General features: G+C 40.4%; 11 protein-coding genes and 1 long non-coding RNA gene across 13 annotated transcripts; 6 read left to right on the forward strand and 6 right to left on the reverse strand.

Annotated features, from left to right (window-relative positions):
- The first annotated feature begins 5,838 nt into the window (after positions 1-5,838).
- Positions 5,839-19,932, forward strand: LOC125285692 (class I histocompatibility antigen, F10 alpha chain-like). The gene is made up of 9 exons (XM_048230230.1): positions 5,839-5,945; positions 6,552-6,578; positions 10,000-10,247; positions 17,442-17,717; positions 17,854-18,138; positions 19,194-19,283; positions 19,388-19,405; positions 19,566-19,605; positions 19,744-19,932. Exons 1-9 carry the CDS (start codon positions 5,839-5,841, stop codon positions 19,748-19,750), a joined length of 1,098 nt encoding a protein of 365 aa, XP_048086187.1. The 3' UTR covers positions 19,751-19,932.
- A 5,110-nt stretch (positions 19,933-25,042) lies between these two features.
- LOC125285880 (proteasome subunit beta type-8-like) lies at positions 25,043-27,846 on the reverse strand. Its single transcript, XM_048230546.1, has 6 exons — positions 27,703-27,846; positions 27,200-27,341; positions 26,748-26,859; positions 26,220-26,349; positions 25,366-25,570; positions 25,043-25,131 (listed from the first exon to the last, which is right to left on the reverse strand). Exons 1-6 carry the CDS (start codon positions 27,844-27,846, stop codon positions 25,043-25,045), a joined length of 822 nt encoding a protein of 273 aa, XP_048086503.1.
- Positions 27,847-29,036: 1,190 nt separating this feature from the next.
- LOC125285693 (proteasome subunit beta type-7-like) lies at positions 29,037-30,376 on the reverse strand. Its single transcript, XM_048230231.1, has 4 exons — positions 30,157-30,376; positions 29,859-29,917; positions 29,335-29,486; positions 29,037-29,148 (listed from the first exon to the last, which is right to left on the reverse strand). Exons 1-4 carry the CDS (start codon positions 30,374-30,376, stop codon positions 29,037-29,039), a joined length of 543 nt encoding a protein of 180 aa, XP_048086188.1.
- Positions 30,377-39,445: 9,069 nt separating this feature from the next.
- On the forward strand, positions 39,446-41,796 carry LOC125285695 (major histocompatibility complex class I-related gene protein-like). Its single transcript, XM_048230234.1, has 3 exons — positions 39,446-39,473; positions 40,989-41,228; positions 41,390-41,796. The coding sequence occupies exons 1-3, from the start codon at positions 39,446-39,448 to the stop codon at positions 41,779-41,781; spliced, it is 660 nt and encodes a 219-aa protein (XP_048086191.1). The 3' UTR covers positions 41,782-41,796.
- Positions 41,797-47,689: 5,893 nt separating this feature from the next.
- LOC125285885 lies at positions 47,690-49,026 on the reverse strand. The gene is made up of 4 exons (XR_007192079.1): positions 48,976-49,026; positions 48,817-48,834; positions 48,468-48,504; positions 47,690-48,297 (listed from the first exon to the last, which is right to left on the reverse strand). It is a non-coding gene; the product is annotated as an uncharacterized LOC125285885 (long non-coding RNA).
- A 12,017-nt stretch (positions 49,027-61,043) lies between these two features.
- Positions 61,044-69,806, forward strand: LOC125285881 (patr class I histocompatibility antigen, A-2 alpha chain-like). Its single transcript, XM_048230547.1, is given in 7 exon segments — positions 61,044-61,555; positions 61,812-61,842; positions 61,844-62,094; positions 63,924-64,031; positions 64,194-64,211; positions 69,057-69,109; positions 69,188-69,806. Coding segments are annotated over 6 exon segments (705 nt in total). The 5' UTR covers positions 61,044-61,296; the 3' UTR covers positions 69,095-69,109; positions 69,188-69,806.
- A 13,562-nt stretch (positions 69,807-83,368) lies between these two features.
- LOC125285878 (proteasome subunit beta type-8-like) lies at positions 83,369-87,147 on the reverse strand. The gene is made up of 6 exons (XM_048230544.1): positions 86,859-87,147; positions 86,461-86,608; positions 85,856-85,967; positions 85,012-85,141; positions 84,551-84,755; positions 83,369-83,610 (listed from the first exon to the last, which is right to left on the reverse strand). The coding sequence occupies exons 1-6, from the start codon at positions 87,003-87,005 to the stop codon at positions 83,516-83,518; spliced, it is 837 nt and encodes a 278-aa protein (XP_048086501.1). The 5' UTR covers positions 87,006-87,147; the 3' UTR covers positions 83,369-83,515.
- A 501-nt stretch (positions 87,148-87,648) lies between these two features.
- Positions 87,649-92,862, reverse strand: LOC125285879 (proteasome subunit beta type-7-like). Its single transcript, XM_048230545.1, has 8 exons — positions 92,699-92,862; positions 92,332-92,425; positions 92,112-92,209; positions 91,742-91,882; positions 91,542-91,657; positions 91,363-91,421; positions 89,532-89,683; positions 87,649-89,345 (listed from the first exon to the last, which is right to left on the reverse strand). The coding sequence occupies exons 1-8, from the start codon at positions 92,758-92,760 to the stop codon at positions 89,234-89,236; spliced, it is 834 nt and encodes a 277-aa protein (XP_048086502.1). The 5' UTR covers positions 92,761-92,862; the 3' UTR covers positions 87,649-89,233.
- LOC125285884 (proteasome subunit beta type-6-B like protein) lies at positions 91,892-95,423 on the forward strand. 2 transcript variants are annotated; one of them, XM_048230550.1, is made up of 6 exons: positions 91,892-92,045; positions 93,499-93,569; positions 93,682-93,813; positions 94,455-94,584; positions 94,848-94,992; positions 95,253-95,423. In XM_048230550.1, exons 1-6 carry the CDS (start codon positions 92,019-92,021, stop codon positions 95,378-95,380), a joined length of 633 nt encoding a protein of 210 aa, XP_048086507.1. In that variant the 5' UTR covers positions 91,892-92,018; the 3' UTR covers positions 95,381-95,423. The 2 variants fall into 2 exon arrangements, with proteins under 2 accessions (XP_048086507.1, XP_048086506.1); XM_048230549.1 differs by lacking the exon at positions 91,892-92,045 and adding an exon at positions 92,837-92,971.
- Positions 95,424-97,952: 2,529 nt separating this feature from the next.
- LOC125285696 lies at positions 97,953-99,586 on the reverse strand. The gene is made up of 5 exons (XM_048230236.1): positions 99,578-99,586; positions 99,277-99,354; positions 98,911-99,063; positions 98,716-98,808; positions 97,953-98,249 (listed from the first exon to the last, which is right to left on the reverse strand). Exons 1-5 carry the CDS (start codon positions 99,584-99,586, stop codon positions 97,953-97,955), a joined length of 630 nt encoding a protein of 209 aa, XP_048086193.1.
- Positions 99,587-105,623: 6,037 nt separating this feature from the next.
- Positions 105,624-110,028, forward strand: LOC125285882 (proteasome subunit beta type-9). The gene is made up of 6 exons (XM_048230548.1): positions 105,624-105,902; positions 106,050-106,117; positions 106,915-107,046; positions 108,221-108,350; positions 108,739-108,880; positions 109,834-110,028. Exons 1-6 carry the CDS (start codon positions 105,849-105,851, stop codon positions 109,959-109,961), a joined length of 654 nt encoding a protein of 217 aa, XP_048086505.1. The 5' UTR covers positions 105,624-105,848; the 3' UTR covers positions 109,962-110,028.
- Positions 110,029-111,959: 1,931 nt separating this feature from the next.
- On the forward strand, positions 111,960-120,247 carry LOC125285877 (ABC-type oligopeptide transporter ABCB9-like). Its single transcript, XM_048230543.1, has 10 exons — positions 111,960-111,989; positions 113,629-113,759; positions 115,726-115,931; positions 116,212-116,409; positions 116,619-116,747; positions 118,404-118,592; positions 118,732-118,905; positions 119,060-119,219; positions 119,323-119,459; positions 119,824-120,247. Exons 2-10 carry the CDS (start codon positions 113,663-113,665, stop codon positions 120,016-120,018), a joined length of 1,485 nt encoding a protein of 494 aa, XP_048086500.1. The 5' UTR covers positions 111,960-111,989; positions 113,629-113,662; the 3' UTR covers positions 120,019-120,247.
- The last annotated feature ends 12,031 nt before the right edge of the window (positions 120,248-132,278 follow it).

A 132,278-nucleotide genomic window follows, 5' to 3' on the forward strand; every position in this document is an offset into this window, starting at 1 on the left:
CTTGGTGTATTTCTCAAATAAATTTGTGCAAACTGCACCACATACGGGATAACCATCGCATAAGCGCATATCTTGCTCAAAATGCTTAGTTTATGCCAATGAAACAGTCAGTGCAATCAAAGTGGCAAGTCATGATGCCATTACTTAAATCAAGATTGTAAAACTGTTTTGTCTTGTTAATATAAACTACAAAGTTACACATTATTGTGTGCTGAGGGGGTTGATTGCAAAACAGTGGATATAGTCCATGGGCCAGATGAGATGTCGGTACCACTCAAGGTGGCAAAGGTTGCTTATACTTTTTGAAAAGATACATGTCTGTAGTTAGCATTTTCGTATGATAACCCTTCTGGAGTCACAGCTAAATTAGTGTTATCAGCTGTTAAAGTTACCCTCCCCCATTGAAAAAACACATTTTCGACGCAGGTGCCTATCTTGTTATTGGCCTTTGTTAAAGACATATTGCCTTCCATTCAAGTCCTTTTATGAACACTTTGGACAAATACAGCCGACCCTGGAGCTCTTCAAACTTTTAATCACACACATTTTCCTGCCATTTCCGCCTAAATCATCTTTTTTCTTTTAATCCTGTGGCATCAGGCAGAATCAGAGATACAAAATACAATCACTACAATACTGGCATGACTAAGGATTCAGAAAATGTATAATTTACCCACATTATCCCATTCTGAGGTGGTGATTTTCAGCTTTATATCAGGCATGGCGTTTTTTCGATAAAAGATAGTTTTGCCAACCTCTGAGGTTTCCTTTGCTATTAATTTATTCTCAGCCATCTTCTGGGCTTTGTGATTTTGAAGTTTATTTTGCTATTGCTGGTCCTGTCAGCACTGTCTGACCACTTCTATTTGATCTGCATCTGTTGCCTGAGCTTCAGACAGTGACAAATGTATTTCTTGTCCATGAGGGGTTGAGACCAGACCAGGGTCAAACCTGAAACTTAAAAAGCCTCAGGGCAGGGCCACAAACACTGACCCTGGTGCTTCACATGAAAATTAATGGTTCTCTATCAGTCAAACTACTCAGCGTTAATCAATGGGAATACACTCCTCGATCACGTGATCACCACTGAAGTCCTCTAATAGGTTCTATTTGTGCGAAATGGCTCGGCTATATATTAGCCGGCACGGCCAATGGCAAACACTCTTCAAGGGCTTTCAGACATACGTGTAAGACCGGAGGTTCTGCGGATGTTAAATGGTTGGGCACCACCTCACACCACTTGAGGACGTGTCAATGACGTTTCTTTCGTGCGTCCATGTGGCGGGAGCACTTAAATGCCAGGGTCATGACCATGATGGAGTGGCATAATGCTGTCCAGAAAATAGCCGACCTGGAAAGACGAAGACATCACAGAGCTACATGAGGGCAGACAGCGTCATGATAGAAAACATGAAGGGAACGACAAGAGACACGTTGATGTAGGCCTACAACCGCATCGCAAGGCCAAAGGAATTCAAAAGACCAAATCATTATAAGCAGAAGGCGCTGAAAAGGCAGTACAACGATGTCATTGATGACAATAACAGTATTACAGTATAATATAAGAGTATTTAATAAATTGTTAGCCAACACGGTCTCATGACCTCACTGCTGAGCCCAATATTTGTTGAGAATGAATAATGCCTAGCTAGAGAAGATGAAAAGAAGAAAATCCAACTTTATTCCAAGCTCCTTACGCAAATGCAATAGACACATACAGTATTTGACTTGTTTGCAGGAGCACACAAAAGGCATGTGAATGGCAGATTATCATTTAGGCTGCCACTCAACGAAATGCAGGCACATGTTTGATGGACTGTAGTTAGCAGGTGCGTATCCCACAAAAGGCACCTGCCATTGGGACAGGGGAGATGCTTTTGGAAAAATAAACCAGGAAAAAACGAACCACTTCACCGTTAGTATTTTGTTTGTTGTTTAAAAACGTTGTATATGATGGCCTTGAAGTCTCGAGTTACTGAATTGGCTGGTACCATTAAGCCTACAAGTTCAAATGAAGCGGTGTGTCCAGGGGTGTGGGCAGTTCATCCCCGCCCTGGACCCACATTCCATTTGCATGAACTGTCTGGGTATATCTCATGCCCGGACAGAGTTGACGGTCCCACAATTCTGCTCGCACTGCGAGAGGCTGGGTCCAAAGGCTGTCCTCTTCCGGGCTCGCTTGATTGAGGAGATGGAAGCCAACGGCCCTCCTCCCAGCCTGCCTCTCTCGGGGATCCACTCGCGCATCCTGAGTGGCTGCTGGTCTAGCAGAGGTGAATGTGCCGGTTGGGCTGGCTGCAGAATCCCCCACTGGCGATTTTGCTGCGGCCTCTCCAGGAAGCTCTCTGGGGTCTCATGATGATGACCAGGTGTCCTTCGTGGCCTCGGTGAGTAGCTCGCTGGAGCAAACCCGGAGGAGAGTGTAGGGGATGATACGCTCTTAGGGGAAACCCTATTCAGCGCGATCACCCGTCCAGGGCTTCGGGCCTTTCTCTGCCTTGCACGGGGCAGAGGAGCAGGGGCTGATCCACCTGCCCAAGGTGGAGGAGGCGCTGGCTGCCTACCTTGCCCCCCAGGGAGCATCAGCCCGTAGCCCGGCCACTCTGCCATCCAAGCCACGCAGTGCCACTGCCGGTCAGGCGTCTAAAGGCTTACGCCTGTGTGGGGCAGGCATGCCGTGCCCACAACACCACAGCCTTCCTCCAGGTCTACACCGGGAAGAGCATTAGGCTGGCTGCGGAGGATGACAAAGCCCTGACTCCACTCCTTGGACCTGGCCTTGCGGGCCTCGAAGTGTGCAGCCCTGGCACGGGGAAGAGCAATGGGCCATTTGGTGGGGCTGGTATGCCATCTGTGGCTCACGCTGTCCCAGCTACCCGACAGGGAGAAGACTCCATTGCTGGATGCACCTATCTCCCCCTCCGGATTGTTCAGGCCGACGATGTAGAGTATGAGGGAGCATTTTGAGGTGCCGCAGAATAGCGCCGTGGTGCACAAGACATTCCTTCCCCGGCGGGAGGCGATCTCCCATCCTGCCCCCCTCACTAGCTCCGATGGCGGTACATCGGCAGACACAGAGGCGCAGGCAGCAGCAGCCTATATCAGGGGTTCCCAAACTTTTCCACGACAAGGCCCCCCAAATACCACTAGGTTCTGGCCAAGGACCCTCTTGATGTGTTATTAAACCCATCGACAATACAACGGCAAATGTAAAAATACATTAAGCTAATCCTAATAATTATTTTAGCCACAAGCACTTCGCAATGGAGCATACAGTGTGTAAAAATTGTATTTGGGGCTTTCTGCTATATGAGAGCTATCACTCTACTATTATTACCAGTCATTATCATGGGAAATATAATGTTCAGATATGCGTCACATTATTATAATGGCATTGTATAACAACCCTCATAGTAATAGGTATATTTTACATTTTTCAAATGTATTTATGTTGTGCTGTGTTTGGCGGGCGTCAGCATAGTGGCAGTGGCGTCGGAGAGCCCTTTGCAGTTGACGGTGGGCTCGGGCCCACACTCTCTCACTCTCTCTGAACCACTGGTTGACTGCAGGGACTTCCGAGGATTCCCCTGACCATGGAGACATGGGCGGTTGATGGCCGAGCACACATTGGAATGGTGTCAATCCTGTGGAGGGTTGCCAGAGGGAATTCTGGGCATATTCCGCCCAGGGTAGAATTGACTCCAGCTTATGGGTGGCTGGCAGTATGTGCAGAGAAAGCGGCATACCTCTTGTATTTTGCGCTCGGTTTGTCCGTTGGTCTGGGGATGGTAGCCGGATGACAAACTCACAGTCACCCCCAGTAGACGAAGGAAAGCACGCCAAAACCTGGATATGAACTGGGGGCCTCGATCCGAAACGATGTCCTCTGGCAATCCAAAGTTCCGAAGACCTGAGTGAAGAGGGCTTCAGCTGTCTCCCTGTGCTGTTGGGACTCCTTTCATGGGGATCAATTTACATGCCTTCGAAGCGGTCTACCACCACCAGGATGCTTGTGTGGCCATTGGAGGAAGGCAGGTCAGTGGCATAATCTATGCCAAGATGTGTCAAGGGTCTGTGTGGAATTGGCAGAGGAACTAGTTTCCCTGTCGCAGGTGACGAGGGTCTTTGCCATGGCGCCAATCCGGCAGCACAGCTGCGACAAACTGTTGGACATCTCTTGACATACCAGGCCACCAGTATCTGTCACGGAGAAGGGTCAGTGTAGCTTTACGCCGGGATGTCGGTGTCTGGTATGGAGTGTGCAGAGGTGAGGAGGGAAGGCGGATAGTTTATGGAACATAGGTCCGTTGGCAGGAGTGTTGGTTGGTGGCGGGTCGGTTACTGAGGCTTCCGGATTTCTTCATCCAGGGTCCACTGGATGGGGCTCACTATTGCACTGGGTGGCAGGATTTTCTCTGGTTCTTCTGGTGCATTTGCTGGAGAGTGAACACGGGAAAGAGCGTCTGCACGACCATTGAGAGTGCCGGGCATATATCGGATGGTGAATTGGAATCTAGTGAAGAAGAGAGCCCATCTGGCCTGGCGGGGTTTAACCTCTTGGCTTCACGTAGGTATTGCAGGTTTTTGTGATCGGTGAGCACAGTAAAGGGGAACTTTGCTCCTTCGAGCCAGTGGCGCCACTCCTCTAGTGCTAGCTTGATGGCCAAGAGTTCTCTATTTCCGATATCGGAATTGCTCTCAGCAGGACTCATCTTTTTGAAAAGAATGCACAGGGAAGGAGACGGGGCGGCTCACCATGTGGTTGTGACAGAACGGCTCCCACCCCAGTAGTTGAGACATCCACTTCTACTGTGAATGGAAGTTCCAGATCTGGGTGGCACAGCAGAGGAGTGGTTGTGAAGGCATTCTTGAGATGGAGGAAGGCGTGTGTAGTGGCGGGGTTCCATATCAGGCGTTTGGGCTTGTTGCGTAAGAGGGAAGTGAGCGGAGTAGCTAGTTGGCTGAAGTTGTGAATGAACCATCTGTAGAAGTTGGCGAATCCAAGGAATCTCTGGAGCTGCTTGATTGTTTCCGGTTGAGGCCAGGATTGGACCGCTCGGACCTTGTCTTGATCCATGCTTACTCCCTGGGAGTGGATGTTGTAGCCCAAGAACTGGGTGGTGGACTGGTGAAACTGACATTTCTCTGCTTTGAGGAACAACTGGTGTTCTCGGAGTCTAGTGAGAACTTGGGTGACGTGGTGGGTGTGGCTGGGCAGGTCTGGGGAATGGATCAATATGTCGTCAATGTACACGATCACGAATTTGTGGAGGAAATCTCTGAATATTTCATTCATGAACGCCTGGAACACGGATGGCGCATTGGCGATGGCGGACCTTCCAGGACCCAGAAAGCAGCTCTCTCTCCTATGAGAGACTCGAATTGCGAGTTGGATGAACCGCTCAAGACCAATGGTGTCATCATACGCAGCCAGATGGAGGCGTAGGGAGGGATTCAGGCCTTGTCGGAACACTGTGATGAGGGCCACTTCGTTCCATCCGCTTGCTGCGGCCAGTGTTCGGAACTGCAGGGCATACTCAGTAATGGGCTGTCTTCCCTGTCGAAGGGCGTACAGTCGGGCCTGCAGGGACGAATCACCATCAGGAAGACTGAAGACTTTTTTGACGTGATCCATGAAGCGCTGAGCGGTAGTGGTGACTGGGCCTGGGGTATTCCAGATGGTCTCGGCCCACTGAAGTGCTCTGCCCGACAGGAGGGAGATGATGTAGGCCATCTTGGACCTCTCGGTGGGATACCGAGCTGGCTGCATCTCAAACATCAGTGAACATTGGAGAAGAAATCCCTTACAGCTTTCGCTGGGTTGGCAACAGGAGCAGCATGGATGAGCTGAGGAAGCTGTGGTGCGGGATTGGGAGCTTGCGCTGGAGCGTTGACCGGAACAGGAGCTGGACCGAGAGCGGGAACTGGCACAGGAACCTCCATTGGCACAGGGACTAAATTCCGCCTTTGGAATTCTTCCTCCAACACCTGGAAGGCATTTGCTTGCTGGGTTGTTGAAGGCTCCATGCCTGGTCTGGTCTTCTGTTACGTCTGACACAGAAGGAGATCGGAGGCAGGTAAGTATCGTGAAGTCGAAGGTCTTTAATTCTCTCCGCAAACTTGGACATTCAAAACAAGGAGATTTCAGCAAACAAAAAACAAAATGCATATAAACACCGATAGCTCTGGAGTAACAGAAAAACACGGCGTCTTCCAACGAGACCAGACAGAGAATGCAAGTTTGAGTCCAACTTAAGTAGCTTGGCTAACGAGGATTCAGTTCAGCTGGGGAGTGGCCTTCAGGTGTGGAGGATAATTGGAATGCAGATGAGGGTAAATGGATCATGGAACCAATTAGAAAACAGGGAAATTGGATCTGATTGATGATTGCTGTTGTGGTTGCTGTGATGAGGTGAGCAAGGGCAGGGCTGTATGTTAACTTTTTTTGCAAGTAGCACTGGTGCTACAGGGGTTAAAAGTTTTGTAGCACCAGCCACAAATTCTGTAGCATCGATATAAAACCTAAAATCTCTAAAAACAATCACAAGTAGGGCAGTTCATCACAGTTCATCAATTGTGGTTGGGATCTAGGCCTACTGCAACTGGATTGATAAAAGCTCATGTAGTTGCAAACATCTCACCTGGCTACATTGTGTTTGAGATGAACAAAAGCTATCAGCATGATATGTTATTTGGTTGTTGTGTTTTTGTAAAAACAAAACAATCCCCTGACGGTTCCATGCAGTTAGACTTTTCAATGGGTATCAAGGAAGACAGGTCATGCCATTGATTTTTGTTATTTTTTTCATGCATTGGAAGTCAGTTAATTTATTTTTGAATAAGTAGAAGATATGCTGAAGATTTTATTCCACTAAGATTTAATTCACGCTTAGTTCATATTTCTAAGATTTTAGATTAGAGTAACCCTACATTCATTGTCATTGTCATTGCAACGAAAGTGAAATACCGTAATTACATCTAACCAGTGGTGCAAATGAGTAGGCTAACTGACATGTCAAACAGTGCACCCATGAACTGCATCCCTAGACTGTTCCATACACATATGCTACAGTATGTAGCTTACTAAAGATAGCTGAAGGTCTGTGGCTAACGAAGTTGTAAATAAAGTGTCGTGGAAGGTTTTTTTTTAACCCGATCTTGTATAGGTTATTAAGCACTACTAAAAGCGAGACTGTTACATGAAGTGGGCTCATATTTGACAGATAGAAGCCAACGCGTCCGGTGGACTTTTTCTTCTAAGTTTTAGATCTGAATGGTGTTGTTTGGATACTAAGTTGTTCGTTTAAAACTGAACTAAAAATGCAAAGGCGATTGCCACAAACTTCTACCTCTGCTTGCCCAAGGGGTTTCGTGGAGTCGTGACAGCTAGTTTGAGCATGACATACGTTATGACCAAATGTTATTATGAAATATGTACAAGAGTTTGGTAGGACCAGGCTACCCTATCACATTGGGAGTGGCATCTTCACCCACAGGTGGTGGAGGGGGTGTGTCAGAGCTTCGGGAAAGCTCATGTCGATCTCTTTGCCTCGCGCAACACGATACACTGTGTGAAGTGGTTTTCCCTGACCGAGAGCGATGCTCTGCTGGGAGTGGACGCTCTGGCACACGAATGGCTGAAGGCCTTGCTATATGCTTTCCCCCCGAAGGCATTGATCCCAGCGATGTTGGAGAGAGTGAGGAGAGGCAGGCACGAAGTGATTCTGATAGCCCCTCATTGGCCCAATCAGATTTGGTTTCCGGTTTGACCCTGGTCTTGTCTCAACTCCTTCATGGACAGGAAATTATGTTCATGCACTTGTTTTGGCCTCGCACAAACAAGCATACATTTGCATGAAGCTCAGATCAAATAGAAGTGGTCAGACAGTACGGACAGGACCAGCAATAGCAAAATAAACTACAAAATCACAAAGCCCAGAAGATGGTTGAGTATAAATTAGTCAGAGTCCAATAGCATAGGAAACCTCAGAGGTTGAAAAAACTACCTTTCTTCGGAAAAACGCCATGTCTGATATAAAGCTGAAAATCACCACCTCAGAATGAGATAATATGGGTAAATTATACATTTTCTGAATCCTTAGAGTCATGCCAGTATTGTAGTTTATGCAGGTTCAATATAGATTTTATATTTTACACAAAGGTGTAAAGCAGTCCCCTGTACAGTAAGCCGTTCCAGAGTATTCTGGTTAAATAAAAAATTAAATCAGTCTACATGATTTCATAACAGGCCAAATACAATTTTTTTTTACAAATATTGCCTAGATGTAGGTAAATATTAAAATCAGAGGATATACAGCTGACTAAGAGTTTGTGAAAGTAGCCTTAATGATAAAAAAATGCTAAGCATGCATCTAGGCTATTTGAGTTTCTTAAAGCTGAGCTGTGCTTAAATTGTTCAAAACATGATTTCATAACAGGCCAAATATAAAATAAATGTTAAATATAGCCTAGATATCTGTAAATATTAGATAATCAGTTTAGATTCAACAGATCAACAGATTTACAGTTCTATGTAATATGTCATGTTTTATGTTTTTGTAATGTTTCATACAGTGATGCAGGTATACTGCTGTGAATAGGCTAAATACAACTTTGATCATTTTTATAGCCTACTACTGTATAGTTAACTTTGGCCTTGGTGCCCTGACATGTGGCCTTTGTGCCCCCCACCAAATAATATTATGCCCAACTGAAGGCCAAGTGACCTTGCCCCTAAAATGGTGAAATTCCAAGCCTGGTTACAACGTAGTTGTTTGATCGCAAGTTGCGTCGTACCTAGGTGGTCTAACAACGTTGTTGCTAACTTTTTTAGAAACGCAGCCCAGAAGAACTGTAAATAGGCTTGAATAGGTCCTGATTGTGTCCTGATCATGCCTGTCCCCCTGTGAAATTCCAAGCCTGGTTACAACGTAGTTGTTTGATCGCAAGTTGCGTCGTACCATGGTGGTCAAACAATGTTGTTGCTAACTTTTTAGAAACGGACCCCAGAAGAACTGTAAATAGGCTTGAATAGGTCCTGATTGTGTCCTGATCATGCCTGTCCCCCTGTGAATGTCACCAAGGGGGACAGGCATGATCAAGAGTCGTTTTATTCATTTGTACATAAAACAATGAAATAAAGTTAAAGGAATTATCCGGAGTAAAATGCACTTTAGATCAATTTACGGATGATTGGGAATACATCGTTGAGTTGACATCAAAATCATGTCATTCGGATGCGTTTTGAAAAGTTCGATTTTACCGTTTTTAGTTAAAACTTCGCTAGCCTGGAAAGTGACCAGGGCAAGTCATTTCGCCGCTTCAAAACGCTATTTTTATACCTCTTCTACAGTTCCAAACAACATTGTTACGTGATTGCGAGTGTGGAGTAACACGCTCTGGAAATTAACAATTTCGTTGCCGTTTTTTTTTTTTTTTTTTTAAAACATAGTCCAGTATTTCTTCCGAAATTGAAAAGAAGTTGTATGGACTGGACTATGTTTTTTTTTTTTTTTTAATGGCGACGAAATTGTGAATTTCCAGAGCGTGTTACTCCACACTCGGCAATCGACTCCTACTGGCTTGATGAAATTCATTCTGGACTCTCTGTCCGACCACATAAAGACCTCGGGATACTTCGGTTTGGCTTTAGGGACCCTCTACTCACTACTACGTAAGTGTAATGTTGTTTGGAACTGTAGAAGAGGTATAAAAATAGCGTTTTGTAGCGGCGAAATGACTTGCCCTGGTCACTTCCAGGCTAACGAGTTTTGACTAAAAAGGTAAAATCGAACTTTCTCAAAACACATCCGAATTACATGATTTTGATGTCAACTCAACGTATGTACTCCCAATCATCCGTAAATTGATCTAAAGTGTATTTTACTCTGGATAATTCCTTTAATTTGTTGATAGAGCTCTGTGCAATTTTATTGAAATAATGAAAAACTTGAGGGTGAAGTGCTCTTATACTATTTTTCTTGTTTCTTGTTTAGCAACCCATTCCTTGAAGTACTTCCTCACTGCTTCCCATGAAGTATCCAACTTCCCTGAGTTTGTAACTGTTGGTATGGTGGATGGGGTTCAGATTTATCAATATGACAGTATCAGTAAGCGAGGAGTGGGACTGGGCTGGATTAGTGAAGACCATCAGTACTGGGAAAGAGAGACTGCAACATCCCAGGGGACAGAACAGTCCTTCAAAAACAATATTGGTGTAGCGATGAGTCGATTTAACCAAACTGGTGGTAAGTAAATGCATAACTTTAGCCAATATTAGTTTTGTGGCATGAGTGACATGGGTTACTGACACACTTGTAGGCCCAGTTCTGGTTGAATTTTGTTTGAATATGGGTTGCTGTAATTATTGTCAATATATGTCAACATAATTATTCAATCTATCTTTAAATTACAAGAACGTCTGTCTGTGTGTGTGTTTTATTTATTATTATTTATTTTGTAAATGATTAGTCTAAGGATTATTTGTTTGATTAGTCGACTAATCTAACAATTAATACTTTGATTAATCTAACGATTAATTTGTTCATTAGCGATTATTATTTTCCCATTCCCAAATATCAGAAAGTTTCTCGTTAATATTTCATTAATTTCTTTGCATTAACCTTTTTATGTTTCATGTGTGAGGTGATAAGGGCTAGTTATTTTAGGGTTATAACATCAGCATGGCATATCAGACAGAATAGCCTTCATGAAATATGTGAAATACCAGGGCTGTATGTTAACTTTTTCTGCACATAGTACTGGTGTTGCAAAAGTGAAACGATTTGTAGCACCACCCACCAAATCTGCAGCATCGTTATAAAACCTTTACAATCTCTAAAAACAATCACAAGTAGGGCTTATTTAGTGAAATATACTTTATGGTGTCCCTTACAGTCATGTTCATCATCTTGTCATAGTCTAGGCAACAACTCAACAAGACTGTTACAGTCAGTGTTGGCAGTTATTTAGGACAGGGTATGTGCCATCCTAAGTTAGGAAATTCTTGAGTTAGGATGGTTCTGTAATGGCCAAATTCCAATCTTAAATTAAGATAGGATTTTTTCCTAAATGCAGTTAGGAAACATGCTTCTGTAATACCAAAAATCCTAAATGCCATCCTAAACTGAGATAAGATAGGATTTCAGAGTTAGGAAGTTTCTGTAATGAGGCCCCTGAACTTTAAATTTAAGGCCTTAAAACGTCTTCAAAAACAGCCACATTTTCATGCGAGGTCTTAAATTTCATTTAGTCAGGTCAAAAAAATATTTTACCATCGTTCATTTCCAGAAACACTGGCCGCAGAAAGTTATTACAAAGTAGCTAAAAAAGTATTGAGTCGTAGCCTGCAAAGCGGAGCTCTAGTGTCTTTGCTACAATTGTAACAAAACCAGCAAAACGCTGGAGTCACACGCCAGAGCAGAGAAACATAAGCTAGCCGCAAAATGCGAACTGTATCAGCACTAGCCGCTAATATAATTTGAAAGCTCCGGTTTCGCTCTTTCAAGTGACATCTGTGTGACTTGTGTGAGATAAGTACTTCGTGAGCAATTCAACAGAGAATAATAGAAATGAATTTGGACACATATTAATACTATTTTTAGACAGATCGGGCAATCTGGCCTTATCTGCAGTGCTAATGTACTATGCTCCAGTGTGCTACTGTGTGGTCCATTTTAATCTACTTTTTTCCTGCATCTCCCTGTGAATATCTAAGCTCCCTAATCTCCTAACCACTATGACTATCACATTCTAATTACTATCATTACTTTGGATTATCTGTCTAATATACTGAGAAACTGACCAAATCTAATAGAGCTTGTGCTGCTTTTAGAAAGTTTATATGCATTACTACTTTCTAATGTGTGATACAGGAAGAATGTAATGAGAGATACACTGGTTAGGCCTATTATTTCTACACAGTTCCTTTAGTTCCAGACACCTAGCAGATGGCCAGTTTGGTCCATAACACAAGACAAATAAACAAGTGAATCTGTAAATAATGAATCCCCGTGGGAAAAATAGCTGAAATAGTAGTACTCTAGTAGTGTGAGTAATAGTAGTACTCTAGTAGTGTGAGTAGTACTGTTTCCTAACCCCTATACATCTAAAGTGCTTGTGTCTGTACTGGGAAGATCTTACACTAAACAGAGCTGGAGTCTCAGTGAAGAGAGCTGCAGCACACAGAGTGTTCCACTTTAATCAGGGTCTAGTAGAGTATAGCCTGGTGTTGAGAGGGGTCTCAGAGGGGAAAGGGGAGAGATGAGCACACACACTCATGGCCAGTCCAAACAAAACAGAAGTGAGAAGTAAAGTCTTGCACACACACACACACACACACACACACACACAGCATTAGAACCAAGTGCCTGTCACATGTAGATACACACACTATACAAAGAAGCTCAGTTCAGAGCCTTTAGCATGTAATGCTAGAACACCGGCTTTCACACATACAGGTGTTGTAGAGTGTTCCAGGTGTGTAGAGTGTTTCTCAGGGACTCTCTCATCCTCTTGATCTCTCACACACTCACACCCTTACAGGAGGCCATTAGAGAATCTGTCTTTCTCTCACTCAAACACACACTCACATAGTGGACTCACAACTACTCCCCTCAGTTAAGTCAGTATGAAGCAACTTTCCTATGTAGTGATTGAGGATTGAGCTCAGGAGGGGGTGGTACACACACATACACACACTCACATGCACACACTCTCCTATTTACACATAGGATACAAAGGATTCAGAGATAACACACACATACATACATGTGTCTGTTCTCTCTCCTCTTCCACTTTTCCTCTCCCTCTACCTACCCATCATCTTCTGTACACGTCCCATTCATACTGTTTGTTCCATCTCTCTCGCTGTCTCTTTATCTCTCTTTGTCTTTCAAATCTATTCATTTTTGACAAACCATAGACACATTACAATAGATAATACAGAAAAGCACACATGCGTGCGTGCACACACACACACACACACTTGTCTGGAGATGGCTGCAGTCTCCTGGTGTGTGAGCTGCTGCTGGTCCGTGTCTGCTCTTATCTCGGCTCTGTATCTCAGGCTGGGACAAGACTCCAGCTGGCGATTTGACACTCACACACACACAAAGCCTACACATACATGCTTACATATGGACACACATGTATACACACAAATACACAAGCATATACATACAGTATATGTACACATATAATAACACCCACCTAAACATACACACACAAAGGGCCAGAGAGATCTGCCTTTGCTGCTCTGAGCATGATAATAGAGAGACAGTCTCTCTCTCTATCTCACTCACACACACACGTACAGACACACACACCACCTTTTGAGTCGCTCATACTCACACAGATGCATGCAAACACACAAACGAGAGAGACAGCACACATAGCCCCAACACAGTGTTGTGAACACAGTTTCACAGAGAGGGAGAGGTGTTGTTAGAATGGAGAGTGGAGAGGTGCTCACACACACATTCACTGATGACCAGCATAGATTCACTGAGATGATGAATAAAGAGCCAAGATGGACTCATCCACACACACTAAGAATCAGTGTTGTCTATCAAACACAGATACAGTACACACACACACACACACACACAAAAGTAAAGCAAATGGGCCATACAGACCCTTTACTGTACATACAGTAGAGAGTTAGTAGACTTCCAAACACAGAGATACAATCTTTCCACAGTGTTAAAACTGACCAGGGTTAAATCATAACCAAAACCCATATTGAGTCACACAGCAGAGTTGTCTCCATCCACACAGGACCACACATGAAAGGGCAATGATGATAGTTTAGCACCTTTATGATATATGTGTGCCAGCATACAAAAAGAAGCATTCTGATAGTCGCTATTTAATGACTCGTATATGCATAGCATAGAGGAAGTAGTAGTGCCCGTTCACCCACACGCTGACACAAACACGTATACATACTCGCATTCATGTACACAAACGCACACACACAGTGAGTCTCCAGTCAGTCCTCAGGAGCGGGGAGAGATAGGAGAGACGACACATTCGCAAACACGCACTCTCACCACGTACACACACATAGAGCCAATAGAGGCTCCCTGTGTCCATCTCACTTATAGAACACTCAGTTAGACATTCCCCTGACCCTCTCCTTATAGACACACTCCTAACACACAGGGCCAGTGGAGCGTCTGCCACACCCAGGGCCTCCAGCACCAGTTGCTCTCTCACTCACACTGACATCAGCATGAGGCTGCTGCCTCTCAGGGGGACAGAGGGGGGGGGACACACAAGGAAGTGCATTACACACACAAACACACAAACTCTCTTTCTCTCACTCTCTATCTCTCTCTCTCACACACACACCTGGTTAAATATACACAATAACATGGGAGCTACCTCCAATACGCACCCGCCTGACAGAATGTTGTTCTCAGCACAAAACCATTACACTACATTAGCCTTCAACCCCAAAGAGGGTGGATCTTTTCACAATTAATGCTTATTAACCTTCTAAAATCAACACAAGCTTTATCAGATTTTGTCAGTTTCTTAATATATTAGACAGATCATCCATATTTATGATAATAATAAAAATGTGATAATAATAGCGGTTATATAACGGGGGTAGGGAAGCCCTGGTGCTCACTTGAATATGTAGAACAAAAAATAGATTAAAATGGACCACACAGTAACACATTGCAGCGTGATACATTTGGTCCACTAGCCTGATATGAAGATCAATCTTCAGCATCTTGACTTCCCACCGCTGTTTTTCCCCAACAGTCCACTGATGCCCCCGTCCACACCGTCGTCACCCTACAGCTCTGCCCTCCCCAGCGTATCACCATCAGCACCCAGTCCCACCTACAGCACACAACACATCACTGTAACCACTCAACACACCACTAAAAACCCAACTCTAACCCTTTCCACTGTCATCCCAACTCAACACTCTTAACACCCAGCACACACCACCGCACCCCCCTCTGCATCACTGTTAATCTCAAACACACACACACACACACACACACACAGGCTAGTGCAGGGAGATGAGAGGACGGGGTCGTCTGAATGAAGGGGCTGATTAGGGGTTTAGTGTGCAAACCCACCTCCTCCATTTCTCTCTGTGCCTTTAGGCTTGAGGAGGAAGCTGTGAGGAAAACAGACAAACAGAACATAGAGCAGAGAACCCCAACAGTAGATTATGAATCAGATTAACAGCAGAGGGAGAGATGGAGCCTCAGCATGTGAGGCCCCTGAAGGCCCAGCTGTAACTAGGGGCTCCTCACCTGCCCTGCACAGCATCACACTGGGCTGAGGGACGACACTGAGCCCAACAGTCAGACAGGACCCTGTGTGGTACAGCTCTTAACACCTCAATACATTCAGATGGACCAAACTGGCCATCTGCTAGGTGTCTGGAACTAAAGGAGCTGTATAGTAATAATAGGCCTAACCAGTGTATCCCTCATTACATACTTCCTGTATCGCACATTAGAAAGTAGTAATGCATATAAACTTTCTAAAAGCAACACAAGCTCTATTAGTTTTGGTCAGTTTCTCAATATATTAGACAGATAATCCAAAGTAATGATAGTAATTAGAATGTGATAGTCATAGTGGTTAGGAGAGTAGGGACCTTAGATATTCACAGGGAGATGCAGAAAAAAGTCGATTAAAATGGACCACACAGTAACACACTGGAGCATAGTACATTAGCACTGCAGATAAGGCCAGATTGCCCGATCTGTCTTCCACTGTCTTCAGCAGCTTGACCGCCCACTGCTGTGTTTCCCCAACAGTCCACTGATGATGCCCCATCCACACTCATGCACACCATCATCACCCCACAGCTTTGCTCTCTCCAGCATTAACCACCATTAGCACCCAGTTCCACCTACAGCACGCCACAACACATCACTGTTACCACTCAACACACCACTAACCCACACTACTGCCCCCCCAGCACACACCACTGCATCCCCACTGCATCACTATTAATCACAAACTGTAGCGAAGGGAGAGAGCAGTGACCCCACCCAGTCTTGAACCCGGGTCACCAGGGTACTAAACGTGCAGCTCATTGGTATGGCAGTCAGAGCGCATACTTAACCGTGGTGATGGCACTCTGTCACACAGACACACACACCATCTGCCAGGTGTCCGAAACTAAAGAAACTGTATATTAACAATAACAACCAGTATATGTATCATTATATTATACTCATATCTCACATTAGAAAGTAGTTTTACAAATACATCTGAGTGGTGGAGCTTAGTTTTCCGCAGTTCAGTGTGTAAATACACTGATGCAGCCAGAAAATAAACAGGAGGAAATGTTTATGATACTCAGTAACTCAGTAATACTGTTTCCTAACACCTATACATCCAAGTGCTTGTGTCTGTACTGGGAAGGTCTTGCACTAAACAGAGCTGGAGTCTCAGTGAAGAGAGCTGCAGTACACACACACACACTTTAATCAGTTCTACTTTAATCACTCATCTCACTCAGTGATCTGTGAGTCTAATGAAGCCAGATATAGAGTTAGTCTCTCATAGTGCTCTGTGACTGTCACACTGGCACTGGGACAGAGTTACATTAGATTAAAGATCAGACCTGTTACCTCCTGCCAAACTGTCCCACAATATCAACCACCCATTTAGATTGTAACATTTCTCAGTTCTTAACCAACATATTTCTTTTGATAAATGTGCTGATTACTTAATGAATTTTTATTTAAACTTTAGATTTTATTTATTTTAGTTGATCCTCTAAAGGGATTTAAAGATACAATAGAAGAATGGAAGGGTTTTTGTGCACAGACTCTGATCCCAACAAACAAAGAATATCTAGCATGTTATACTAGTCTGCGTATGGATATGACCCAGTAGAAAATAATCTTAAAACAAAGAATTATGCGATCACCTTTTTTAAAAAAAAAAATAAAAACCTTTGCTGTATAAAAAATAATTTAATATATGTTCGCCGTCGACTAATCTGTCGATTAGAGATGGATTTGTAAATGGAGTGCATATTTATATTTGTATTTGTAATAATTGTCAATATTTGTAATATTGACAATTATTTCTACAAATTATTTTTTACAGTTACAGATCATTTCTACAGTTTTAAGTCATGATACACACATACAAAACCTTTGAGTCTGATTTGATTCCAAACAGCTGGAGCTTTGAGTAATGAAACTGAAGGACAAACAGCACACAAGCTCTTATAGTGATTTGTTACTTATTTTATGCGTGTTTCCATGTTGTAAAATCTAGATAATGCATTAGCATTTCTCAATTTACACCTCTGTGTTTATGTAGTATGTCAATATTCCTGTCCAGTGCAAACAATCTGACATGTAATTGTACGACTGAACTAAAATAAAATAAAAAAAGTATATGGCTGGAATATGTTAACGTTTTTCTTGCATTTTCTGTTCCTAAAGGTGTTCACACGGTTCAGCTCATGTATGGCTGTACATTGAATGAGAAGGATCCCCCTCAAGGATACTTTCAATATGCGTATGATGGAATGGATTTCCTGAGTCTTGATAAGAAAACCCTCACCTGGACTGCTGCAAACTCTAAAGCCGTTCCCACCAAGACCAAATGGGATGCCACTGGAGCTGATGCTAGATTTCAGACAAACTACCTAGACAACACATGCATTGAATGGTTGAAAAAGTATTTGATGTATGGGAAAGAGACTCTAGGAAGAAAAGGTACAGGCAACTTAATATTATACAGTTTGTGTAGACATGTTTTTTACTCCATTTTATTTTCATTCTGCTGTATTTGTCATTTAGAGTTCCAAATATGATCTTTTTCTTGTTCTCCTCTATCTGTGCTGTCCTGCAGATACTCCTGAGGTCTCTCTGGTCCAGAAGGACTCATCTTCATCTGCTGTGGTGTGCCATGCTACTGGCTTCTACCCTGACGGAGTGATGATCACCTGGAAGAGAGATGGAGAGGAGATGCAGGATGATGTGGCTGTGGGGGAGACACTACCCAATGAGGATGGAACCTTCCAGAAGAGATCTGTGCTTACCGTGTCGCCTGAAGAGAGGAAAAAGAGCAAGTACACCTGTGAGGTGGCTCACGAGAGTGGAGAGCTCATTGTCAAGACCCTGATTGTGGAAGAGGGTAAGAACCAAAACTTCACACACAATATGGATATGGACCACTGCCTTGTTACATCAGTTTGGTATTAGATAGATAGATAGATAGATAGATAGATAGATAGATACTTTATTGATCCCCAAGGGAAATTCAAGGTCTCAGCAGCAGCATACATACAACACAAACACATTCTTTAACAGCAGAAAGAGTAATTCAAGTGAATAATATAAAAACACAACTAAGCAGTAAGGACAGTAGAAGATAAAGAATATGCTAAATATACTAAAATACAAATTATACTAACACTTAATACAATATATAAAAATATACTAAAAATACAAATAAAAAAATACAAATTATACTAACACTTAATCTAAATCAATTCTAAAAAACAGTATCCACATAGTGGTGATTAATAAATCAGAGGCTTTGCAATGACTGGGGCAGGGACTGAGCCTGTGATTCTCTGTGCATAATAAGGTATGGTAAGGTGCTCTAAGGTGCTCTGTGTGAATGAGTGTCATGGTGGTAGTGCAATGGTGATAGTGGTCATGGTGATAGTGCAAATGGGTAAGTCAACAGTGCAACAATGCAGAAATAAAGTAAAGTAAAGTCTATATATCTATATATTGAACTATTTAAGAAAATGTATAAGTGTGGCCACTGTTAGGCTGTGGCATGGAGGGGGGTTATGCATATGTGCTAATGTGCTAATATAGCACGCAAAACAGTGAGGCATAAAGACAGTGGTACAAGTGGCTAGTGGACAGACAGTACCAAACATGGAGGGGGTGAAGAGGCAGACAGACTATGCAGAGAAAGTGAAACTTATTAGTGAAACTAGTGAAATTAGTGAAACTAGTTCCACTTAATTAGTGAAACTAAAATGATTTTAAAGGCAAGTACATGGAATGTTTCAGTTTTAATATGACTGTATTTTTCTCTTCACTCTGGTTGCAATGTCTATTTTGCGTTGTGATTTTATGCTGTGTCAAACTATGTACTGTGCCAGTTTTGGTCCGATTACAGGGCACACAAGTAATGAGGAGATTCCACTAAACATCAACATTTTCCTGTAGGACATACTCTTGGCATCATTATTGTCTGTGTCATTGGTGCTCTTGTGGTGATTGGTGCGATTGTTGGGTTTGCCATGATGAAGAAGAAAGGTAAGCGTCACTTCTTTCATGCATTTCAGTGTTTTAAAGTAAAACTTTTCAGCCTTGATGATGCATTATCTTAATTTTTAAAAATTTTATCTTGTACTTTCCAGACTACAAGAAGGCAGAGCGTGAGTACCTATTGCAGTTACAAACCTGATAAAATAGTGTGTCCTTGACAAACTCATCACATCCACACATCTAGATAACTCAGTTATTATATATGTTATATAATATTTATTTATGTTGCAGTGTGATTGTGTTTTAATATTTGTTTTAACCTTCTCACAGAGTCTGATACCGATTCAGATAACTCCAACCCCATTGCACGGTATGGTTCAAACTCTACGTAGAAGACTATTAGATATGGGTGTTTGAGTACCCCGTGTAATAACTTATTCAATGTTGGTCACTATTTTATGATGATTAAGTTTTAGTCTGATATTCACTGCGTAATTTTTCTTTCCAGGAAATGAGCGGAGTGTGGTGACTGTTGAACATAAACAGTGAGGAATGGAATATAGAACATTGCACAAATCAACAAATTGATTTATATTCATGTGCATGTTAAAATGTTGGATTTATCCATGGTATAATGTTCAGATTTCAGTTCTATTTACTTTTTTGTATTCACCAATCAACTCATCCTTTTCAAATCTGCTGTACCGAAAACAAAAATCATTTTTAGTGGCAGGTAAATCTGAACCAGAAAACAATTCTAGATGTCTGCCATTTTTATGTAAATATGGTTATTAAAAAATGAATTGTATTGTGTTGGTGTGTAGTTGCTCTTGGTTTAAAGATTTCTGTTGCTTTGTACAATGTGTTTATTATTAATAACACGTTTTCATAATTTGAACCTTTAACTGGAAGTGCATAATTATTCATTTTTAAGCTTACTGTAGGAAACAAAGGTGATCCAGTGATTTAAGTGTTTTCTATTTTCAGGGTAGCAACTCAGTAAATAAACAGATAAGGTATACTAAATTTACAGGTAAACTTAACCAATTTAAAATTGGTGTTCAAAGTTGTTGTGGGTACTGCTGTAATAAATTGTAGTGAACTGTTTGCAAAAAATAAAGTCTACCAAATTGGAGGACCTGTCTTGTCTGTGTTACATAATGTAAAGAACAGTAAATAAATCAATGGTAGCCTGGACAGATTGAATTACCATCTAAGAATAAACAGTTCAGTGATGGTATTTCATGCACAGATAATATAGTATCTGCAATAAATTATTTTTACATTAAAACATGTCCTTTATATGTTGTATCTCTGGCACAAAAAACAACCCTTGGTTGAATAGTAATGGTTCGCATATTGTATCTGTATAGATGTGCATAAATAAGTGCATATGTTAGCTATTTTCAGCTCCACAAGATTTGTTGAACATTGCAAAAACAATATCCTATACCTACAACAGAAAAAGTTAAATGGTATTTTTGATAAAAGGTAGGGTAACAAATGCAGGCCCTATTGTGGTGGCATTCTGTAGTCCTGCAAACCACAAATAGAGCACATACATGTATAAAGTCAGAGACTTTCTAATGTAAAATCTACTCCATAGAAATGCATGGGGCTAGTTTGTCACGCTAATATGGCCGTTGTCTACACATATCCCACCCCTTCCTCGGCAAAACGTCGATATGTGAATACATTGAGCCAATCATGTGGTGTGATGTGAATACATTGAGCCAATCATATGGTGTATTGTGAAGACATCGTGCCAATCATGTGTTGTGATCTCGCTGCTGGAGCAAGATTGGTGTCGTGAAGCCTTGCGCACGCGCAGTTCGACCCAAAGACTGCCCGATGAGTGCCCATAAAACGTTGGTATAGGGCCGCCGAGTGGAGGGACTTAACCTAAAAGGACTTTGGTTTAGCTCGCCTCATGGCCCGCCTATATCAGATACACCGATGTGATTGGTTCCTCGCGATGCAAGGGGTAAAAGTAACGTGCATCATCATTGCCCGAGTGTCTCGCAGAGACAATTCAATTGTGCTTTTGCGAGAACTCTGGAATTTCCAGGGTAGGCTAATATATTTCATTAATAAGTAATATTCTCTTGAGACACTATTGCCATTGAATGATTTAAACAACAGCTGTAGTAACAAGGCAGCAAAAGGCAGAATAGTGTACCATATGCTAACCGCTGCCTATAAGCAAAGATGAACCAGTCAAAAGTATGACTGCTGAGGAAATACACTGGAAGAACAAAAAGCATGGAAAGCCAAGAAATGAAGAATCACCGCATGACACTGCAGAAAGGGGCATCAATATACAGGACTTCAATGCTATATTAACCAAATCAGAAGAAGAAAACAATTCTTACTACAGGTGGTTAAACGCCACAGAGAAAGCTATCCTGACTCAAACAAAAGCACAATTGTCAAAGATCTTGCCAATTCTCCATCTGAATGAGTAAATTGAACAGAAATACATTAGTATAATATTGTTGTGTAATGATACCAAATAAGTTGCAGTTTATGCTTATATGTCCTTTATGTATCTCCATGTTAATGTTTAAGTAATAAACAACATAAAGATTGATATTTCAGCAAATATATTTAAATGATATGCTGATCAAGTGATATAGGTGATTTTTCTTTTGGTCTTGTGCAACCCCTAAATATCATTTAATTTAGCCAATTTTTTATGTGATAACTTAAACTGGTGGTAGACCAAAATGCAGGGTTCAAATTGGGAGAAAAGAGAAAAAAGTTTTTTTGGGCCACCCTCATGTCCCAATGCTTCAGTTCCAGACTTAAATTTCTCAATTGAATAAGTCAGGCTTAAATTCACTAGTATCTTCCTTGGTTTTCTTACATTTGTTCTTAAGAAGAGTTCTAAGAAAACGGTCCGATACCCCCTTTTCCACAATCTTGAGCAGTTTCTTGATGTCTTGAAGCACCATACCCTTGTCAGCCCTGTCTGAAGAACCCTGTTCAGAGTGGCTTGTTTGTGTGCCTGTTCCTTTGCAAACACAAGCATATTGCACTATGGTTTTGCTTTGCCATGTTGCAGGTCTCCAAGTTTCTTCAGTTGTGAGTGAAAACTTCCAGATGTGAATGGCTCACTGAATCACATGTATCCAGACCTAGGCAGCCCGTCTTCATACACTTTGGACAGAAGTGTCTTAAAACAATATCATATACTTTATCAAAGTCCTTTTAGGCAAGTCCCTCCACTCGGCGGCCATATACCAACGTTTTATGGGCATCGGGCACAGTCTTTGGGTCGAACTGCGCGTGCGCAAGGCTTCACAACACCAATCTTGCTCCAGCGGCGAGATCACAACACATGATTGGCACGATGTCTTCACAATAATACACCATATGATTGGCTCAATGTATTCACATCACACCACATGATTGGCTCAATGTATTCACATGTCGACGTTTTGCCGAGGAAGGGGTGGGATATGTGTAGACAACGGCCATATTGGCGTGACAAACTAGCCCCATGCATTTCTATGGAGTATTTTTTGAGTGCTGTGTCTCCACATTAGAAAGTCTCTGGCTAAACAGATGACGACAGTGCTGCAAACGAATCAATCAGTAAACATTGGTCGTAGTGTTATCCAATTACGTGCCGTGAGATTTTCAAATGCATGCTTGGTGCCGCCCCTTGAGTTGTGCCATTTTCATTATTCATGGCCAGACCCTAAATCTTTCTAGATTATCAGGGTCTGGATTTTCCAGGCTAGAAATATATGGGATTATTTGTAGAAAAGATGTAAACATTTTATGAATATATACCAGATTACAGAGACAAGCAATGTAATAATCTGACACGGCTTTGCCATTGAACATTGTTTAAGTGAAAATTCTCAAAACTTCAAGGGGCTTGTGCAACCTCTAAATCATCTTCAATTTAGCTGAAATTTTAACCCTATTCCTTTTGTCTTTATGGTCTTTATGGAATGTCCATGTTTGGAAGGTTCAAATCATGGAATTTATCACTTTATTTTTTTTGCTTATTTTTATGGGCCACCTTACTATGGGGCTTGTTTCAACCGATAACGGGGGAAATGCTTCTGCACACAATGATAAACCTATCCAATCAGCAACGAAAATAGCCTACTGTGAATCCTGTAGGTAGGCCATACATACCTCTACCCCGCTTGAGAAGGCAAGTGGTTTCATCACTTCAGGTTGTTAAAAAAATTCAAGATCTCCACTGCAGAAAACATTCTGTATAGACATAGAACTACAGTAGAATCTGTTCTGTCCATAAGCATCACTGTCTGCCTGGTATGGTAACAGCAGCTCCCAGGATAAGAATGATATATTCAGCCTTTAGTTACTAGTTACTAAAGACAAGAGAATACACTATGTTGAAACTATGTTGACCTTCATACTTTTTGGTAACAAAGACTCAAGGTGGGATTGGCGTAGGGGCTCCATATCTTTGCAATGTGCTTTTAATGTTAATCATGCGTTTGTAAATCATCATGTAAATATTCTAGAAGATTCTTTGAATCTGAACACTGCAAATGCTTATAAGATCGGGTGTGATGTGATAGTGGTATGAAATTATTTCTCGCCGGCGGGACGGTTACCCCCCTCCCCCCAACATTCTAAATCAATTGTATGCACCATATTGCTATGTAGCATAGTAATGTTATACACCATTTCAAAGCTTTGATTCTTGGGAATCCAAAAATGACAATCTGTATAGTGCTTTACATTCTCAGATTAATCTTATATCTCAATTAAATTTGATCCAAAATGCCCCCTAACCCTAATCCCCCTTTTGGTGCTACCCTGACTTCTGGCTGCAGTGTAGCTGCAGCACAATAAGTAGATGCAACATATTGGGTACTGAAATATTCACAAGAATCCATAGAAATTGAATATTCATGTTGTGTTATCCATTAGTTGTACAGATGTATGGTCTATCTTATAGACACTCATTGAACCAACAAAGTAAATGCAAGAATAGAGACTTTTTGTAATTATTCCATATTTTGTGTAGTCAGTCTATATCAGAACACCTGACATGCAATCTAAATAGTTCACAAGAAACCCTCAAAGTGTTACCTTCATTTGAGACCAGGATTATGCTTCACACAAAGGGGTTCATGCAGTAAGCATTTGATTGTCAGTATGCATTTTGATAACAAATGTCCCATGGGGAGTTTCCATAGGCATTTTACAAAAACGCATGAGCATACCTTGGCAAATAATAGTCTAAAGCACTCATATTTTCATTCTATATTGATCTACTTTTGCACACAATAACTTCACAAGACCTGGTGCTAGGGGCCCAGTTGTGTTTTCTAAGTGATATCAAGTGACCTAGAGGGCTGAAATGTGGTCAGTTCAGAGATGCTTGTAATCCGCAGAAAAGAAAAAAAAAACTATATTCTAGCCTCTGTAACTCTTTTTTGAGTACATCACACATTTATTTTGACTGTTTCCTATGAACAATGCCCTTGTAAATAGGCACAGTGCAATTTCAGGCAAAAACTTGACATTTGTATTGAGATCAATGTGGTTAAAGACTGTCTCAGTTTGAACCAGATTAAGGATTTATTATTCCTACTTGTGCATCTCAACACCATTCATTATCATTTTACAGAACCATTCACATACTTTGTTTAATACAGTACTTGAATTATGGATTATGCTACTCAATCCCATCTGAGGAAAACACACAATGTTAAACAACACAAGAGTTGAGAAAGTGATATTTTATTGTGAGTTGCACAGTAGTAATGTTCGATGTAATGGTGTGTATATCGGTGTGGACTGGTTTGTAACATTTAGAACATCCCTTTCCTGTAGCGATGGATGAGCTCCGACACATCCTCCTGGCACACCTTAATCCAGCCATCTTCCTGCATGTGGTACACTGCACAGACAGACAAAGGCAACATTTTAATAGTCATGCAGTTATATCTGTTTGCTTTGTTTTGTTTGTTTTTCCCTTTCCCTCTGGTTCATGTCATATTAACGATCTGGTTATACTATGCTGCGCACAAAATGACCAAAACAATAATAAGCATCTATTTACAAATCTAAATTTAGATGAAGATTAAATTATACTCTATGATTAACTGAATAAGGTCATGTTAAGAGGACTCACTGTTGACCACTCCTCCAGAGTAGGCGTCTCTGTGTGTGGCATGGGTAATACCCCGTAGGCCCAGCTCATAGGCCTCTTCCACAGTCATGTCCTCATGGTAGCCACTGTCCACCACGCCGTACGCATAGCCATTTCCACATCCTGTGGAGAACATGCGTCCAGAGAGGCGGGTACCATTATCATCCACATAGTAGAGACCTGGGCCCTATGGACACAAAAGCATACATACACAAAATGACAGAGATGCAGAAACCACTTTAAGATGAAAAAAATACGAAGGTGCTGTAGCAAAAGTGGCTGCAGCATCTATATCACATTTAACCCATGCAGGCAGACTTTCTAATGAGGACACACAGCGCTCAAAAAATCCTCCATAGAAATGCATGGGGTTAGTTTGTAACACAAATATGGCAGTTGTCTACACATATCTGGCTCCTTCCGCGGAAAAAAAGTCAACATGTGAATACATTGTGCAAACCATGTGGTGTGTTGTGAATACATCGTGCCAATCGTGTGTTGTGATCTCGCCGCTGGAGCAAGGTTGGTGTCGTGAAGCCTTGCGCATGCACATTTCTGCCGAAATAAATGCCCGTCCAAAAAGCGTTAGAATATGGCCGCCGGGTTTGACTTTGACCCTTGGTCATTTCCAGATCCCACCCTATCTCTCTCTCCCACTCACTTCCTGTCACTCTTCATTGTCCTATCTGAATAAAGGCAAAAAACTAAAAAAATATGATGACAATATCCAACTATTTCTGTATGATTTACATAACAGTACGTAAATAAATTTAAGCACAGTATGCACAGTATGTGCCAGTTGTCTCATCCTCACACACACACACGGTGAGCCATACCTTTTTGTCCCATCCACAGATCATGCTGCCCACTGAGAGACCCATGCCTCTGTATCCCAGCATCATATTGCACAGCAGCTTAGAAGCAGCAGACACTGAGATCCTCTCCTTATCGCGGAGCTTATAAAGCCTGAGACACAACAATACATTGCAAAGTATTATTATAGGCTTTGAAACATTAAATAATTAGTAAATTATAATATATTATATATAGCTGTGTATGCCAGTGTGAAAATGCATTCAATACTGGATTTGGTCAAATCTGGATGTTCTAATTTGACTGATTCTGAAGAAAACATATAGCATAATCATTTTCACATTTCCAGCCAGTCCAAGACCTGGGCCTCAAACTTCAGTAAATCTACACCACTCTGGCTTGTCTGACGCCTTGTGGACATGCCTGATGAAAGACTTAAATATACAGAAGCCCTGACACAGCTTAATACAGATTGACGATGAATATCCCAGGTTTCTGTGCAGATATTTCAGGAGCATAAGTAGGAGCATAAGAAACAGGCTGGAACAGACCTGCACTCCTTGGCCAGCAGCCGCTCCCAGTACTGACAGTCTGCAGCACTGCCAGACATGGTCCCCAGAAGGTAAGGGTTTATCTCTATCACCTTATTGACATCCTTTGATGCTGTGAAAAGAGATCACTGCTGAAATTCTTGTACTATAAAACAATAAGTGCACTGATAATTGTTTGGGTTTCCCAAGGGATCCCCATACCCTACAATAACAATGCCAATATGGTGGAACAATAAACATGTTTCCCATTCTATGAATGTTGATTAACTAATTGTTACATTTTACAGACTAGGCTATTATAAATGTAAACATATGCTACTAACTTTATGAAAGAGAATGGAGAGTCACAGGATACACTACAATATTGACTTACTCTTTTGTGAGCCTTTAGAATAATAGATTCAGTCCAAAACATGCACTATAAATTTAGCATCTTCAACAACTGCACTTACCTATGTAGCGCCCAGCAGAGGCTCTAGAGTCAACAGCAACAATGACACCATGGCGAAATTTGAAAGCCAGCGTTGTTGTCCCATGGTTCAGGTCTATAGACACACCGTTCTCGCCACTACATGACTTCAGAAATCCAACAGCCTGTATAACACATGGTTTTCAATTTACATAGAGAATAAATAACACAAATGTGAGTGTTGAATGAAGCGCTGTTAACAGCTCTGTTTCCAGCGAGACTGTGCGTCTTTTGCGCGTATAGGCTAATGTTTGGAGAATCAGTGCGGACCTGTCCGTCAATCAATCCCTCTATATTTGATCACAGGGGCACCGGAATTGAGATAAAGACAGCACAAGAGTGATCCACACATATCCACAATACAATCACCGGCTTTCTATTATTTTTTTGGATTCCCTCAGATCAATGGAATTGAGTTGGAAGGTGACATCTATGATCTAGCTTACAGTTTATCCCATGTATAATGCTTTCTTTGAAATAACTTACATCTACTCCAACAGGAAGGGCAAATTCTTGACACTTAGACCCAAAAGTAAAGTGATCTGCTCTGTTCCACTGTTGCAACGATTCAGTTCTGAAAGCTCCTAGCTCCGACTGAGACTTAAATCCACTGACATCAAGAAGTGCCATACTGTAGTAAAACTTGATGCGCGATATAGCAAATATCAAAAAACATATATTAAAGAAATACTTCTTCTGTCGAAAAAATATGTTCTTCCTTCCTGGATTTGTAGACCTGTCGAAAGTCGAAACCGAAAGGACTTTGCAGTGTGCGCTCTCGATTATCAAGTTTCCATTGTCTGTAGGATTGGCGAATTCTAGCCTTACACAAATGTTGGCCTGTTAGCTGGACTCAGAATACGTGATTAAACATATTTCTAAAATCCCAGAGAATGTGTCTTAATTATTTCTGTTAACACACAGAGTGTGATTATCAGAAAATTAAAGTTAGTGAAATATGTTGAATTTCTGTTTGTGACCACACCATCGCTCTATAGACCAATGATAGTGTCACCTGCCCAGCGTCATCTGTTTTTGGGTAGACGTTACCATTTTAGGTTGGCTCTTTCCTGCATGAGAAACAGATGGAATCCATGGTCTGAGCATGGAGGTTTTTATTCATAAAACTGTGACCAAATCATCCCACTCACAGATTATATGTTGGAGTAGATGACCATCCTTTTTATAGAATTAGAAGATTGTTGAACTCTCATGAGAACATATGAAAAAGTTTATATCATGAACTAGCCAAAGAACACACAACTAACATTAAATATCATACATTTTATTTTCAATATTGAAAAATATGATTGGAGTTGTATTGCAGATGCACAGAGCCAGTGAAGAGATATGTTGGTAATATTTTTGCCTTCCCTCACAATGTCAAAAGTATTAGGAGGGAACGCAAAACTACTGTGATTGAATGCCAAAATAGTTCTAAGAATAAATGTCCACCTCTAAAAAAATAATTCCCACCTTGGCCCTTAAATTGGGATCAGAATTTGCCTAGACAATGCTTTTGGACTCTGTTTGGACTCCAGATTTTTGTTGTCACCATACCAACAACATATCAAACCATTAATTATTACTGATTTTCCAATATACAGATTAATGCGGAGATGTTTGCTTTTGTGAATACATCTAAAACTACACATTTCATGGCTAACAGTTTGCTGGTGGTCCTATGGCATTCCAAAATATCCATACATTTATTAATATTCCAAATATATTTTTCAATTCCATGGACATGTTACAGTAGCAGTTGAAAGACATGACACATTCTCACATCTGATCTGGCAAATTATTTAATGTTGTAATGATTAAGCTGTGTCCATCCGCTGTACGGTCTCCTCCACTAGCTGAATTTCAAGGGGAATCACGTTCTCTTTCAGAACAGGAGTTGTGCCTGGCTTGTACTTGTATTTCCTTTGCCTAAAAAGAAAAGTTAAAGGTAACCAGTAGGGTTTTGTGTACATGTGTGCTGTGTGTGTAACAGGAATGTCTGTGTGCTTGATACACATCAGAATACTGCATGGTGTATTGATATACTGATATAAATCAAATGTTGAAGACCACATCAGTGCACATAACTCAACGTTTCTGACAGGCATAACTCACCTCTTGTCCTTATATTCTGATTCTTGATAGGGTCTTATGTAGTCCACACCCTCTCTGGTGATGACACAAATGTCTATATTGTTTCCAGAGCAAAGGTCACTCATTATGCCAGCATGGATGGCATCACGCACCAAAGTCTTGGCATCCTCCATCTGAGGGTTACACATGCTTGAGGGTAAGATTGCAGGCTTGTGCAAAATGTCATAATTGAATTGAAACAGGCTCTTAAATTCCAATTCAATGCTTGAATTTCACTTGCATTTCAATTGAGGTAGCAAACAGGAAGCAGAATTGTAATTGTAATTGCAATGTATGGACTAATGTATAGGCTACATCATTCTCTGTTATGTAAGGGATAGTGTATAGAACGCGGAGAATGTATAGTCATTATCGGGAAAATAAGTCCCAGACAGGGCAAACCCGGATCCTGACGAGCCAGCCGGAGAAAATGCATAACAATAGTCATGAGCAATAGTCAACAGTACAATAATGGCCTGAACTGAAATTATTATGAATAGTCATACCTCCATATTAGGCTTGAACCTGTCCTCTAGTATTCCCAAAGCAGCAAGGTCTCCAGACCCTACAAAGACAAAATTCAAAATTACTTTATAGGCATAACAAACTGGTATATCCCTGCTAACATTGGAAGGCATGCACTTTTAAAGGTGCAGTCAGCAATTGTGCATTGCGTCACATTTGTTTATGTGTATGTTTATATTTAAATTTCTTAGCAGATGCATTTGTGGAATGTGACAAAATTCTTGAAATTCCGTACGATCACTGAATGCACATTTCATTTCCCCTGACATCCATACTCACCCATGGCCAAATAAGGCTTTTTATCCATGCTTCCATAGGGCCCAACAGTATAAAGGTGACTCCCTGTGCAGTCTACCCCTCCAAGGATCAGATGGGCCCCAATCTGGCCCTTGTACCTAAAGATGAAGTCCTCTCCATCATAACCAAACTGCGTAAATCCATCTGTAGCTTCACTCTTATCATCCCACTGACAGCCATAATAATACTGACAAGTGTGCATACCTTAGGGTGGGATTATGGGAAAGAATTTAGAACAATCAGAATCACACATCTGATTAAGCACTACATTGGGTCCCAGTTAAGAATTGACACTTCATTCACCATCAAGGTGATTCACGCAGCTGGGTGAAATGTAAGTACAACTGCAGCCGCTTGGGGGCAGCATAGTCCGCTGTGGCGTTCCACGGTCGAACCTGACGGAGCATCCGACAGCAAGGGCTGTGATTGGCCGAGTTTTCAGTGCGTTTCTCTGTGTTTTTAGCAGCCCCTGCAACATGCTAGTCCACTGTAGCCTATAAGCTTTGTACATAATGTTAAACATAGTTTTGGATTCAGTGGCAAGATGTCTTGATTGTACAGTGCCTGTCTCTCAGTAATGTTTTAAAATGAGAGCTTCGTCAGCTGGCAGTAGGCTACTTTGTCGGCACTCATGAGAAGTTTGCTTGCTAACAAAACATAAATATGCTGCCCAGAAACCTCGTGAATAGTTCTGATTTGTTTTACTACACTAACGATGTTAAATATAGCCTTTGCCTACAGCATCTCCTTAACAGTAATGTTAACAAAATGACAGCATTCATATGACAAAGGAAAACGAATTCGGTCACTCAAGACTGTGCCACAGCAACCAGTGTACGCTACAGTCCTACCCAATAGGCCTACTCGAAGCAGATAGCGTTGTCTGACGGTCGAGTGGGTTAATGCGTGTATTTCCAGAACAGGTTACAACTTTCAGGCAGTTCTGAGTTCGAATCTAGGCAGGAGCAGAGCCATATAAAGGCCTAGGCCTATTGTTATCATTTTTTGCAAGGTGTTGCTCCTGGCAATACTTGTTTATAAGACGTTTGGTGATTAGTTGATAGCTGTTTTGGGGACACGTTAAACGTTCTTTATAATGAGCTTACACGGGGAGTAAAACGACTGTTACGCGCTCTTACAACTGTAGGCTACAATGATTGCGATACAAAAATATGCGCGTGTTAGTTTAGTTAGTTTTGTGATGTTTTGCACTTTTGCCTCATGTGTTTTCAGGTTTGAGGGCTTTTTTGGCAAGATTGACCTTGTTTAGACTGTCACGAGGAGGAGGAATCTGTGTTTACATCCGTGACGAATGGTGCCGGGACACTGTAGTAGTATGCAAACACTGCTCACCACTGGCAGAGTTTATGATCATAAAGTGCCGTCCTTTTTACCTGCCAAGGGAAATTACTGCGATTCTGCTAGTCGCAGTATACATCCCGCCTACCAACAACAACAGCGATAAGAACGCGGCTCTTAGTGAACTGTACCAGGCTGTCAGTGAACAACAGACGGCACACCCAGACGGTTTCACCATATTCACTGGAGATTTTAACCATGCTGATCTCAAAACTGTACTTCCAAAGCTACACCAGCATGTTGATTTTCCAACAAGAGGAGATAACATCCTGGACCTGGTCTACACTACACACAAAGGAGCATACAAAGCCACCCCCCTCCCCCACATTGGACTTTCAGACCATATCACTGTTATGCTAATGCCCGCATACAGACAAAGGGTAAAAGCGAACAAACCGGTTCGTAAGCAGGTAAAAGTGTGGCCTGAGGGAGCCTCCGATGCTCTTCAAGACTGCTTTGACACAACAGACTGGGAAATGTTTAAGCAGGCAGCCACTTACAACAACCGGACAGACATAGAGGAGTATACAGACACTGTAACCTCTTACATCACCAAGTGCATCGATGATGTGACCCACACAAAAAGACATCATCACTCGGGCTAACTGGAAGCCATGGCTGACAGGGGATGTCCTCAGGCTGCTGAGGGCCAGAGACAAAGCCTACAGAGCTGGGGATGAAGCTGGCATGAAAACAGCGAGAGCCAACCTGTCCCGTGGCATCAAGGAAGCAAAAAAGGAATACACTCACAAGATAACCACCCACTTCAAAGACAGCAGGAACGCACAAAGCCTATGGCAGGGCATTCAGGCCCTCACGGACTACAAGCCCGCGCCACAGAGCTGTGAGAGCAACATCCCTCTGCTCAACAACCTGAACCGCTTCTTTGCTCGCTTTGAAGCACAAAACAGCACCTGCCCACAGAAGACCCATCCCTGGTCTTCCCATGGTTCAGGTCTATAGACACACCGTTCTCGCCACTACATGACTTCAGAAATCCAACAGCCTGTATAACACATGGTTTTCAATTTACATAGAGAATAAATAACACAAATGTGAGTGTTGAATGAAGCGCTGTTAACAGCTCTGTTTCCAGCGAGACTGTGCGTCTTTTGCGCGTATAGGCTAATGTTTGGAGAATCAGTGCGGACCTGTCCGTCAATCAATCCCTCTATATTTGATCACAGGGGCACCGGAATTGAGATAAAGACAGCACAAGAGTGATCCACACATATCCACAATACAATCACCGGCTTTCTATTATTTTAGTGGATTCCCTCAGATCAATGGAATTGAGTTGGAAGGTGACATCTATGATCTAGCTTACAGTTTATCCTATGTATAATGCTTTCTTTGAAATAACTTACATCTACTCCAACAGGAAGGGCACATTCTTGACACTTAGACCCAAAAGTAAAGTGATCTGCTCTGTTCCACTGTTGCAACGATTCAGTTCTGAAAGCTCCTAGTCCGACTGAGACTTAAATCCACTGACATCAAGAAGTGCCATACTGTAGTAAAACTTGATGCGCGATATAGCAAATATCAAAAACATATATTAAAGAAATACTTCTTCTGTCGAAAAAATATGTTCTTCCTTCCTGGATTTGTAGACCTGTCGAAAGTCGAAACCGAAAGGACTTTGCAGTGTGCGCTCTCGATTATCAAGTTTCCATTGTCTGTAGGATTGGCGAATTCTAGCCTTACACAAATGTTGGCCTGTTAGCTGGACTCAGAATACGTGATTAAACATATTTCTAAAATCGAAGAGAATGTGTCTTAATTATTTCTGTTAACACACAGAGTGTGATTATCAGAAAATTAAAGTTAGTGAAATATGTTGAATTTCTGTTTGTGACCACACCATCGCTCTATAGACCAATGATAGTGTCACCTGCCCAGCGTCATCTGTTTTGGGTAGACGTTACCATTTTAGGTGGGCTCTTTCCTGCATGAGAAACAGATGGAATCCATGGTCTGAGCATGGAGGTTTTATTCATAAAACTGTGACCAAATCATCCCACTCACAGATTATATGTTGGAGTAGATGACCATCCTTTTATAGAATTAGAAGATTGTTGAACTCTCATGAGAACATATGAAAAGTTTATATCATGAACTAGCCAAAGAACACACAACTAACATTAAATATCATACATTTTATTTTCAATATTGAAAAATATGATTGGAGTTGTATTGCAGATGCACAGAGCCAGTGAAGAGATATGTTGGTAATATTTTTGCCTTCCCTCACAATGTCAAAAGTATTAGGAGGGAACGCAAAACTACTGTGATTGAATGCCAAAATATTGCGAGGGAATGCCAAAAGAGTTCTAAGAATAAATGTCCACCTCTAAAAAAATAATTCCCACCTTGGCCCTTCGTGGGATCAGAATTTGCCTAGACAATGCTTTTTGGACTCTGTTTGGACTCCAGATTTTGTTGTCACCATACCAACAACATATCAAACCATTAATTATTACTGATTTTCCAATATACAGATTAATGCGGAGATGTTTGCTTTTGTGAATACATCTAAAACTACACATTTCATGGCTAACAGTTTGCTGGTGGTCCTATGGCATTCCAAAATATCCATACATTTATTAATATTCCAAATATATTTTTCAATTCCATGGACATGTTACAGTAGCAGTTGAAAGACATGACACATTCTCACATCTGATCTGGCAAATTATTTAATGTTGTAATGATTAAGCTGTGTCCATCCGCTGTCGGTCTCCTCCACTAGCTGAATTTCAAGGGGAATCACGCTCTTTTCAGAACAGGAGTTGTGCCTGGTTTGTACTTGTATTTCCTTTGCCTAAAAAAGAAAAAGTTAAAGGTAACCAGTAGGGTTTTGTGTACATGTGTGCTGTGTGTGTAACAGGAATGTCTGTGTGCTTGATATACATCAGAATACTGCATGGTGTATTGATATACTGATATAAATCAAATGTTGAAGACCACATCAGTGCACATAACTCAACGTTTCTGACAGGCATAACTCACCTCTTGTCCTTATATTCTGATTCTTGATAGGGTCTTATGTAGTCCACACCCTCTCTGGTGATGACACAAATGTCTATATTGTTTCCAGAGCAAAGGTCACTCATTATGCCAGCATGGATGGCATCACGCACCAAAGTCTTGGCATCCTCCATCTGAGGGTTGCACATGCTTGAGGGTAAGATTGCAGGCTTGTGCAAAATGTCATAATTGAATTGAAACAGGCTCTTAAATTCCAATTCAATGCTTGAATTTCACTTGCATTTCAATTGAGGTAGCAAACAGGAAGCAGAATTGCAATTGTAATTGCAATGTATGGACTAATGTATAGGCTACATCATTCTCTGTTATGTAAGGGATAGTGTATAGAACGCGGAGAATGTATAGTCATTATCGGGAAAATAAGTCCCGACAGGGCAAACCGGATCCTGACGAGCCAGCGGAGAAAATGCATAACAATAGTCATGAGCAATAGTCAACAGTACAATAATGGCCTGAACTGAAATTATTATGAATAGTCATACCTCCATATTAGGCTTGAACCTGTCCTCTAGTATTCCCAAAGCAGCAAGGTCTCCAGACCCTACAAAGAAAAATTACTTTATAGGCATAACAAACTGGTATATCCCTGCTAACATTGGAAGGCATGCACTTTTAAAGGTGCAGTCAGCAATTGCGCATTGCGTCACATTTGTTTATGTGTATGTTTATATTTAAATTTCTTAGCAGATGCATTTGTGGAATGTGACAAAATTCTTGAAATTCCGTACGATCACTGAATGCACATTTCATTTCCCAACAGTATAAAGGTGACTCCCCTGTGCAGTCTACCCCTCAAGGATCAGATGGGCCCCAATCTGGCCCTTGTACCTAAAGATGAAGTCCTCTCCATCATAACCAAACTAAATGAATCCATCTGTAGCTTCACTCTTATCATCCCACTGACAGCCATAATAATACTGACAAGTGTGCATACCTTAGGGTGGGATTATGGGAAAGAATTTAGAACAATCAGAATCACACATCTGATTAAGCACTACATTGGGTCCCAGTTAAGAATTGACACTTCATTCACCATCAAGGTGATTCAATGCAGCTGGGTGAAATGTAAGTACAACTGCAGCCGCTTTGGGGGCAGCATAGTCCGCTGTGGCGCTCCACGGTCGAACCTGACGGAGCATCCGACAGCAAGGGCTGTGATTGGCCGAAGTTTTCAGTGCGTTTCTCTGTGTTTTAGCAGCCCTGCAACATGCTAGTCCACTGTAGCCTATAAGCTTTGTACATAATGTTAAACATAGTTTTGGATTCAGTGGCAAGATGTCTTGATTGTACAGTGCCTGTCTCTCAGTAATGTTTTAAAATGAGAGCTTCGGCAGCTGGCAGTAGGCTACTTTGTCGGCACTCATGAGAAGTTTGCTTGCTAACAAAACATAAATATGCTGCCCAGAAACCTCGTGAATAGTTCTGATTTGTTTTACTACACTAACGATGTTAAATATAGCCTTTGCCTACAGCATCTCCTTAACAGTAATGTTAACAAAATGACAGCATTCATATGACAAAGGAAAACCAATGGGTCACTCAAGACTGTGCCACAGCAACCAGTGTACGGCTACAGTCCTACCCAATAGGCCTACTTCGAAGCAGATAGCGTTGTCTGACGGTCGAGTGGGTTAATCGCGGTATTTCCAGAACAGGTTACAACTTTCAGGCAGTTCTGAGTTCGAATCTAGGCAGGAGCAGAGCCATATAAAGGCCTAGGCCTATTGTTATCATTTTTTGCAAGGTGTTGCTCCTGGCAATACTTGTTTATAAGACGTTTGGTGATTAGTTGATAGCTGTTTTGGGGACACGTTAAACGTTCTTTATAATGAGCTGCATTACCGGGGGAGTAAAAGCGACTGTTACAGCTCTTACAACTGTAGGCTACAAATGATTGCGATACAAAAATATGCGCCGTGTTAGTTTAGTTAGTTTTGTGATGTTTTGCACTTTGCCTCATGTGTTTTCAGGTTTGAGGCTTTTTGGCAAGATTGACCTTGTTTAGACTGTCACGAGGAGGAGGAATCTGTGTTTACATCCGTGGACCCGAATGGTGCCGGACACTGTAGTAGTATGCAAACACTGCTCACCACTGGCAGAGTTTATGATCATAAAGTGCCGTCCTTTTACCTGCCAAGGGAAATTACTGCGATTCTGCTAGTCGCATACATCCCGCCACCAACAACAACAGCGATAAGAACGCTGCTCTTAGTGAACTGTACCAGGCTGTCAGTGAACAACAGGCACACCCAGACGGTTCACCATCTTCACTGGAGATTTTAACCATGCTGATCTCAAAACTGTACTTCCAAAAGCTACACCAGCATGTTGATTTTCCAACAAGAGGAGATAACATCCTGGACCTGGTCTACACTACACACAAAGGAGCATACAAAGCCACCCCTCCCCACATTGGACTTTCAGACCATATCACTGTTATGCTAATGCCCGCATACAGACAAAGGGGTAAAGCACAAAACAGCACCTGCCCACAGAAGACCCATCCCCTCTACATGAGCAGCCCTGTGCCTCTGCCGACGACAGTGAAGAGGACACTTGCTGCTATCAACACCAGAAGGCAACAGGTCCAGACAACATCCCAGGTTAGGGCGCTGAAGGACTGCGCGGGGAGCTTAAGGATGTCTTCACAGACATCTTTAACACTTCCCTGAAGCAAGCCATCGTCCCCATCATGTTTCAAAGCTGCCACCATCATACCTGTGCCAAGAAAACTGCTCCATCCTGCTTCAATGACTACAGCCCTGTGGCACTTGACACCCATCATCATGAAGTGCTTTGAGCCGCTTGTCATGTCACATATCAAAGCCATTCTCCCCCACCCTGGACCCCTTCCAGTTTGCATACCGAGCCAAGCGGTCTACAGAGGGATGCAATCTACTCTGCCTCCACCCAGCCCTCACCCACCTGGAAAAAAGAGACTCATATGTGAGATTGCTGTTTATAGACTTCCAGTTCTGCATTCAACACCATAATACCACAACAACTCATCTGCAAAACTTGACAAACTGGGACTTAGTACCTACCTCTGCAACTGGCTACTGGACTTCCTCTGTCAGAGGCCCCAAGTAGTACGTGTTGGCAACAATACCTCTCAAGCAGCATCACACTGAGCACAGGGGCCCCCAAGGCTGCGTGCTCAGTCCGCTGCTCTTCACCCTGCTGGACGATGACTGCATGCAACCTACAGCAACAATCACATAGTGAAATTTGCTGGCGACACAACTCTGGTGGGTCTCATCACCAAGGGCTTAATAGACTCAATACAGGTTGGAGGTCGACCATCTGACCGTGGTGCAGGGACAACAACCTCCTGCTAAACGCCAGAGATTGTTGTTGACTTCGGAGAGGTCACACCCAACACCTGCCACTGACCATCGACGGTGCTGTGGTGGGAGAGAGCGAGCAGCACCAAATTCCTGGGGGTGCACATCAGTGAAGACCTCTCCTGGACCACCAACACTGCATCACTGGCTGGCGAGAGCTCAGCCGGCCTGTGCTTCCTCTTGAAAACTCAGGCCCGAGCAAGTGCTCCACCAGCCATCATGACCACATTCTACAATGAGGCACCATTGAGAGCATCCTCTCCAGCTGTATCGCTGTGTGGGGAAGCTGCACTGAATACAACAGGAAAGCCCTGCAGCATAGTGTGAACACAGCTGGAAGGATCGTTGGTGCTTCACTCCCCTCCCTGAAGGACATTTACACCACCCACCTCACCCGCCCCAAAATTGTGGAGTGATGCAAGTCACCCGCTCACAATCTGTTTGATCCTACTGCCCCTCTGGGAAGAGGTACAGAAGCCCGCGCCCCTTTACCAGACTCACCAACAGCTTCATACACCAAGCTGTAAGGATGATGAACTCTCCCTCCCCTCCCCCTCCACCCTCAGCTACATAACATCCTGGACATTGAACCCACAATGGCCGCCTGCACTACTCCACTTGCACACTTGAACACTTGCACACTTGTACACTTTGTAACTTGCGTTGTTGTCCTGAAAACACAAACACTTCTGCTGCTCCTATATAACTTGCACCACTATGCCACTTTCTTTATTACTTAGGTCAAACAGAACTACCCAAGCCTTTTATTGGCCTTGACTTTGCACTAGTATTTGACTGTCTATGCACAATTTCAACCAAATTTTGCTGCTCTTATTTTTTCATTATTATATGTGCCCCTCTTATTTACTTAATTACTTACTTTTGTTTACTTGATGTGATGTTTGTCTGTGGACTTAAATTGGTAAAATATGTCTTGTCTTCACCGTGGATAGTGAGAAACGTAATTTCATCTCTTTGTATGTCTGGAACATGTGAAGAAATTGACAATAAAGCTGACTTTGACTTTGACTTTGACTCTGCATATGTTATTTCTCCGTATGTAAAATAAAGTCAATTTTCGACACACGTCTGTTATTAGTTCAATACGTTTATTATAATTAGTTCAATTTAACGTTCCTTGTTAAAACATGTAACTAGTTAAACTCAAATGATTTTTAGAAATATTTAGCCAAAGCCAAAAAGTGTCTTGACTAACGTTTCGATGTTCGTTAGTCAAAAACATCGACACATCGAAACGTTTAACGTTTAAAGTTTAATAATGTTCTGCACCTTTTACTAAAGAATAAAGAAAATTAAGAAGACATCTGAGCTGCACCGGCGTCTCTCCTCCTTTCTAAAATATGTCCTGGCCTGGTTGCACCGGATTGTCGCCAAATGACAGAAGCGCGGAGAACCCTCCCTTTGTCTACCAAAAAGTGTTACTGCTTGTGAAAGAAGGGGGTGGGGGGGGGCTTAACGCGGAAAAGCTTAATGTCCCAAAAACGCAACAAGTCATAATGGTAGGCTACAAGAAGTGGAGGGAGGGTATGGGATGACCAGACCCGTCTTCGCTGTGCTATTCAGAAAGCATCTTCTATGGTCTTTCCAGGCGCACACAGCTCGTTACCATAGCCTATCGAGTGCCTTAACAGATAGGCTCTGCTCTTGGGTTTGGCCTCACAGCGAACTCAACCCTCGTTGCTTGCAGTTTGTTAAATAAAGCGATGCAGATTACATTATTTATTTCTGATTAATTGGCGTCTTTTGCAACATCTGCTTGTTAGGCTGGGCTACTGTCAATGTCCTGTACAGGTAAATGTTCAACCATTGCTGGTGTAGGCCTACAGGCTATAATCAATTAGGGACTGTTAGTTATTTATTTAAGAGGCTACGAGGAGGAGTTTTGGCAGCGTTAGTCAAAAAAGGCGTGACCCTCCCTTGCCAGCAAGAAATTTTCTATGACCCTCCAAAGTGATTGAGAAAAACGCATGACCCTTCCCAGTCCCAACAATTTATTGATGCCTTCTGTAGGCTAGGGTCAATTTAGAACTTGCATACCACACCTTCCTTGAAATGCCTTGAAAAAGGCTGTCGCTTGCACAATTTCACAAATAATCACGGGACGAAACAAACCTGTCAACTTTTCCGTTTATCAGCGATTTTTTAACTTTTTTTTGCTGTCTTAAACGTCCCACACATACTCGACACACCAATCGACCAGTAGCCGACAATGTGACGTCACAGAAGCGCCCGTAACCATTAATAGGGAGGGAAAGTGAAAACCAGCGCCCCAAGTGGTTATGCGTTCCTATCGAAGAGCAGCTCAATGTTAAGTCCCATAGACCTATTTAAAAAATATATTGTGAAGCCAAATCAGCGATGTTATCCACCAAAAATATTTTTCAGTGTCTATACAGTAATAATATTCTAACTGTGAAAATGTCAGACCCTATTTTGCCTTATTTAAGAAAATCGAAATTGCTCCTTTTTTGTTTCATAAACGAACTACAAAAGAAGTCACGTGACTTTACCCTTCAACGTTACTCAGGGTAGCATGGTTTGTTTATTAGCCTGGTTAGCATTGACACTTAACACTTACAGCTAGCTCTTCATGTGAGTAGAAGCACAACACCAGTTATCCTGACATAAAGGTTATCACCACGCGGGTTTATGTCACGTTCCGTTATTACAAAAAAATATGTTAAGCCAGTTAAGCAAATTATGCGTATTGATCAGTTAGAGATTAAAGCCCAAACATGTGGCGTCACATGCAGCTGTAGTTCCTTATCACCGTGTTAAGACAAAAACTCAAAACAATTCAACTGATTCTAAAAATAAGGTATGACCACTTGAAGCAATAGAGGTGACCCCAGTGCCTAACATATGGAAGGCATTCAATTAAGATCCCAATAATGTGCACCGAGATATATTTTTTCAAAAAAAAAAATCCCATCCACTCCGCTAAACTCTAGGAACGCAACCACTAGATGGACCCCAGACCCCCATCACCATAGCTGGACTGAGGATGGACTCACCTGTGGTCCTTTCTTCCTGTCCCAGCCTGCAGTGATGAAGCCTGCTTGAAGTTCATCTTTGTTGTGGTAGCACAGCTCCTTCATTTCAGTCTGGATCTGAAGAGCCTAACATGGATTGCCCCAACACAACAGAGCACCATCACAAAGCAGAAGTGGGACAGTGACAGAGGTGACATTGAAATATATAGAGCCTACTTAACCACAACATGCATTGAGTGGCTAAAGAAGTATGTGCAGTATGGGAGCAGCACTCTGGAGAGAAAAGGTACAGCAGCACACAACACTGACAACTGCTGTACAGTGGGCAGGATTCCAATCATTATGTTGAAACACATTATTTATCTCCTTCACCAAAAGATTACCTTCTTTTCAAAATCTAATCAAATATGTTTACTAACCTCTCTTATTTCTACCTTGTCCTTTCAGTCCACCCAGAAGTCACTCTCCTCCAGAAGGACTCTGGAGTGGCGTGCCATGCTACAGGCTTCTACCCTGACCAAGTGATGATCACCTGGAAGAGAGATGGAGAGGAGATGCAGGAGGACGTGGATGTGGGGAGACTGCCCAATGAGGATGGAACCTTCCAGAAGAGAGCTGTGCTTGCCGTGTCACCGGAAGAGAGGAAGAAGGGGCAGTACACCTGTGAGGTGGCCCATAAGGGCGGAACTCCCATTCTTAAGACCCTGATTGTGGAAGATGGTAAGAACCAACACCACAGAATTCAGCAGTTACTGATGGAACATTGCATTGTTACATGTTGTTTTGGTGTTAGTGAATTTGGTATAAAAATAATTTCTGTAACCTTATATGCCTTTTGATGAACCAAACCCATCCTACCTACAGTGTCTACAGCCAAATCCCAGCCATGAGGTTATCCATGACCATACCTTACCTTACCTATGCTTCTAGAAACACAAGATCATTCAAATGCAACTTTCAGTTGCAACCCTAGTTTATTGAACAGAACTTGGGGAAATGTTTTCATGATAAGGAGGAACATAATTCATGAGAACATTGATCTGCCTCTGTCAGAACACATTCATGAGTATTACAGAGTATGATTTATTCAGTATTTATTCAGATTTGTAGGCCCTGTGATGCACCTTGTAATTCTGTCAAATCAATGCTGAGTGGCGCATGTAGATGCAGCGACTCCTTGCTTCTCCTGAACGTGCAGTGTTTTTTTGTTGTTAAAATGTGTTTTTCGGAATGTTTATCGCATGAAACTACGTCGGAACGCATGTACAGCCAAAAGCAACTGTTGCAGATACAGGAGGAAAACAACAGTATCGATGTTTTGGACATAAAAACAGAGACGCTGGCTGAACTGGGCCTGCCTACCACAACATCGACCTCGCCTGCTTCACCTGGCCAGGCGTCACCGCAAGCGGTGCCAGGACAAGGAAGAGAGGCAAAGCGAGCTGGCGTGCCGGAACAAGGCTAGCAGCCAACCCAACTCGCCCAGCAATACCATCCATATTCCTGGCAAACGTAAGATCACTGGACAATAAAATGGGCGACATTCGGTTGCTAAGATCAGCAAACAAGACAGTGAGTAACTGCTGCGTGACTGTTATCACTGAACAGAGGTGGAAAGGAGCGAAATACATTTACTCACGTTACTGTATTGAGTAGTTTTTCTGTGTATTTTGTATTTTTTAAGTAGTTTATAAAATCGGTATTTTAAATTTTACTTGATTACATTTTGAGTGAAGTATTGTGCCAGCTACATCAAAAATCCCATCCGTTACTTGAGTAAAAAAAAAGTTAAGACTAACGAAACAGAAAGGGAGAGAAAAAAAAATCGTGCCCTAAACCACTAGCCTAGTGATAATGATCAGCATGTAGGCTAGCCTACAACAGGACATGAATCAAGCTAAGCCATGCAGTCTTTCTGAAAGTGATGGAGATGGAGCTGGATCACGAGATGCATCAGATTACATGTCTAGGCTATGTATTTTCCACTATTTCAATGGGTTGTCTCAGTTCGTTTTAGCACTAATGATTCGGGAGATATTCAAGCAAACACCATGGGATTTAAATGTTTTTGGCGTTTGTGCTCACCTTTCTTTGGAAAGAAGTTGATTAGCAGTTGTTTCCCCTCATTTTAATGTCTCTCTTTTTTCCTGTTTTGGACTTTTTTTGGTAACCTGACTTGGCTTTCTTGGAAAAGACATTCCACCAACAACACAACAATTAGCGGTCCACTAGGCCTACTAGCGATGCTCAGCTAAATAAACAAAAGATACTGTAGACTACCTAATGAATCGTGCAGGCGGACTAAACCATTTAGCTCTTTAGCAAGGGAGAGTGAGAGTGACCTTAGACAGTTTTCACTATGTTGTATACAAAATCACAGTCAGTCAAACTTTAAATTTCGTCTGACATTCATTTTGACATTTAAAGTAGGAAGTTAAAGGAAGGAAGTTAAAATATTCAGGTAAAATAAATATATGGTGGAAATAAGTATTGAACACTTAAATGTTTTTTCAGTAGCCTAATTAGCCTAAACTTCCAGTGAGTCTATTCGAAATTTTCACCACACATTATATTAACACACATATAAAAAATCCAAACATAAGAGTTATGTGTAATAAAGTGGAATGACACAGGAAAAAAACTATTGAACGTTCCTACTGAAATTTCTTCAATACTTTGTGGAAAGCCTTTGTTTGTAATGACAGCTTCAAGACATTTCCTGTATGAGAAAACGTATTAGTTGCAGTTTCAGGTGTGATTTTGGCCCAGGGGGGTCCCTCTTGTGAATCCTGATCTTTAGTTACTTCCAGAACTGTTTAATTGAATTTAATTGAATTGGCTGCCTTCAAGTCTTTTTGGAGCTTTCTCCAAGTGGTCCTTGGCTCTTGGAATTGACTATCCTTCTGACTCCCTGGTCAGAAATATTGTGAGGAGATCCTGTGCATGGCTGGTTGATGATGCAGTGATGTTCCTTCCACTTGCAGATAATGGCTCCCATGCTGCTTACTGGAAGATTCTGAAGTTTTGAAATGCATCTGTAACCAGTTTCATTGATGTTTTGCAACAATAAGGTTGCAAAGGTCTTGGGAGAAACTTTTGCTTTTATCCATCATGAAATGTTTCCTGTGTGACACCTTGGTAATGAAAAACTTTTTTTATAGCCCATCAATATGTAGGCTTCTAACTAAGCTTATATTAATTTGCACAGATAGAAAGGATAACTACTCTCTAACTACTTTCAGATTCCAGCTCGTTCCTTCCCTTTCCTTGCCTTAGTGCTTTTTCTTAGCGTGTTCAATACTTTTCCCCTGTGTTATTCCACTTCATTACACATGACTCTACTTATGGAGTTGTTTGGATTTTTTATGTGTGGATTACCTGAGTTATTACTAATGCCTGGTGAAAATGTTGTGCCCCCCGTAATCCACCTTTCAAGGGCCCTCTCCTCCATTGGGGTCCTAGTACTTCCCACTTTTCCCCCCAGTTCAACACCCTTTAATCTGCTGAACCTTCTGCTCGTTTCCAAATATAAAAAAAACTCTGCAACTCAACATTGGCCTGCATGTCTCAGCTGCCTGTGAGGGGCTTTTCAGTTGTGCTGGATTACTGTTCACTGCAAAGTGACCAAGGATGAGTGCAACTAACTTTGAAAATCAACTACTGCTCAAACTTAAAGGAGAACTCCGGTGATTTTTCACATTTTTGACATTTCTCAACGTCACCGAGTACTGTCGGTATGAACAAAACTGAAACAATCGGTTTTACCTAGCTTGAGTTGAGTTGAGCTCGAGCGCTACACACTGGGAGCATGAACATGGCTGCCTTAGCTGCTGGCTGCAGCAACTCGAGCTAGGACCAAAGTCCTTTTAGGCAAGTATTTCCACTCTGCGGCCATATTGCAACGCTTTTTGGGCACTTATCGGGCATCTATTTCTGCAGAAATGCGTGTGCGTTAGGGTTTCCACGACACCAATCTTGCTCCAGTGACGAGATCACAACAGATGATTGGCACGATGTCTTCACAGCACACCACATGATTGGCTCAATGTATTCACAACACACCACATGATTGGCTCAATGTATTCACATGTCAACGTTTTGCCACGTTTTACAACAGTTGAGTGCTGTATCTCCTCATTAGAAAGTCTCTGGTAAAACTGGTTGTTCTGGTTCCCCCACCCACTGGTACCCCCCCAAAAAAAAAAGTTACTAAGTAACTTTTTACTTAAAGTACATTTTAAATGAACTACTTTTTACTTTTACTTGAGTACATTTTCAGATCGGTATTTTAACTTGTACTTGAGTAATATTTCATCAAAGTATTGGTACTTTTTACTTGAGTACAATATTTTCGTTACTTTTTCCACCTCTGTGTATAACCCCCCCTCCATCCCACAGCGGATTGTGGCCACACTCATACCTTTTCTTATATATACTGTATAGATATAGTTTTTTCTATAGTTTTTTTTATATTACCTTGCCTACTCTCTTACTCTCCATATTTATTTTATGCTGGTCTCTAGACTTTATTCTTGCACTGTTGCACTGTTGGACTTATTCATTTGCACCATCACCATGACACTCACTCACACAGAGCACCTTACCTTACTATGCACAGGCTCAGTCCCTGCCTCAGTCATTGCAAGCGCCTCATGATTAATCACCCATGTGGATACTGTTTTTAGACTTGATTTAGATTTAGTGTTATTTAGTATAATTTGTATTTTAGTATATTCTTTATCTTCTATTGTCCTTATTGCTTAGTTGTGTTTTTTATATTATATACTTTTAATTACTTTTTTTCTGCTGTTAGTGAATGTGTGTGTGATGTCTGTATGCTACTGAGACCTTGAATTTCCCCTTGGGGATCAATAAAGTATCTATCTATCTATCTATCTATCTATCAATATGGTGCATACAATTGATTTAGAATGTTGGGGGGAGGTGGGGGACGGGGGTAAATGACCTGGTACTGGAACATGTGCTACTGTACATAACGGGTTTTTAACATTTAAGCATTTTAACATTTAAGCTACAGAGCTACAGCAATAGAATAACATATAAGCGTCAAAGTAGAGGAGACTATAACTAGGAATTACCACGGCATAGTACTATGAGGATAGGAGGGCCCATATTAAGTACTAAGTGTGTAGAAGAGGAGGAAAGAAAGTGAAATGGAGAGGAAGGAGGTAGAGGAAGAAAGAACGTGGTAACAGGTGTGTGAGGTTGTCAGAGGCGCTAGGAGAGGAGGTATTCTTGGAAGAGTTGTGTCTTCAAGAGTTATTTTGAAGACAGAGAGGGACGCCCCTGCTCTGATGGGACTTGGCTGATCGTTCCACCATCGAGGGACCACATATGAACAAAGTCTGGATTGCCATGGGTGTCAGGGCAGCAGTGCCAGACAATGGTCTTTGGAGGAGCACAGCGGCCAGGGGGTAACATAAGCCTTTATGAGAGCTTTTACTTAAGTGGTGCAGAACGATCAATCACTTTGTATGCAAGCATTAGTGACTTGAATTTGATGTGGGCAGCTAAGGGAAGCCAGCGGAGCTCAATGAACAACGGGGTAACGTGCCCTTTTTGATTGGTTGAAGACCAACTATTCCAGAACATTTGGTTGCGATTGGTGGCGGAGGTTTGGTAAAATGATAATGAATCGTGTTGAGGTGCAGGTGTAGGAAAAACAAAAATTGTGTTTAGACTGAGACTATTTTACAATTATTTTGCGCCACTACCACACCAGATCAAACATTTCTTGTTGTGAGCGTAAGAATTAACCATTACAGAATAATTACATGGTTCCCACTAATCCTGGAAAATAGTTGACCAAAATCATTTCAATTACAATTTTTCTATGGCAGAGGAATGGACTACTAGGCTATCAGAGCTCCCTAAAAATGGACAACATTGTCATCTGAAAGGAAAGTTAAGTTCAGGATCATAGTAATGTTAAAATAGTAATTTATGAAGGAGCGCATTAATAAGCTGTTCTCAATTATGTTGTGGCATTGCTGTAAACACATCCCAAAGTCTCATTACATATCTAACACATGGAGGTTGGATGACATTACAAGATATTGGAAGTGGCCTTAATATTGCAAATCTTCAACAGTTTGCAAATTATGTGTGAAATATGGTTCAGGTATAATTGGAAATCAGCTTAGACGTGCTGTTTTCATCCTGTTACTTGCATCAGTTTTGTATGGGAGAAGGAAAGAGAAAGGGACAGTGTTAGCTTTCTCACCAGAGTGAGTTTGAGCTAGTCTGCAGCAATGAAAACAACATGGGCGGACGTAGCAGATGGAGACGCCCAGCCTGACTCTTTGGCTGTAGTTTTATTATTGGTACTTCGTAGATGAATCACGGAGGTGACAGTTCGCTCCCTTTACTAGCCTACATATGATGTAAGTGGGATGGGATGGCCATCAGAAATTCCAGAGAGGAACACATTACTGTATGTCATGATGTCTGTTATATCAGTCTTGGGAAAAGTGGAATACAGAGGCATGGATTCTCTGGTGGGTGGCACTTACACCTGGTCACCACCATATGTGGCTTATGCAGTTTTCTCTGTGTGTGGTCATTCTACCGGACAGAAGAAAAATAAGTGGGCCAGTAGTGTTTGGGCTTTTTTGGGCCTGAAATCGCTGATACAACCTTTAAGGTATTAAGAATAGATATGCATATGCACTGCATTAGAATTGTTGACTGCATTTTTTACACTACATATAACAGACAAGACAGGTCTTCCAATTTGGTAGATTTTATTTTTTGTAAAAGATTTCCATTGATGACAGCAGTATCTACAAAATCAATTTTTAACACAATTCTAAATGTGTATGTTTGTGAATCAAGTCTATATGTAGTCAATCTGGTTATTGACTCATTCAATTGCTGACTGGAAAAAATTGAAAATATGAAAGATGAAAAAAAAAGTGGATCTTTGTTTCACCCTAGAATCAAGAATTGCCCACTTCCCATCACCAGTTCAAATGGTGAAACAAATATATTAAAAAACACATAGTACAGAGCAATACAAAGCAACAGCACACCAACACAATACAATTAAAGAAACCACAATGCCTACTATTATATTCAAATCAATACTCTTCACACCAATAGAACAGATTTGACTGCACTAGAATCTATTTTGTTTGTACAGCAGTTTGAGAAAAGGATGAGTTATTGCTAAAAACTGGATGAAAGTAAATAGACATAAAATCTTAACATTATACCTAAATCATGGATATAACCATTGTAGGATGTTGCATATAGAGAGAAATCTGTTTGTTGATTTGCATATCCTTCTTCATTGCTCCTCACTCTTCACATTCAGCAGTTACCACACTCAAGCCCTACAGAGAAATTACACAAAAGGATATCAGATAAATAAATGTGATCACCACAAAAATGATGGATCACATCTCATAACTGATTACACTGAGGATACACAAACGCACAATACTTGTAGGTGCTAAACAGAAGAGCAACATAAGAGCATAAGAACATAAGAGATGAACCATACCGTGCACCGTTGGAGTGATCAGATTCGGAATCGGACTCTGTGAGACATTTGAAGCACATATGAAACAAAACCATGAATCACAACACAAACTAAAACACACATACTTTACAACTGCAACCTTTAAAGCTTATATGTTCTTTTCTAATCCATTTTGATGATAATAAAGAAAAAGCCTTCTCTTCAAATAAATGCAGTATTACTGTATTACAAAGATACAAACATGTAAACAACAAGAGATTGATGACCAATATTTTATCAAAATATCAAATAAAAGTTATCTAAAGTTTTAACATCTCAAGTTGTCAAAGTTACTTATTGTATCAGTTTTATTGCTGTAGAAGGTACTCACGCTCTGCCTTCTTGTAGCCTGAAAGATACAAGAGAATGTTAAATCATGCCACTGCTGATCGAGAAATTATGGGAGTATATTTGTAAATAAAATAGTTAGAAAATAGAAAACAGTTTAACTTCAAAAACACTGCAAGTACACAAAAGAGATTACTCTCACCTTTCTTCTTCATCATAACAATGGCGACAATGGCGACAATCACACCAGTCACGACAGCAGCAGCCACAACAACACAGCCAATGATGATGCCAAGGATATTATTGCCTACAGGAAAAAGGCTTATGTAAATCACCTCTGCAACAGCACAGCACTAAATACACACATATGACCCTGTACGTCCTACAATAAGCCTGGGAATGAATATCTCACAGGCCTATAAAATGCAACTACTGAATGATCAATCATTCCCCCTCTCTATACAGGACAATACTGTGTCCAGTATGAAGACCTTGAAAGAGAAGTCAAGTCAAGTCAAGTCAATTCGGCTTTTATTGTCAATTTCTTTACATGCACTGGTCATACAAAAGAATTGAAATTTCGTTTCTTACTTTCCCATGCAGACATAGACATGCTTTAAATACAGACATAGACATACTATAGACATAGCCATAGACAATAAACATTAAATTAAAGTGCAAGACTGAAATATAGAACATGTATGTATCAAAATAGAAATATAGGACATATATATAAAAAAAAAAGAGGTAGTTGTGTTGTATATTTATATAGTCTTAACAGTTACATGAAGTTTAAACTTGTGCTTGTGTGACCTGTATATTTACATTGATATGCAGTATGCAGTAATTTCAAGCATATCAGGCTTGATGGATAGAAAGCAGCAACCGACGTTAGGCTGCACAGTCACAGTGCAGTTCCACAGGGCTGTGTTGGGGGGGAGGGGGGTTAGGCAGACAGGTTCCTAGTTTCCTAGGTTCCTGGCTGGCTGGTGGGTGGGGGCTGTCAGTGATGGGGAGAGTGGGTAGAGTGTTCAGCATCCTGATTGCTTGGTGGATGAAGCTACTTGCCAGTCTGGTGGTGCGGGGAGCCGAGGCTCCTGTACAGCTTTCCAGAGGGCAGGAGGCTGAACAGTTTGTGTGCAGGGTGGGTTGTATCCTTGACAATCATTAGTGCTTTATGGGTGAGGCGGGTGGTGTAAATGTCCTGCAGGGGGGAGTGGTGCTCAATGATCCTCTTAGCTGTGTTAACAGTGCGCTGGAGGGTCTTCCTGTTCCTGATCTGTGCAGCTTCCGCCCCACACTGTGATGCTGCTGGAGACGATGCTCTCGATGGTCCCTCTGTAGAATGTAGTCATGACAGGAGGTGGCACTTGCCTTCTTCAATTTGCTAAGAAGTAGAGGCTGCTGGGCTTTCTTAGCCAGTGATGCTGTGTTGGTGGTCCAGGAGAGGTCACCGCTGATGTGCACCCCCAGAAATTTTGTGCTGCTCACTCTCCACACAGCATCTCCGTCGATGGACAGTGGTGGCAGTTGTTTGTTAAGTGATGGGATGACTGCTTGCTCCAGAGAGGTGTTGAAAATGTCTGTAAAACATCCTTCAGCTCTTCTGCACAGTCCTTCAACACTCGTCCTGGTATGTTGTCTGGGCCTGCTGCTTTCATGGGTTAATGGTGGCTAGTGTCCTCTTCACGCTGGCAGAGGACAGGTACAGGGCTTGGTGGGGGGGGAGGTGGGGTTTTCTGTGGGTGAGTGTCATTTTGTGCTTCAAAACGGGCTAAAAAAACTGTTCAGGTCATTTAGCAGAGAGGTGTTGTTCTCACAGCTCCGTGGGCGAGGCTTGTAGTCAGTGATGGCCTGTATGCCCTGCCATAGACTCTGTGCATCTCTGCTGTCTTTGAAGTGTGTTGTTATTTTGTCTGTGTAATCCTTTTTTTGCCTTCCCATGCCCTGGGACAGGTTAGCCCCTCGCTGTTCTTAGGCCAGCTACATCTCCAGCTCTGAAGGCTTTGTCTCTGGCCCTCAGCAGTCTGTGGGCGTCTCCTGTCAGCCATGGCTTCTGGTTGGCCAGTGGTGATGTGTTTTTATTTCTGTAACATCATCGATGCATTTGGTGATGTAGGAGGTCACAGTGTCTGTGTATTCCTCAATGTCCATGTGGTTGTTGTGGGTGGCAGCTGTTTTGAAGATATCCCAGTCTGTTGTTTCAAAGCAGTCCTGAAGTTGTGAGACGCCCCCCTCGGCCACACATTCTTCTCACCTCCTTCAGAACCGTTTTGGTGACTTTTGCTCTTTGTCTGTCGGGGCAGCAGCAGGATGCTAATGTGGTCTGATTGCCCGATGTGGGGGGAGGGGTTTGGCTTTGTAGGCTTCTTTCTGTGGGGTGTAAACAAGGTCCAGGGTGTTTTGTCCTCTTGTTGGGAAGTTTACATGTTGGTGAAATTTGGGTAGTACAGTTTTGAGATTGGCGTGATTGAAGTCTCCAGCGATGATTGTGAAGGCATCCGGTGTTCACTTTGTTGTTCACTGACGCCCGAGACAGCTCATTCAGTGCTATGCTCCTGTCACTGTTTTTTGTTGCTGGGGGGGATGTACACCAAGCGACCAGCAGAATCAAGGGTGGAATTCCCTGGGGAGGTAGAAGGGTCGGCACTTCATTATCATAAACTCCCAGTGGAGAGCAGTGTCTGTGTGTACTACCGTGGCGTCTCGGGCACCAAGCATCATCGTGTAAACACAAACTCCTCCACCAGTCGTCTTTTGTCTGCTAGGGCTCGGTCAGCTCGATAGCACGTTAGCTGCTCCAGGTGTATAGCAGAGTCGGGATGTTCTCGTTGAGCCATGATTCAGTGACAGAGGGTGGAAAAAGTACGAAAATATTGTACTCAAGTAAAAGTACCAATACTTTGATGAAATATTACTCAAGTACAAGTTAAAATACCGATCTGAAAATGTACTCAAGTAAAAGTAAAAAGTAGTTCATTTAAAATGTACTTTAAGTAAAAGTTACTTAGTAACTTTTTTTTTTTTTTGGTGGGTGGGGGGGGGGGGGGGTGGGGTGGGGGGGGGGGGGGGGGGGGGGGAACCAGAACAACCAGTTTTACCAGAGACTTTCTAATGAGGAGATACAGCACTCAACTGTTGTAAAACGTGGCAAAACGTTGACATGTGAATACATTGAGCCAATCATGTGGTGTGTTGTGAATACATTGAGCCAATCATGGTGTGCTGTGAAGACATCGTACAATCATCTGTTGTGATCTCGTCGCTGGAGCAAGATTGGTGTCGTGAAACCTTACGCACACGCATTTCTGCAGAAATAGATGCCCGATAAGTGCCCAAAAAGCGTTGCAATATGGCCGCAGAGTGGAAATACTTGCCTAAAAGGACTTTGGTCCTAGCTCGAGTTGCTGCAGCCAGCAGCTAAGGCAGCCATGTTCATGCTCCCAGTGTGTGGCCGAGCTCAACTCAACTCAAAGCTAGGTAAAACCGATTGTTTCAGTTTTGTTCATACCGACAGTACTCGGTGACGTTGAGAAATGTCAAAAATGTGAAAAATCACCGGAGTTCTCCTTTAAGTTTGAGCAGTAGTTGATTTTCAAAGTTAGTTGCACTCATCCTTGGTCACTTTGCAGTGAACAGTAATCCAGCACAACTGAAAAGCCCCTCACAGGCAGCTGAGACATGCAGGCCAATGTTGAGTTGCAGAGTTTTTTTTATATTTGGAAACGAGCAGAAGGTTCAGCAGATTAAAGGGTGTTGAACTGGGGGGAAAAGTGGGAAGTACTAGGACCCCAATGGAGGAGAGGGCCCTTGAAAGGTGGATTACGGGGGGCACAACATTTTCACCAGGCATTAGTAATAACTCAGGTAATCCACACATAAAAAATCCAAACAACTCCATAAGTAGAGTCATGTGTAATGAAGTGGAATAACACAGGGGAAAAGTATTGAACACGCTAAGAAAAAAGCACTAAGGCAAGGAAAGGGGAAGGAACGAGCTGGAATCTGAAAGTAGTTAGAGAGTAGTTATCCTTTCTATCTGTGCAAATTAATATAAGCTTAGTTAGAAGCCTACATATTGATGGGCTATAAAAAAGTTTTTCATTACCAAGGTGTCACACAGGAAACATTTCATGATGGATAAAAGCAAAAAGCTCTCCCAAGACCTTTGCAACCTTATTGTTGCAAACATCAATGAAACTGGTTACAGATGCATTTCAAAACTTCAGAATCTTCCAGTAAGCAGCATGGGAGCCATTATCTGCAAGTGGAAGGAACATCACTGCATCATCAACCAGCCATGCACAGGATCTCCTCACAATATTTCTGACCAGGGAGTCAGAAGGATAGTCAATTCAAGAGCCAAGGACCACTTGGAGAAAGCTCCAAAAAGACTTGAAGGCAGCCAATTCAATTAAATTCAATTAAACAGTTCTGGAAGTAACTAAAGATCAGGATTCACAAGAGGGACCCCTGGGCCAAAATCACACCTGATACTGCAACTAATACGTTTTCTCATACAGGAAATGTCTTGAAGCTGTCGTTACAAACAAAGGCTTTCCACAAAGTATTGAAGAAATTTCAGTAGGAACGTTCAATAGTTTTTTTCCTGTGTCATTCCACTTTATTACACATAACTCTTATGTTTGGATTTTTTATATGTGTGTTAATATAATGTGTGGTGAAAATTTCGAATAGACTCACTGGAAGTTTAGGCTAATTAGGCTACTGAAAAAACATTTAAGTGTTCAATACTTATTTCCACCATATATTTATTTTACCTGAATATCCTTTAACTTCCTACTTTAAATGTCAAAATGAATGTCAGACGAAATTTAAAGTTTGACTGACTGTGATTTTGTATACAACATAGTGAAAACTGTCTAAGGTCACTCTCACTCTCCCTTGCTAAAGAGCTAAATGGTTTAGTCCCCTGCACGCACCATTCATTAGGTAGTCTACAGTATCTTTTGTTTATTTAGCTGAGCATCGCTAGTAGGCCTAGTGGACCGCTAATTGTTGTGCTGTTGGTGGAATGTCTTTCTCCAAGAAAGCCAAGTCAGGTTACCAAAAAAAAGTCCAAAACAGGAAAAAAGAGAGACATTAAAATGAGGGGAAACAACTGCTAATCAACTTCTTTCCAACGAAAGGTGAGCACAAAACGCCAAAACACGAAATCCCATGGTGTTTGCTTGAATATCTCCGCAATCATTAGTGCTAAAACGAACTGAGACAACCCATTGAAATAGTGGAAAATACATAGCCTAGACATGTAATCTGATGCATCTCGTGATCCAGCTCCATCTCCATCACTTTCAGAAAGACTGCATGGCGCTTAGCTTGATTCATGTCCTGTTGTAGGCTAGCCTACATGCTGATCATTATCACTAGGCTAGTGGTTTAGGGCACGCGATTTTTTCTCTCCCTTTCTGTTTCGTTAGTCTTAACTTTTTTTTTTTTTCACTCAAGTAACGGATGGGATTTTGATGTAGCGGTACAATACTTCACTCAAAATGTAATCAAGTAAAATTTAAAATACCGATTTTATAAACTACTTAAAAAATACAAAATACACAGAAAAACTACTCAATACAGTAACGTGAGTAAATGTATTTCGCTACTTTCCACCTCTGGTTATACATATGTGCTAATATAGCACGCAAAGCAGTGAGGCAGTAAGACCAGTTTAAAAGTAGTGGACAGACAGTACCCAAACATGGAGAGGGTGGAGAGGCAGACAGACTATCTTGCGGAGAAGTCTATCTCTCCTCTTCCCTTAACCCTTAGAACCCGACTGACGCAAAGTGCGTCAAAAAACACACCCTTTCTTCTCTGTTAAATTGCTCCTGATCTGTTCATCGCAGCGAGATGAAACCTTTATTGCATGACAGAGCAGAAGTGGGGCTTTCCAAATTCCGTTCCATGAGACTAAAAATCATGAAATTAAATCAAATTGCAACGTCTATACTTCTCTGCGTTCACCTGTGCACCCATTACTCTTGTTTGAATTACTCGCGAACCCGTGATCGTATAGATATGGCAAGCATATCAGATGAAAGAGGAGACACAGGGCTATTCATTGGTACCATGTATATCGATCCTTATGGCTTATAAAAAACAGACGAAGTGACTGCAAAATAATAACGCAAATAATAACACAAACCAACGCTGCACACCCATTACTCGTTTGAATTACTTGCTGACCCGTGATCGGATAGATATGGCAACGCATGTCAGATGAAAGAGAAGACTCAGAGCTATCATTTGATACCAAGTACATCATTCTGGGTTATAAAACAAACGAAGTGACAGCAAAATAATAACTTCATATTGCTGGACTTACCCCACGCTTTTGTCTGTTTTGTGGCAAAGCATAATCCAACGCTATATCGTGTGTTTCTCTATAGCAAATAATCCGGTTTGAGATCCTAGCAAATTCCTGCATGGCATCCAATTCAAGGCTCACATTGCATCCCAATTTGTTTAACAAAAAGAAACAGCTTTTTTTGCCTTTTACTTTGTTCATGGCAATCCAGTAAAAGTTGAGAATCATTATGAGTGCATACACCATAGACACGCTGGCTAACACAAACCTCGGGTCAAATCAGGTCAGATCAGTTTGTGTCACAGATATGGAGCGAGAAAGGTCATTTAAATCACTAAATAAAAAAATGGCATTTATTTCTGTAAATCACACACCACATATTTCTGTAAATTGCTCAGCCCCAGAGTATCCCTCCAACATGGCAATTATATTGCCCGTTTCAGGACAGTCTGCCCTATAGCCTATAGCCTAGACTCTGCTGAAAAATATACAATATATAATATGTGTGTGTGGCACTTACAATGACCAGAATAAATCCTTATGAATAAAGGTAGTGAAAATGTCCTAAAAACAGCTTAGGGTTCTAAGGGTTAAGTGAAGCATTGAACAGTTCAATGGCCCTGGGGACAAATGACTTCCCTCAGTCTGTCTGTTGTGCAAGGCAGTGAGCCAAGTCTCCAGCTGATCAGGCTCTTCTGCTTTACAATAGTGCTGTGGAGTGGATGACACTCATTGTCCAAAGTGTTGATCAGTTTGTTCAGGGTCCTTTTGTCAGATATTGAAGTGATGCACTCCAGTTCAGCTCCCACTACAGAGCCAGCTTTCCTTACCAGCCTGTCAAGTCGCCCAGCATCCTTCTTCTTTGTGCTTCCTCCCCAGCATACCACTGCATAGAAGAGGACGCTGGCAACAACAGACTGGTAGAACATCCTGTTGAGCTTGCTGCACACATTAAAGGACCGCAGCCTCCTCAGGAAGTACAGCCTGCTCTGCCCTTTCTTGTAGAGTGTGTCAGTGTTGGCTGACCAGTCCAGTTTATTGTCCAGGTGGAGACCCAGATATTTGTAGGTGCTTACCACCTCCACATTGACCCCATCAATGGAGACTGGTAACAAAGCGGGCTTAGACCTGCGGAAACCCACCACCATCTCCTTGGTCTTTGAAGTGTTGAGTTGAAGGTGATTGAGTTTGCACCATTGCACAAAGTCCTCCACCAGGCTCCTGTACTCTCCATAGTAATGTTATACACCATTTGAAAGCTTTGACTCATGGGAATCCAAAAATGATAACTTTTTTCATGTACCATCTGTATAGTGCTTTACATTCTCAGATTAATCTTATTATCTCTCAATTAAATTTGATCCAAAATGCCCCCCGCCACCCCCCTCCGCTTTTGGTGCTACCCTGACCTCTGGCTGCAGTGTAGCTGCAGCACAATAAGTAGATGCAACATATTGGGTACTGAAATATTCACAAGAATCCATAGAAATTAAATCTTCATGTTGTATTATCCAATATTAGTTGTACAGATGTATAGTCTATCTTATACACACTCATTGAACCAACAAAGTTAATGCAAAAATAGAGACATTTTTGTAATTATTACATATTTTGTGTAGTCAGTCTATATCAGAACACCTGACATACAATCTAAATAGTCCACAAGAAACCTCAAAGTGTTACCTTTCATTTCAGACCAGGATTATGCTTCGACACAAAGGGGTTCATGTGCAGTAAGCATTTGATTGTCAGTATGCATTTTGGATAACCAAAAGTCCTATGGGGAGTTTCCATAGGGCATTTTACAAAACGCATGAGCATACCTTGGCAAATAATGGTCTAAAGTAAGTAGTTTTCATTTTATATTGATCTACTTTTGCACACAGCTTCACGAGACCTGATGCTAGGGCTCAGTTGTGTTTCTAAGTCATCTCAAGTGACCTAGAGGGCTGAAATGTGGTCAGTTCAGAGATGCTTATTATCTGGCTAAATGAGAAAAATAATATTCTAGCCTCTGTAACTCTGTGCCAGTACATCACACCGTTTTTCTGATTGTTTCTGATTGTTTTTCTGATCTGTTGTCCAAGAAACTACAGTACAACCATGTCACTGTCGAATAGACTACCCACTGCTGTGTTTCTCCAGCAGTCCACTGATGTCCCCATCCATCCACACTCACCATTGTCTCCACCACACAACTCTGCTCCTCCCAGCTTCCCCCTCCGCATCACTATTAATCACACACACACACACACAGGCTAGTGCAGGGAGATGAGAGGACGGGGTCGTCTGAATGAAGGGGCTGATTAGGGGTTTAGTGTGCAAACCCACCTCCTCCATTTCTCTCTGTGCCTTTAGGCTTGAGGAGGAAGCTGTGAGGAAAACAGACAAACAGAACGTAGAGCAGAGAACCCCAACAGTAGATCATGAATCAGATTAACAGCAGAGGGAGAGATGGAGCCTCAGCATGTGTGGCCCCTGAAGGCCCAGCTTTAACTAGGGGCTCCTCACCTGCCCTGCACAGCATCACACTGGGCTGAGGGACGACACTGAGCCCAACAGTCAGACAGGACCCTGTGTGATGCAGCTCTTAACACCTCAATACATTCAGATGGACCAAACTGGCCATCTGCTAGGTGTCTGGAACTAAAGGATCTGTATAATAATAATAGGCCTAACCAGTGTATCCCTCATTACATACTTCCTGTATCACACATTAGAAAGTAGTAATGCATATAAACTTTCTAAAAGCAGCACAAGCTCTATCAGATTTAGTCAGTTTCTCAGTACATTAGACAGATAATCCAAAGTAATGATATTAATTAGAATGTGATAGTCATAGTTGTTAGGAGAGTAGGGAGCTTAGATATTGCAGGGGAAAAAAGTAGATTAAAATGCAGGGGGAAAAAGTAGATTAAAATGGACCACACAGTAACACACTGAAGCATAGTACATTATCACTGCAGATAAGGCCAGATTACCCGATCTGTCTTCCACTGTCTTCAGCAGCTTGACCGCCCAATGCTGTGTTTTCCCAACAGTCCACTGACGATGCCCCATCCACACTCATGCACACCATCATCACAGCTCTGCTCTCTCCAGCATTAACCACCATTAACACCCAGTCCCATCTACAGCACACCACAACACATCACTGTTACCTCCTAAACACATCACTAACAACCCACCACTAACCCTTAGTGTGTAAATATACTGATGCAGCCAGAGATTAAACAGGAAGAAATGTTCATGATACTAAGTAACATTGTTACTTCAGTTTGTCCTTCTGATTCACAATTCAAGAAATGCTGTTGTGTCATGGCGGAGGAAGGAGAAACAAGAACAACCATAGCACAAGACAAATAAACAAGTGAATCTATAAATAATGAATAAGAAAAATAGCTGAAATAGTTGTACTATGTTAAGTGTGAGTAATACTGTTTCCTAACCCCTATACATCTAAGTGCATGTGTCTGTACTGGGAAGGTCTTACACTAAACAGAGCTGGAGTCTTAGTGAAGAGAGCTGCAGCACACAGAATGTTCCACTTTAATCAGAGTTTAGTAGAGTAGTCTGGTGTAGAGAGGGGTCTCAGAGGGGAGAGATGAGCACACTCATGGCCAGTCCACACAAAACAGAAGTGAGAAGTCAAGTCTTGCGCACACACACAGCATTAGCACCAAATGCCTGTCCCATGTAGATACACACACTATACAAAGAAGGTCAGTTCAGAGCCTTTAGCATGAAATGCTAGAACACCGGCTCTCACACATACAGGTGTTTGTGTAGAGTGTTTTTCAGGGACTCTCTCATCCTCTTGATGTCACACACACACTCGCACCCTTACAGGAGGTCATTAGAGAATCTGTCTTTCTCTCACTCAAACACACACTCACATAGTGGACTCACAACTACTCCCCTCAGTTAAGTCAGTATGAAGCAACTTTCCTATGTAGTGATTGAGGATTGAGCTCAGGAGGGGGTGGTACACACACATACACACACTCTCCTATTTACACATAGGATACAAAGGATTCAGATAATCCAACACACACATACATCGCCCGGCGCCTGTTCTCTCTCCTCTTCCACTTTTCCTCTCCTCTACCTACCCATCATCTTCTGTACACGCCCCCATTCATACTGTTTGTTCCATCTCTCTCGCTGTCTCTTTATCTCTCTTTGTTTTTCAAATCTATTCATTTTTGACAAACCATAGACACATTACATTAGATAATACAGAAAAGCACACATGCGTGCACACACACACACACACACACTTGTCAGGAGATGACTGCAGTCTCCTGGTGTGTGAGCTGCTGCTGGTCCGTGTCTGCTCTTATCTCAGCTCTGTATCTCAGGCTGGGACAAGACTCCAGCTGGCGATTTGACACTCACACACACAAAGCCTACACATACATGCATACATATGGACACACATGTATACACACACATACACAAGCATTTACATACAGTATATGTACACACATAATAACACCCACCTAAACATACACACACAAAGGGCCAGAGAGATCTGCCTTTGCTGCTCATGAGCATGATAATAGAGAGAAAATCTCTCTCTCTATCTCACTCACACACACACGTAGACACACACACCACCTTTGAGTCGCTCATACTCACGCAGATGCATGCAAACACACACACGAGAGAGACAACACACATAGCCCCAACACAGAGTTGTGAACACAGTTTCACAGAGAGGGAGAGGTGTTGTTAGAATGGAGAGTGGAGAGGTGCTCACACACACATTCAAACACGAAGTGCTCACACACACATTCAAACACGAGGTACTCACACACACATTCACTGATGACCAGCATAGATTCACTGAGATGATGAGTAAAGAGCCAAGATGGACTCATCCACACACACTTTTCTCTCAAACAAAGATACAGTATACACACACACACACAAAACAAGCAAAGGAAATGGACCATGCAGACCCTTCACATACAGTAGAGAGTTAGTAGACTTACAAACACAGAGGTCTTGCCATAGTGTTAAAACTGAGCAGGGTCATAATCCCTGAAATCCTTGAAATCATAATCAAACCCCATATTGAGTTACACAGCAGTTGTCTCCTTTCACACAGGACCACACATGAAAGGGCAATCATGATAGTTTAGCACCTTTGTGATATATGTGTGCCAGCATACAAAAAGAAGCACTCTGAAAGTCGCTATTTAATGACTGGCCTGTGAGCATATTTATACTCAGACAAGTGCTATAGCATAGAGGAAGTAATAATGCCCGTGTTTGTTGTTAGCCTATTTACATTCACTGTTGAATCAACAAACCTAGCTAATATCAAGAAGTGCCATTGTGAAACTCACATCCATATTCTCAGTGTACGAATTGAAATCGATATACGGTAAGCTTGGCTCCTAATTGAAACTGAACATTATATTGAATGTTGTTGGGCCATCGAGAGCCACAATAGTTTGTTATTAGACTTCACTCAGATCCTGTAAATAGTATATGCACCAGTAAAATGAAAACACAATTTCTTTAGTTCAGTGTTGACATTATAGTTTTACTGATTACATGGTACATGGTTCTCAAAGAAAAAACAGTTTGCTCAATTTTTTGCAGTACCTGTATTCAGTTTAATTAAAACCAAAAGTTAAGACCAAAGATTTAATACCTGTATGGCAGAGGGTGGAGATGTGTCTGTAGTGGCCCGGCTTTGAAGCTTACCCACACAATCTGACACAAATACTTATACATACTCGCATACGTGTTCAAACGCACACATACAGTGAGTCTCCAGCAAGTCCTCAGGAGCAGGGAGCGATAGGAGAGACGACACATTCGCAAACACACACTCTCACCACATATAGACAGGTCATCTGCTGGAAAGATTAGGCCTATTTTTTGGTCAAAGTTTTCTCCACGGATTCCTGGTCAGAAACCCTATTGGAACAGATTAAAACTTGGGGCATGTTGTATTTTGTCCAAAAATCCAACATGGCCGCTGTATTCCAAAATGGCACATTTTTTCACACTTTTTGCTATGCTATGGGGACATTTCTGGTAAAAACACAGTGTAATTTTAGCAAAAAACTGTCCTTTTCTATCAAAGACATAGCCATGTCCATAGCTTACTGTTTACTGTAATATTCCTCTTTTTTATCTATTTCTCTTTTCAATCTCAAAGGTATACATGTAAACTAGCGAATGTATGGTTGTGAATGGGATGATGTGACTGAAGCCACGAAAGCTTTTCAGCAGGATGGTTATGATGGAGAGGACTTTCTCTCTCTGGATTTGGAGAACATGAGATACATCGCTCCAGTGCCACAGGCACTCCTTACTAAACAGAAGTATGACCGAAACAAGGCTATGATGGAAAATGATAAACACTACTTCACCCAGACATGCGTTGAGTGGCTGAAGAAGTATGTTCAATATGGGAGCAGCACTCTGGGAAGGAAAGGTACAGCAGCACACAATGCAGATAACTACAGCTCATCTGTATTCTAGTAATGTAAAAAACAATTGCTCTGACTTGCGCTTAAAGCTACTTCTGTGGTAGATAATATGCAAAAAGTTTAGCAAAGGTATAGCCTCTCTCTACCCTTAATCTCTTTCAAACATCACTATGGTTTTGTTTTTTGTCCTTAAATCACCAATATCTTTCTCCATCCTAGTTTGTAATTGATTATTCGGTCTCTCACCCACTCTTCCTCCAGTCCGCCCTGAGGTCTCCCTTTTGAAAAAAGGTCTCTGCAGTGGTGTGCTATGCTACTGGTTTCTACCCTGATGGAGTGATGATCACCTGGAAGAGAGATGGAGAGGAGATGCAGGAGAATGTGGATGTGGGGGAGACATTGCCCAATGAGGATGGAACCTTCCAGAATAGAGTTGTGCTCACTGTATCAGATCAGGATCTGAAGGAGCACCAGTACACCTGTGAGGTGGCCCATCAGAGTGGAGAGACCATCATCTTGGATGAAACTGAGATAAAGTGCAGCAGTAAGATAATTTCTGTTTTGATACAGAGATCAAAATTTCACATAGGAAAATTACATGAAAGAAAGATAGAAACATAGGATTACAGATATTATTTCCCAAACAGAGTGTATAACGTAATCCCTCCACAAAAATAACCATTAAGCTAATATACAAATGCAATGAATTGGAAGACAATCTGGAGAAAATGTTGGACTATTTTTGCAAAAATTGAATCCGATTTCAAGACTAGTGTTATAGAAGATTGGCCTACTGCTGATCTACTGAGATGTTCGGCCCTGGAATGACCTGGTTGGCGACTAAGCTATTGTTAGTTACCGTTAAGAAGAGCCCAAAGCGTTGTCCTTGCTTCAATCCATTTGTGTAATCCATTTGTTCCATAACGTGCATACTGTAGAGCTAGAACGCTGTAGAGAGAAGGGAAGGAGGAAGGGTAGCTTGAGACCAAAGCATTAAGTGAAACAGACTTGTGCATACTTACTATTGGTCATCAAACAAAGCTGCAACTCGTTGTACTGAAGCTTTATCTTGCGTCTGCCTGGTGCAATCTGTAATAAAAGTGGATCACTGATTCTGAATTACACTGATATAACTTCAGTCTTGGAGCATCCTATAATGGTCTGACTATGGTCTGGAACTGAAGCAGGAGAGGCTAACATATTTCTTGGTAAAAATTACAAAATATAAGCAAACAAAATGCTATACAAATTGGATTTATTTACTAATGGCGGCCTTACATTGTACGATTTTGGTCTGTTCTCACAGTCGGCAACAAAATTTCCAAAGACAGAAATCATGGGAGTTGTACTGGAATCGCCAAGGCGCTCCGTCAACTAGATTGTTAAGTGTAAGGTGCCAATCTTAGCGGTTTTAAGTCAGTCGAGTCAGTCCTTTTCTAGTTTTGTTCACGACAATATCAAACATGTTTGATATTATCGCAAATCTTTCTAGTCGTGGCTCATGCAAATAGTGACGTGAACTATAAAACCAATAGTGACCTCTCTCCAACACCAAACAGGAAGGGGCAAAGTAGGCGACAGGTGTAACCTATGATTATTTGTTATTCTTATAATATTTGTCATTTCTTATACATATTTAGTCGGCTCTTCCACGTGACAGGACGACTCTATATTGATGTCACACATGAAACAATGCTGCAGAAACACGAAAATACGACTTTGAGTTTAGTATGCCATAATTTCGGTTCCTGTTTATCTATTGCACGATGGGTAATAATTTAAAGGATATAGTTGCAGTCTTGTAAATAGTGACCCTGCAAGGTCCCTAGGCATTGCAAAATCATAGTCTGTGACTTAAAACTGTACTACTTGTCTTTAGATGTGAGAGGGTCTGAAACTGTAGTCTTTCAAAAATCTTTTCCAAATCCTTGCAAATCTTTCCAAAGTCTGTCAGTGTAAGGAGGGCTTAAGATGTACTTCCCCCCCAACTGCCACTGTGAAGTGCACACCTACACAGACACCAGCGCACAAATATAAACTCAGAGGACCATTTGTTCGAGGGTATTAGGCTCTGTAGATTCAACGCAGATTTTGCTAGTTTTATGTTTTTAAACGTCAGCAATGCAAGATTGAAATAAGGGTAGTGTCGCTGATACATGAAAGCATAGCAGCAGTTTCTTTAGACAGCAAGACCAATGGAGAAATTGTGGAAAGTGGTATAGTGGTATCGAAGTGGTGCATGGTATCTGAGAATTTGTGAGTACAAGTATAAAACCAGTGGTACTGTGTTGATATAGTCCTTTTACAGATTAATCATTTGTCACTGTGTTCTGTCCTTCTGGCCTCATTATTTGTTTTTATTCCCACACACAGACCCAAACTCTGTTCCTCTTGGTCCCATCATTGGTGTGGCTGTTGCGCTCATTGTTTTGATTGCCATCGTTGCTGGGTTTGTCGTGATGAAAAATAAAAAGAAGGATGGTAAGTTACATGGTGGTGATGGTGGAGTTACAATGAGTACAAGAGTACAACTTTACCCTATAACATGTAAGCATTAGTAATTGCACTAGTGAGTATGTATTCAACAGTCTGTATAGAATGTGATTTTGTAACATTTATTTTGTCTTTGTTTTTGTTCTCTAGGCTTTACTGGTGTTAAAAGTAAGTACCACACACCTTTTCTGGCTGTGAACATATGATATTTGATACCGCTATTTTAAAAGCCTTATTTCTGTTTTTTGACATTCCATTGATAAGATTGATAATCTGCTTATTTCCTCTGTTACATCTGTCAGTATTGCTCTTGTTCAGTGATGTATCTTCTCTCAATGCCTAATTTCTAGTGTTATTATAAACATGGGCATCAGTTTGGTTTGAAATGTGCTGGGGACAGAGACGCACGCGGAAGTGCATTTTCAAAAGTGCTGGGTACAATGTCACAGTTTTTTTCTCTTGCATCAATATGCATCCATCCAATCTACATCAGGCATTGTGACCAAAACTTGAAAGCATGCAATCCCCATCATCATCACAACTATTCCCAAATTCAGCAATAGATCCAAGCAATAATTAAACACAGGGGCATCGGAGTTGAAAACATTCAGGGATTAGCTCATACAGTCTAAACGGTTCTCATAACTCCCATTTTTGCCTGCCCTTCCAGCTCACTTTTCATTAATCCACCATCTCTAGCCTCATTTGCGCCACTCTGGTTGAATGATATGCACAATAATATTTTGAAAATAAAGGATGTAATAACCTGTTGCCATCTTGACATTCTGCTTGCTATTAAAAACGAACTATATAGCCTAGCCAACTAGCGGAGTGGCGTTTTAAATAGCAAGATGCATCATATAGTTCATGTTATGCTTAGCTTATAGGAGAACGAATCATTGAAGACTCACTAATTTGATTCTACAAAGACAAAGTAATTAGACCAGCACAGTTAGCCAGCTCCAAACGGTAGGCTTGTGAGTGCAGGGCAGGCTATCAACCTGAACTTGTAAATGATGAGAACAGCATAAGTCCACCACCTTCTTGTCCTTGTTGCTTTTATGATTCCCTTATAACTTTCTTATACCAAATAGGAAATGCAAACAATGACATACCCAACCATGGAACTGTCTGTCTCTCTCTGTTGTGCGTGCTCTAAGCCTACGTTCCAAATGATGTTTTATGGTAGGCTAAGATAACATTAGATCTGCTGCATGAAGGAGAGTGAGAGGACACCGGTGTCCTGCTTGTGTGTTTGAAAAATAGGTCCATTTCATCATTGTTTCAATGCATGATCAGAACTAGATGTACCGCATAGCGGTACAAAATATGACCAGTCCTGTACATCCGTTCAAAAAATAAATCACACTTCAATTTGTCTCCATATTTTACTCCATCCCCCCACTCTTGAAACTTTTGTGTATGCTTGTTTGGCATGCCTGAGTGTGTGTCGCGGCTGCACAGAAAGTACCCTACTGGTGCTGAAAAGGTGAATAGATTATAGAATAGCCAAAGAAGATGTAGAATTGTTATAAAACCTTTAAAATCTCTAAACAATCACAAGTAGGGCAGTTCATCACAGTTCATCCATTGCAACTGGATTGATGAAAGGTCACTTACACCTGTAGGCTACATTGTATTTGGGAAAAGCAAAAGCGGTATCAGCATAATGTTATTTATTTATTTATTTTTATGTATTTATAAACAAAAACCATCTCTGTCAGTTCCATGCCGTTTTCAACAGCTATCAAAAACAAAGGTCATTTTTGGATGGATGGATTTTTTGTGAATGTTTCTTCTTCTACATAAGATTTTAGTCATCTTTAGTTCATGTAATAATTTTATTGTCAATGCACAAATTAAGTAACAGTAGTCTGAAACGTTATTGTTAATGCACAAATTAAGTAACAGTAGCCTAGTCTGAAACGAAAATGCTGTTTTACATCTAACCAGTGGTGCAAATAACTGACATGTCCAAATGGGCCTTGATGAAATGCGTCGCTAGACTGTTCATACACATTTTAACGGGCCAAAGTTGAAGAGCTTTTGTCCGTTATTGTTAGTGCAAATATAGGCTGATTCATGTTCCCTTGCATTGTTTAACTGAGGTCCATGGCTAGTCTGGCTTTCATCAGACCAAGCTCAATCTTTTAAGAAATCAAAAATAAATAGCGGCAGATCAGGCTGGGTTCACCCAGCCTAGTCCATAGGCACCGATATTGTTTAATTTTCCGATTGAGATATACACGCTCTGGCTATTCTAAATGCAAAAATGCATCAGGGAGTTATGACAAAACGGTAACTAACAAACTAGATCCTAATAGAAAGTTGTTAGCTTCCCTAAGCTACAGGTAGATTATAAAGGTAGGCCTATTGACAACATAAATTGTCAATAGGCTATGCTACACACAAATAAAATCTCCTTTGAAACCAATGGCTTCACGCCTTACAGTATCAAGCGGACTTAAACTGTCATATCGCATGCTTAAAAAGTTGTAATAACATTCACGCAGCTCCATGAGTCAAGGAAAGCGAATGAAGTAGCCACTTCTAAATGGGACCCACTACACAGTAGCTTAAGGTGTTTTGCTAAAGCAGCCATAATGAAATGAAGGTGTCATTGTTTGATACTTCACACACACGCGTGCTTTTAATTTCACAGACTACAACTACCAAGCTGTAATCAAAGCACATCGATTCCCTCTCACACCCCGGCACGCGACTTAAAACAAAATAAACAGGCTGCCTCAGTCTCACGCATGTATAGGCAAAACTGTATCAGACCGTGTAAACTGGTAAAATCTTCCATTGCACAGAATGATTTTGTAGCACGTGCAATAAATGACAGTCGAAAGATACAAACAGTGCTGCTATACATTTGCTTGGTATAACCGCATTTATAGTTTTCTACAAATGCAATAAATCAAATGCCTCCATCACTCAACCAACGCTTAACGGTAACATTACCTAGGTCCTTATTGATATTACAAGATTAACGCACCTGCAGTAAAAACCAAGCATGTCCGATAAACATCCTCAGATTTATTTCGCTTCAAGAAGAAATGGGAATTACACTTCATGTGAACATGAAGTTGTGTGTCCTATCCTTATTAGATGTTCAAGGCGGTAAATTACAGTCCTTGTATGAAGCGCCCATTGTTTTTTCCAACCCACTTTTAACTTCCAACAAAATTACGCCTCACTGCAAAGATGCGCCATATAGTGGACAAACGACTACTTCGCCAATACTGAAAATGCAGCCATGATGATGATGATGAATATTTATTTTGGCTTTCTTTTAATCCTACTGATTTTCATTTTTTACCGGGGCAAATCACAAATGAGTGATTATGAGCCAGGTTGATGTGGGCCCTTGAGACCAACATACCATAAAAGATTCACAGAGAACTGTGTCTGCCCTACCCCTCCTTTCGGGGGGTCCAGTCCAGCGGGGGCTGCAGATGAAAACGAAAAATGACGGTTCCATGCTATCCATGTGGGGGTACATGCTCACCAAGTTTTGTGTACCCGGTCTTTCAGTGTCCCGAATCCTTGTTGGTGTACATCACTAAATGTACACATAAATTATTTTATTGTAAGGCCCCCATGAACGAAAGTACACAAAACTTGGCATGCATTCAGAGGGTGTCATAATGATCCTACACTTTTAATTTCGTGCAGTTTTGACCTTGTCAGCCAGAGATATTGAGATGAAAACACCTAAATTTTTTTAACTAGGTGGCTATACATGAAATAAGTGGTAATGGGATGGGTTGACATGCCCCTTAAGACCAACATACAAAAAAAAGGTGGACCTCCTAGGCCCCACGGTTCTCGAGATATTCACAGAAAACTGTCTCCGCCACCTACAGGCCAGTTGGTGTATAGTAACATAAATTAATTTATTGTGTGGCCCCCCATGAACGGAATTCCACAAAACTTGGCGTGCATACAGAGGGTGTCATAATGATCCTACACTTCCAATTTCGTGCAGTTTTGACTATGTTAGGTCACAGATACCTTCAATTACACCACCTCATTTTTACTTTTTGTGTTTAACTAGGTGGCGCTATACATGAAATGAGTGGTTATGGAATGGGTTGACATGGCCCCTTGAGATCAACATACAAAAAAAATGGTCCTCCTAAACCCTACGGTTTTCGAGATATTCACAGAAAACTGTGTCTGCCCCACCCTCCTTTTCGGGGTCCAATTCAGCTGGGGCTACAGATCAAAACGAAAACGATGGTTCCATGCTATCCATGTGGGGTTACATGTCCACCAAGTTTCGTGGTACCCCGGTCTTTCAGTGTCCCGGGAATCATTGGACGGAAATTTGGGCATGCTTTAAAAAAAAAAAAAAAAATCTGACTAAACCGCCGGGCTGCTTGGCGGTCATAATAATGGTTTCATAATTGCCAGTCATCTGTGCAAAATACTATACATTCAGGGCTTTCTGAGATACTGACTACTCCACAAATCATCTCCACTATACCAATGCTTGCTGTACGAACGCAAACTGTAAGTAAGTTGGTGGCTAAGGCTAACATTACTGACTAAGACTTGCCACCCACCCCCACCTTACCTAGAACGTATCCCAACATTATAGTTGTTGCGGTGTTGTGAACAGAGAAGCGTGTATCTCAGGAGCAGAACAGCTGTGTCTGTGCCTGCCCCTGAGGGTAGGCCTATAGAGATTTTTGTGGATTTGTTGTCGTCTGTTGCTCAAGAATTATATGCATTATGCACTTTATTTTATTTTTTTTAAACTAAAATGAGCTTGAGGTTTTCAAAAAAAGTGGTGGGGACAAAATGACTCATGACGAAATGACTCATGACGAGGTACGCATCCTTACCATCCCCAGCGAAAACGACACCTATGAGAAGACTATACAAGACATGTCCATACTTACAATTTTTATTTCTCAGATCATATGCTAGTTTTGTGTATGGGGGAAAAAAGAAGATTTGAGTTTGAATTTGAGAACTAAGGCAATATTTTTTTGTTTGTAGCTGAGGAAGGCTCCCAGACCTCAAGTGAAAGAGCGTAAGGCTCCAAACTGCTGGTATGTGTCTTAAAATTATTTATTTTTAATAGTCTGTTGCCTCTGTCCTTACATTTACTGTTATGCTCATCTTTGCAGGAAATGAAGGGAAGATGGCAAAAGTGTAAAATGTTTTTGACCTCATAATATGAAGATATAGTCAGAGATTGGTTTTCTATTACATTAAAGTCAACAGATTAAGGATGTGGGAATTACTGATCATCATCCAAATATAACATTTAAACAAAAACTGCTATACAGTTGCTATACAAATAGCTACCAGAATTTATATTACCATTTAATTTACTATATTTCAGAGTGGGATGTGGTATATTTTTTTCCAGCTGTGTAAATTAAGTTCTTTGGATTATATGTTTTGATTTTTAATGTGACAAGTTAATGTTTTCTGTAAGTTAATTAATATACATTGATTTAATTCTTAAGATATGTTAAGCTCTTTTTATTATTCTAGTCCTGTAGTAGTTCATCATTCTGGAGTTTGGGAATGTAAATTTAAGTTTTTGCTATGTGCTTTAATTTTCCAATCATTACCAACAGCATGTAAGCATTGTGTCAATTTAAGTAGCTAATGGTTCACATGCTTTTTGGAATCTTTTTATTTTATTTTTGATACTGTAGTTCACATCATGTGAATTATTTGTGATTTGTTCACTGATTTGATTTACAAAGGTAATAAAAAATAAAATTAGTAAGACCACCCTATAGAGTTCTGTTGTGTTTTTTCTGGCACCTGGTCATTGGCTGTCTCTTAGGGACTTTTCTAACAGCGTTCACACCGACAGCCTTTAATTCGTTTTAATTAAACTCGGGTGTGTTTGAGCCCTTGTTTCGGTGTGTTTGTGTTGGTCGGAATGCAACAATCGCACTTAGGTGCGAACTAAATTGATCGGTCCGAGACCTCCAAAACGAGGTGGTCTCGGTCCGCACCATCTAACGAACTCTGGTGCAGTCCTGCTGGTGAGAAAGCCAACCTGAAACAAACAGGTCCAACGGTCTAGTTGTAGTGAATTATGGGAGTTAAGATCACTGGGCCGTTGGTAAAATTAGATACATTTAAGTTTCTATTCACTTCCTAAATAAATGGCATGCACGATTGGTCCTAATAAAGTGAAACATGGACAAATGTGGATGCGTGAGGAGATACAAACAATGTTTCATACATGTATGGTCGGCTGAGTAAATCAGATTATTTTCTAGCTGTAATCACAACTCGTTTCCAAACTCCAAACAAAACAAATGCAAACAAAGATCGCCCCGCAAAACTGTCACTCCAGTGTGTAGCCTACAATGAAATAGCTCGAAATAAGAATCAGAAGAAACACCTGAGGAGCTGTAGAATCAGAAGAAACACCTGAGGAGCTGTCTGCTCAATTGCCACACAGTTTGTAGGCTATAATGCATGTGGGTTTAGTAAACATCAGGCTACATACTTCTATGAAATGGTATTGTTAATTCTACAGGCCCTCTGATAATGGCGATGAAATATGTGTGGCCCTTTCTATCATCAAAGTTGCCCATCCCTGGTATAAATCAAAGGCTTAACCCATTTCATATGGTCACAATACAGGCGCTGAAGATAATGAAAGGTGATCCTATGTTCAGGAACATTAAATGACAGCTGTGATAGACTGCACTGTCTGAGCAGAGCAAGAAGATAATGAAGCATGATGGTAGCTTTGTGTGACTAAAAGTATGGGTTTGTAAACAATACACAAATTATGCAACACCAATTACACAACCCCCATGCTGAAACCCACAACTTATGACTACATACTGAAAGTGTTGTGAATCAGAATAATTTCTGTAAATGTACATACTGGGCAATTCCATGCAAAGGTCATCCTTACCATGGAAAAAAAGTTGTGCATACGCAAATGGAACTGTTGTTAAAATCTTCATTTAGGTCTATATTTTATTGTTTGTAACTGATCTGATTGAATTTGATGGAGAATGACACTCTTTTTACATCATAAATATGGTGTGCAACCATACAGAAACAACATATTTCACATGGTAATATTATACATATTTAAAAAGTGGATAAATGGACCCAAGGTTCAAACAAATTGTGTCATTTGACAAATTCCAGATTGACAAGGGAATGGTAGAGCCATGTCTATGCTCAGCTTGCCTTTAAGAGCACAACTCCTTACATTTGTAAAGCTTTTGTTTTTAAGTCAGCAAGTTCCATGGCCATGTCACATCCATAACGTTTTATAGGAAAAGTTTATGCTACACATACATTTGTGTTGATGCGACAATGTCCATAGTGTCTGTGCAAAGCTGATTTATATCAATGTAAAGTGTGATGACCAAATTGTGCCCCTTTCTTACTTTTAAAACCTTTAATGGTGCGTTATGGATGTGACGTTATGGATGTTACATAATGTGAATTTACAAGACTGGAGACTTTATTATACCTCAAAGCCGATAAAACGTCTGTTCTGGTGACATGTCAGTTTCAACGCATTTCAACTTAGTGTTTAAAATTGACATTTCAAAGATTATTAGGATGATCAAAACCTCAGGGAGGCCTTGCCTAACCATTAGCAAAACAAACATAATATTAAAAATACCTCCAGTGATTAGCCTAGCCATAGCCTATTTTCAAGTGGCCTAATAACGAAAATCTGAGCGATTATCTTCCTGTAACTGTCATACTGTTGTTGTACAGTAACTGGATTATCGTGTTGGCTGGTGAAGATGGCTGACTTTGCAGCTGGAGTTAACATAGCAACCTCCTGTTGCAGATCTGTTCAGCCTGCCGTTCACGTCTGCTTAACACAGTTTAATTTTAAATGTGACGATATGACGTTTGAAGTGTCAGGTCCTCTGTAGCTAATACCCACAGAGTAACATGAGTAAGGGCAGCAATAAACTAGATGTACCGCATAGCGGTACAAAATATGACCGCCTCAGTCCTGCATATTCTCTTCGCAAAAATAAATCACGCTTTGTCAATTTGTCTCCATCTCCTACTCCTGCAACTCATGTGCATGTAAATAAGTGTGTGCATATGTGAGTTTGCTTTTGTTTATATAGAGTGTGTGTGTCTGTGTGTGTGCATGTGGCATTATGCGTGCCTGTGTTTGTGTGTTTATGTGTGTGTGTGTGTTTGCATGCGCTTTATGCGTATGCGTGCCTGTGTGTTTATGTGTCTGCATTCATGTGGGTGGGTGTTTGTGCATGTGTGTGTGTGTGCTTGCCTGTCTGTATGTGTTTATGTGTGTGCTTGCCTGTCTGTATGTGTGCGAGTGTGTGTGTGTGTGCGCGTAATGCGTGTGTGTGCATGTAAGCGTGTGTGCGCGGCGCTTGGCGTGCATGTACTTTATGTGTGCAAATCACAAATGAGTGGGTATGGGTTAGGTTGATGCGCGGGCTCTTGAGACTAACATACCATAAATATTTTGTTATCTTGGGTGCAACGGTTCAGGTAGGGCTAGTTATTTAGGGGAGTGGCCACCAAGTTTCATGTTCCCTGGTGTTTCAGTAACCCGGGAATCACTGACCAAAATAGATGACGGTAAAAGAAAAAAATAAATTTATTTTTTATATTTTAAATGACTTGTTGTCCTGATTCTTTCTGTGGATCTTAGTGGGCACTGAGGAAGCAATAATTTCATCGTTAGTGTTTCATGATTACTATTTCAATTGTTTCATATCAAAATTCACTACTTAATTATGTGTTTTATGTAGTTTGTCGAGGACTGGTTCAGACACGTCACATCCATAACGTGAAACCGTCACATCCATAACAGCAGTTTTTCCTACATAATGCATTACGAAAATGACGCATAGTTTCAAAACCACACTTTTTGTGTTCATTCAAGTTCAGGAGTTTGTAGAAAACCTGTAATCTCTCACAAAAGTGTGTCCATTTCATGTCACATCTATAACGCTGATAAAATGCCTTGTATTTTTAGGATGAAATTGATTATATGAAATTTGAGGATTTCTCAGTATTCAGAGGACAGAGGTTGCATTAAAAGTTATGCAAATGAATTCACTGATACTAATGTTGCCCCCACTCTAAGGCATTTTGTTTACCAATATGAGTCCAATTGTCACATCCATAACGCTGGAATTGCCCTACTTGATGGCACCAAGAGGCCACATCCCCTCCCACCACAACTTTACATTGTATATTCATAGTAGGTCACTCCTTCTCTTTGTGTGTAACTTATAAGGTTAAGATCCTCTGTGAAAAATAAGGTTAAGATCCTCTGTGAAAAATAGGATTTTATTAGGTTGAGGCAGCAAGAATTTCCCCCTTGGGGATTAATAAAGTGCAATCTATCTATCTATCAAGTGAGTAGAATAGCAATTTTCTTAAAAGATACCCTGAATAGCAGGAAAATAGTTTATTTTACTGTCTATTGAGAAAACGAGCGGCTCTGACAGCAGTTGGACCCGAAAAAAGAATTATCGGCACATTATGGCATCATGACTTAACAACCGGATTGTCACTGTATCATGTCTTGACAGTTGATTGAAAGCTGCCAGGGCCCCATCACCTACTGTCTGTATCAACAAGATAATACACAGAAGCCTTCAGTTTACCTTTCTTATAGCAACATAATATGTTGCAAAGTTGCAAATATGTGAATTGAGACCTGGGAATTCCAAATTCCAAAAGTCTTCAGAAGATTTAAAAAATATATTTTGTATATATTTTGTAATATCTCAACTGGCTACAGCGCCCATATCACATGTGGGTCCAAGTGCCCAAGGGGACCCGGGTTCGAGTCCAACCTGAGTGATTTCCCGATATCCCACCCTATCTCTCTCTCCCTCTTGCTTCACTGTCAATAAAAAAATAATCTGTTGGTGATTTATTGTAATCTCACACCTAAAAAATCTAACCTTGAAGGGAAGCAAATTTATTTTGAGGAAAATCTCATAAAGAAATACATATTTTTAACTAAAACACATTGCTCACAATTATTGGCACCCCTGGAAAATCTTATGTACAAAACAAAAACAGAAGCATTTTCCTAATCAGAGTGTCTGTGAACTTTCAGAAGTAGTTCATGACTTTCTTTTTCACTAAGGTATGAAAATAAAGTGACAGGCTAAATCCTAGTCATTTTTCAACATCAGAAAGACAAGAGAATACACTAAATTTAAATAAAAAGTGTGTTGACTTTTTTTAGGGAATGTCTATACAAACTAGGTACTTTGTTGAAAATGCCTATATTTACAGTTAAAACAATGATTAAATGGTTCTAATCTACTGGAAATGTGTCAAACATGCTTGGACAAAGACCCAAGGTTATCTTGCCCCCACGTACAGTATGGAGGATGCAAGATAGGCAAAAAATTCCATGAGTTGGAGAGTTACAGACAAAGGTGTCATCTTGGGCTCACCAAGTCCCCCGAAAAATCTTCAAAAGTGACCTCATTGCTAATAGCTTATTTAGAGGGCATGGTAGGTAACAGCCTGTCCAGTCATTTAATTACCAAGGTAAACAACAGGAGTTACTAAATGATACAGTGACTTTGTCGGGAAGTGCCGTCTATTGTCAGATGAAATGAAAATTACGCTCTTTGGCTAGAAACACGTTAGGTGTGTTTGACATATATAGAAGAATGACTACTGAAAAGAATCCCATACCTAATGAGAATTATGGTGGTAGTGCTGTGCTTGTGGGGCTGTTTTTATTCCCAAAGGCCTTGGGAATCTAATTAAAGGAGAATTTTACTTACAAGACGATTTATACAGACAGTATCTTCACGAAGTTTAGCGTTTGCAGCCATCTTGAATTTAGTCACGATAAGTCGAACAATTCCAGCAAGAATGAACTGGTATGATAAAGGGATCAGATTCCAAAAAATAATTCAGTGGAAATGCATGGATTCCACTTTCTTCCAGTAGCAGCAACTGGAATCCATGCATTTCCACTGAATTATTTTTGAATCTGATCCCTTATCATAGCTGTTCATTCTTACTAGTTGCTCGACTTATCATGACTAAATTCAAGATGGCTGCAAACGCTAAACTCGTGGAAGATACTGTCTGTATAAATCGCCTTGTAAGTAAACTACCAGTGCTTTTTCAAAGTTCTCAATGTCTCGCTTTTAAATGTCAGGGCCCTCGAAGTCTACCAATGAAGTGTGGAGATGCATTGAGCCTCAGAAATGGGTGTAAAACAGTGATTTATTTGCATGGCTAGCCCGATGCGTCAAGCACCACTATTGAAAAGCTGTTGGTAGCATCGCTAACTAGCTGCCAGATTTTGGAGTGCAGGGGACAAGCTGAGATGGGCTATGAGACATACGTTCACACTCAGTATCATGTTTCAATACACTTTAGGTCAATATCACACCGGAATTCTCCTTTAAAAGTACATGGTATCCTGAACAACAAGAAAAACCTCAACATTTTCAAAGGAAATCTGTCAATCTCTGACAAAACACTAAAGTTGGTCATGATAGAATTATTCATCAGGTCAATGAACCAAAACAATCGTTCAGATCAAAACAAATATGGTTTACTAAACACAAAATCAAGCTTCGGCCATTGCCATCTCAGTCCCCTGATCTAAACTCCATAGAAAAATAGTGGGGTGAATCAAAGAGGAGAAGTGTGGACCTAGGAATCTGGACGATCTGGGGAGATTTTGTAAAGACAGACGGCCTTAAATCTCTTGCTTTGTATTCTCCAACTTTATGGGGTGTCATAGGAGAATATTACAAGCTGTTTTATTGGCAAAGGGAGGCTTAAGAAGGTATTACAAGCAGGGGTGCCAATAATTGTGAGCAACATGTTTTTGTTAAAAATATTTCTTTATGAAATTTTCCTTTCTCTCAAAATAAATTTACTTCCCTTCAAGATTTTTCCAATTTGTTTTCATTGTGAGAATACAATCAATCACAAACAGATTATTTTTTTTACCCGTTTTTAATCAACTTTAGCAGAGGTGCCAATAATTCTGAAGGGTACTGTGTGGGTCATTCCACCGAATCGGTGCCTTTTGCGTCCCACAACATATAATCAGTTCTAAAGTTGCTTTAACAACAAATACATGTGTAATTTAAAAAACGTAATGTTACTATAGATCATATGCATAAATATAAGACCAAGTAAACCCAATAAAATACAAGTTAAAATGATTAAAATCACATAAATATTTGCTATGGGTAAGGATTTTGGTTGATTTTGGCTTGTCCCACGCTATGTTTTTTCTTTTTCAACAGCACTTCTCAGTTGTAAAATGTTGGTAAAATGATAAAATTTTCACAGTTTTATATTGTCTTAAGTGTAATCTCATTGTTAAGCAATGATTTTGACATAAATAGATATGTTTTCTTAGAAAATATGTCATTTATCATTGTCCCTTAATTTCATCTCAGTCCTGTTACTTTCACAAAAACCCCTTATAAAATAATGGTACAAACTAGAAGTGACATAATTTCAAGGAAGTGACATCATTTAGAAGAAGCAGATTCCACAGTGTAAGAAAGGGTAACTTTCTCTCTTCTTAAATGTCCTATTTTTCATGTTTTATCAGGGTTGTGAGAGAGGGGCCAGCATACAACATCAGTCCTGTTACCATTTTTTTTTAAAGTGTATATATAAAACAATTATTTATCAATACTGATATTACCTATATCTAGAAGTAATAACCTTCAGATTACATACCATGTACCTCCCTAACCTTGACCTGTTAGCTAGAAAAGGAGCAATTTACCATGAAATCATCAGTCCTGTTACCATCAGTCCTGTTACTATCCTACAATATTCTATGTAATAAGTGAATGGTAAAAAAATAAATGCATAGCTTGAGATGGCCCAACACAATTTCTTGTCATGTTAAGATGTGTTAATTAAATGGGCATTGAAAAATCAGTTTGAAACAATTATATTTTTTTCACATTTTTTAAAGTTGAAAAGGCACCGATTTCATGGAATGACCCATATATATATACAGTGTACTAATTATTATATATATATATATATATATATATATATATATACTATTTACTGTAAACACTAACCAGGATTCTTGTAGCATAGTTTCTGAAACACTATTAACACTTGTAGACCTTCTACACTTCCAGGTTGAGAGTGTTCTAACTGGTAGCATCATCACCTGGTATGGGAACTCCACAGTTAGAGATTGTAGTACTCTGCAGAGAGTAGTGCGCTCAGCTGAACGTACTATAAGAACTCAACTCCCTGTTCTACAAGATATCTATTCCAGAAGAGTACTCCTAAGAGTACTAATCCATTCTAACAATGGATTATTCCTACCGCTGAAATCAAGAAGACGCCTATGTAGTCACAAAGCCAGAACTGAGAGACTCAGGAGAAGTTTTATCCCCAGGCCATTCGAACTCTGAACTCACACTATACTGACTTTGCACACATTCACTCCTCAGCACTCTCAAACATTTCCCAACTCTGAACTCACACTATACTGATTTTGCACTCATTCACTCCTCAGCACTCATGACCCCCCCCGCACCGGCTAGTAGACAGGCGTCTATATGAGACAGGCCTTTAAAAGGAATTATCCGGAGTAAAATGCACTTTAGATCTATTTACGGATGATTGGGAGTACATACGTTGAGTTGACATCAAAATCATGTAATTCGGATGTGTTTTGAGAAAGTTCGATTTTACCGTTTTTAGTCAAAACTCATTAGCCTGTTAGTGACCAGGGCATGTCATTTCGCCGCTGACATGATGATGCAATCGACTCCTACAGACTTTCCCCTAAAGATGCTAGCTGCAGCAGCAACATTTCCGAAAGGTACTGGCTTGATGAAATTCATTCTGGACTCTCTATCACGACCACATAAAGACCCTCGGAATGCCGGTTTGGCTTTAGGGACCCTCTACTCACTACCACGTAAGTGTAATGTTGTTTGGAACTGTAGAAGGGGTATAAAAATAGCGTTTTGAAGCGGCGTTACTTCCCATCCTCCAAAGATCCACGGCAAACCAATAAGTGGGTCCAAACCCATTTTGTCAATAGGCCTATCCCGGTAGTCCTAACTTGTCAGCGCCAGGAGGAAGAGCAGTTGATCGAAATTGCAAATGACAGTGGTCTTAAGAGTGTGTAGGCTATGAGGAAACCTCTCTGGCGGGTTTTTGGATGAAACCCAAAGCAGAATATCCCGAGATAGCCGTGAAAAGCGCGAACAACGTTGCTACCATTTCCCCACCAATCTATCTATATGAGGCCAGGTTTTCGACAATGACTGCAACTAAAACCAAATTGCGCAATCGACTGGACATTTCAAAACACACTGAGGGTGTCACTGTCTTCCATCACCCCCAGATGGAACCTTCTTTTTTTTTTGCAGGGGAAACAAGCACAGGGCTCCCACTGATTATATTCAAGTAATGCACGTTTAGTTCCCATGTTTTGTTACCATATTTTGTTAAGCATGTTCACACATGATAGATGTAGCTTCAAGTTGTTCAATTTTCATAGTTCATATTGTTCAATTTTCACTTCTTCAAGTTCACGTTTTTCACATTTTTAAGAGTTTGTTACCTTCACTGTTCATACATAACTGCACCTAGTTCTTTCAAGTAATGCATGCACAACACGGAACATGGAACCCCGAACCCCCACCGGGTCCGCGGAAAAAATGGGAATCAAACCGGTCCATGGTACATAAAAGGTTGGGGACCCCTGGCATAGACTACTACTACCAAGCTGGAATCAAGGCACATAGACTCCCCTCTCACACCCTAAACACGCACTTCAACAACAAACAAAAAAAACGTCTCAGTCTCACGGTATAGCCATAGGCAAAACTGTATTGACCGATTGTAACGTTGGTACTAAATCATCCATCGCCAAAAGAATGATTTTTGTAGCACGTGCAACAAATATGTTAGGTACAGCCCTGCCCTGGATACATCTCTCAACGTGCGCTCTAAAACATTTGGTTTAAAATGGTTATGTAGATCACGGGTGCGTTAATAAATCTACATTCTTGTGAGATGATGACAAATTATTCACTTTGGCCAATTTATGTAGTTTCAGTCCTAGTTGCTTTACTTTGAGCCATGCACTTCCTTACTTGAATCACCTTTGAAAATAGAGGATTGAAGTAGCCGGGTGTTTGGGAATTGACTCAGATGCTTTTTGAGACTTTGAGCTAAATGTCCCAGCCGGTGTTTTGGATGCATCATCAGGTAGCCTATATTTTCCATTAGAAAACCATCACGTTAGCGAACTTGTTGTGGCTAACTCATTTAGCTCCTGTTAGTAGCCTAGATTATGGTTATAAGCTAATGAGATGACAGTCGAAAGATGCAATTAGTGCTGTTATCAATTTTCTTGGTAGCCTATAACCGCATTTATGGTTTTCTACAAATACATCAATAATCAAATTGGCCTCTATCACTCAACCAATGCTAACGGTAACATTATTTTACCTACTCTAGGCTATTGATAATTTAAGATTAACGTAGCCTACCTGCAGTAAAAACCAAGCATGTCCGATAAACATTCGCAGATTTCGGCTTCAAGAAGAAATGGGAATTACATCATGCAGAAATCATCCTACCTTTATTAGACGTTCTCTGCGGTAAACTACAGTCTTGTCCTTGTAGGAAGCGTAGTGTCTTTCCAACCCACTTTAGATTAGCTTCCAACAAAATTACGTCTCACTGCAACGATGCGCCATCTGGTGGACAAACGACTACGTGACGCCAATACTGTAAATGCAGCCAAATTATTATGATGAATATTTGGTTTTCCTTTAATCCTACTGAATTTGTAATTATGTATCTAACCGTTGTAATTGCCGATACTGATGGTATCAAAGGCATACCTGTGTGTGTGTGTGCCTGTGTATATGTGTGCACCACAATCTACAGGCCAATGAGTGTACAGTCACTAAATGTACACATAGCTTAATTTTTAGACCCCCCATGGATGAAATTCCTGAAAACTTGGCATACCCCAGAGAATGTCAGGTTAATCATACACATACAATTTGGTGCAGTTCTGAACATCTTAACTGGAAGAGAGGGCGATTAAAGCAGAATGATATTGCATTTTCATTTTTACCGGGGTGCAAATCACAAATGAATTATGGGCTAGGGTTGATGTGGGCCCCTTGAGACCAACATACCATAAAATTTCTTCATCCTCGGTGCCACGGTTCAGGTAGTTATTTAGGAAAAACTGGATTTTTGGGTTTCGGGCCCAGCACGGTGGGAGTGGCCCCCGGGACCAAAAAAAATGTTTCCATAAAAGTCTAGTGGGGCTACATACCCACCAAATTTCATGTGCCTCGGTGGTTCGGTGTCCCGGTATCGCTTGACCAAAAATTCAGGAAGTAGATGACGAAAAAAAAAAAAAAAACTTCCCTATATGACTAATCACTAATCCCTATATGACTGCTTCGCTAGCCAGCTAGCGGTGGTCATAAATAATCATGGATGTCCGACGATTTCTCCCGCAGCATATGATTCGAATTTAGACAGCTAAATACGCCATTTCAGCGCCGCGAGTAGGCTAGGTCTAAGAGTGAGAAGTTTTATATGCCCTGGGCAGCCACATTCCACTGCAACTATGCGCAGCACTTGCCACTCCAACTCATCAATAAAAACTGCGCGAGTCCCATAGAAGTGCACTTGACTTTACATCATTAACCTATTTCAGTATATAGCCAGAGAATGTCCATAGACGGGCTCTGATATAGCCTAGTCCAAGGTAAATTCCTTTTCTGACTTCTTTCTCTTCATCGCCATGGCATTTAGAATAAGGAATAACGTTCGCAAACCCTTCCGGTTTTGTTGCCAGCATAAAAACAAGCTTACCATCGGCCTATCCGCAAATTGTAAACACAAGGGATGAATTGAACGATGACGAAGTCGGACATATAGGCATTGTTCATATTGAAAAAAAGTTATAAAATTTGAAACTCTAGCTTTTCCCCAACGCAGTCTTTTAATGCAATCTAATCTTGGGATACGCCCGCTTGACAATGGGAGAGATAGAACTAATGACTGGCCTTTGGCTACGCTCCGCTCTAGAATCTTTGGTAGCAACCATCCATTTAGAACTAGTAACGGCAGTTTGTCCTGCAAGTTGAGAAATTAGTTGATATGTGTTGGAAGAAAGTAGTTCTACAAACAAGAAGTTTTAGCGATTAAAACTTTTAAATTGTAACGGGAAATGAGCACAATGCAAGTGGCAACAGTGGAATAAACGGGATAATGGACTCCACGGTGGTCTGTTCACAGAAGTTAATGCACTTTACGGGTTTAAACTGCCACAGGCCGGGGCCGCTTTACAACCTCGACCGCATTAATCCTGTGAACAGACCACCATGTCGCCCATTATCCCTTACATAACGTGCGCAGTCTGCGCCATACTTAAGCCCAAATCACACCCAAGATTCGCGACGAGATGAGCTGCAACATTCTATTAACCAGCAACTTGATGCAACATTCTAAAACCTTGCAACTGTGACCAGACATGGTGAATGCTTTGCAACGGCTTGCAATGACGTGCAACATCTAATTCACACCGTGTAACATCCTTTCTGTAACGGTTTCGTCATTCTTGAATCTTTGGTGTGAATTGGGCTTTAAACAGACGATCTGACGAGTTTTAGAAGATTAAATACAACCCGAAACTAAAAACAGACCAGGCCTGTACTGGAGACCGGCCTTTAACCCAAACCTGTAGCCACGCCAGGCGTTTAAAAGAGACAGGCGTCTCTTTGGGACTCGGCTATTATTTGAAGTTTTACGGTATATAACATATGGTATATAAAATATTTTACATATTTTATATAAAATATTAAAAATATTTATTCTTCTAAACCAACTTTGTTGTACACCCCTTTTTTATATCACACAAGCCTAGTCGTGACTTCTACAACCTGGAAAATGTACTCCAGGCAATTGTGCTAGGAATCATGTGGCTCCCAAATAGAAGGTGTATGTCCTGTGTGTCCAAGTAATCAATCATTCTCAGTTCTCCTTTAATTTTTGGGAGAGGAGACACATGCAAGGTTTCCTGCTTGCATTTCTTAAGTATGTTATGGTGTATCATGAGGTATGCTTTGAATTACTGTCTTTTATTGAAACCAAAATCTTCTAGGCTTCAGGCCTGCATGTTTTGCTAATATCAATTCTTCTCTCTATCTGTATTTTTCCTATGCCACTGGCTGTCACAAAACAGAAGAAATCCATGCTCATCAGTTGTCAATCAAATGTATTGTTTTCGAGAGGACATCTTTGCCCACAATTTTAAAACATAAACTTCAAAAACAGCATTTTCAAAATTACTGTGGCTTGATGTCTACATGTTGCTTTAGATAGGGTACTTCAGATGTTGTCTTTTGTCAGGTTACTTCACTCTTCCAGATAGACCCTGTTTGGGCAACACTGCACTGGTAAACCTTCCTTTCTATGAGTACTTTACCCTATGGTATCCTTCAATAGAACAGTGTTTTTCAACCTTTTTTGTGCCACGGCACACTTTTGACACTTAAAATGTCCCACGGCACACTAACATCCTGTGTGAAGAAAAAATAAACATACCATAGCCTGAAATTTCAAATAATACACAGATATGGACTTATTATGGTTTCTATGCAAGACCTGCTCAATAAAACAAGTGCCCTCTGCTTCATTTGTAGGTGACTATATCTAATTTAATTGTTGTTATGAACTGGATATGTGATGATTTTGTGAACTGGATATGGGGCCCCCGTTGTACAATGCCTGCATACCACAAATAGTGCAATCATGCAATCAATGAGGGCATGTGGTTTTAAATTCTTTGATGCAACAGTTGCTTTTCTGGACCAGTGAGTGACATTTGGGTAATTTTCTGCGGCACCTGATGATCTCTCACGGCACACTAGTGTGCCCCGGCACAGTGGTTGAAAAACACTGCAATAGAAAATCACTCCTCAGTTTGACATTGGCCTAGGCCAGCCCCCATACCCCCCATTGGCCCCCCATACTATACATCTCCTCATTCTGCATTCTCTGGCTGTAATAATCTGCTGCAGTTCAAACTTGTTACTGGAAGTTACAGCCTAGGGGACTATGTTCAGGTACTGCATGATATCATTATGCTGCTGTGCCCATGGTACGTTTCCTTGATTATTGCGCCGGAATGAGAGTAGTTCCATGTAAACGTTGCCACGTTTCATTTTCTGTGCTTTCAAGTGTAATTCTGTAATGTGTAGTTCTATATTCCTTGATCCTATATAGCCTATTATATTCAATATTGCATCCACACCAAATGATAAGCAAATGAAACAAACTAAGTTTTCAGTTCTTAAGTATTTATTGTCCATATTTATCCAAATTGTGAAGAACAGTTTACTACAAGGTAGTTTTGTGAGCACTGTTTAATAAACTGCTGTATCTCAATGGGTTAATGTAATATGATGTGTAAGTCTGGAAAATGATTATGAATCAAACATTCCCTTTCTGTAGCGGTGGATTAACTCTGACACGTCTTCCTTGCACACCTTGATCCAGCCATCTTCCCGCATATGGTACACTGTAAATACACAAACACAAATGCACTTTTTTAAATATAGAGATTCTCCTGATGTATACTTGGTTTGAAATCGTTGCACATCAAAAGTAAAATCATGTGCATTGTCATCTGAATGTAATTAAAGTAATTAGATGTAAAGTAATTTCCATATATCTACTCAACAGAAGGTGTCCTATTTTACATAGGATCTATTTTCTTGAATGACCAAAGTTCATTGTAGAAAACGATTTTTATGACGAGGCAAAGACTCAATTATATAAATCATATACTCAACAAAAACAAACAAAACACTTTTTGCCACCATTTTTCACGAATTGAAGTAAGAGGTGTAAGATTTTTCCAATGTATAAAAAAGGCTGAATTCTCACATCTGTTTGTGAGCAGTTTACCTTTTCCAAGATAATTGATCTACCTACCTGTTGCATATCAAAAGATGCTGATCAAAAGAGCATGACTATCACATATTGCACTTATTGTCCCCCGACCCGGAGAATCACGAATTGCTTTACGGCAATTTTGCAATAGCCTACTGTTTGTATTAAATTGTGTAATATTACCTATACCTTGTCAGTTGACATGGCTCTTTGGAAATTATCTTTACTGTTTTGTCAACAAATCTACATATACCGTGTCCAAGGGGAAGGGTGCTTAGTGAGTGCCATGAGTAGTATTTACGATGGCTGTATAAAATGCAAATACAAATAAAAAAAAAAAAAAATCTGTGTGGTTTCATTATCACAAAATGCTTTTAGGTGTTCCTTTCATTCACTAATAGGCCTTAGAGGTAGGGCAATATCTAATTTGTTCAAGTCAAGAATCGTGTGAAAACGGCTCTCTCTGGTGTATCTATATAACATGAGTACAATGATTGTGCAATACCAGTTTTGTGTCTTAGCAAGTGCAAAAAAATCTAACTAGTAGATTCAATAAGGTCACTTACTGTTAACCACTCCTCCTGAGTAGGCATCTCTATGTGTGGCATGGGCAATGCCACGTCTGCCCAGCTCATATGCCTCCTCTACAGTCATGTCCTCACGGTAGCCACTGTCAACTACCCCGTATGCATAGCTGTTCCCACAGCCTGTCGAAAACATATTGCCAGAGAGCCGGGTGGCATTATCATCCACATAGTAGAGACCTGGGCCCTGTATGTACACAAATACACCAAATCCACAGACATTTGATTAGCCATATCCATTCAACGAGATGGACAAACCCTTATCACCATTTTAGAAGTTCATGAATTATTCTGCCTGTGTGTGAGGGATCACTTACAGTATCATTTTTACCACTTAAAAACATACAAATACATTTTTTGAAGAAATACCATTGAGGACCTAGACTCAAGAACCTTATTTTTGCTGCATGTATTGAACCACTACCGCCTCTCTCGTCCCCTACCTTCTTGTCCCATCCACAGATCATGCTGCCCATGGATAGTCCCATTCCTCGGTAGCCCAACATCATGTTACATAGCAACTTAGAAGCAGCAGACACTGAGATCCTCTGCTTGTTCCGCAGCTGATAAAGCCTATATCAAACAAAGACCCAAGATATAAGGATAAAAAGATCTCATGAATAAATCCTTATTCAGTCTCACAAATATGTGTGACACATCTGTATAACATATTAATCAATATGTGTATTAATGTAGTAATACTGGTACTTGGTTGAAAGCTAGCAAACCAACTGCTTATAAGGTATACAAACCCCTTGCAAACACTAACAACAGCACACTTGGGAGCTTACTAGCAAGCTCACTTGTGTGGTCTTGTGATATCATCAGTCGTGCAGCTTTTATATTTTCACATGGCGGTCTGTCCGAAACAGTAGAACTACGTAGGCTACTGCTATTAAGGTGTGTGTCTTGTCTGCCTTTCATAAAACCACCTACCATCAAAAGGAATTTCAAGATAATGCCAAAGCCATGAAAACATCATTGTTGCAGGGCTTATGTTTACTACATATCTATAGGACTGTGATTGTAAACACAAATGACTGACAAGATTGATAACATCTTTGATGCCATCTTTTCCCATATTTAGTTTCAATTTAGCAAGCTGTGGGTGTAATTTCCAGCGCTCTGTAAAGCTACACCATATTGGAGCATCTGGAGCATCCCCCTTCACCCTTGAAGACATGCATGACAGAAGGGTTAAGAAAATGAAAATTCCCTGAACATCCTTCATATAAAGTTACGACTTAAGATACTCCAGAACAGCACAGGAGATGAAGCAAGACAGACCTGCACTCTTTTGCCAGCAGCCTCTCCCAGTACTGACAATCCGCAGCACTGCCAGACATCGTTCCCAGAAGGTAAGGATTTATCTCAATCACCTTGTTGGCTTCCTTTGAAGCTATGAAAGTTTATTTAATGACACAAATAGTTACATTTTTAATACATATCAACATATCATATTTAAATTAACATTGTGTGTGTGTGTGTGTGTGTGTTAGTTATAGTAGCCTATAGGCTAGGCCAGTGGTTTTCAAAGTGGGGGCCGGGGCCCCCTGGGGGGCCGCGAGGGGGTGCCTCAGCAAGTTGGAAGGAAAAATAAAAGCAACAAATAAATAGCCTACATTTGAAAATGTTAAAAATATACCTATTAGTAGAGTGATAGCTCTCATATAGCAGAAAGCCCCAAATGCAATTTTTACACACTGTATGCTCCACCGCGAAGTGCTTGTGGCTAAAATATTTTTTAGGATTAGCTTAATGTATTTTTACATTTGCTGTAGTATTGTCGATGGGTTTAATAACACATCAAGGGAGTCCTTGGCCAGAACCTAGTGGTATTTGGGGAGCCTTGTCGTGGAAAAGTTTGGGAACCCCTGGGCTAGGCTACTTACCAATGTATCTACCAGCAGATGCTCTAGAGTCCACGGCAACAATAACACCATGGCGAAATTTGAAAGCCAGTGTCGTGGTCCCATGGTTCAAGTCTATTGATACGCCATTGCCATTGTCACCACTACAAGACTTCAGAAATCCCGAAGGCTAGAAAAGTTAAATATAATTGTATTTAGCGCATTTTCCAGTGAAAATGCTATTTGAAGCGCTTCAAGTAGACACATAAATAATATAATATAAAAAAGGCAATTGTGTAAGCTATCTTGCCATGAGCACGGAAAGTTTAATGAACATCTAATTTATATTACCCTACACAGAATTGAACAACCAAGCCTCATCTCACTCCGGAAAACACATGTATCATTTAATTGAGCAAAACATTCATTGTTACACTCACATCAACTCCGACTGGCAAAGCAAATTCCTGATATTGAGAGCCAAAGGTAAAGTGATTTGTTCGGTTCTGGTGTGGTGTTCCAGTTCCTGAAAGCTGCGCCCGGATCTCCGGATAAGGTTTATATCCACTCACATCTAACAGCGCCATTACCTACACAAATAATGTAAAGCACATACGATAAATGTATGCAACTACGTATGCTGAACAATTCTAACTAATTATCCGGTTTGTCGTCGGTGTTTCTCAACATCCCCTATCTTGACTTAAAAATCGAAACCGAAAGGGTTTGTTCATTACATTTTTTTAAGGGGCAGGGCTTTTTTCTCTAACGGGTGATATGCTTCTGCTTTTCTAAACATAGCCGACTACTATTAAAACAGGCTATTTAATTGTAGATCATTATTGTGTTGTGTTGATTCTATGTCCATCTTTGCTTACATTTAGGCTACTTTATTTATTTATTTATTTTTTTGCAGCGTGGTCGCCTAATCTAGAATGAACAAATCAATTGACGAATGAGGATGTTTGGCGTCACCAGTATTCAGGTAAATTGGCCGACTTCAGGTTGTGCCAGAATAAAAAAGAACATTCTTGTGCCTGTAACTGCAAGCAACTTTCAGAAGGCTTTAGGCTTTTATGCTGGTGATGTTTTTCTGAATTTCATCAATATGGTTTTATTAATTTCATCAGTGTACAAATACATCTATTTATTTATTTGACCCCCCCCCCCCCCCACACACACACACACAACTAGACCTTGGAACATAATAAAGGAAAAGTCCACATTACATTATGATTACATAAAACAGTCTGGTTTTTAATGACTTTATCATGTTCAAATAGTCATTCCAATTGAGCAATCAATTTTTGAATCACGCAAGGAAAAGGAAAAGAGGTTTGGCACAGTTAGCCTATTAAACCACAAAATATGAAATTAAACAAAGTCATGGTTTTCTTTCAAACACAATGTTATTATTTTGAACTGGCAGATTTTGCTACAGCAATTAATTTATCACATGGGATGCTATTGGTTCTCAAACTTTTTCTGTCATTCCCCACTTTGAAGGTGGGGAATTTTCAAGCCCCACCTGACCCCATCAACCTGGCAAAATGGTAACGTTAAAATACTTTTTTCACATCTTCGATCCATGTTACATTTCCCGTCTCAGTCCACTGGATCAGATGTTATTTTAATTCATATATCGGTCTGTTTGACTCTCATGTTTGTATGTGGTTATTTTGTTTTGAATCTATGATCTTCCTTGTCAAAAAAGAAAGGCATTATTAAAGATAGGCATGAGATCCAATAGCTGTACTTGGAGGTGTTCCTCGCGCCCCACCTGTCATATCTCTATTCCCCACTAATGGGGCCTGCCCCACACTTTGAGAACCACTGCCTTAGGGTCACCATTTCATTGTGTTCCCATGATCCTTTACAATAACAGATAATTACCCCACAAAAAGTGTTGCTAAAGGTTTTGACATGGGTTTTCTTAAAGTAGGTTATGCTTAGAGACCAGTACACTTGGAGCTGTATCTTATGCTTTAAGATGAATCATGCTTTGTTCCCACGATGAATGTTTAGGTATTGAGTATGCACAAAGTTGGCTACTAATGGCTACAGATAAATATGTAATCTATCACTAATATATCTTTATACTTTACCTTACATACTTAATGTGAGGATATTGCTTGAGTTTTCAATTAACATTGATGTGACAATATTAAGTACATCCAAATTAGTACTCTTAATACATACATCCACCTGTATGACACAATGTTGTTGATATTACATGAATATTTCATGTAAACTTATTTTAAACAATTTCATTGGGATTACTTGATCAAATTGGGCAACAGCATGAATAATAACAGCATGAATCAATTTTGTAAAACATAAGAGAAATGCTGAACTAATTCTAGAAATTTCATTGATGTGCAACCGATTTTTTTGCAGTAGCAGTAAATGTTGGTCATATTATTAATAAATAAGTGCATTCATTTGACCAAGTCAGCACTGGTTAAATATTACTAGCCTGCAAACTGTCATACAACCAATGTATAGCACCCATTTTTATTTCTGTATGATATAAATGCAATGTTATACATTGAAAAACAATGGTGCAGTATTATTGTGATCATAAAGTTAAAGGTAAGTAAAGTTATTACTATTCATCTGACGCACAAATGTACAAATACAAATGTATTTCCATAATGTAAAGTCCAAAACTGTAATTATCTTATTAAATAAAACACAATGATCATAACAACAGTAAGATGTTTAAAGAAATAACACAATTTTCCAAATGTGTATTGAAAAGAAAATAATGTTGTTGGTAAATGGATGGGCTGTGAATCATTGTGCTGTTTTAGGCCTATGCTGTTTCCATCAGCTGAACGGTCTCTTCCACAAGGTCTAGTTTCAGAGGCACTATGGTCTCACTCAAAACTGGTGTCGTTCCAGCTTTGTACTTATATTTCCTTTGCCTAAGAGGTGAAAGAAAAAAGGGTTTGTTAGAAAACAATCATCATTATACCATTTTTCAGTTTTTTATGTCGACAAAAACATAATCAACCACTATTTCTTGTTTATTGACATAGAATTTAAATAGCATGGCATGGGTATTAAAATGTACTCATGGGGCATCTGGGAGGCAAAAACAAATAGCTCACCTTTTGTCCTTAAACTGTGATTCTTGAAAAGGCCTTATGTAATCTACACCCTTTCTGCTGATGACACAGATGTCTATATTGTTGCCCGATCCTAGGTCACTCATGATTCCAGCATGGATAGCATCACGCACCAAAGTCTTGGCATCCGCAAGCTGATGGAATGCATTAAGGAGGAAGAGAAGAAACATGGGAAGTTGAAAAGTAAAGATACAACTATATCAGGAAGATGACATAATTAGTACATAGTGGCCCTGTTTTAGTAATTTGAACAGTCTGAAATGCGAGGCATAAGTGCATTGTGTTTGAATCCACTTTTATTATTTTGACAGTGGGACAACTGGTCTCCGCACCAGGTGTGTGGTTCAAAAGGGGTGTGCTTAAAGGAGAAATCCGGCGAGTTTTCCCATAGATCTCCGTTTCTCTAGGTCACCGAGTACTGTCGGTACGAAACAAAATGAAAACAATCGGTTTTACCTAGCTTGAGTTGCTACAACCAGCAGCTAATGCAGCCAGGCCGCTACAGCACTACACTCTGGGGGCATGTCCATGAGCCCCCATGTACATGCCCACAGACTGTAGTGCTGTAGCTGCCTGGCTGCGTTAGCTGCTGGGTGCTCTAAGTCAGGGGTTCCCAAACTGGGCCTGGACCATGAAACATAACAAACTGTTCCAGCCAATCACTGATGAGATTCGCGTTCATGTCAGTTTCAATTCATGGGTTTCATCAGGTCCCTTTCCACAGGTGTATTAATCAAGCACCATGCAGTCTGCATTTATGTGTTTTGGCCTAACATAAACCAATGAGAGCACAATCTCCCATTCCCTTTAACGCTTGCACCATTTCAAAGTGAATAAGGAACAGAACTCACACATGATCATTACCAAAACCATATTGACAACTGGAACGCAACCAGCTTGTGTTTTAACATGAATGTGACATCACTCCGAATCACTAATCGTTTTACGAGACAACTGGAACTCGGCATTAGTCCGTAATAACTAAGATGGCCGCCAACACGCCGAGTGGCAAGACTTGACTTTGGTTTCAAGCGACGTACATCATGCACTGATGGGCAGCAAACATAAGCAGGTAAGTATAAGTATACTCTTTTGATCCCGTGAGGGAAATTTGGTCTCTGCATTTATCCCAATCCGTGAATTAGTGAAACACACTCAGCACACAGTGAGGTGAAGCACACACTAATCCCGCCTGCAACAACAGCGGCGCTTGGGGAGCAGTGAGGGGTTAGGTGCCTTGCTCAAGGGCAGTTCAGCCATGCCTACTGGTCGGGGTTCGAACCGGCAACCCTCTGATTATAAGTCCGAAGCGCTAACCAGTGGCCACGGCTGCCCCCTGATGTCAAAAGTAATGGCGCTCATTAGTGAGGTCATCCATAAGCATAGAGGGATAGGCCTACTGCACAATGTATAAACTAATGATACTGGTAATGCAAGAGTAGGCCTGATATCCCCCCACCCACCCCATCCAACTTGTCTGTTGCTACCAAAGGAGTGTTAGGCCTACAACCAAACTAGATACAATTCCAGAGGGGAAATTAAAACAAAATGAGTCATACCTTTTCAACCTTTTTTGTCATTTGTAGTTTGTACACAAAAAAAGTAGTATCAAAAAATCTGAGATATTTATTTTAGGTCATATGGCCAGCCCTTATACTAGACATGAGAACAGCATCTAGGCTCCCTGGACATTGGAAAACATACCAGTCTTCTATGTTAATTTTTGCACAGCATATGCGTCACTTCAGTTGGGCTTTAAGTGTAGTCCAGCCTTACCTCTACATTATTCAGTACTATTTTCATGCCTATTTACCTCCATGTTAAGTTTGAATCCATCCTCCAATATTCCCATAGCAGCCAGGTCTCCAGACCCTGGGCAAAATAATTAAAACATTTTTTTTTTGTGACATACACAGACATTTAAAACTGAAACAAATCCCCCAGAATTTATGAATAGGTTGTAATGTGCACCAGGCTTGAACTAATACACACCCATGGCCAGATATGGCATCTTATCCATGCTTCCATATGGGCCAACAGTATAGAGATGACTTCCCGTGCAGTCTACCCCTCCTAAAATAAGATGGGCCCCAATCTGTCCCTTGTGCCTACAAGGTAAATGAATAAATGCTTTACATTGTCTGTCATAGGGCCCAAATTATCTAGCATCGCCCTTGCTGACAAGCACAAACCTGAAGAGCATATCCTGTAGGATGTTAGCAGCCATGACTAGGCGTGGGTTCCTGCCGCTGTTCATGGAGAAGATGGCGAGGTTGGAGGAGAGCATCTCTGTGGTTTTCTCAGTGTCTGCTGCTGTGCCTGCACCACAGCAACTGGACAGAAAAGTAAACCTTCAGAGACTCAACAAATAGGCATAGGCCAGTGTTGACTGACTTTGAACTTGAGTCTTGAAACTGGAGACACATTTAGAAGATATATTTCCCATCTACAGGTTTAGAGTAGGCCTATATGCATAGCAGCATCTGCTTCGACAAGGTAAGAATCTGTTGGGGTTAGGATGTGATTATGTGAAGTGGGGTCATAGACATTAATGACACTTACTATATATTTGGAGCAATGTAGTGGATTTTAGCACACATCTTATCAGCCACTACCTCACTGGATGTGGCTCTGGTGTCTGCCCCCAGGACAACGCCATCCTATGAAAACGATAAGAGAATCACTAGACAAATTAGCCTATTCGTTTCGATGTGAGCTACAGTGTATCTTGGATGGCTATTTTGGCTAAAAGTTAGTCTTTCAGGTAACGTTAGTGTTTCACCTTATAAACAACACCAGCTATTGTGGTCCCTGTTTTGAGAGGACTTGGTGTCTTGACGTTGCCGTTTCCAAGCGAATTCTCCACTATGGCATTTCTGAAGAATCATATAAATAAAGTTCTTTAGCAACATTCCAGTCAGTCATCACGCTGCAGTCAAAACGTCAGATCCAAAGGCAACCACATCATCAAATCGTGAAAAAACTGAAGCACCAGAATGCCAAGATATATAATGTTTCATGATCCAAATATACGCACACTTTCACTTTTGATTTAACTTTTAAGACGGCGTATGACGACAACAAACTGCAAAAAAGGTTCTAATGTAATCATCAATAATATGAATATATTTTCATATAAGATAACTAACCTGGTCGAATTTTCGAAGCTAAAACCTGATGCAGGTGGTTCAAGAACGTAAGACAGAGACATATCGGAGAGCACGTTTCCTCGTTCAGTGTGGCTCCTTCGACAAGTGAATTGACGACATAGGCTTCTCTGAAATCAGACGGGGACGAGGTCGCTGCGCCACCCAACTGAAAACCTTGAATCAGAAGCGTCGCATCTACTGCGTGCCATTTTTATTTTCTAGCGTAAAATGGATAGATATTTTGACCAGAGCATAAAAGGTGTCAGCACTGGAGTAAGTAGCTTAGTCATACGCAATATGTGCCATTGTGTGTCATTGTTAGGTTTATCATTGTCGAAACCGCATAAAGTAGGCTAGCCTAAGATCGTGGAAGATGCTTAATAGGGAAAGCCTGTCTTTCCTTGGCTACAACTTTCCAGAAGTTTAGATTAGGCCTACACCTTAGTCTAGGCCTACAATGTTTACAGTCTAATGTATGTATTGCCTATTTCCATCATGCCTAAATTAGGCTAAATTAAATGTAATCTTGCCTGTTTATGAATAACTTTCACTTTCGATTATCTTCGAAGACATGTAGGCTATATGAGATTGTGTATCGTTGATAGACAGCAAAAGAGGCTATAGGTCTACTAAAATTGTATGTTCAATTAGATAATTTGCTGTCATTGTTGGGGGAAATTTATCGTGAAGGCAATTTGATAATGTAGCCTCATGTTGGAAAAAAAAACATTTCTATTTAATGACAGCCTTACGTGACAGATATCTGAATCAACATTATTGTGATCACCCTCTCCTTACAGACTACCATATTAGCTGTTAAATTCAATGGAGGAGTTATCATTGGGTCTGACTCAAGGGCATCGATGGGAGGGTAAATACTACCCCCCACCCACAGTTTACATGCTTATTCATCTGCACATTAGTCAAAGTCAGCTTAGTGTTTGAAACACACATGTTATCCCTCCACTTGTACTTTTACACAGGTCATATGTATCTTCCAAAACAATAAACAAGCTCATCCAGGTCCATGACAGGATATTCTGCTGTATTGCTGGTTCCTTAGCTGATGCACAGGCTGTTACCAAAATGGCAAAGTTCCAGCTATCTTTCCACAGGTTGGTTCCATAACTTATCCTGTGCCTTTACGTTAGTTTGAGTGCTAGTAAGCCTTTAGCCATGCTCTCCTGCATCCCATGATCACACATAGGTGTCTACTTTTGGTGTCTTAATATCTTATCATCTTAATAGTCTTACTATACAATAGATTGAAATTTCTTGGTGACCTGGGAACTTGTTTGTCATTTATTAGATTTTTTTCAGGACTTGGATATGAGAGGGCATAGTCTGATCAGTGTTATGATATAGGGTTAGTCCACTTAATCTTTAACAGAATTCGAATCAGACATCTTACCCTGTGTGTCATTGAAATATGTTAAATGAAAAGGCACTGGAAATAAATAATATGCGTCCGGCGTCCTGAAGCCTTTTTTAAAACTATGTGAATGACAATAATCAATGCCAGAAATGGGGATTTTGCCTATTCAGGTATACCTTTAGATATAGAAGAGACAACTTTATATGGTCTTTATAACACAGATGCAATAAAGTCTTCAAAAATCAAACTTATACTAAGCCCGGCATCAGTTTGCTCCTATGGGAATCTGACACACGATAGAATTATTGTGGATGAAACCAGACTTTATTATTCATGTTAAACCAAACCAGCACTTGTCTTTTCTAAACACCTCTGTGGTAGTATCCAGATGGAGTCTCCACCCCTTGTAAAGGCCGCTGCCTCAGTCATGAAAGAACTCTGCTACAGTAACAAGGACGAACTTCAGGCAGGCTTCATCACTGCAGGCTGGGACAGGAAGAAAGGGCCACAGGTGAGTCCATCCTCTGTCTAGCTGGTGAGGGACATCTGTTGGACTTACACACATAGTATTTCATTCTATGAAGAGGCATGCAAGATGAACAGCTCAATGTAAATGTAAACCAATTTACCACAATTCACACATTGTTGATCTGGGGGCATAAAAGTAAATAAATTTCTAGGAACAAATAGTAAATGGCTAGGAACAAAATAACGTTACTAAAGGTTTCCCATTTTTATTTTGATGTTCTCTTTTTTTTTTCTTCGGCCACACAGGTGTACACTGTCTCCCTGGGTGGGATGCTGCTCAGCCAACCTTTCACCATCGGTGGGTCGGGAAGCACCTACATCTATGGCTACGTTGATTCCAAGTACAAACCTGACATGAGCCGTGAGGAGTGCCTACAGTTTGCCACCAATGGTAAACAAAATTGACTTCACATGACCAGAGATGAACTAGTGGTTTACTGTAGCTTTTGTTTCTTAATTTTGATGTCCTTCAAGAAATATATTGATATATATTATCAAATTATTTTGCTCAGGCAGAATTATTGCATATTCAGTTTGAAAGAGTTGATAACAGTATACATGAAATTAACAAGCATGATGAAGTTGATTTATTGTATTATCCACAGCATAAGCTGCTTGACGAGTTGGTAATGAAATTCTCTTTCTCCGTAGCGATTGCTCTGGCCATGGGAAGAGATAATGTCAGTGGTGGTGTGGTGCACTTAGTAGTGATCACAGAAGATGGAGCCGAGCATGTGGTCATCCCTGGAGACAAGCTTCCCAAATTCCATGACGAGTAGAAACATTAAAAACTTATCATGGTGTCATGGTATTATTATGCAATTCATGTGTTGTGTGATATTGCATATCACGTCTGTTTGTATCCATGATTCTCCCAGTTTTTTGTGAAGACATCAGATACATCTATTAAAAAATAGAATGGAAAATGCATTCTGACCTCAATATTTATCTGCGGCTAAAAATTTGGAATTGTTCATATTTCAATGTCATATAAGTTAGATGAATAGAGAATATAAAGTCATCTTTATATTGACAAGGCTGGACGTATTGATTTCCTCTTAAATTATTCCATTTCCATTTGAAACTGCTCTCCTAAAAGAGTTTGCAGCCTTGTATAGCCTTTGCATCTACAGTCTGACTGCTCTTCCATTGGTCTGATTTGAAACAATACATTAGGTTGTTTTCTTATTCTAGGTCTAGGATGAAAATTGCTCTAACCAAGTGCTATCAACCGGGTACGACATAGTGCTTCATAAAGCAGTGACAAGCAATGATTTCCTGTCTGACATTTTCAAACACTAAAATACTCATAGGCCATCACATTTCTTTGACTATATAGCAATGTCATCAAACATGCCTTTAGCACTTATTCTGTGCCTTACTAAAGATTTGCTGTCTATTACTTCATCAGTCATCCTTCAATACTGTCCTATTTTCCTATTATTTGCCAGTATCATGTTTTTTCTTCCTTTTTTACTTTGCCTCCATGACCACCAACGGAGACTGATAGAGACTGATGTTTAATCCTGCACAGTTATGTAACCTACGTGCAAGAACCTCACACTTCTTTGTCTATTCTGATTACAGCAAGTTTGTATTATTTTGTGAAGAGGAGTGGCACTGGTGAATTTCTAAAGAAAGCTTTTCTTATGGTTCTGCATAGTTATGGTATTTGGCACTTTTGTCCAAAATGACTTACAATATATTAACACTATTGGTTAAAAATAATAGTTTATTAGAAAATAGAAAACATTTTATGAAGTTATCATATTAACAAATACCACATACTGTACAAACCAAAACTCTGTAAGATAACTAATTAAGTGAGAGGTAAACAGATGACTCTAAACATCTCTTGAAAGTCCCAAACTAGAACGCAAAACGCTAGGCAACTTGTTCCACCATTGAGGAGCCACAGAGGGGGTAAAAAGAGTCTTGTGACCTTTCAGCATTAATGGATAGACGACGCTCATCAGAGGACCACGGTGGACGAGAGATGGGCGTAGAGCTATCATGGAATTCAAGTAGGCTACAAGATGTAGATCCAGTAAGTCTTGAAGTGTCCTAGGCCAGAGAGGGATTTGAATTGAGTTCTGGCTGTTATACTGCCGTACAAAGGCAAATGGCTTCAACTTCATTTTTGATTGAAAATGAGTTATTGCAATTTTTGGGACATTCAAGACCTTTTGAAGGATCCTGTGGATAAATATATTGAGTAAATTTGGTTGTCATCCACATGAAAAACTTTGTTTGGTCAAACCCTAATACGTTCAATAAACATAAAATATTCGAGGTAACACGTTGCCCTAAATATTTTATGTTATGTATTGTTCAATAAACTAACAAATTTACGTCAAGTGTACGACGTGCCAAATAGTAATGCCTTATGAATTTTAGTACAATACACTAGTTTTGCATGTTACAACGTAAACTTGCGATAAAAGAAAACCTTCAATGTATGTTTATGTAACTTATAAATACTTACTATTTTAACTTGAGCTTTTAGTTAAGTGAACATAAAATGTCTTTTTAATTTAATTAAAAGTTCATTAGACATTTCTTATAGTTAAATGTGTTTTAAGCTGCTTAAGCTATGAAAGTAAGAGAAACAGTTTTTATTCAGAACACTTAAGTGTTCATTCAAAATCACAGAGAATAGAAATATAAACTCTATATAAACTCTACATACACACAAGATGTAGAATACATCTGCATTATCAATGCAATATCAAGAACACACTATAAAAAACATGTCAGCTGATCTAGACCTTTCCCAAAGTGGGAAAAGGCAAAATGGGCCAGACCCCACACACATCCACAAAGGAATTATATTACAGCTCATAGCATACTATGAAAAGTAACAAATAATCAAAATGCACCTTTATGCAAAAAATGAACATGGGCATTAACAAGGCAGTCAAAAAGTACCACTCTCAAACACTGGATAGGTGCACACACACAAACACTGAAGAGGTGTACACACACAAACACTGAGGTATTATTATAAACATTAACATCCACCACAATACCACCCTGCAAAAACCTGGGTACACAATACAATTGCTCCCTCCCCATCTCATTCACATTCACTCAGACACACTCACTCTTTACAGCAAATTTGTCAGTGTTAATACTTTCCTTTTTAGCATCACCATAATACCACCCTGCAAAAACCTGGGTACACAATACAATTGCTCTCTCCCCATCTCACTCACATTCACTCACATTCACACTCTACAGCTAATTTGTCAGTGTTAATACTTTCCTTTTTAGCATCCCCACAATACCACCCTGCAAACAGCTAGGTACACAATACAATTGCGCTCTCCCCGTCTCCCACACACACACACTTTACAGCTGATTCGTCAGTGTTAATACTTTCCCTTTTAGCTCGGTCTTCTCAATGCTCAACAGGACCTGTTGAATGAAACGGAATGTGTTGGTCATGCACTTAGGATAATTTAAGTGGAGTGCATAGGTCAGGCCAAACAGAAGGCACATGGCATTTGGAATGTCCAGATTGTCCATCACAAGAGTCCCCTCCAAGACGATTCCTACAGAAGATGGAGGATGTGGTGCAACATCTTCCTCAGTGAAGCAGAGGATTCCTATTCCAATGTGTCTGTATACGTCCTCGTCATCAGTGACCTAAACATAACACACACACACACACACACACACACACATATATTTATTTAGAAATACAACACATTGTTATTACTTTTAAAAACCTGACCAGTACAAATTACATCATAATTGGGCATTGTGCATTGGCATTACCAAATACATATTCAGACTGGAAATACAAAAAGGTCCAGATTGAAAATTGTGACCAACCACCCTCGTGGTCATGTTGGGCTTATAGGTACAAAGGAAAATCAGAGCACACAGTAACATATTTGAGTACTGACTTGAGATTATAAAGTGAAATGAAACCTGGATTACATAAGGAATGGCATGCTGATTTCACATTTTATATTATAATATAAATTGTAATTTCATGTCCCATTAGGATGAACCACAAATGTCTTACCTACAGCAAATCTTCATGGCATTATTGGCCTTAGTTATATATCTAACAACTGAAGAATTATACTTCAGTGATACTACTTACAAAGCAAGTCTTGAAGAAATCAGCCGAGTTGTCATCAAAGAGTATTGGAAGCCCTCTCAGGACAAGGCATCTGATGTCAGCAGTGTCCGATGTCTGGATTGCAGTGAAAGCAGAGACAACACAGTAACATTAGAGACAGCTGTCATTCAAGACATCCATACACCAAAATCAGTAGTATCACTTCAGCTTACAAACCTTTGTTTGGCGCAACAGACCATCCAGAAGTTGTCCCTTTAGACCTCTCTTTGACCTGATGATTTCAACCAGTTTAGGGCAAAGACGATCCAGAGACTCATAGAATTCCTGTTTCAGGTTTTTCCCTACCACTCTGCTGAATTCCTGGGAGACCTGAAACAGAGACAGAAATAAATCATGTTTATTAAGACACTGTGAACAATCATTTATGTAGTTCACTTGACACTTCATATTACAGGGCTGTCCCATCTACTCTGTTTTTTGTCATGTACACATAAAAGGAATTGGGGTGATGAAATGATGGAGGGGATGTACCTGTGTGTGTGTGTGTCTGGGGGGACATTAACAGAGACAATCAAACCTTACCTGATTTTCAACAAAGAGTGCCGATAGCGCTGTATCATCTGGCTTACAGGAGGCTTGTCCATCACAACCTCCTTTCTTCTAAGAGACAACATGAAGTCCATCTACTGATTGACGAAGACTGCATCTGGGTTCTTCTTTTTCATCTCATCCACCAGTAGTTGTCGGGCCTTTTCAAGGCTTGTGGCATCATGTCCGTCTGAAAAATTGGGTAGGAAATTGACTTCCCCTTTTTTTGGTTTCTTGATGCTCTTGTTTGGTGGCTCCCCACCAACAGAGTGTCTTCCACGTTTACAGAATTCACCTTTGACATCTTCAATTGTCCCAGGGCCCTCATTTTTTGACCTGTAGTTACCCATCTTATCCGCTAGGCTCTGTATCCACCCATGTCGTAACCAGTTGGCGATGCTGTTTCTTGAAGACAGGGATGAGCTGCAATTAATGCCTTTGCTACTGCTCTAAGGTCCTTTTTTTGGGGGTATGCTTTGAACCTTGCATATAGGGTTTCAGCTATCTTGTGGAGAATGTCATGTTTCAACTCTTTTGAAACGAACAAGTATGTTCCATCCTTGAGGTAGCTTAAATTCCCTTGTTTGAGTCTAAATTCTACATCTACAGAGAACTTGGGGAGGGAAAACTCATCAGGCCATGGCTTTCTCATCTGCTGTGATGGCGTGGACAGCAGCACTGTATCGGCTGTACTTACACTATCATCCAAATTTTCGCTTGCGATCTCCACCAATTCAAGCACAGGAATTATCTTCACAGTTGGTTTTTCTGGGAGTTCAGACACATCAGTGAGGTTGCAAAGTTCATTATCAAATTCTGGGTCTCTAAACTGTAAAGTGAAATTGTACTGAAGTGAGAGTGTGATTTTCAGACAGGTGATCAAATCTTCCACTGAACTGGGCCTTGAAGCCAGCATGAGTTTCCTGATGTCCCGTCGCAGAGGATAACACGATAGTCATTGTTTGGGAGGCCATCTGTGGAGAAAATCAAAAAAGAACATTCAGCAATGAATAAAATGTCTCGGTGTCACCATTAAGTCTCCCTGTACATTATAAGATGAAAGAGGGAAATGATCATTCAGGTCTGTAAGCTGAAGCACACAAAAAGACGGAACATCTGCACTGCAAAGCTCATATGACCAAGGTGTTCAGTGTACCATGCCAGCATGATTTTGCATACAAACATTATTTCTGTGTTCACAGCAATAACATGAATGATTAGATTAAATTCAGGAAGACATGAACATGATCCTGCTGAAAGTACCATCTCTGCTTTGTAGTCAATTCCATCAATACAGACAGAGGATGCAACAAAAGAACTGCAGCTGTATTGGGGAGTTTTTGACCAAGAAAACTCTCTGAACGTTCTCTGGTAAATCAGCAACCTGTACAGATGTAACTTTAGCCATCTCCACCTGTGGCCTGTAAAAGGAACTGCAGTCTAACTGGTAGCTGACAGCTTTCTGGTGTCTCACAGCAAGCGTCATTGGTACATTCTTAAAGTTCTGACCATCCCGAACAACCTTTTTGAAGAACTTATGTTTTCCTTCAAATCGCATTGTCCACACTTCACAAAGTGGACCATACAGCTTAATAAGCTGAGGGTAATGCTCTAGGAAGTGGTGTTTAGGGTTAAGTAGCCTAAAATTTTGTGAATTTGCTCTGCAGAAGTTCTCTGTGCTCAAGCTACCTTCAATTCAAGGATGTACAATGACTGGTGGTATGTCTTTGGGCAACAACCAGTGCAACAATGTCCTTAAGAACATGAGTATTTCCCAAGTGTTATAAGCCCTCAGGAATGTAATGGCCAATGAGAAGAGGAAGGAGTCGAATTAGGCACCAATTCTCATGGCCATTACCTCCTATTGTTTCCTTGGTGGAGAAGCCCTTACCAATCTGTTGTGGCCCGATCAGTTTTGTCTGTGAATGAGTATGGAAAAGATCGATAGCCGATTCAGTACATCTAGAGTGAAGTACTTCTTTGCCACCAAGTCTGCAATGCAAAGAGACATCTCTATGGGAACTATGCCCTCAAACACATCATGTAAAAGGTCAGGAGGATAACCACCTATAACATGGAAATACTCCAATTTTGCTCTTTTCACACCTGTATTTTTCCACAATATTGGATCATGCAAAGACTCTTGTACCTTCACGTTATGTATATTTTTATCTCTGATTTGAATGCACCAGAGCGTACCTGTTGGAGTTGAGTGTCAGTCCTGGATGCCATACAGAATCTGCAGAATTTTTCCACTGAGAAGCTCTCAAAAAAGCCTGCAAGAGTGTGCACCCAAGTTATCTGCAGACACAAACAACACAGTTCCTTTGACACATGCACCAAGGTGCTCAATGTAAACACTTTGTTGCTCAAGAGAGACTAAATCACAAATGTGGGATTAGTGTCAAAGCAATTAACCCATCAACTGTGCATCAGCAGTTTGGTAGCATAATTATGACCGCCGCGCAGCGAAGCGGCGGTCATATAGGTTTAGTCAGATGTTTTTTTTTTTTTTTTTTTGTATGTCCAAATTTCCGTCAATGATTCCCGGGACACTGAAAGACCGGGGTAGACAAAACTTGGTGGGCATGTAACCCCATATGGATAGCATGGAACCATCGTTTTTCGTTTTGATCTGTAGCCCCCACGCTGGACTGCACCCCCCCGAAAGGAGGGTAGGGCAGACACAGTTTTCTGTGAATATCTCGAGAACCGTAAGGTTTAGGAGGACCACCTTTTTTTTGTATGTTGATCTCAAGGGGCCATGTCAACCCATTCCATAACCACTAATTTCATGTATAGCGCCACCTAGTTAAACACAAAAAAAGTAAAAATGAGGTGTTGTAATTGTAGGTATCTGTGACCTAACATAGTCAAAACTGCACGAAATTGGAAGTGTAGGATCATTTTGACACCTTCTGAATGCACGCCAAGTTTCGTGGAATTTTGTTCATGGGGGGCCACACAATAAATGAATTTCTGTTATATTACACCAACTGGCCTGTAGGGGGCCGGGCACAGTTTTCTGTGAATATCTCGAGAACCGTGGGGGCCTAGGAGGTCCACCTTTTTTATGTATGTTCAATGATTCCCGACACTGAAAGACCGGGTAGACAAAAATTTGGTGGGCATGTAACCCCATATGGATAGCATGGAACCATCGTTTTTCGTTTTGATCTGTAGCCCCCATCGCTGGACTGCACCCCCCGAAAGGAGGGTAGGGCAGACACAGTTTTCTGTGAATATCTCGAGAACCGTGAAGGTTTAGGAGGACCACCTTTTTTTGTATGTTGATCTCAAGGGGCCATGTCAACCCATTCCATAACCACTAATTTCATGTATAGCGCCACCTAGTTAAACACAAAAAAAGTAAAATGAGGTGTTGTAATTGTAGGTATCTGTGACCTAACATAGTCAAACTGCACGAAATTGGAAGTGTAGGATCATTTTGACACCTTCTGAATGCACGCCAAGTTTCGTGGAATTTGTTCATGGGGGGCCACAATAATAAATGAATTTCTGTTATATTACACCAACTGGCCTGTAGGGGGCCGGGCACAGTTTTCTGTGAATATCTCGAGAACCGTAGGGCCTAGGAGGTCCACCTTTTTTATGTATGTTGTTCTTATGGGGGCATGTCAACCCATCCCATTACCACTTATTTCATGTATAGCGCCACCTAGTTAAAAATTAAAAAGCAAAAAATTAGGTGTTTTCATCACAATATCTCTGGCTGACAAGGTCAAAACTGCACGAAATTAAAAGTGTATGATCATTATGACACCTCCGAATGCATGCCAAGTTTTGTGTACTTTTTTCGTTCATGGGGGCCTACAATAAAATAATTTATGTGTACATTTAGTGACGTAACACCAACAAGGATTCCCGGACACTGAAAGACCGGGGTACAATAAAACTTGGTGGGCATGTACCCCACATGGATAGCATGGAACCGCCATTCTTCGCTTTGATCTGTAGCGGTACTGCAGGTACGTTAATCTTAATATCATCGTAATATCATCGTAATATCAATAAGGACCTAGGTAATGTTACCGTTAAGCGTTGGTTGAGTGATGGAGGCATTTGATTTATTGCATTTGTAGAAAACTATAAATGCGGCTATACCAAGCAAATGTATAGCAGCACTGTTTATATCTTCGACTGTCATTTATTGCACGTGCTACAAAATCATTCTGTGCAATGGAAGATTTACCAACGCTACACTACACCGGGTCTGATACAGTTTTGCCTATACATCATTGAGACTGAGACGCCTGTTTATTTTGTTTTAAGTGCGTGCAGGGTGTGAGGGGAATCGATGTGCTTTGATTACAGCTTGGTAGTTGTAGTCGGTGAAATTAAAAAAAACGCGTGTGTGAAGAAGTATCCAACAATGACACCTTCATTTCATTACGGCTGCTTTAGCAAAACACCTTAAGCTACTGTGTAGTGGGTCCCATTTAGAAGTGGCTACTTCATTCTGCTTTCTTTGACTCATGGAGCTGCGAATGTTATTACAACTTTTAAGCCACGATATGACAGTTTAAGTCCGCTTTGATACTGTAAGCCCATTGAGATTTTATTTGTGTCGCCAGCATAGCCTATTGACAATTTATGTTGTAAATAGGCCTACCTTATAATCCTACCTGTAGCTTAGGGAAGCTAACAGCTTTCTATTAGGATGTAGTTTGTTAGTTACCGCTTTGTCATAGCTCCCTGATGCATTTTGCATTTAGAATAGCCAGAGCGTGTATATCTCAATCGGAAAATTAAACAATATCGGGTGCCTATGGACTAGGCTGGGTGAACCCAGCCTGATCTGCCCGCCATATTTATTTTTTTGATTTCTTAAAAGATTGAGCTTGGTCTGATGAAAGCCAGACTAGCCATGGACCTCAGTTAAACAATGCAAGGGAACATGAATCAGCCTATATTTGCACTAACAATAACGGACGACTCTTCAACTTTGGGTCTGTTAAAATGTGTATGAACAGTCTAGCGGCGCATTTCATCAAGGCCCATTTGGACATGTCAGTTATTTGCACCACTGGTTAGATGTAAAACAGCATTTCGCTTCAGACTAGGCTACTGTTACTTAATTTGTGCATTAACAATAACGTTTCAGACTACTGTTACTTAATTTGTGCATTGACAATAAAGTATTACATGAACTAAAGATGACTAAAATCTTATGTAGAAGAAGAAACATTCACAAAAAATCCATCCATCCAAAAATGACCTTTGTTTTGATAGCTGTTGAAAACGGCATGGAACTGACAGAGATGTTTTTTTTTTTAAAATACATAATAAATAAATAAATAAATACATAAATAACATTATGCTGATACCTTTTGCTTTTCCCAAATACAATGTAGCCTACAGGTGTAAGTGACCTTTCATCAATCCAGTTGCAATTGATGAACTGTGATGAACTGCTCTACTTGTGATTGTTTAGAGATTGTAAAGGTTTTATAACAATGCTACATCTTCTTTGGCTATTCTACAATCTATTCTCCTTTTCAGCACCAGTAGGCTACTTTCTGTGCAGCCGCACACACACACTCAGGCATGCCAAACAAGCATACACAAAAGTTTCAAGAGTGGGGGATGGAGTAAAATATGGAGACAAATTGAAGTGTGCTTTATTTTCGCGGAACGGATGTACAGGACTGAGCGGCGGTCATATTTTGTACCGCTATGCGGTACATCTAGTTTAACCCTTGAATAACCAGTGGTAGCCGACTATATTAGGTCTATGCATGTGTCAAAATGAACATTGATTAATCAAATAGCCTATTGGTCAAATCAAATGTTTTTTGGCCCTTACAATATTATTTCCTATTCACATTGAATATCAATGCAATATTTCCCATGTAGTCCATTATTATTATTATTATTAGGCTATTATTTCCACACATAATAATGTACACACATTTCTTAAAACAGTTAATTGCAAGATGGTGTATTATAGGCACAGCTAGACAACAACAACAAAAAAAAAAACCTTTCAAGTCATTTTTCTCAGTTCCACACTCTGGTGAAAAACTGTGTTCCAATTCGCATCCTTTTGTAGGCTACTTAAAATACCTAATATATTATAATGTTTCAGGATTAGCTCATTATGTCTTAAACCTAAATGAATGCTTTCTTTAGGTCTCATATTTTAACCATTTACAACGTTACTAATATGGTACGGAGACTATATGTTTCCCCTGGAAATATTTTAACTATTGGACGTTTCTTTAAAAAAAAAAAAAAAATGGGGAAACAGCAAGTCCAAACACCGTTGCCTTCCTGATTAGTCCCCCCCAGATGATTGCGCTGCAATGACGCTAGCTTTCATTTTCTGTTCAATCCGGAAAAGAATGAGATAGGTTATACACGAGCTTGTTGGCAATGTTTAAAGCAATACACTACTCAAATTATGCTTAAAGTCTATATTTGTCACGTCTGAACGCGTTGTATAGCCAATTTCAGGGCATTTCTGTTTCTGTTTTGTTATTCAAGTGGACAGGCAGAGGGGAGATATTCCATTGAACGGCATAGGCCACGAATTATTGAAGAACATGTTGGAAGAATTCACTGGACCGGATTGGCTGTCGGAGGAAGTTAAAACTGGGGTAGGCTATGTATTTTAGACTGTGGTTTTGCACATTTTGGAGATAGTTGCCCACCGTGACATTTTACACACGTTTACACGTATATTTTTACACAGAACTAAGACTTTTGCTTGATTACATAACTATGATTGATCTTTTATATCATAGACCACGATCATAGCTGTGGAGTTTGACGGAGGAGTGGTGCTAGGCTCTGACTCGCGCGTTTCTGCAGGGTAAGTTGCTTGCAATCAACTGCCGTGCCGACATAGGCTACTGTCGGAGTCCTACAACTCCATGTTAAGCAGGTCACTCAAATCCAGCTAGCAACACACCGTACGCAATAGGTGAGATTCTTAGTAGGCCTATTTTGTGCACACACTGTAGGCCTACTCTAACGACCTTGGCTAAAGTCGTAGCCCTACCCATACACAAAAATAAAGGGAAAAAATATATTCACATGCAGCTGCTTTTAATAAATATATAGTACAAGAATGTATGCAGCTATGTGGAACCCAAAATTGATATCTTGCACCAAAGTCCATGCTGAATATATTTAATTATATGAAGAAAATATAAGAAAGTGGCCAATATTGAATATTTACTCATATTTTGAATAAATCTATTGATAAATCTATTTGAATAAATCTATTGATAAATCTATTGATAAATACATGGACATATATTTATTTATAGTATATTTATTTACCATAGATGTGCTTCTACTGAAATAATCAAGCTGCATACTGTATGTGGATATGTATTTTTCTGTATGGGAACTGGCTATTGTGGATGTAATTGGTTAGGCCTACTAAAACGTTTTACCCACCAACTAGACTGTAGGACTACATCTGATCTGAGTGTCATACTTTAACATTAATGGATTAATGTGGTAATAATTATAAATGTTTACTATTAACATTTTAATTCCATTTTTGTGTTATCACTCATTCTCAACTGTGAATGATTTGTTTTACCCATTTTTCAATGGTGGTTTTCTGCTGTCTCTCTGTGACACACAAACATCCTTCAGTGCATCAGTGGTGAACCGAGTGATGAATAAGCTCTCCCTCCTTCATGATAAGATCTACTGTGCCCTGTCTGGATCTGCCGCTGATGCCCAGACCATTGCTGAGATTGTCAACTACCAGCTGGATGTGCACAGGTGAGCACCAAAACTCTGGCTTCTCACATCATGACCATGGTCTTAAATCCATTTTAAATGGGCTTGAAAGTGACGTAGGCCCAGAGTTTCCGCTTGAAAAAAATGTTGCCGTTCACTTGAGGTTTCGTTTTCCGGACATTATGTCGCTTAAAGAATGACATAGGCCTAATCAGGCCGTATAGAATGCAACATGTTCATTAGCCTAACTTAACTAGTGTCAATGTAAAGATCTAGCCAGTCTCTATGCTGTTTTCATGGACAGCAAGAATCCGCTTCAAATAGGCAACGTTGTTTGTTGCTGCTATACCCATGTTATTTCAGTGGTTCAACAGTTTCACTTGCGCAGATGCGAACACACATTGAATGAGTGCTCACACCACTACCCCCTAATGTTATGCCTCTTTATTTGATAACAGTAAATTAAGAAATATTTCCTGTTCTGGAAAATGTTTAGTGTCTTTTTCTTTCAGTCCGCGGAATGATACCATTCGATTGTGTCACAAATTATCCGCAGACCAGCAATCTCCTCGTCAAGGAGGCTTTAACCCTGCAGATCATAGACACAGAGAAAGCATGCTCTGGGAACACAGCTGCATGTCAAGTGTAGCCATGGGTCTGTCTACACGGAACATTTAACCTTCCGACAGATACACCCGACACTTCTGCTTTTTCTCTAGTGGTGGTGGAGCTGAGGACATTTGAGTCTTCAGGTGTTACCGATTTACCATCATCCATCGCGTCGGGCCTCTGAAAAAAGCTTTTAAGGCTAGTCTGCCTGGGCCTGGCCATGTTTGAACCGACTCATTCGTTAGGCGTGCGCTTCCTATTTGAAAAGCAGCATATGCGTGTTGTTTAATAACTTTCAAATGGTAGGCTAGAGCCTTTTCATTTAAAACGTAGCCAAAGAATGTATTCTTGCTTTAATATAGGCCTACATTTTAGGCTTATTCTCAAATTCAGATTGTGTTAGGGGGACGGGATTATTAGGCAATTTCAATCGGACAGTTTGACCGGAGAGATTTAATTTTGTCAGAGATTTAATTTTATTTCCGGCCAATGTCCGGCAATTACCGGAAACCCTGCATAGGCCTACTTCATAGGCTCATTTATGTCATATCAATGCAAACGTCTGATTTCATGAAAATGTTCTCACAATACTTTCTATGTCTTTTAGTGTTGAACTGGGGGAAGACCCTCTTGTTCGCTCTGCTGCTACCCTGGTAAAGAACATCTCCTACAAGTACAAAGAGGAACTGTCTGCACATCTCATTGTTGCGGGGTGGGACAGGAGAGGAGGGGGACAGGTTGGTTGTCTCACAGAATCTTTATTGAACGCTCAAAGACCGTTCATATTTGATTGTCTTCAGTCTTTTTTTATCTCTTCTTGTCCAATGTCATTCTTTGAGCACATCATTTCATCTAGACCTTATTTGAAGTTTTATTTCCATACAAATTTGCTATAGGAGATAACTGGCCTGATCAGATCAACATGCACAAACAAACCAGACTCACAATAGGGAAAATACAATTTGATTGCTTCAGATAGTGTATTATTATATGTCAGCCAATCTTCCAGTCCATGTTCTAATCTTGGTAACAGTTATGGAGAGAGAAAAGTGTGCCAAGTGTGTGATAAAGAATACTGTACACGCTTTTCTTACAAGTTTCTCTTTCACACTTGTCTTGACACAGGTATTTGTGACACTGAATGGCCTCTTGTCCAAGCAGCCTTTTGCTGTGGGTGGCTCTGGCAGCTCCTACATCTATGGGTTTGTGGACGCTGAGTTTCGGAAGAGTATGAGCCGCAGAGAGAGTCAGGAGTTTGTTGTGAATGGTGAGTTTAGTTTTTCTTTTAAAGTCAATATTTGTGAAGTACTGACATTAAAATCCGCATGAGCCAGAGTTTGGCGGCGATATAGGTAGCGGGAAGCTACGTCAAGGCAGGGACTCTGAAATGGGCGAGACCTCTCTGGTGAAGTGAATTTGAATAAACCAATCACATGCAACCAGTGTTCAATTCTGACCTATATCTCTATCTATTATTAATTAACTTCGGCCTGACTCTGCCCACTTTGTTCATCTGACGGCACTCTGACCACAGTACGCATGTACTGTCAGCAAAATTCGCTGTCAAAATCGCACCCCGTAGCTGCAATGCCGACTGATTATGGAGTCACCAGTGTGTGATGAAAAAAGTTGTACTGGAACAGACCACAAAGACTATCCACAGACAATTAGCAAGAATATGTTTCATAATATGTTGCTAATGGCACTAGTGTTGCCAGTCCTGGCTCTTTTGGTTGTGGAAGAAAGAAGAGGAGAAAATAGGAGAACCATATTATTAGAGATAGTCATTGGGAACTACTAACTAACTAATAGGCTCTATGCACTAGTATAGTGATAAACTTCCGTTTTTGTCTAGAAGTTGGCATACCCGTTTCCTGTTTGCTATCATCGCTGTCAACACCTGGCTTCAGTTGTACCAATACGTAAGAAATACGGGAGTCTTAAGTTTCTTAAAACCGTCACTACGCTAGTTCACAGAGCCTATTGTGATTCCTAAGGGGACTATCTGCTGCGCTTGAAACCATAACAGGTCAGGCAAGAACAGCCAATCAGAGCAACTCTTTTCCTGATGGCTGACATGTGGAATCACCTGCAAACAAGCTGTCAAAAAGTCTACCATGGGCTTGATATGTGCTTAGCATAAGGACAAGGCTCCATGTACGGTAAACTGGCTAAGCAGTCTGTTTGTTATCTAACTCTCTTATCTGTTCCTTTTGGCAGCTCTGACACTGGCAATGAGTCGAGATGGTTCTAGTGGTGGTGTAGCTTACCTTGTCACCATTGATGAGACCGGCACTGAGGAAAAATGTATTCTTGGCAACGAGCTGCCAAAGTTCTTTGACCAATGAATAGAGACTGTACATAGTTTGCATTTGATCTAATAAACCAGAGGAAATAAACTTTACATTGGTTTGAGTTTGTTTACGATCTCTTATTTCAGGTTTATGGCCTACTTCAGGTACTGCTACTACTGCTAAGGATAACAGTTATATAATTTACACATAGACAGGATATAGTCACTATGTGTATAGGACAGAGACAATTAGCCCTGCATGGTTTCATTTCATGTTTTTTCATTTCAAATTTGTTTTTGTATATATCTATCTATCATTCTATGACTACATTCTGACATTTTTGTTCTCTCTTTATTGTAATAAACTTTATAGACGTCAACTGTATTTATTGCTTCTGGAGTTAACAATGAACTTAGATTAATAGGAATACTGTGACTGTGTGACCTGAGGGAACACTCAGTGATACCCTTGATACCATCAAATGGTAGCCTATAGTGATGTGGTCAGGATACACACTGGTATACCGTGGTCCGCCTTACTGGTGACCGCGTTGTGGTCATTGTCAATTAATTACAAAAGTAAATTGTTGTTAAATGCTAGGACTTTACCTGACACTGTGTTCAATGGTCAGATTAAATGAAAACCAAACATTTTGGCAACAAACACTCAAGTTGGGTTTGGCATATAAGGATGACTGAGAATGACACCATGCAGTCTTAGTGCTTATTACACTTGTGGAAAGGGACCTGAGGAAACCCATGAATTGGCACCGGGATGCTTTAGTAATATTTAGCTTTTAATGGGCCTACAATATATATTTTTTCTCAGAATAAGGTAGAATTTTCCTTTGTTGATTAAGTACTATCACATGCAAATAAATGTGGAGGGCGCTGTTTATCCCAGGATGACACAATTGTTGCTAGGCAGACTTAATCAAAACAGGTTTAGGCTTGGTCTACGCTTGTCTTGCCAAGAAATAGGTCTCATAAATGCATTTTTTTTGGTCGCTCGATCATATGCCTTCCTAGCATCATTCACTTAACGATGCGCTTTATGTCGGCTGAAGGTGCGCTTTAAAACAAGCGTATCATAAAACTAGCCTATCATACATTTTTTCATGTCTTAGCCTAACCTAAAATATGTTTAAGCAGTTATACACTTGAAGCTCATCCCGTATACCGTATATATACAAGACTAGATATGCTTTAAAGACCATTTTTTACTCAGATTTACCTATTCAGGGTTTTATAACCCGCCCAGCAACGGGGAATTCCAATATCGAAACTGAAACTATAACATTTTCGGATACTGAAATTAAACAAGCCAAGCTAGCCCGCTACATTTAAGGATTACGCAGATCGGTTATGCCGCCGTAGTGGTCCAGCACGTTTAATTTCGGGAAATAAGCCTATGGTGTGCTGGACGTTGCATGCGTGATACAATATCATAATGCGTAGAAACATTTATTTATTCTTACTCTCAGTATGCGTTGACTTAGTTGTATTTCATGTTTTAGAGTACTGGTTACTCTGGAATTTTGACCAAAACAGTCAGAGTAAACTGTTATGCCAGTGGGTCGCGTCTGGAGTACGATGGCTGATACTGAATGGAGTGTTAAATATTGCGCGGGATCACTCCAAACTGAAGCACTGGCTCATAAGTCACTGTATGCTGGGTCCTATTTTCTGTACTGGCCGCAATGTGTTGCTTGGTAACTTTCTCCTGGAGGGATCATGGCTTTGGTGCTTGAATGTCCTTGCTTCAACATCAGCCTGGCTGCTCTGGGAATGGTTATGGCCAGACAAAAATGGTAATAGTAAGGATACAACGCAAACAGCACGCGTGCTCTTTAAACGAGTCATTCGAATGTATAGACCTGACTATCTTCTACTTCTTGGAGCATTCATCTTCCTTTCATTAGCTGTTTTCTGTAAGTATCAAGAACTAGCTCAGGCTACATTTCATACAGCTACTGTCTTCATGATGTGAACAGCTCTCTGTCTCTCTCTCTCTCTCTCTCTCTCTCTCTCTCTGCCTACAATGTGTCCAGGTGAGATGTTCATTCCTTTCTACACTGGACAGGTGATTGACATCCTCAAATCGCACTATCAGTGGAATGACTTCCTGACGGCTATTCTGTTCATGGGCCTTTTTTCCTTAGGAGGGTCAGTGTACATAACTCAATGCATGGCATATGCCTAGTACACGAAAAGGTTATGAAAAAATGTTGCACAGAATGTGTCTGCCAGTGTTAGTGTCAACCATCTATAAGCCTAGTATGCCATCTCTTTGGCATGGCATACTAGACTAGAACAAAATTATTCATACCCTTGGCAAATATTGATTTAATGTTGATTTTCTCTTGACCAATATGTTTGTTCTGACTGAAAATGACACTGCCACATGCCAATAGGTTGTAAGACAATGTGGTAGAAACATGGAATCCAAAAAATAAGCCTTTTTATCTTTTTTAATTTTTTTTTTTTATGAAAAATGGCATGTCCACAATTATTCATACCCTTTTTAAAATAATCACTGGAAACATATTTATTTGCAATCAAAGCTCTCAAAATGGTTCTTATAATATGTACCAAGCTGCTCTATGTCTCCACAATGATTGTAGACCGCACCTTTTTAGCTGCAATCCGGGTTTTGAGGCAGGAATGATTATTTGGCATCACTCTGGCCTTGTACTCACTTTTTTGACGGTATTGGGGCAGGTCTCTTTGCACACTGCCTGATCTTTTCCTTCAGAATCTCATTGTAGCCTCTTGCTTTAGTGTTACCGTTTACTTTGAGAAGGTCACCAGGTCCCCCTGGTTCAAAAACATCCCAAAAGAATACTTTTTTAACTCCCACAATTGAAATGGACATGGTGTCATTGGAATTTAATGCTTCTTTTTTTATGCATGTTTGGAGAAGAGTGATCCATGATCAGCATCCAAGATGACCAAGTGATCCATTTTGAGATTGAGTGAACATTTCAACTACCAAAACACCATCCACAATGTGGAGAATAGCTATAGAAATGTAATAGTTTTGGGTGTTTTTCAGACAATGGGACCTGGTGAATTTCTCAAAGTAAACGGTAACACTAAAACAAGGGGCAAATTAAGAATTTTGGAGGAGAAGATCAGGCTGTTTGCCGAGAGACTTGCCCCAATAGGCGGCATTGGACCATTAAACCACACAATGATCCAAAACATACAGCTAAACAAGGCAAGAAATGGTTAACCGAGAACAATACCAACATTTTAGAGTGGTCCAGCCATAGTCCAGACCTCAATCCGTCAAAAAAGTGAGTACAAGGCCAGAGAGATGGCAAATCATAACTCTTGACTCAAAACCCAGATAGCTTTTAATAAGCTGCAGTCTAGAATCATTGTGGAGACATGGAGAAGCTTGGTAGGTATTATAAGAACCATTTTGAGAGCTGTGAATGCAATAAAGATGTTTCCATTGCTCCATTGCACACCATTTTTCATAAAAATGTTAAAAAAGATGAAAATGCTTCTTTTTTGATTCCATGTTTCTAACACATTCTCTTACAACATTTTGACATGTGGTAGTGTAATTTTCAGTCAGAACAAACGATAAAGAGAAAATCAACATCGAATCAATATTTGCCAGGGGTATGAATAATTTTGTTCTTAACTGTACATATGTATACTGTACACCACACCAAGCACTATAAGATGTTAACTTCTCATTTGTGCTCCAGCTCTATCAGTTCAGGGTGTCGAGGCGGCCTCTTCATGTGTGCCGTCAACAGTTTCACCTGCAGAGTCAAACTTAAGCTGTTCGGGGCCCTTGTAAGTCAGGACATTGCCTTCTTTGAGACCACCAAGAGAGGTAAGGCACAATTTTTCATATTATTTTAATGGCTTGACCACTATGGGGTCAGAGGCTAGGTTGACATGAAGTCATGTGACATATTGTTAAAACACACTGTTTGTGCAATATCCTGCACACTTTTGACTGCGTTTACAAGGCATGACAGTATCCCGGTTATGATCAAGACTTTGAAGTATCCCGGTTTTGTGTTTGCGCATGTCCTATCGTATCCTGATTTCATAACCCTTTTTGTGAAATCAGGTGTTCATACACCATATCCTGAATATGATCAAAATCAGGGTAAGACTCATAACCGGGATAAGGACGTGCATGTCAACGCAGTCATTGACAGTTTAATTTAGTCGTCATAAACCTAAACAAAATTACCAGGTGCCCAAAGTCCTGACCTGGGGTCAGATGTAAAGGCCAAATTCAGTCCAGGGCATACAAGGTTACAATTTGCAGAGGCATACCAATCAATACTTTGCCTTGAGTTTGTATTCACCATCTACTATCTGCATATGAAGATATCACTGATGCCAATTATTATTTGTGTGCAAATTAATAATTATCAGTGGATTTAGGTTTCTGGTTGATATTTACACTTATAACCACAATACATTCTTATTTTAAAATGTATTGTGGTAAAATAGGTCTACATCATTTAAAAGTCAATTTGCAGCACGTAAGTCAAAGTCACACACCTGCAGATAATAATAATACAAGGTGCGCACTTTTGATCAATCAGTTGATAATATGTAGCATTTGATTTTAACATTGTCATGGAGTGGGGGATAATATGATCACAATATCACAATAGATAGTCTTATAGGTAAACAATGGTGAGAATATTGTAGTCGAAATCTCAAACCAGATTCAAATTCTTGGACAGGTGACTGTCAATTTCTGCACACCACAGGCTATCATCAGCCGGCCTTAACACACTGTGCCACGGAGCTGACGGCAATAAATAACAATAGAGTACACAACTGTTTCACCAGCGCATAAAATTACACGTTTGAAAGTTAATTCAAAGTAGTCGTTAATTTACAATAATCCATGAATCCATGAACCAATGAATTAACTTGATGACCCTGAATAAAGAAAAACAGAGATGATTCACAGATTAAGCTAAGGTAGTCCATCATTTAAGTCTGTTATTTGAAGGTGTGCCAGTCCACATGTTACTATATGTCATTAACCACCAGACTACTAGTTAACCAGACTACTGAAGTTTGGAAACTATCATGGTCCAAACTAACAAAGTACGATGTAAGTACGACGGTTTTGTCGTAACTTAGATATTGATTAGTTGAATGATGCATCATACCTCCGTATTTGTACGGGAAACGCATCCCAGGGTGGAAGGCCAGTCAGTGACAAGAGGGGATGACATTAGTTTCGAAATCAAAAGTGGCTGTGGTAATAGCAATGCGGTAGTAGCAATGCCTGCCAACATCAAAAAAGTGCAGTCTGAAGAACGTGTACATTTATACAGCAAAGGTAGAATACATGTTAATGCAGTTTATTATCAGTTTGTAAAGGTTAGGCTAAGTAGGAATAATGCTAGGAATCCCTGATCAATGTGATAGGTTGGCTTGACCAATGATTTCAAAGTTAATGCAAAGTCTATGCCCATTATGATGCTAGAGTTGGAAACATTTCCCAATTGCGAGTACCCGGACGCAGGCCCAGACTTTCTTCACAAAGTGATGAAGCGAAGTCATGAGTGATGAAATCAGGCTATCACCTCTTTAAAGTCAAAGCAGATTTCTTGCAAAGCAGATTGAAAGCAGATTTCTATAAAGTAACGTTAATTAATTGAAAATATACACTGCAAAATAAGCGATTGCATAAATACAAATATTATTTTTATTTCAGTTAACCTAATTATTTTTTCACTGCTAGTTTTAGTCTTAGTTTTAGTTAACTATAATAACCCTGGTATTGGCCAGAGGTGACATTATTCATACTTTTACAACAGGTGACCTTACCTCCAGGCTGTCCACAGACACCAATCTGATGGCCCGGGCCGTTGCCCTGAATGTCAATGTTCTGCTACGAACATTCATCAAAACCTTGGGCATGCTCTCCTTGATGCTTAGCCTGTCCTGGAAGCTCACATTGCTTATGTTGATGGAGACACCACTAACTGGGTTGCTTCAAAACATATATGACACATTCTACCAGGTACTCATCAGAGACACAATTGAAACCTGCCAATTATTTTGTAGTTGTGTCTTGTAGTGTTAAAAAGACAATTTGAAGAAAATAGGGTAGAAACTATGATTTAAAAACAAAAGGCACATCTTAATGACAGGATTGATACTGATTGATATAATTGATAAAAATGCATACAATATAATAGGTGCTGCTGACTATGGAGCTGTGCATTGACAATAGCTGTTCAACAGGAACCATATTTTGTGTTTCATAGCTGATTACTTAATTAACTGTTGTGATCCATCAGAAACTGTCTAAGGAGGTGCAAGACTCTATTGCACGAGCCAATGATGCTGCAGAAGAGGCTGTGTCAGGCATCCGGACTGTCCGAGGATTCAAAACAGAGAAGAGGGAGTCATGGCTCTATGAAAACCGACTGATGGACACTCACAAATTGAAAACTCAAAGGGATACTGTTAGAGCAGTGTACCTGCTAGTCCGGAGGGTATATCTTTATTTCCTTGCTGCACTTGTCAGATTGTGCTTTGCTAATTTCTGTAGTAGAGGCACTCCTCATTCACTGCTTCATGTTTCTTAATGTATCTTTAGGGGTCATAAAGAGAGGGGTAAAATAAGATAACTAAAGAAAATAACATAACAAGTATGTAACTTGTATTGTTGAAGATTTTTTTTATTTATTTTTTGCTTTGTTAGATTGTAGAACTTGGCATGAAGGTGGCAATGCTATACTATGGCAGACTGATTATTCAGTCCGGACAGATGAGCACGGGGAATCTGGTGTCCTTCATCCTGTACCAGTCTGACCTGGCTGATAATATCAGAGTAAGTCCGCTCTTGGAGTGGTTTACTGTTGTTTCACAAACCAGATTAGGGCTGTACAATTAATGGAATTAATCAATTAATCGTGATTAGAACTTTTATAACAGCTATTATGAAGACAACAATTACTTTGCTACATTGTTATGCTACATAGGTCAGCCGTGGCCTACTGGTTAGCGCTTCGGATTTATAACCGGAGGGTTGCCGGTTCGAACTCCAACCAGTAGGAACGGCTGAAGTGCCCTTGAGCAACGCACGTAACCCCTCACTGCTCCCCGAGCGCCGCTGTTGTTGCAGGCAGCTCACTGCGCCAGGATTAGTGTGTGCTTCACCTCATTGTGTGTTCACTGTGTGCTGAGTGTGTTTCACTAATTCACGGATTGGGATAAATGCACCAAATTTCCAAAATGCACCAAATTTCCCTCACGGGATCAAAAGAGTATATATACTTACTTATACATACTTCATAACAATGCTTTGCTTTTGTCTTGAGTTTGTCGCATTATCTTTTTGCATGTATTTTTTCTGTTGGATTATATTTAAAATTCCATTTAAAAATTTAATCGTGATCTCAATATTGAACAAAATAATCGTGATAATGATTTTTGCCATAATTGAGCAGCCCTTAAACCAGATCATAGATTTGAAATTGTGTGCACTACCATTGGACCTGGGCCCGTTTCCCAATAACGATGGATACATGCACTTACGAGGGTTTTCTACGATTCATCTTAAGATCGTTCGTTTGGTTTTTCCGACTGTTCCGACTCAACCTTAGCCTGGCTAACATCAGACCTCATCTCATTGAGATGGGGTCTGGGAACTAGACATTCATTTTCTCGTATTTGAAACGTGGTTTACGAATGCCCAGAGCCGTTTATTGGGCGCTACGAATGTCTATCAAATCGTCTGTCGCGTAGCTCATAACGGCTTCGGTGTGTCGTCATCGTCTTGCTGCCCTCCCTCTGTTCTGTGATTGGTCCCCTAACTGAGGCAAAAATTTGCTCCATGGAATCCAGGCTGCCTAGCAGCGTGAATAAAATCGCGTGCGTAAGGCAGCATGGGAAAACCCAGGATAACTCAACCTATGTAGCACTGCTTTTTAAATTCTTTTTTTTTCTTTTCGATTCTGTATGACCTTTGACCCCAAGCCGTTGTAGTCAGTAACCATTAGACTGAAAAATGAAGGAGAGAGAAGAAAATGTGCTGCCTAGATCATTGATTGGAACATTTACTTTTCAAAAACGGCTTGATGGTGTTGATTAAAATAAAGTCCTCTGCAATGTATGTGATAAAAAACTTCTTCCCGAAGCACTTTTGAATTTATTTCCTCAGCATATTAGGTCATATCATAGATTATTATGGCCATTATTAAAATAATAATAAAAGAGTTTTTGAACTTTAATGTCACTAATGCTGATTATTCAATGATTCATTTGAATTTAAATATTTAAAATACTTTCACAGCAAAAATCATACATGCGATTAATTTAGATTAATTAATCACAGAGTATGTAATTAATTAGATTAATTTTTTTAATCGATTGACAGCCCTACTTTTTTTCCTACCGACAATACTCGGTGACCTCGAATAACAGAGCCCTTTGTTGAAAACGACCAGAGTTCCCCTATAACTGTTGTGCTATCTCTGTTTTACAGACTTTAATTTACATCTTTGGTGACATGCTAAATTGTGTGGGTGCAGCAGGTAAGGTCTTTGAGTACCTGGACAGGATGCCAGAAATAAGCACTGAAGGAACCATGCAGTCTGATTTTCTGAAGGGACACGTCCAGTTTCAGAATCTCACATTCTCCTACCCGACCCGCCATGACCAGAAGGCACTGAAGGTAAGGAAGCAGTAATTTCATTCATATTCCGTATTCATGAATATAACCTTGAGTGTCAGGTGTACTTTGTGACCACAGTCCAGTTTGTGTTTGTAATGAATACAGATAATGTCTTTGGACTGTTTATGTTTGTGTGTAGGGCTTTTCTCTTGAACTGAAGCCGGGGCAGATGACAGCTTTGGTGGGTGCCTCAGGTGGGGGCAAGTCCACCTGTGTGAGTCTGCTAGAGAGATTTTACCAGGCCCAGGAGGGGGAGATTCTCCTAGATGGACATCCACTGCAGAATTATGAGCACAAATATCTGCACAGAAAGGTGAGTATAGCATTTGAGTAGCAACAATGGCTAGTTTTAAGAGGTTTTGTTCATCATGACCCTAACCACATTTGCGGTAATGATAATGATAGCAAAGACATGAGCAGTGACATGTGATGTCGACATCAACACTAAAATTGGCTGTGTCACACAGATTGCCATGGTAGGCCAGGAGCCTGTGCTTTTCTCTGGTTCTGTGAAAGACAACATCGCCTACGGGCTGGGAGAGTGTTCCCTACAGCGAATACAGGAAGCGGCCCGCAAAGCCAATGCCCATGGCTTCATCTCTCAGCTGGAGAAACAATATGACTCAGGTACCCTCCTAGTCTTTTGTACAGTCACAAAAATAAGTAAAAAAAGACACAGTTCAAATAAAACATGTTTAATTCATTCATTTATAACTCTCTGTCCCATCAGATGTGGGAGAGAGGGGAGGTCTGCTGTCAGGCGGTCAGAAGCAGCGCATTGCCATTGCCAGGGCTCTGATCAGAGAGCCACAGGTGCTCATCCTGGATGAGGTGACCAGCTGTCTGGACACAGAGAGTGAACAAATGGTACAGTTCTCCGTTTTATATGTGAAATGAAGCTGCAATTATGCATACTTTATTACACATGCATGTACACATGACAATTACACACATACACAAGAATGTTTTTTTTTTTTCACAAATGTATACATGGTAAGATGTGCAGAGGTGACACACATTGATGGCTTTCTTTGACAGACACCATTCTGGCACACAAAGTACATACATATTTATATTTATCCATCTGAAAAAAATACTTTTTAGTAAAAAGACTAAACAGTACTGCGTGCACACAGATATGGACACACACACATACTGCAGTCATGCACATTGAACTTTATTCTTTCAAAACAAGATGTCTTAGAGCTGGTTGACATTCCATGTTTCACAGGTGCAAGAAACTTTGGCCTCCTGTCCCAACCAGACCCTGCTAGTGATTGCTCATAGACTGAAGACCATCGAGAAAGCAAATCAGATTGTAGTGGTTGACAATGGGACAGTAATTGAGAAGGGCACTCATAAAGAACTCATGGAAAAACAGGGAACCTACTACAGGCTAAAAGAAAGACTCTTCACTGAAAGTTAAACAATCTTAACAAATCAGATTCCTGTACGACTTTGTTGTTTTTCAGGCTGTATAGAAGTTTGTAGGAAATAGGCCAATATATGTTTGGTGTCATGTTTAAGTACCTTTTTAGTTTGCCCTGTCATATAACTGTAAGAATAATAGGTTATTATAGCCAAATAATTACAACTGGTTGTTTTCTGCATGTGCATGAGTTGTAAATAAAGTTATTTTCTTTTTCCAAAATTGATCATTATTTGTATGTCTCTTTAATGGCATGAAAAATAAATACAATTCAAAAGGCCATATGAAATCTATAGTATTACATTCATTAATTTAATTCCAAGGTCCCAAAACATAATAATGACTATTAGTTGCGTGTGGTAATATGAACTCTGAAATTAATCTTAATCACATGATGTCAAAAGAGTGATCAGGATGAATTGTACATTTGAGCAGTTTTTATGGCATCGTATTTAGCATGTAGCCTATCTTAGATACAGCTCAATAGCCTGTTGAGTCTTGCTGGAAAGTCCCATTGTCTGCGTCTGGCAGGCTGCCTGACCACAGCAGTAGGCCTACAGCCTCCATCATCTGTGTGTCTGTGCTTCGCCCTCACTTGGAGAAACACCTACTGGGCGACACCAGCCATAGAGATACATCGAAGCACTGGGCGCCATTTCATCAACTGAAGCTTTCTCAAAATGGAGGGCCGGTTGGATGGATTTTGAACATTGTCTGAGAACAGTGATATAATTTACTCTGTGTGTGTGTGTGCAAGTGATTTTACATTGCCTTGAAATGTCCAAACACATGCCAAAACTGTATTCCAACTTTTTAAATCAACAAGAGAATGTCTTATGTCGTTCAGTCTTCCCCATGTATGGTGTTTACTAAAATGCTGCAAGCAGAGCAGCAGAGTATTATATCACCCATCATCAGGTCTGCAGTGGCTGAAGGTATACATTATTTTATGTGTTTTTATAAACAATCAGCATTCTCTATTTATGTTTCAATGTTTTGTGTGTGTGTGTGAGAGAGAGATGCATGTCAGGTGAGGCTTGTATATGATCATAAGTAATTTTGTAGACATATTCAGATGTTGACAGAAACACATGGAGACAATATTATCAGACTAAAAAAGTATCCAAAGTGACTTTCCACATTTACATTCCCTATCAAACAGCAAATTCACTGAGTGAATGGAAAGTGAAAATGAAATCAAACTCAACAGGAACAAAAGAAAACCATTTACAGATGAAGCCCTGTTAAGGTAAATCTGAAATCTGACAGTAAAATACATTCAAAGTGTTTGCAAATTAACTATCAGCTGATCCAAGTGATGATACTGTATACACCAGCGTTGATATACACAGCAAAAGCACAACAGCTGATTGATTTGGAGTTTCTAAATGGGTCAAGACTGGACACTGGAGAGGATGCTTATGCAGAGAGCAGAAACACACACTGGGTTTTCCTCATGACACGCACATCTCTTCTTTATTTGTGTCCACAATTCAGAACAAATGTAAGGACACAGATTTCACAGGTGCAATAATTGCTCAGACAAGATTCAGCATTGTGATAACAAAACAGCAGCACAACAGATGTTATGGATACACACAACACCTCAAATGTGGGGACTTCTACTAAAATTGACAATGTACTGTAATACACAATTTACACCGCGACCAGAGGAACACAATGCACCCGTTTGTCTCTGTTTGGTAACAAATTAAGTCATCTTTACAATGTGTTTGGTGAATCTATCAGAATATATGATAGGTTAGGTTAGTTTCTGTGACAGGATAATGGTTCCAATGTCCAACAGTATTATATCCTGAACCACCTTACTTTGGCAGCCTGAGGTGGAGTTGTTGAACTGGTTCTGAAATGTGATGATATCTGGTATTGGCATCTGATAAGGTCATTAGAAACCATTTATACTGCCATCGCATGCTGTGGTTTGAATTTTTTATTTTACTGAATGATAAAATTCTTACAGGGCTTTTAACATTTTGTTTCTGTTTTCACTATAGTTGCACCCCAGACCGTGCAATATCTCAATATTCGTGTTTTGTCTTGTGTGATTCAGTACATACATTCCATTCCATTTCATAGAAACAAGGCCAAACAGAAGCCAAGCAGTCACATCTGCTCATGCATCATTACAGAATACATATTTCTGAGCGTTGCATTTGCATCCATGTAGGCAGTTCGAGTGATATGCAATTGTTTTGGAGTGTGTGAATGCTTCTGCTTGTGTGTGTTTGTGTATGTGTGTGTGTGTGTGTGTGTGTGTGTGTGTGTGTGTGTGTGTGTGTGTGTGTGTGTGTGTGTTCACGGGCGCATGTTTGTGAGAGTGTGTTTGTAAATGTGGAAACCAGTTTTGGTGTGGACTTTGTGGTGATTACCAAACAGCACACTTGGCCTCAGTGGAAAGTCCCTCTGCTTTACCTTCACTTCTGTCCGTTTGGCAGCATGTCTGATTCCACCCCACAGATCATAACCCCGCTGTGTCTGTCTTTCACCACCCCCTACTGGGGAGTAGTGCCTGACTGTGGGACAGCGATGTGGTGACGGCAGTCGCCATTTCATCACCAATATTCATGTCCCATCGCACACACTAATCTAAAATGGCGGATGGGCGGTCGCCCGCCTCCAAGATTGGTCTTCTGTTTTCAATGCTGTTGAAATGCTATATTTGTGTGCATGTGCATATCTGAGTGTAAGTGTGGACGTTCATGTATTTCTTTGAGTGTGTCGTACTTAAATTAGTGCACATACTTTATGTTCATGAATGTATGTATGGGTGTACGTGTGTGCATTTAGTGTGAGCTTGTGTTATTCTTTGCATAAAATAACATTATTATAATAATATTAGAATTTCATATGGTAGTGAAAAGAGCTAAGCCTATTTAAGGGTCAAATGTTGTCCTTTCAACAACTTTTGAGAAAGGGCTAAATGCTAAATTGTATTTAAAAAGAGTATATTTTTTTTTTGTTATAGAGGTGCATTGTTTATCCACCTGTATGCACAAGTTGTGGCCTTAGAATTGAATAAGGTTATGATGGAATGCTGTAATGCAGGGGCGGGAATCGGTAGGGAAATACCAACAGCCATTTTATCACCAAACCTGCTCTAAAATGGCTGTCACAAAGGTCACCCTAGGTCAGAAATAAAAGCATCACCTTGAACCCGAGTATCTGATGTGAATCTGTATATGGTGTAAGTAAAACAGGGTGACTGAGATTAAAATGAGGTGTAATTGCGTCTGATCCTGATGTGGCATTTCTATGTTGTGCAGCTTTTTTGTGCGTGGATGAAGCGACGCTGTAATTGTAGAACCATGCTGAAAACAATTCAGACCAACTGCAGTAAAAAGTCCCTGCTGGCTTTCTTTCACTTTTGATTCTGCTGATGTGCACTGTTGTGGCATCTGACTCAACCAGATTTGCATATCAAGCCAAAACCAAGCCCAGTCTTGTGACTGGAAGTTTGACTCCAAACTGAGCTGGATTGTGTTAGGATTTGTTTTGGAGACATCAGCAGTTATGAAAACTGCTAATTGGTAAAGGCATGATAAGATATGTAATGAGTGCCCTACAACACAACTACCATCCTTTTGTCTAACAAACAGTAATTTATACAAGCTTACCCCAGAAACAGTTAAGCTGCTGGCCAGTTGATGGGAAGTCATGTGACTTTGCCGATCTACCATCAAACCAGTTCAACCACAAAATGATGACGCAATAGCCTTGTTTTACCATTCATACAGGGAAGTAACTGTGAGATATCTCTGGCTGATAATGTGGACCTAAAGTTTCTGTTCTCAATTCAAAAGCATCCATCTTGTCAGACCAATAATTTGAATCCCAATAACAAACTGGGTTGTGTGGATATTCATTTTGACATGTGAAATTGTGATATATATTGTGACAATGCATACTGAATGCATGCATGATTACATATCAACATAGATCTGATATCATTTGTCAACAGCTATAAGCTACTGTAAATGTGCTCTATGGTTTATGACTGTGATAATCCCCAGTTTCCCAGGGTACAAGGTGGATGAGGAATTACATAAAAGGGTGTGAGAGGTCCATAAACACTACACACCAAAACATTCCTCTATTGTCTGATCCTGATCTAAAAATGGGTCGAGGAAAGTACCTCTGTTGATGACTGTGTGGGTGAGATCATGGGGTGAGTGCGTTAACTGGTGTAAGGAAGACCTCTAGAGATGGCTGAAAGCATTGCACATAAACCACATGATTTCCTGTAAACCTCACTTAGGTCATGTGAGGTAAGGTTCACATGGGGACACAGACTTGTTGCAGCTAATTTACCGCCAAGACCCATTGTTTTTCAAACTTCAACTGGTGTGACATTTCATTTCTGAAACATAGCTAAAATATTTGGTGATATTTAACATTTGGTCTGATAATTAATTTTACTGAACAAGGCAGAGTCAAAGTAAATTTATAATCTGGTCTCAATATTCTAAGTGTGACTACTCAATATTCTAGTGCAAAACCTCAATAGTACAGTTATGCATGGTAACTGATTATGCCACTGTCATCCAATCAATTCTTTTCTTCCATCCATTCTTTACAACACTTGCTCTAATGGTCTTTATTGCCACCTTGTGGCACATTTTAGCAATATTTATTTTAATATAAAAACAGCACAAAAATAATAATAAATAAATATATAGGCATAGGTATAACAAATACTACCCATGAGTTAAATTTACTCACACTTGCAAAAAAAAAAAAAAAAGAAAGAAAGTCAAATTGTTAGAGCCATGTCAATTATTGTACATGGTAAAACTATTCTTCATGTGGTTTGATGGTTTTGGGCTGTGTCCTCCGAGGCATTCATGAGAAGATGTTTATGTAATGTGGCTTCTGGTTGGATAACCAGACTTAACCTGTGGGTTTAGGTTGGTACAGTGGTGGTGAGTTTTCCATCTGTCTGTGTTTTGTATCAGTGGCACATTTAATCACATTGACATATAGACAGATATACTCCAGCTGAACTGAGAATTTTGGTTGTTTACTTTAAACCATTTCAATTTATAATTACAGATTATAATTATAATTCTAATATATAATTATAATTACACTTAATGTTATGCACTTGTCTATTAAGTTTAGTATTAACAATAACAATAATAATAAAATAAAATTACTCATAATTAAACAAAACCTACAAGGGACAATGTTGTCTATTTTTCTCAGGATAACATTTGATAAGGCCACTTGTCTTTTTAACATTTCTTTAATCAACCAAAATCACTTTGATAGTGTAGTTTGGTTTGGGTATGGATTTCAGGCTACAGTTTGGTATTAGCACCATACAAATAATGACCTAAGACAGTTAGGCCTCAACTTTCTGTAATCTCGGTGCATGATCCTGATTCAACAGTTTATTCATTTTGACTTTACTGTCATCTAATTTGGGTGAGGATGGACGAAGAGTTAAAATGGAGTTAAAGGTGCTCTAAAGATCTGGCGTTTAGGAGAGTTTCAATTGCAGGAGAGCAGCACAGGAGAGGGAGGAAAGTAGCGAGCTAGCTCTCTGTTTTGTTTGAAAGTCAACAGAAGTGATGTTACCTAGCATCGCTTAGAGCACCTTTAAAGGAACCATATGTAAGATTGTGGCCAAAACTGGTACTGCAATCACTTTCAAATTACTGTAGAGCGGTGTATTGCCTCCCCCTACCTCCTGACTGGCAGAGCTGGCAACCCTGATGCCGAAACACTACTGACTTTGTGATTAGTATATAGGTGGAGGGTGGTGCATCCGGCCAAATGATCAGGAGCAGGTGTAACAAAATGCTGGAAAAGTTGTGTAATGATAAAGAAAACAAAAGGAGGAATGTTTCACAACTATTTGGGGTAAATGGCAACACCATGAGTATGAAAAAGAGCATCCCAGAGAGGTAGAGTCTCTTAGAAGTAAGGATGTAGGGGTATTCATCACTCTGTGTAAACACATGATGAAGGGAAAGGGAAAGAGCTGAAAAACAAATTGGATGGCTGTGGTCTTTTGGACCTCAGATGACACTGCATCAACACCAGACCTGTTTCCAGACCTGTCATTGTATGGGCTCAGAAAAACCTCTGATAACCTGAATTCAAAAACTGCAGCCAAAATTGTAACAGCCAAAATTGTATTGAGACATGATACAGAAAATACCACCTTCTTATCTGGGCCTGAGGTTGTTTAAAATGAACTGAGGTAACATGGATAAAGGTCCTGATGTGGTTAGACCAATCCAAAATTTGCCATTCTTTTGGGAAATCATGGACTCATCTGGGCTAAAGAGAGGGGCCTATTCAAATTATCAAACCTATCCAACTTGTTTTGTTCAAACCCAACATCTATGACAGGAAAACAATGCCAAAATCAATTCTGCACATTAATATGGCAAATTGAATTTCCCCTGGTGATCAATAAAGTATCTATCTATCTATCTAACAGTATGCCTTCCACGGCACACCTAGGCACCTTGGCAAATAATGGTCCAAAGCAGTCATTTTTTATTCTATATTGATCTAATTTTGCACACAGCTTCACAAGACCTGGTGCTGCTCAGTTGTGTTTCTAAGTCATCTCAAGTGACCTATAGGGCTGAAATGTGGTCAGTTTAAAGATATTTGTTATCCGGCAGAAATATAAAACAGTATTCCCTCAAAATGGAGGGCCGGTTGGATGGATTTTGAACATTGTCTGAGAACAGTGATATAATTTACTCTGTGTGTGTGTGTGCAAGTGATTTTACATTGCCTTGAAATGTCCAAACACATGCCAAAACTGTATTCAACTTTTTTAAATCAACAAGAGAATGTCTTATGTTGGTTCAGTCTTCCCCATGTATGGTGTTTACTAAAATGCTGCAAACAGAGCAGCAGAGTATTATATCACCATCATCAGGTCTGCAGTGGCTGAAGGTATACATTATTTTATGTGTTTTTATAAACAATCAGCATTCTCTATTTATGTTTCAATGTTTTGTGTGTGTGTGTGAGAGAGAGATGCATGTCAGGTGAGGCTTGTATATGATCATAAGTAATTTTGTAGACATATTCAGATGTTGACAGAAACACATGGAGACAATATTATCAGACTAAAAAAGTATCCAAAGTGACTTTCCACATTTCCCAATTCCCTATCAAACATAGCAAATTCACTGAGTGAATGGAAAGTGAAAATGAAATCAAACTCAACAGGAACAAAAGAAAACCATTTACAGATGAAGCCCTGTTAAGGTAAATCTGAAATCTGACAGTAAAATACATTCAAAGTGTTTGCAAATTAACTATCAGCTGATCCAAGTGATGATACTGTATACACCAGCGTTGATATACACAGCAAAAAACACAACAGCTGATTGATTTGGGTTTCTAAATGGGTCAAGACTGGACACTGGAGAGGATGCTTATGCAGAGAGCAGAAACACACACTGGGTTTTCCTCATGACACGCACATCTCTTCTTTATTTGTGTCCACAATTCAGAACAAATGTAAGGACACAGATTTCACAGGTGCAATAATTGCTCAGACAAGATTCAGCATTGTGATAACAAAACAGCAGCACAACAGATGTTATGGATACACACAACACCTCCAAATGTGGGGACTTCTACTAAAATTGACAATGTACTGTAATGTACGGACACACACGACCAGAGGAACACAATGCACCGTTTGTCTCTGTTTCGGTAACAAATTAAGTCATCTTTACAATGTGTTTGGTGAATCTATCAGAATATATGATAGGTTAGGTTAGTTTCTGTGACAGGATAATGGTTCCAATGTCCAACAGTATTATATCCTGAACCACCTTACTTTGGCAGCCTGAGGTGGAGTTGTTGAACTGGTTCTGAAATGTGATGATATCTGGTATTGGCATCTGATAAGGTCATTAGAAACCATTTATACTGCCATCGCATGCTGTGGTTTGAATTTTTATTTTACTGAATGATAAAATTCTTACAGGGCTTTTAACATTTTGTTTCTGTTTTCACTATAGTTGCACCCCAGACCGTGCAATATCTCAATATTCGTGTTTTGTCTTGTGTGATTCAGTACATACATTCCATTCCATTTCATAAGAAACAAGGCCAAGAGAAGCCAAGCAGTCACATCTGCTCATGCATCATTACAGAATACATATTTCTGAACGTTGCATTTGCATCCATGTAGGCAGTTCGAGTGATATGCAATTGTTTGGAGTGTGTGAATGCTTCTGCTTGTGTGTGTTTGTGTGTGTGTGTGTGTGTGTGTGTGTGTGTGTGTGTGTGTGTGTGTGTGTGTTCACGGGCGCATGTTTGTGAGAGTGTGTTTGTAAATGTGGAAACCAGTTTTGGTGTGGACTTTGTGGTGATTACCAAACAGCACACTTGGCCTCAGTGGAAAGTCCCTCTGCTTTACCTTCACTTCTGTCCGTTTGGCAGCATGTCTGATTCCACCCCACAGATCATAACCCCGCTGTGTCTGTCTTTCACCACCCCCTACTGGGGAGTAGTGCCTGACTGTGGGACAGCGATGTGGTGACGGCAGTCGCCATTTCATCACCAATATTCATGTCCCATCGCACACACTAATCTAAAATGGCGGATGGGCGGTTGCCCGCCTCCAAGATTGGTCTTCTGTTTTCAATGCTGTTGAAATGCTATATTTGTGTGCATGTGCATGTCTGAGTGTAAGTGTGGACGTTCATGTATTTCTTTGAGTGTGTCGTACTTAAATTAGTGCACATACTTTATGTTCATGAATGTATGTATGGGTGTACGTGTGTGCATTTAGTGTGAGCTTGTGTTATTCTTTGCATAAAATAACATTATTATAATAATATTAGAATTTCATATGGTAGTGAAAAGAGCTAAGCCTATTTAAGGGTCAAATGTTGTCCTTTCAACAACTTTTGAGAAAGGGCTAAATGCTAAATTTTACTTAAAAAGAGTATATTTTTGGTTAGAGAGGTGGATTGTTTATCCACCTGTATGCACAAGTTGTGGCCTTAGAATTGAATAAGGTTATGATGGAATGCTGTAATGCAGGGGCGGGAATCGGTAGGGAAATACCAACAGCCATTTTATCACCAAACCTGCTCTAAAATGGCTGTCACAAAGGTCACCCTAGGTCAGAAATAAAAACATCACCTTGAACCCGAGTATCTGGTGTAAGTAAAACAGGATGACTGAGAATAAAATGAGATGTAATTGCGTCTGATCCTGATGTGGCATTTCTATGTTGTGCAGCTTTTTTGTGCGTGGATGAAGCGACCAACTGCAGTAAAAAGTCCCTGCTGGCTTTCTTTCACTTTTGATTCTGCTGATGTGCACTGTTGTGGCATCTGACTCAACCAGATTTGCATATCAAGCCAAAACCAAGCCCAGTCTTGTGACTGGAAGTTTGACTCCAAACTGAGCTGGATTGTGTTAGGATTTGTTTTGGAGACATCAGCAGTTATGAAAACTGCTAATTGGTAAAGGCATGATAAGATATGTAATGAGTGCCCTACAACACAACTACCATCCTTTTGTCTAACAAACAGTAATTTATACAAGCTTACCCCAGAAACAGTTAAGCTGCTGGCCAGTTGATGGGAAGTCATGTGACTTTGCCGATCTACCATCAAACCAGTTCAACCACAAAATGATGACGCAATAGCCTTGTTTACCATTCATACAGGGAAGTAACTGTGAGATATCTCTGGCTGATAATGTGGACCTAAAGCTTCTGTTCTCAATTCAAAAGCATCCATCTTGTCAGACCAATAATTTGAATCCCAATAACAAACTGGGTTGTGTGGATATTCATTTTGACATGTGAAATTGTGATATATATTGTGACAATGCATACTGAATGCATGCATGATTACATATCAACATAGATCTGATATCATTTGTCAACAGCTATAAGCTACTGTAAATGTGCTCTATGGTTTATGACTGTGATAATCCCCAGTTTCCCAGGGTACAAGGTGGATGAGGAATTACATAAAAGGGTGTGAGAGGTCCATAAACACTACACACCAAAACATTCCTCTATTGTCTGATCCTGATCTAAAAATGGGTCGAGGAAAGTACCTCTGTTGATGACTGTGTGGGTGAGGTCATGGGGTGAGTGCGTTAACTGGTGTAAGGAAGACCTCTAGAGATGGCTGAAAGCATTGCACATAAACCACATGATTTCCTGTAAACACTCACTTAGGTCATGTGAGGTAAGGTTCACATGGGGACACAGACTTGTTGCAGCTAATTTACCGCCAAGACCCATTGTTTTTCAAACTTCAACTGGTGTGACATTTCATTTCTGAAACATAGCTAAAATATTTGGTGATTTTTAACATTTGGTCTGATAATTAATTTTACTGAACAAGGCAGAGTCAAAGTAAATTTATAATCTGGTCTCAATATTCTAAGTGTGACTACTCAATATTCTAGTGCAAAACCTCAATAGTACAGTTATGCATGGTAACTGATTATGCCACTGTCATCCAATCAATTCTTTTCTTCCATCCATTCTTTACAACACTTGCTCTAATGGTCTTTATTGCCACCTTGTGGCACATTTTAGCAATATTTATTTTAATATAAAAACAGCACAAAAATAATAATAAATAAATACATAGGCCTAGGTATAACAAATACTACCCATGAGTTAAATTTACTCACACTTGCAAAAAAAGAAAAAAAAAGAAAGAAAGTCAAATTGTTAGAGCCATGTCAATTATTGCACATGGTAAAACTATTCTTCATGTGGTTTGATGGTTTGGGCTGTGTCCTCCGAGCATTCATGAGAAGATGTTTATGTAATGTGGTTTCTGGTTGGATAACCAGACTTAACCTGTGGGTTTAGGTTGGTACAGTGGTGGTGAGTTTTCCATCTGTCTGTGTTTTGTATTAGTGGCACATTTAATCACATTGACATATAGACAGATATACTCCAGCTGAACTGAGAATTTTGGTTGTTTACTTTAAACCATTTCAATTTATAATTACAGATTATAATTATAATTATAATATATAATTATAATTACACTTAATGTTATGCACTTGTCTATTAAGTTTAGTATTAACAATAACAATAATAATAAAATAAAATTACTCATAATTAAACAAAACCTACAAGGACAATGTTGTCTATTTTTCTCAGGATAACATTTGATAAGGCCACTTGTCTTTTTAACATTTCTTTAATCAACCAAAATCACTTTGATAGTGTAGTTTGGTTTGGGTATGGATTACAAACCAGGCTACAGTTTGGTATTAGCACCATACAAATAATGACCTAAGACAGTTAGGCCTCAACTTTCTGTAATCTCGGTGCATGATCCTGATTCAACAGTTTATTCATTTTAACTTTACTGTCATCTAATTTGGGTGAGGATGGACGAAGAGTTAAAATAGAGTTAAAGGTGCTCTAAAAGATATGCGTTTAGGAGAGTTTCAATTGCACGGGAGCAGCACAGGAGAGAGGGGGAGGAAGTAGCGAGCTAGCTCTCTGTTTTGTTTGAAAGTCAACAGAAGTGATGTTACCTAGCATCGCTTAGAGCACCTTTAAAGGAACCATATGTAAGATTGTGGCCAAAACTGGTACTGCAATCACTTTCAAATTACTGTAGAGCGGTGTATTGCCTCCCCCTACCTCCTGACTGGCAGAGCTGGCAACCCTGATGCCGAAACACTACTGACTTTGTGATTAGTAGATAGGTGGAGGGTGGTGCATCCGGCCAAATGATCAGGAGCAGGTGTAACAAAATGCTGGAAAAGTTGTGTAATGATAAAGAAAACAAAAGGAGGAATGTTTCACAACTATTTGGGGTAAATGGCAACACCATGAGTATTGAAAAAGAGCATCCCAGAGAGGTAGAGTATCTTAGAAGTAAGGATGTAGGGGTATTCATCAATTTGAACTCTGTGTAAAAGTATTTGGGGAGTTCACATGATGAAGGGAAAACATTTAGGGAAAAGAGCTGAAAAACAAATTGGATGGCTGTGGTCTTTTGGACCTCAGATGACACTGCATCAACACCAGACCTGTTTCCAGACCTGTCATTGTATGGGCTCAGAAAAACCTCTGATAACCTGAATTCAAAAACTGCAGCCAAAATTGTATTGAGACATGATACAGAAAATACCACCTTCTTATCTGGGCCTGAGGTTGTTTAAAATGAACTGAGGTAACATGGATAAAGGTCCTGATGTGGTTAGACCAATCAAAATTTGCCATTCTTTTTGGAAATCATGGACTCATCTGG

The sequence above is a fragment of the Alosa alosa genome, chromosome 20 (assembly GCF_017589495.1).
Source record: "Alosa alosa isolate M-15738 ecotype Scorff River chromosome 20, AALO_Geno_1.1, whole genome shotgun sequence".
NCBI classification, from domain to species: Eukaryota; Metazoa; Chordata; class Actinopteri; order Clupeiformes; family Clupeidae; genus Alosa; species Alosa alosa.

Bases quoted from the DNA above. Each gene is read 5' to 3' on its own strand.
- LOC125285692 (XM_048230230.1), top strand. From the start codon at position 5,839: ATGGATGAGCTGAGGAAGCTGTGGTGCGGGATTGGGAGCTTGCGCTGG. The intron at 10,248-17,441 runs GTAAGTAAATGC...CTGTTCCTAAAG, and splicing joins TCGATTTAACCAAACTGGTG to GTGTTCACACGGTTCAGCTC. The intron at 17,718-17,853 runs GTACAGGCAACT...GCTGTCCTGCAG, and splicing joins AGAGACTCTAGGAAGAAAAG to ATACTCCTGAGGTCTCTCTG.
- LOC125285880 (XM_048230546.1), bottom strand. From the start codon at position 27,846: ATGGCACTTCTTGATGTCAGTGGATTTAAGTCTCAGTCGGAGCTAGGA. The intron at 26,350-26,747 runs GTCTGTTCCAGC...GTTGTGTCTCAG, and splicing joins CTGCTGGCCAAGGAGTGCAG to GCTTTATAAGCTCCGCGATA. The intron at 25,132-25,365 runs GTGAGTCCTCTT...CTGTCTGTGCAG, and splicing joins CTCTGGAGGAGTGGTCAACA to TGTACCACATGCAGGAAGAT.
- LOC125285693 (XM_048230231.1), bottom strand. From the start codon at position 30,376: ATGCACACTTGTCAGTATTATTATGGCTGTCAGTGGGATGATAAGAGT. The intron at 29,918-30,156 runs GTGAGTATGGAT...TTGTCTTTGTAG, and splicing joins AAAGCCTTATTTGGCCATGG to GGTCTGGAGACCTTGCTGCT. The intron at 29,149-29,334 runs GTGAGTTATGCC...TTTTCTTTTTAG, and splicing joins TCAGAATATAAGGACAAGAG to GCAAAGGAAATACAAGTACA.
- LOC125285695 (XM_048230234.1), top strand. From the start codon at position 39,446: ATGGTAGGCTACAAGAAGTGGAGGGAGG. The intron at 39,474-40,988 runs GTATGGGATGAC...TTCCTGTCCCAG, and splicing joins CTACAAGAAGTGGAGGGAGG to CCTGCAGTGATGAAGCCTGC. The intron at 41,229-41,389 runs GTACAGCAGCAC...TTGTCCTTTCAG, and splicing joins CAGCACTCTGGAGAGAAAAG to TCCACCCAGAAGTCACTCTC.
- LOC125285878 (XM_048230544.1), bottom strand. From the start codon at position 87,005: ATGGCGCTGTTAGATGTGAGTGGATATAAACCTTATCCGGAGATCCGG. The intron at 85,968-86,460 runs GTAAGTAGCCTA...AAACTTTCATAG, and splicing joins ATCTGCTGGTAGATACATTG to CTTCAAAGGAAGCCAACAAG. The intron at 83,611-84,550 runs GTAAGTGACCTT...GTGTATTTACAG, and splicing joins CTCAGGAGGAGTGGTTAACA to TGTACCATATGCGGGAAGAT.
- LOC125285879 (XM_048230545.1), bottom strand. From the start codon at position 92,760: ATGTCTCTGTCTTACGTTCTTGAACCACCTGCATCAGGTTTTAGCTTC. The intron at 91,658-91,741 runs GTTTGTGCTTGT...TTTACCTTGTAG, and splicing joins CTACAGGATATGCTCTTCAG to GCACAAGGGACAGATTGGGG. The intron at 89,684-91,362 runs GTAAATAGGCAT...GCATTCCATCAG, and splicing joins GATTCAAACTTAACATGGAG to CTTGCGGATGCCAAGACTTT.
- LOC125285884 (XM_048230549.1), top strand. From the start codon at position 92,927: ATGGATAGATATTTTGACCAGAGCATAAAAGGTGTCAGCACTGGA. The intron at 92,972-93,498 runs GTAAGTAGCTTA...CTCTCCTTACAG, and splicing joins TAAAAGGTGTCAGCACTGGA to ACTACCATATTAGCTGTTAA. The intron at 94,993-95,252 runs GTAAACAAAATT...CTTTCTCCGTAG, and splicing joins CCTACAGTTTGCCACCAATG to CGATTGCTCTGGCCATGGGA.
- LOC125285696 (XM_048230236.1), bottom strand. The intron at 98,809-98,910 runs GTTTGTAAGCTG...ACTGCAATCCAG, and splicing joins GTCTGTTGCGCCAAACAAAG to ACATCGGACACTGCTGACAT. The intron at 98,250-98,715 runs GTAAGTAGTATC...TGTTATGTTTAG, and splicing joins ATTTCTTCAAGACTTGCTTT to GTCACTGATGACGAGGACGT.
- LOC125285882 (XM_048230548.1), top strand. From the start codon at position 105,849: ATGTTGGAAGAATTCACTGGACCGGATTGGCTGTCGGAGGAAGTTAAA. The intron at 105,903-106,049 runs GTAGGCTATGTA...TTTATATCATAG, and splicing joins CGGAGGAAGTTAAAACTGGG to ACCACGATCATAGCTGTGGA. The intron at 106,118-106,914 runs GTAAGTTGCTTG...AACATCCTTCAG, and splicing joins GACTCGCGCGTTTCTGCAGG to TGCATCAGTGGTGAACCGAG.
- LOC125285877 (XM_048230543.1), top strand. From the start codon at position 113,663: ATGTGTGCCGTCAACAGTTTCACCTGCAGAGTCAAACTTAAGCTGTTC. The intron at 115,932-116,211 runs GTACTCATCAGA...GTGATCCATCAG, and splicing joins TATATGACACATTCTACCAG to AAACTGTCTAAGGAGGTGCA. The intron at 119,460-119,823 runs GTACAGTTCTCC...CATGTTTCACAG, and splicing joins ACACAGAGAGTGAACAAATG to GTGCAAGAAACTTTGGCCTC.